We start from the raw sequence: 144,179 nt of genomic DNA, 5'->3' as shown, positions 1-144,179 counted from the left end.
TCCCGGGTTCAGGCGATTCTCCTGCCTCAGCCTCCTGAGTAGCTGGGATTACAGGCATGCTCCACCATGCCCGGCTAATTTTGTATTTTTAGTAGCGACAGTGTTTCTCCATATTGGTCAGGCTGGTCTTGAACTCCTGACCTCAGATGATCCACCCTCCTCAGCCTCCCAAAGTGCTGAGATTACAAGTATGAGACACTGCACTCAGCCATTTCATTCCTTTTAATGGCTGTGTAGTATTCTGTGGTGTATATGTACCACATTTTCTTTATCCACTCCATTGTTGATGGGAACCTAGGTTGATTGTATGACTTTGCTATCACGAATCGCACTGCGATGAACATATGAATGAATGTGTTTTTTGGTAGAACAATTTATTTTATTTTATTTTATTTATTTATTTTGAGATGAAGTTTTCACTCTTGTTGCCCAGATTGGAGTGCAATGGTGTGATCTCGGCTCACTGCAACCTCTGCCTCCCAGATTCAAGAGATTCTCCTGCCTCAGTCTCCTGAGTAGCTGGGATTACAGGCATGCGCCACCATGCCCGGCTAATTTTGTATTTTTAGTAGAGACAGGGTTTCTCCATGTTGGTCAGGCTGGTCTCGAACTCCCAAACTCAGGTGATCTGCCTGCCTCGGCCTCCCAAAGTGCTGGGATTACAAGCATGAGCCACTGTGCCCCACCTATTGTTTTTTTAATATATACCCAATAATGGGATTGCTGAGTTGAACAGTAGTTCTAAGTTCTTTTAGAAATCTACAGACTGTTTTCTATAGTGGTTGAACTAATTTACGTTCCCACCAACAGTGTATAAATGTTGGTGGGAACGTAAATTAGTTCTCTGCAGCCTTGCCAGCATCTGTTATTTTTTGACCTGTAATTGATAGCCATTCAGACTGATGTGAGATGGTATCTCATTGTGGTTTTGATTTGCATTTTTCTGATGATTAATATGATAGGCATTTTTTCATATGTTTTTTGGCCACTTGTATGTTTTCGTTTGAGAAGTGACTGTTCATATCTTTTGTCCACTTTTTTTTTTTTTGACACGGAGTCTTGCTTTGTCGCCCAGGCTGAAGTGCAGTGGCACAATCTCAGCTCACTGCAACCTCTGCCTGTCAGGTTCAAACAATTCTACTGTCTCAGCCTCTTAAGTAGCTGGGATTACAGGCATGCACCACCACGTCCCGCTAATGTTTGTATTTTTAGTAGAGATGGGGTTTCACCATGTTGGCCAGGCTGGTCTCGAACTCCTGACCTTGTGATCCACCAGCCTCGGCCTCCCAACGTGCTGGGATTATAGGTATGATCCACCGTGTCTGGCCTTTTGTCCACTTTTTAATGGGGTTGTTTGTCCAATGCACACTTTGCAAATATTTTCTCCCATTCTGTAGGTTGTCCGCATGCTTTTGATAGTTTTTTTTTTTTTTTTGAGACGGAATTTCTCTCTTGTTGCCCAGGCTGGAGTGCAATGGCGTGATCTCGGCTCACTGCAACCTCTGCCTCCTGGGTTCAAGTGATTCTCCCGCCTCAGCTTCCTGAGTAGTTGGGATTATAGGCATGCACCATCACGTCTGGCTAATTTTGTATTTTTAGTAGAGACGGGATTTCTCCATGTTGGTCAGGTTGGTCTCAAACTCCTGGCATGATCATGGCTCACTGCAGCCTTGACCTCCTGGGCTCAAGTGATCCTCCCACCTCAGCCTCTTGAGTAGTGGGACCACAGGCATGTGCCACTATACCCAGCTAATTTTAAAAATGTTTTTATAGAGATGGAGTATCCCTATGTTGTCCCAGCTTGTACTTCTCAGCTTAAGCAATCCTCCCACCTTGGCATCCCAAAGTGCTGGGATTCTAGGCATGAGCCACTGCACCCAGGCTGCAATTGCTGTTGAGAACTTAATCATAAATATTTCCTAAGGGTGATATACAGAGTAGTGTTTCCTAGCCTTCCTTCCCCTCCCCTCCCCTCCCCTTTCCTTCCCTTCTTTTTTTCAGACAGGGTCTTGCTCTGTCACCCATGCTGGAGTGCAGTGGTGTGATTTGGGCTCACTGCAGCCTTGACCTCCTGGGCTCAAGTGATCCTCCTGTCTCAGCCTCCCAAATAGCTGAGACTATAGGTGCATGCCACCACAACCGGCTAATTAAAAAAATTTTTTTTTTTTTTGTAGAGACAGGTTCTTATGTTGCCCAGGCTGATATCAACCTCCTGGGCTCAAGTTATCCTCCTGCTTTAGTCTCCCAAAGTACTGGGATTACAGGCGTGACCTACTGCACCCAGCCTGGTCTGGGATTCTTAGAGTTTGAGGTCTTACATTTAGATCTTTATTCCATCTTCAGTTAATTTTTTTATGCGGTGAACTATAGGGGTTCAGTTTCATTCTTCTGCATATGGCTAGCCAGCTATTACATCCAGCACCATTTATTGAATAGGGAGTCCTTTCCCCACTGTTTAATTTTGTCAACTTTATCAAAGACCAGATGTAGGTGTGCAGCTTTATTTCTGGGTTCTTCACTCTGTTCCTTTGGTCTATATGTCTGTTTTTGTACCAGTACCATGCTGTTTTGGTTACTGTAGCCCTATAGTATAGTTTAAAGTCAGGTAATGTGATGCCTATAACTTTGTTCTTTTTACTTAGAATTACTTTGGCTATTTGGGCTCTTTTTCGGTTTTATATAAATTTTAGTATAGTTTTTTTTTTCTAATTCTGTGAAAAATGGCATTGGTAGTTTGATAAGAATAGCATTGAATCTGTAAATTGCTTTGGGCAATATGGCCATCTTAATGATATTGATTCTTCCAATCCATGGACATGGGATGTTTTTCCATTTGTTTGTGTCATCTATGATTTCTTTCAGCAGTGTTTTGTAGTTTTCCTTGTAGAAGTCTTTCACCTCCTTGGTTAGATGTATTCCTAAGTATTTTACTTATTTATTTTTTGTGGCTATTGTAAATGAAATTGCATGCTTGATTTGGCTTTCAGCTTGAACATTACTGGTGTAGAAAAATGTTACTGATTTTTGTACATTGATTTTGTGTCCTGAAACATTGCTGAAGTCATTTATCAGTCCCAGGAGTCTTTTGGCAGTCTTTGGGATTTTCTAATTTAATAAACATTTATAGAAGACCCACTACATGCAAAGCTTAAAGAACACGAGGCCAGGCGTGGTGGCTCATGCCTGTAATCCCAGCACTATGAAAGGCCGAGGCAGTGGATCACCTGAGGTCAGGAGTTCGAGACCAGCCTAGCCAACATGGCGAAATCCCGTCTCTGTGAAAATACAAAAACTAGCCAGGCGTGGTGGTGTGTGCCTGTAATCCCAGCTACTTGGGAGGCTGAGGCAGGAGAATTGCTTGAACCTTGGAGACGGACGTTGTAGTGAGCTGAGATTGTGCCACTGCACTCCAGCCTGGGTGACAGAGCAAGACTAAAAAAAAAAAAAAAAAAAAAAAATCACCTCAGCCACTTGGAGTGCAAAGTGAAGAGAAAGTGCCTGAAATTTTAGAGCTTACAGGAGATATGACAGTGTCTAATGCAATCAGTAATAATTTGGAAAGAGTTCAATAAAGTATTTTTATCAAATGCAGAGTTGCCAAAAATCTGCCTTCTGCAAACCCATCCTCCACACCGTTTCTGGAATGGTTGCTAGGTGCTAGTTATATCAAAAACAAAGACTCACTCACTCAAACCTTTTTAAGAGAAAAAGGGTTTGTGGCAAGTTCACATGGACTGGACCTGGATCTAAGGCTGGTCTAGGGCCAGCTCTTCTGTCTGGATCTCATGGTCTTCATGCTCCCACTATAGTAGCCTGGCCTCCTCCCTCTACCCAATGGACAGTGTTGTCTTTCTTTCTTTCTTTATTTGAAACAGTCTCACTCCTGTTGCTTGGAGACTGGAGAGGCTGGAGAGCGTGGTGCAATCACAGCTCACTGCATCCTGGACCTCCTGGGTTCAAGTGATCCTCCCATCTCAGCCTCCCAAGTATCTGGGACCAAAGGAATGTGCCACCATGCCTGGCCCAGTGTTGTCTCATCCTTGTAAACTTCAACATGAAAGGAGCCAGGCTGGCTGGCTTTGTAATGACCATAGTCCCTACTGACCAGAACCATCCTTTCAGGCCGCCTCAAGGTCCTGCCCTGGATCAAATCCTCTGGTCCCTCTACTCTGATTATGGTCAATCATGTCCAACTCAGTCCAGGGCAGCTTCCCAGAGCAGGGGCTGTGGGCAGGTTGGCTTCATGTAGAAGGGGAAGTTGGTGTGGAAAGTCCTGTATCTGCCTGACAGACAGGTTCAAGATATATTTTTTAAGACAGAAATTATGTCATGGGGCCAGGCATGGTGGCTCACGCCTGTAATCCCAGCACTTTGGGAGGCCGAGGCAGGTAGATCACTTGAGGTCAGGAGTTCAAGACCAGCCTGGCCAACATAGCAAATCCTTGCCTCTACTAAAAATGCAAAAATTAGCTGGGCGTGGTGGCTCACGCCTATAGTCCCAGCTACTCGGGAGGCTGAGGCAGGAGAATCACTTAAGCCTGGGAGGCAGAGGTTGCGGTGAGCCGAGATCGTGCCGTTGCACTCCAGCCTGGGCGACAGAGCAAGACTCTGTCTCAAAAAATAAATAAATAAATAAATAAATAAATAAATAAATAAATAAATTATGTCATGGTACCTCTTTCTCATCATCCTTTGTTTTTTCTTTTTCTGGGTTTTTCACCCATCACCTGTGGTTATAGTTTCCAATCAACAATACTTGGGGTGATGCTTTTTGACTCCACCAAATCAGTGGCCTGAAGAATAGAACCAAGAGCTTGCTTTCTTTTATTTTTAAAGCAAAGGTCCCAAAGTCTTAAAATGTATCTTAGTCATTTTCAGTGGCTAGCATGCTGGCTGGCAGAGTTGACAGCCAATAAATGTTTGATGAAAACAGAATAAAACAATAAGGCTTTATTAATTTATCATAACATGATAGACTAAGTAGGTGCAAACCTCCATCTACTTCCTTGTTCTGAAAAATCTTCCTCATTCCCATTCTGTTTTCTTCAGTTCTCCACTTGAGGGCCACTGATAGCTCAGCCCCAGGCTGCCCAGCCCATTTTCCTCATCTTGCCCTCAGCACACGTAGAGATAGAGAAGGGATCAAAGCCCAGATCTTCTCTGTCCTAACACCTGCACATACCTGCTCAACACACTCAAGTCTGTAAAATCATCCTACATCTATTAGCCTACAGCCAGCAAAATCCAGAATTGGGGGAAGTGAGCTCCCTAATGGAAACATAACTTACTGGAGCATGGTTCTACAGGAAGGTAATGTGGAGCACTTTGTATCTTCTTCCGAAGCATCACCTTCATATCTTCCTCAAGAATGGTGGGCATGAAAGAACCCAACAGAAATCAGTTTCTCCAGAGTGATCTGTAAAAATACAGTGTTGATAATGATAACCTTTTATTTAAAAGGTCTTTCAGGGCCAGGCACAGTGGCTCATGCCTCTAATCCCAGCGCTTAGAGAGGCTGATGCAGGAGGATGGCTTGAGCCCAGGACATCGAGGTTACAATGAGCTATGATTATGCCACTGCACTCCAGCCTGGGCAACAGAGGGAAACCATATTTCAAAAAAAGAAAAAAGGAAAAAAAAAGGCTTTGGTGGCCCTGCATTGATTAAATGGCAAACTTCACACCTTTGTACCTTTCCACATGCTAGATTACCACCTTCCTTCTCTAACTGGGAAACTTCTTACCATCCTGTCCCCTCCGAGACTAAGCTGGCTCCTCTGGGCTTCCCTCCTAGGCTCTTCAGGAAGGACTGGCCCTGGTGTTCCTTTTGTTGTTGCTGTTTTTAATTGAGATGGGGTCTCACCATGTTGCCCAGGCTAGTCTCAAACTCCTGGGCTCAAACGATCCACCCACTTCAGCCTCCCAAAGTGCTGGGATTACAGGTGTGAGCCACTGCACCCAGCCCATGGTGTTCCTTTTGTACCCACGGGCACAGCATCAGCCACAGGGCCCTACTGTTAGATCAGCAAGATGGCAGGTCTGGTCCCATGGCTGACTCGCTGTGTTACTGTGCATAAATTATTTAAACACCTCTGTGCCTTGGTTGCCTTATGTGATAGCGATGTAGAACTTGTGATATGTTGGATAATATGAATGAAATACTTAGAATGGTGCCTGGCACACAGTAAGCACGGACTAAATGGTAGCTCTCATTCGAGTATCTCTACCATAGCTTTTAACATGGGATAAGAAAGCATCAGTGAATTTCTTCTGGAATAACTATGTAATCATAGGTTTTCTCTAAGTAAGTTAGTGGTGGAACTCAGAAAACAAAAACAGAAACAAACTCAGGGCAACTGCTTTTTAAATCAGGGTTTCCAACTTTTTCCACCTGTAGGAGTTGTGCTTTTAGCACAAGCAGACCCTACCTTCCATTCAACAAGACGGCAAAGGCCCTAATGCGGTTGCTTATAGGTGTCAGGCTCTTGTTATTCTTTTTTTGAGACAGGTATTTTAGTAAAACTATGAGATGCAGTAGGAATGATTTGCATTTTAATAGGCTTGGTCATAAAAAGTATTCTGGCCGGGCGTGGTGGCTCACGCCTGTAATCCCAGAACTTTGGGAGGCCAAGGTGGGCAGATCACCTGAGGTCAGGAGCTCGAGACTAGCCTCGGCAACATGGTGAAACCCCATCTCTACTAAAAATACAAAAATTAGTTGGGTGTGATGGTATGCACCAGGAATCCTAGCCTACTGGGGAGGCTGAGGCAGGAGAATCGCTTGAACCTGGGAGGCAGAGGTTGCAATGGGCCGAGATCATGTCATTGCACTCCAGCCTGGGCAACAAGAGCGAAACCCCATCTCAAAAGAAAAAAAAAGTATTCTTCTTCCTGTGCCTTCCCTTTCCCTAGAACACAAGCTGAGATTTGAAGTTAGTCAAATCTACACTGTCCTTCTGACCTTAGGAGAAATAAACCATGGAGACAAGTGCAGTTTTCAAGTTGTCTAGTTCCTGTGAAATTATAATGGGTAGGTTTGGCTCTAGAAGAACTGTCAGTTGAGGCATCCTTTTTTTTTTCTTTTCTACAGTATGGCTAATAACGGCAGTTTTTAAAATTGAAGCTAAAACACTTAGAATTAAGATTTTGGCAGAACACACTGAGACATTCCACGGTTTTGGACATTTTAACTATATGCCTTCATTAAATGTTCACTTCTCACTTAACAGATTTTAAAAGCAAGAGGTGGAAATAAATGATAGAAATCAAAATTATATGACCAAATGTACTTCAAATGCTTCTCCTCCAGTGAATTTTAAAAGCAAAATTAGGATTAAAAAAAGGATAAGGCCGGCATGGTGGCTCATGCCTGTAATCCCAGCACTTTGGGAAGTCGAGACAGGTGGATCACCTGAGGTCAGGAGTTTGAGACCAGCCTGGCTAACATGGTGAAACCCCATCTCTACCAAAAATACAAAAATTAGCCAGTCTCAGAACCTGGTCTCAAATAAATAAATAAATAAATATTTAAAAATTAAATACAATTTAAAAAGTGTTACTATGTGCAAATTGATGTTGAAAAATTATACTGCTGCTTAAAGCAGTAGTTGCTTTATTTGGGACAATTTTTGTTTCCATTTAATTCATAATCATTCTAGTCCCAACTCTTACACTCCTCCTTACCACTGGCCCTGCTTCCCTTAGTTCCCTTCCATCCACTGATCTCATGTGGCATGATACGTTTGTCTGTTATCCTTAAAGAAATTTTGGGTTTTATGATAATAGCTATTCATCAGTTACCTTCTATTGTTACTCTAATTGTTCACGAAAATTCAAAGCATAATATTTCTTTAAAGATTGATCCATTCCCAGTGCCTACTTCTTTCCTTTATCTCAAGTGAAACAAAGATTCTAGTTTTAGACTAATAAGAAAAATGTGCCAGGTGCGGTGGCTCACACCTGTAAGCCCAGCACTTTGGGAGGCTGAGGCAGGTGGATCATGAGGTCAAGAGATCGAGACCATCCTGGCCAACATGGTGAAACCCTGTCTCTACTAAAAATACAAAAATTAGGTTCTGGCGCGCTAGCTCACGTCTGTAATCCCAGCACTTTGGGAGGCCGAGGCAGGCGGATCACAAGGTCGGGAGATTGAGACCGTCCTTGCTACATGGTGAAACCCCGTTTCTACTAAAAAAAAAAAATGCACACAAAAAATTAGCTAGGTGTTGTGGTGGGTGCTTGTAGTCCCAGCTACACCAGAGGCTGAGGCAGGAGAATGGCTTGAACCATTGCAAATGGTGGAGTTTGCAGCGAGCCAAGATCACGACACTGCACTCCAGCCTGGGCAACAGAGTGAAACTCCGTCTCAAAAAAAAAAAAAAAAAAAAAATTAGCCAGGCGTGGTGGCACGTGCCTGTAGTCCTAGCGACTCGGGTGCCTGAGGCAGAAGAATAACTTGAACTCGGGAGGAAAAAAAAAAAAGATAGCTTTAGGCCGGGCACGGTGGCTCAAGCTTATAATCCCAGCACTTTGGGAGGCCGAGGCAGGCGGATCACGAGGTCAGGAGTTCGAGACCAGCCTGGCCAACATGGTGAAACCCTGTCTCTACTAAAAACACAAAAATTAGCTGGGCATGATGGCAGGAGCCTGTAATCCCAGCTACTCGGGAGGCTGAGGCAGAAGAATCATTTGAACTTGGGAGGCAGAGGTTGCAATGAGCCGAGATCACACCATTGCACTCCATTCTGGGCAACAGGGCAGGATTCTGTCAAAAAAAGAAAAGACAGAAAGAAAGAAAGGAAGGAAGGGAGGGAAAAAAGAAAAAAAGCAAGCAAGCAAGCAAGCTAGCTTCAACCAGCCCAGGAAGTTTTAAAAAAAATTAGCCCGGCATGGTGCAACACACCTGTAGTCCCAGCTACTTGGGAGGCGGAGGTGGGAGGGTCATTTGAGACCAGGAGGTCAAGGTAGCAGTTAGCCTGATTTTGCCACTGCACACCAGCCTGGACAACATAGGGAGACCTTGTCTCAAAAAAAATAAATAAAAATAAAAATAAATAAATTAATTAATTAAATAAATAAATAAAAGAAAGATGCTTCAGAGAGAGTGAGAATATCTAAGAGAAATTCTCTCTTAGTAAGTATCTTTAGAAAGTTTCCCCAAATTATGCAACTGATAAACTTTCTTTTCCCCCAGCAAAGCTCAATATTAGAACAAAAGATGCAGACAAGTCAGATATCTAATGTTAAAAGATGCCTGTATAATGAACAATAATGAAAATAGTGGCCAGGCACAGTGGCTCACTCCTGTAATCCTAGCACCTTGGGAGGCCGAGGCAGGCAGATCACTTGAGGCCAGGAGTTCGAGACCAGCCTGGCCAACATGGTGAAACCCCATCTCTACTAAAAATATTAAAATAAATAAAAATTTTTACAAATAAAGCAAATGGCTGGGTGCAGTGGCTCATGCCTATAATCCCAGGACTTTGCAAGGCCAAAGTGGATGGATCACCTAAGGCCAAGAGTTCGAGACCAGCCTGACCAATATGGTGAAACCCCGTCTCTACTAAAAATACAAAAATTAAAATTAGCTGGGTGTGATGGCGGGCGCCTACAGTCCCAGCTACTTGGGAGGCTGAGACAGGAGAATTGCTTGATCCCGGGAGGTAGAGGTTGCAGTGAGCTGAGATCACGCCACTGTTCTCCAGCCTGGGCAACAGAGAGAGACCTGTCTCAAAAAAAAAAAAAAAAAAGTAAAGTATTTATGTTACTCTTAAAATATTATAAGGCTGGGTGCGGTGGCTCACGCCTGTAATCCCAGCACTTTGGGAGGCCGAGGAGGGCGGATCACGAGGTCAGGAGATCGAGACCATCCTGGCTAATATGGTGAAACCCCGTCTCTACTAAAAATACAAAAAAATTAGCTGGGCGTGGTGGCAGGCGCCTGTGGTCCCAGCTACTCAGGAGGCTGAGGCAGGAGAATGGCGTGAACCCGGGAGGCGGAGCTCGCAGTGAGCCGAGATCGCGCCACTGCACTCCAGCCTGGGTGACAGAGCAAGACTCTGTCTCAAAAAAAAAAGATATTATAAAAATGAAACTGCAGGGCACAGTGGCTCACGCCTGTAATCCCAGCACTTTGGGAGGCCGAGGCTGGGACTGCCTGAGCTCAGGAGTTCTCGACCAGCCTGGGCAACACGGTGAAACCCCATCTCTACTAAAGTACAAAAAATTAGTCAGGCGTAGCAGCGTGCGCCTGTAATCCCAGCTACTCAGGAGGCTGAGGCAGGAGAATTGCTTGAACCTGGCAGGTGGAGGTTGCAGTGAGACGAGATCACGCCACTGTACTCCAGCCTGGGCCACAGAGCAAGACTCCATCTCAAAAAAAAAAAAAAAAAAAAAAGAAAGAAAAAGAATTTTTGGCTGGGCGAGGTGGCTCACGTCTGTAATCCCACCACTTTGGGGGGCCGAGGCAGGTGGATTATGAGGTCAGAAGTTGAAGACCAGCCTGGCCAACGTGGTGAAACCCCATCTCTACTAAAAATACAAAAATTAGCTGGGCGTGGTGGCACGTGCCTGTGATCCCAGGTACTTGGGAGGCTGAGGCAGGAGAATTGCTTGAACCTGGGAGGTGGAGGTTGCAGTGAGCCAAGGTCACGCCACTGCACTCCAGCCTGGGCTGCAGAGCGAGACTCTGTCTCAAAAAAATAAAAATAAAAATGAAACAATTTTTAAAGGCACATAAAAGACCCTTCTCTCTCTCTCTTTTTTTTTTTTTTTTGGCTTTTCTGAGTTTTATTACCCTTTCTCTAAAAGTTAACTTTTTTGCAAATGGCTATCAATGTCATATACCAGTAGAGGGCGATAAAACATTACTTTTAAGTATTATCTTAAAACTACTTTTACCAGAGTGGAAAAAGAATTTTTGCGTTACTTTTCTTTTGCCCCTTCACAAAAGAAAACGATCGAAGACACTGGCAAGATGGAGAAACATAGTTCAACTGGAAGATCAAAAGTAACAGACAGATTACCATGACCTAAATTTGCAGAAGACAGAATCATCATCTGTGTAAAAACTATCATGACAGCTCTGTTTAGATTGGTTTATGTCTCAGGGAGACAACCTTTTGTGCTAGCTCTCTGACACTGCATAACAACTGTGGGCAATTATGTATGGAAATCCTTCAAGCTGAAACAAATTGCAAAACTTAAGTGCACTTAGTCTGCTATATCTTTTGTGGATCTAGAATACGTAACTTTAAAAATCTAGATTGTAATAGCTTCTAGATAGATGATAGTTTGGGCATGAACCATTTAGCCATCCACTTGTGGTGTGGCAGGAGTATATGGTGAGGAGTGGCCAGCTAACGTTCTCAGGGGTCCGGGTGCCATGTTTACACGGGCAGGCTTGATTCCTGGAGTCCCAGCTCATTTACCAGAAGAGCAGCCAATACCATGAATAAATCTGGTGCTGAAAAAGTAAATGCTCTGTTTCTTGGATTATTTATTTTCATCAGATGGAGGGGGACAAGAAAGCTTATGCCTTTGCCTGTGGCCATGCAGCGCAGCTAGAGAATGTGCACTGTGGCCAGCGCGGTGGCTCACGCCTGTAATGCCAGCACTTTGGGAGGCCGAGGCAGGTGGATCACCTGAGGTCAGGGGTTCGAGACCAGCCTGGCCAACATGGTGAAACCCCATCTCTACTAAAAATACAAAAAAAATTAGCCGGGCGGCCGGGCGCGGTGGCTCACGCTTGTAATCCCAGCACTTTGGGAGGCCGAGGTGGGCGGATCACGAGGTCAGGAGATCGAGACCACGGTGAAACCCCGTCTCTACTAAAAAATACAAAAAATTAGCCGGATGTGGTGGTGGGCGCCTGTAGTCCCAGCTACTCGGAGAAGCTGAGGCAGGAGAATGGCGTGAACCCGGGAGGCAGAGCTTGCAGTGAGCCGAGATTGCGCCACTGCACTCCAGCCTGGGCAACAGAGCAAGACTCCGTCTCAAAAAATAAAAAAATAAATAAATAATAAAAAATAAAAATAAAATTAGCTGGGCATGGTGGGGGCGGGTGCCTGTAATCCCAGCTACTTGGGAGACTGAGGCAGGAGAATTGCTTGAACCCGGGAGGTGGAGGTTGCAGTGAGCCAGGAACATGCCATTACACTCCAGCCTGGACGACAAAAGTGAAACTCTGTCTCAAAAAAATGTAAAAAAAAAAAAGAGAGAGAGAGAGAGAATGTGCACTGTATTTAGCCTAGACTGTGGCATTTTGTTTTGCAAATTTTAGTAGTATGGAAGTAAACTATCAGCGCAAGAAAAAAGAAAATTCCTATGGCTCTGAATATGTTAGGATTTCTATCGAACACAGGGCCCAGCCCAGCCAGTTCCCAGTGGGGTAGGCTTGGCCCTCGGTCCCTGCCAACACATTGACTGCTCTCCCCACAAGGTGATTTCACTGCATCAGACACAAGATGAGATGCTTTAGATGCTGGCACTGGAGCAGCTGCAGTAATGCGAGCTGAAAGGAACGCAGTTGTATGTCGAGAGTGCCAATTTCCAAAGCAGGTTCTTGAAAGGCTGTTTCTTTCCTTATAGTGAGGGACCTGTGCTGTTATCAAGACTAGGAAGGAGATTCATTAAATGTCATCATCAGCCTGAACAGGTGGTTGGCAAAGGAACAGAAAGCACGGAGATGAAGTCTTAGAGATCGGGGTGATTGCCGGCAACTAACATTATCAATCAACTGTGAATCCAAGTGGCCCCAACTGTGGGAGGCCTGGAGGAAGCCACAGAGGTTATCTGGAGGGCCAGAGCTTACAATCTGGATGGACTGGATCCAGCTGAATCCATCTGAGGCCAGCTCCAGGAAAGGCGGGTCTGGTATTAAGACGTCCAGCAGACCATGGTGGGTGGGGAGTTGAAATTGTACCTACGGGCAACTCGGTGTGGGGAGGAGGGTGGTACGGCTCTGCAAGCACAGACCAGATCCTGTGGCTATGCCCACATGAGACAGCCAGAGGATATCCTATGGGAGTTAGCCATAGGATCTGGTCTAAGCTTAACTTGAATTTCAATAGGCTGCCTTTTCCTTGCAATGAGCCCTCCTCCCGGATACTTTCCATCCAAAGACTCTCTCCTTCTAATGTTCTAAGGGCTGCCAGCTGCCTAGGGCCGGCTCTCCAGAAGCCTAGGGAAGAGATACAGGGGTCAGGGAAGCATGAGTTGGGACCTCTTTTTTCTCCCATTCTTACCTGTGTTCACTCTGGTTTACTGAAAGCAAGAGGTAATGAGCCCTTGTGGCTAGGTGTGGCTGAATCATTGTGCATAACTGATACAAGATGATCTGGAAGAAGCCCCTGATGGAACCTAAGGCCCTGGTGGAGTTTCTTTGAATATCATCAGATGGAACTTGAGACCCGAGATACAGGGGGGACTGCAAATAGGCCTGCAGTGCCTGGGGCTGATCCCACAGGCAAGCACCTGTATCATTATCTCAGGCGACCCCCACAGCAGGAAGATATTATTATGCCAAGTACTCAGATAATGACACTGCCTGGAGGAATGAGTAGAGCCTGAATTTGAATTTACCACTTTGTCCTGCTGAGTGGTTGGTGAGGGAGGGTTAATAAGCATTAGAGCTATTAACTAAGGAAGCAGCATGGATTACTGGTTAGAAGCAAAGCCGTGGCTCTAGCCTGCCTGGGTTTGTATCCCAACTGTGCAAGTAACAAAACCTCCCTGTGCCTCAATTTCCAATCATACCTGCCCAGTAGGGTCTTGTGAAGATTAAATGAGTTTATATAGAAAAGTGCTTACAGGCTGGGTGTGGTAGCTCATGCCTATAATCTCAGCACTTTGGGAGGCCAAGGCTGGCAGATCACCTGAGGTCAGGAGTTTGAGACCAGCCTGGCCAACATGGTGAACCCCGTCTCTACTAAAAATACAAAAGTTAGCTGGGTGTGGTGGCATGTGCCAGCTACTTGGGAGGCTGAGGCAGGAGAATTGCTTGAAGCCGGGAGGTGGAGGTTGCAGTGAGTCGAGATCATGCCACTGCACTCCAGACTGGGCGACAGAGCAAGACTCTGTCTCATTAATAAATAAATAAATAAATAAGCTTAGAACAATACCTAGCACATAGTAAGTCAGTTTTCCTGTATGGTGCTGACTGCGCCGCTTTGTTAAGCAACCACGCATTAGGAGAGTGGGTTTGGTTGAGACTGCCTCTAAAATTAGTGCTTTATTTGCTTAACTGCCTCCCTGAATTAGGGTCCTTTCATTCCTCATTTGAATGTTAAAAACCTAACCTATGTTTGGAAAAACATAATTGATCATACAGTCATTGTAATTTGCGAGGGCTGCCCTAACAAAATACTACAGACTGTGTTCCTTAAACAACAGAAATTTATTTTCTGACAGTCTGGAGCCCAAGATCAAAGTGCCAGCAGGCTTGCTTTCTCCTGAGGCCTTGCTCCTTGGTTTGCAGACGACTGCCTTCTCCCTGTTCTCACATGGTCTTTCCCCTGTGCAGCCATCCTCGGCCTCTGTGCATCCAAATCACCGTTTCTTATGAGGACAGAGGTTTGATTGGGTTAAGGCCTAGCCTAACGGTCTCATTTTAACTTAGTCACCTTTCTAAAGGGCCTGTCTCCAGATAGTCGTATTCTGCCGTAGTGGGGGTTAGACGTTTAGCATATGAACTTGGGGAGGAAGAACACAATTCAGACCATAATAATCAGGTTCCTTGAGGAAAAAAAAGAATTTAGTTGTGCTAACATCAGTCAAAGAATGACAAGTACCATTGGAAGGAAGAAGTTGGGTGCCTGGGAGCAGCCTGGTCACTGGTGAGTATCAGAGCTCATGGTCATGTGTATGTGTGAGAACCACAGCGCGCTTTGGGTTTCCAATTGAGTAAGAAATAATTATTTAAAAAACTTCCCTAGCTTTTTTCTCTTGTTCTTTTTCTCAGCCAGCTAAGAGAAGAGGGAATGTGGCACAGGGCTCATGGAGGGAGGTAAGTTAAGTGTCTACTCTGATCCAGCTCAAGAAAGGCCCTTGAATAGCTCCAGGAAACAAAAGAAAGTACTTTATCCATTATGACCATTTTAATAAAATCTCCATCGCGACCCATTTAAAAATAATTTTTCATCCAGGCACAGTGGCTCACGCCTGTGATCTCAGTATTTTGGAAGGCCGAGGTAGGAGGATCACTTGAGGCTAGGAGTTTTAGACCAGCCTGGGCAGTAGAGTGAGACCTCATATCTATAAAAACATAAAAAAATTAGCCCAGCGGCCAGGCGCAGTGGCTCACACCTGTAATCCCAGCACTTTGGGAGTCTGAAGCGGGCAGATCACAAGGTCAGGAGTTCGAGCCCAGCCTGGTCAACATGGTGAAACCCTGTCTCTACTAAAATTACAAAAATTAGCCACGTGTGGTGGCGTGCGCCTGTAGTTCCAGCTACTCGGGAGGCTGAGGCGGGAGAATCACTTGAACCCGGGAGGCGGAGGTTGCACTGAGTGGAGATCACGCCACTGCACTCTAGCCTGGGAGACAGAGCAAAACAAGCAAACAAACAAACAAATAAAAATAAATAAAATAAAATAAAAAATAGGCTGGGCACAGTGGCTCATGCCTGTAATTCCAGGACTTTGGGAGGCAGAGGCATGAGAATCATTTGAGGTAAAGAGCTCAAGACCAGCCTGGCCTAGATGGTGAAACCCAGTCTCTATTAACAATACAAAAATGGCCGGGCGTGGTGGCTCATGCCTGTCATCCCAGCACTTTGGGAGGCCAAGGCGGGCGGATCACCTTAGGTCAGGAGTTCTAGATCAGCCTGGCCAACATGGTGAAACCCCGTCTCTACTAAAAACAAAAAAAATTAGCTAGGTGTGGTGGCACGCGCCTATAGTCCCAGCTACTTGGGAGGCTGAGGCAGGAGAATCGCTTGAACCCAGAGGCGGAGGTTGCAGTGAGCAGAGATTGCGCCACCACACACTCCAGCCTGGGCAACAGAGTGAGACTCCAACTCAAAAAAAAAAAAAAAAATTAGCCAGGTGCAGTGGTAGATGCCTGCAATCCCAGCTACTCTGGAGACTGAGGCAGGACAATCACTTGAACTCTGGAGGCAGAGGTTGCAGTGAGCAAGATCACACCACTGCACTCCAACCTGGGCAACAGAGAGAAATGCATCTCAAAAAAAATTTTTTTAATAAAAAAATTAAAAATAGGCCAGGCTTGGTGGCTTGTGCCTATAATCCCAGCACTTTGGGAGGCCGAGGTGTGTGGATCACTTGAGGTCAGGAGTTTGAGACCAGCATAGCCAACATGGTGAAACCTCATTTCTACTAAAAATACAAAAAAAAATTAGCTGGGTGTGGAGGTGGGCGCCTGTAATCCCAGCTACTTGGGAGGCTGAGGCAGGAGAATCACTTGAACCCAGGAGGCAGAGGTTGCAGTGAGTGGAGATCACGCCATTGCACTCTGGCCTTGGCAACAAGAGTGAAACTCAGTCTCAAAAAAATAAATAAATAAAAATAAAAAATAATGCTTTCATTATGACCTGTTTAAGAATTGATCATCAAAGGTAGAACTAAGAATGTCCTTGCTAATTAAGAGAAAAACAAAACCCTTTCACACCTTTAAATGTTTTTTGGTAACATTTACAATATAAATTTTTACCCCGTGTAATTTTAGCAGCTTCTTTTGTTTTTAAATTTCAGGTTTTCCTGGTTTCTAATTTAAGACGTTTCCATGGTTCTCATCCATTTTTGTTTATTAGTGACTAAATTTGTTGTATATTTGGCCGGGCGCGGTGGCTCACGCTTGTAATCCCAGCACTTTGGGAGGCCGAGGCGGGCGGATCACGAGGTCAGGAGATCGAGACCACGGTGAAACCCCATCTCTACTAAAAATACAAAAAAAAAATTAGCCGGGCGTGGTGGGGGGCGCCTGTAGTCCCAGCTACTCCGAGAGGCTGAGGCAGGAGAATGGCGTGAACCCGGGAGGCGGAGGTTGCAGTGAGCTGAGATCGCGCCACTGCACTCCAGCCTAGGCGACAGAGCGAGACTCCGTCTCAAAAAAAAAAAAAAAAACAAAACAACAACAACAACAACAAAAATTTGTTGTATATTTTAATTGGGCTGTGAAAATAAGGTGGCATTTATGATATCTTTTAATAGAATCATCGTGTGTACACACAGTTGACACGTGGTTTTACAGTACAACTGCCAAGAATAACTAATCTAGGAATAACTGCAGAATCTGCCTTGTTAGAAATAATTCATCTACATGAAAAGACATGAGTACTTTTTAATTTTAAAAGTGAACATTAAAATTAGGCTATTGCCTTCTTCCTAAACAAGAATTTAACTAGTCTTAAAAAAAGAAATCACAGCTAGGCGCAGTGGCTCACGCCTGTATCCCTAGCACTTTGGGAGGCTGAGGCGGGTGGATCACCTGAGGTTAGGAGTTCACGACCAGCCTGGCCATCATGGCAAAACCCTGTCTCTACTAAACATACAAAAAATTCACTGCGCGTGGTGGCAGGTGCCTGTAATCCCAGCTACTCGGGAGGCTAAGGCAGGAGAACTGCTTGAACCCGGGAGGTGGAGGTTGCAGTGACCCGAGATAGCGCCATTGCACTCCAGCCTGGGCAACAAGAGCGAAACTCCATCTCAAAAAAAAGAAAAAGAAATCAAACCCAGAAAAACAGATCCCAGACTTAGAAGCCATTATATTCCAATTCCCTTCAAGTCGTCTACTTTTTGTTGTTATTGCTGTTCTATATGTTTTGCTTTTCTTATTTGAGAGAGTTAATTTTGTAAGATTTTAAAATTTTTATGAGACAGTCATTTGTCTCCAATTTTTGTTTCTTCTTCTTCTCCTTCTTTTTTTTTTAAGAGACCGGGTCTCCCAGGCTGGACTTGAACTCCCAAGCTTCAACAATCCTCCCACCCCAGCCTCCCAAAGTGCTGGGATTACAGGCATGAGCCACCACGCCCGGCCCCAGTTTTTATATTTCTTAAAGCAACATCTAACTCTTACAAAATATGTTGGGGTGTCTGAGTGGGTTCAGTTTTTGAGCATTTTGTCCAAAAGAAGAGCCACAGAAAACCAAAGGATACATTGTATAAATTCTCTTTTTCAATTATTTTGGAGAAATTTGCATAATTGTTAAAGTTGTTGTGCTGCTTTCTGTGATAACATTATCTGTGAAGCTGAAGCTACCAGGACCACTGTCAGCTAAACTCCTGAAATGAGTCAGCTAATTTTATTTTTAACTGCTTTTTAATTGCCTGCTGAGACTATCAAGAGTAATAGGAGGATTTTTAAAGCTTTTCTAGCAACGTTTTGGTATATCAGATCATATAAAAAGATAGATCAAAGATTCAAAATTCTCAACTTAACTTCCATGTAAAACTCATAGCAGCTAGGTGCAATGGCTCACACCTGTAATCCCAGTATTTTGGGAGGTTGAGATGGGAGGATTGCTTAAGGCCAGGAGTTCCAGACCAGCCTGGGCAACATAGGGAGATCCCATCTCTACAGAAAATTTAAAAATTAGTTGGGCGTGGTGGCAAGCATCTGTAGTCTTAACACCTAGGGAGGCTGAGTTGGGAGGATCACTTGAGCCCAGGACTTCGAGGCTGTAGTGAGCTATGATCGCACCACTGCAACTCCAGCCTGGGTTACAGAGCAAGACCTTGTCTCTAAAAAAAAAAACCAAAAAACCAACCATAACAACAACAACAAAAACCCTCAAAGCTGTAGGGCATGAATAGGTAGTAACAATCCCTGAGATTAGAGGCCTTCCTAAACTCTTGCTATGATTTGCCATGATTATACATATTATCTCTAAATTCACAAAGGACCGGTTGGATTTGGCAACCAATGTGCCTAACACGTGAATGTGGAGGAGCTATGGTACAATTTAGAACAAATATCAGTGATTTAGAAATCATGTATTTACCAGAGTTAAAGTAATTTGTATACTAACAAAAACCTACCCACGAGGTTGTACCGATGTCAGAGAACAAACATTTTATCCCTGTTTCAAAGTGCTTTAAGACATTATTTTAATCCTTACAATACCTCTTTGAGGTATGTAGGTGGCAAGTCATACCAAAATAAAAATTCAAAATACAAAATAAATGGAACGCTACTTAGGGAATAAAAGAGGTTCTAGTTGATCATGCGTTGTTGATTTTCTGCTTTTCTTGGAAGATCTGTTTGTGATTTCACTTTATCATATTTTGCATAGAGGACCAGCATCATGGCAAACTTGAGGGGTTGCTATGATCTGTAAAGAGCCTCTGTGTTCCCATTGTCTTCTCCTCACCCCAGTCATGGCTGGAGATGACCGAGGGACTCTGGGTGTGCTGTCATGTCCAGAGGACAGCAGGGAGGGGGAAGCATTCTTTTCCTTCTCCACCCAACTTCCCCAGACCTCTGCCAGGCTCCTAATTTGGCTGTGTGTACAATGAAAAGGGAAAATCAAATCACGAGTCAAATATATAGATACTTAAAAAGAGAGATAATGCATTGAGATGCTTAACTGATTTTGTTTTACTGGGTTATCATACAATGGTTGGCGTTAATCTTCAGCATCTACTGATGCCAACATTAGTGGATGCACAGGCCAATGGCCAATGGGCCATTAAAACTAGCACATCTCCTGGAGATGGAAAAACACCAAGGAGTGATTTTCCTTTTGTGATTTAGTGGCAATTTAAACTGTTCCCACCTGAAAGGAAAGTAGCCGCAGATAAGCTCTTCTAACTAGGGCTAGACTCTTGTCTGTGATTGATGGGGGCTTTCCATGCTTCTCTGTGATGTGATGCTGAAGGAAAGAGAATACAACCTCAACTCTTAGGTGAAGGAAGTTTTATTTATGCTTTTCATGAAAACTGGGGACACTGACACCTGATTCCACCCCATTTCTTTTGAGACAAATTCTCACTCTCTCGCCCAGGCTGGAGTGCAGTGGTGCGATCCCGGCTCACTGCCTCCCAGGTTCAAGCAATTCCGCTGTCTCAGCCTCCCGAGTAGTTGGGATTACAGGCGCGTGCCACCACACCTGTCTAATTTTTGTATTTTTAGTAGAGACTGGGTTTCACCATGTTGGCCAGGCTGGTCTCGAACTCCTGACCTCTAGTGATCCTCCTGCCCCGGCCTCCCAAAGGGCTGGGATTAGAGGCGTGAGCCACCTCATCCAGCCTCCAGCCAAGTTTTTCTTTTTTGAGACAAGGTTTTGGTATGTCGAACTTACAGACTCAAGCGATCCTCCTGCCTCAGCCTCCCGAGTAGCTGGGACTACAGGCGCACACCACCATGTCTGATGCAGTAACTTTTTCTAAAGGTGCTTTAAAAATATTTCTGATATTTTATGCCCACTTGGTGGGAGAGAGGGACATTCTGCAATTCAACTTTGAAGCCAACTTCAAAACAGAGAGGAACACAAGGGCTTTGTTTTGCTTTAGTTTATCGCCTCATGAAAGTAAACCTTATGGCTCTGCTGAATTCCCCAGTAGGTCCAGGCAGTAGGGGTTGGTTACATATTACTGGAATAAGACCCACCATCTGAACTGTAAAACACATGTTCATTTGTTTTAATCTAACTCTAAGCTTCTGAAACTCAGCTGTGGACAGGCTTTTTGATAAATATCCAATGCTAGTCCCTTTTCTTGATGGGGATAGAACTCAATATGGCTGTTGAACTTGGTTTGATGTGCCTTTATTCAGGATAAGGAGGGATTTGGAAAGAGTTCCAGATAAACCAACCATTCTGGAAGAGCTGGCTGCTCTTATTGTATACGGTCTTAGGCTGGCTGTTTAAATAAGCAAGTGCTAATGGCTTGAAATCCCCTGCATGGTTTGTCTTATACACATGCAAACATCAGCATTATTATTGTTATTTATGTTCTGTCCCTGGGTTTCTATCATTAACATAAACTGAATTGGCTTTAGGCAGAGATGATTGCTAACATAGATTACCCCCCAAAAAGTCCAAATATCAATTTTCTGGGAAAAAAAATTGAAACCTTAAATTAACCTCTCATTAATTTCTTGTCCTCTAGAAAAACCCAACATTTTATAGAGGCAGAAAGTGTCATGTTAAACAGGAGATGAGTTCTGAATTTGGGTAACAGTAGGTTCAAGTCTGATTGTAATTACATAAACTTCTAAGATAAGACCTCAGGTAAGATTCTTAGCTCTTTGTACCTTAGTTTCAATTTCTGTAAAATGTGAGTCATACTAACGCTTATATTATTGTGTGGCTTGGAGGACTGATTCAGATAATAGCTGTAAAGTGCTTGGTCCATAGTTATTGTTGGAAAAAAAAGAGCAGTTTTTATTAACACTGGAGCATAAAGAAAACTTTCACGTGTATATTCTCATTCTGGGTAAAAAATGATTTACAGTTTATAACTGAAAACATCTTGAAAGTAGACTTATATGTATATTTATTGACTTAAAGCTCATCTTGTGTCAGATGATCTGTAAATCTGAAAAATGAGGAAGACAGCTTCCGGAGCCTAGTCTTGGATTATAGAAAGAATTTTTCCAGGTTGGAATGCTCTAGAGCTCAGGCATGCAACATAGCCGTCAAATGTTCTGTTTTCAGTTTGTTGTTGAAACACAAAATTATTTAAAGTACACATGGCATCACACGAGACAAATTAATCTTTACTCCAGCACTATATCAGTAATCAGCTAATTAAGAATTCCATTTTTAAATGTTAAACCTTAGAATATAGAATATTTCAGTGTGTTTTAAAGGGTGTATTCGCCACAAAGTAGAAACCTGATATCCCAGGAAACTCACTATTCATCTATGTTGACTCTCTGCCAGAGTAGACTTTGCATATGGGTGGGCCCTGTGAGTCAGCCAAACCTGAAATTCGATAAACTCTTGCCTCCTGTTTTTACACCCTGGCTGACAGTCAGTGACTGTACATATCATATGGAAAACACATGTACTCTAACTACACAGTTATTACCTCTTGTTATTGATTTTTATCAACGAATGACAAGCAACTTGGTTAGTTACTATAAAATGCTAACAGTTTCTTCCTTCATTCCTATCCTGGATTCTCTTAGTCAGTAGTTTGTTTACAATCACACTTGACTCCCTTTCTCTGCTATCATGGTATGCAAATACGGTGATTAGATTGGAAAAACTGATTATTGTAAAACAGCAGTTAATTTCTTACTGCTTTACTTGAACATTCATGCATATTAGTTTTCCAAGTAAATAAGTTAAATGCCTTGTTAAACTTCCTTTCTGCCAGAAACGTTGTACCATCTGTGTTCAACATGGCAGCATTTTCTTATTTAATACATATGTCCCCCCTTTTTTGGAAGTGTGTTAAGAGCTTTAATATGACAAGAAGCAGAAATAAAATAGTGAAAACACATTGTGTTTCAAACATTAATGTAAGATTCAGATTTGTGACATTCAGAGAATTTGGAATTTCATGTACCATCATTAATTTTATGGCAATTCTATGAGTTCTCAATGTTAGAAAGAATTTTAATTCTAATGTGAATCCCCTTTTGGTTTGGGAAAGCTATTTTATTTTATTGTCGTCCAGGCTGGAGTGCAGTGGCATGATCTCAGCTCACTGCAACCTCTGTCTCCTGGGTTCAAGTGATCCTCCCATCTCAGCCTCCCTAGTAACTGAGACTACAGGCTTGCGCCACCACGCCTGGCTAATTTTTGTATTTTGAGTAGAGACAGGATTTCAGGGTTTCACCATGTTGGCCAGGCTGGTCTGGAACTCCTGACTTCAAGTGATCTGCCTGCCTCAGCCTCCCAAAGTGCTGGGATTACCGGTGTGGGCCACTATGCCTGGCCCAAAGATTTTATTTTAAACGGCTGTGTGAAATTCCACCTTATAGATATGCCATTATTTATTTAACCATTCTCTATAGTTGGTCATTTAGGTTATCTACAAATATGTGTTAGTATTCCTGCAGAGACCCACAAGTAGTCTCTCACTAATACCTACAGTGAAGGAATAGTTTATTGAAGTTGACAAACACTGGCCCTTCACAACAGAATTGACAAAAGAAGTGGTTCACTGCTTCCCTTCTGTTACAGGTTAGTAGACAGATAACCAGAGGTAGTCTCCGTCTTTTGTTCGTTTGTAATAAGATCATCCCAACCCTGAGGCTTGGTGGTCAGAACTCATACTCCCAGTGCCAGTGGATGGTGCATTTTTAAATCTTTTCCACTTCATCTCATTATTTTCCTCCAAAATGGTGACTATATTTCAATTTTTCCAGCCTTAGCATTTCTTTTACCCATCAAAAACATTTTTATGTAATTCCTCCAAAGAAATATTGTCACTATGCATTGCTGATTAGAAAAGAACAGCGTTCTTAACTCTGATAGCAAATATTGTATCAGGGAAAATAAACCATTTTGGAGCTCAAGGAATTTACCATCAAAACAATGGACTCTAAGATGCACAGCACCTGGCATATATGTAGGAGGTGCTCTGTAGATATTTGTGGAATTAGTGACAAAACCCAAAGGAAATTATCCCTTAAGAGAAACGAATGGTTACTTCTAATCTTACTACAGCTACCAGTTAATATGCCAGCTTTCAGAACATTGGTTTAAAGACCTGAGGCTATATACATATTTTTCAGATTATTACTTTCTATGGGCTAAGTGAAGAAAGGCTGTTTCAGGTTGACAGCAGTACCTCCTAATAATTCAGACAAAGTTTTGGAAATGGACAGTTGTTGGGGAAAGGGAATATGAAATTCGAAGTGAAGTGCCCTGACTGAAAAAATCAGCATCCAAGTTTTCCACTTACTCATTAAATGGAACTTAAATTATCTATTTCGACAAGTAAAAATTTAAATTTAAACCAGAGATCTATCATGTGTTGGTGAGGGGTAAATGTAGAAATTTCTGCCTGGGAATTGATCAAAGGGAACCATCCCTCTGTCTTCCTGTTAAGGACGAGGCAATAGTTACCCTGAAAACCAGGCACAGAAAAGAACATCACATAGTTTTGTGAGATGGGCTTTGTAAGGATAAATTTCCTTTTTCATTTTAATTGTCCTTACCTGACATAAGACATTTTTCTTCCCTATTCCTTCCCAGTTCAGACACATGCAGCAACTAAGTGATAATCAGTAGAAAATGCCTTCAAAGCAAGCTGCAACCACAAAACACAAGGAAGGAGAAAAGAACTTTTTCTCTTAAGCAGAACCAGGGATGACCTAAATACTTTGTCACCCTTCAGAGATGGCAACATTTACATTTTTGACTAAAAAAAAAAAAACCAAAAAACAGAAAAACTTCTTTTGTGATCTCTTCTTTCATTATCTTATTATCACTATCATTGTTTTATGTCTGTTTTCTTGATCTTTTATTTTTTATCTTTTTTTAAATTTTTTAATTTTTTTGAGATAGAGTCTCACTCTGTCACCTAGGCTGGAGCAGTGGTGTAATCTCGACTCACTGAAACCTCCACCTCCGGGGTACAAGGGATTCTTCTGCCTCAGCGTCCTGAGTAGCTGGGATTACAGGCACCCGCTACCACACCCAGCTAATTTTTGTATTTTTGGTAGAGATGGGGTTTCACCATGTTGGCCAGGCTGGTCTGGAACTCCTGACCTCAGGTGATCCGCCTGCCTCGGCCTCCCAAGGTGTTGGAATTACAGGCATGAGCCACTGCGCCCGGCCTATTTGTTCTTTTAATTCAAACCTTTATTTGGTTCAGTGGAGTTCATCTAACTATGATTACTAAGATCTGCGGGTTGACTGGAAGGAAATACACCACGAAGGCTGGGCGCGGTGGCTCAAGCCTGTAATCCCAGCACTTTGGGAGGCCGAGGCGGGCGGATCACGAGGTCAGGAGATCGAGACCATCCTGGCTAACACGGTGAAACCCCGTCTCTACTAAAAATACAAAAAATTAGCCGGGCGTGTTGGCGGGTGCCTGTAGTCCCAGCTACTCGGGAGGCTGAGGCAGGAGAATGGCGTGAACCCAGGAGGTGGAGGTTGCGGTGAGCCGAGATCACGCCACTGCACTCCAGCCTGGGGGACAGAGAAAGACTCCGTCCCCCCCCAAAAAAAAAAAAATACACCACGAAGTTATAATGGTTATTGCTATAGTGGGATTACAGGATATTTATAATTTTCCATCTGTGTTTTGAGAAGGTTACTGATGGGAAAGCAAAAAATTAGAGCTATAGCCCTGGCATCACCACTGTTATTATGTGAGCTGGGGCAAATCAGCATCTCTGCACCTCTCTTTTTCTAAGTTAAAGGGGGTCACCAAGGTGATCTCCAAGTTTACTTTCAAGTTTAACATTCTGTGGGTCTAATGGAAAAGAAAGTTTAGCTTGATATAACCCTTGTGGAGGGCAATTTGGCTGTGCCTTTCAAAACTACGAATGGGTATACCTGCTGACCCAGTGACTCCCATTTCTGGAAATTCCTCCTGTATATATACTTGTACAGATATGAGATGAAGTTGTGCAAGGTTATTTCTTTTCTTTCTTTTTTTTTTTTTTTTTTGAGACGGAGTCTCGCTCTGTTGTTGCCCAGGCTGGAGTGCAGTGGCACGATCTGGGCTCACTGCAAGCTCCGCCTCCTAGGTTCATGCCATTCTCCTGCCTCAGCCTTCCGAGTAGCTGGGACTGCAGGCGCCCCCCACCACGCCCGGCTAATTTTTTGTATTTTTAGTAGAGACGGGGTTTCACCGTGTTAGCCAGGATGGTCTGGATCTCCTGACCTCGTGATCCGCCCGCCTCGGCCTCCCTGCAAGGTTATTTCTTACAGAATAGCCTGTGATAGCTAAAGACTGGAAACAAGTGAAATATTCACCAACATCCTGGGGTTCAGTAAACTGATATTTAGATACAACAGTATGGTGGTTAGCTGTAAAAACCCTTCAATATACATTTTTAATTTTTTGGACCTATGTGTCAGGGACATTGGTGTTATAGGTTCTCTGTGCCTGCCTCGTCAATTTTTTTAAAGAAAGACCAAATAAAAGTAAACTATGACATTTGAAGAAACAATTGGGCAGGGACACCTCAAAGATTTCAAAGATTTGGGGAAAGTCTGCAGGAAGACTCCTTTAACCAAATAAATATTCTTCTCTGATTGACGCCCTGAAAAACCGGAATAGAAATGAAGGCAAGGCCAAATTTGAAGCTGACTTCCTTTGCCAAGAATGATCCAGAAGGGCACCGCCTATTTTTAGGGTGTGGCTGTCTGGATCGGGGGCTGCTTCTGCAGAGTGTAATTGGAAAGGTAGGGGGAAGCAACAGCTGTACTTTGGGGGCCTGCCTTTGAGCTCATCATCTGAGTTACTGAGGTCCCCTAGCGGCTGGCAGAGGAGGCCCAGACTGTCCAAATTTGATAGTAAACGTGAAGAGACCGCAAGACCAGGGTGGGACCCAGTCTCCGCCCGTCCCCAATCCATCCGGCTCATGCTCCCCACCCCACCCATCCCTAGTATCAGCAAGAAGCTGTTGTGATAAATAGATTTTGAAGAAACAGGAGCCCGGACTAGAGAGACGATAGTGAGAATATAAAAGAAGAAAGATAATCTCTCTCAATCTTTTTAACTTTTGTAAGAGGCCTAATTTTTCCTTTTTTCCCCTCTTTTCTCTTTTATTTTTTCAACAACCTCTTGTCCAACTGACTAATTTTCTCTAGATGCCACTTTTTCCATTGCAGAATTACTTGTAAGAAAGAAAGGGGATTAAAAAAAAAGAGTTAGAAGCTGTCCTTTTGGACAAGATATTTAAAACCCTACCGTCCATCTTCCATCCTAAGTGGTCCTATCTTTCTAAAAGGAAATGCCTTCCATACTCTTCCTAAAAAAGCAAAAGCATAACAAAACAAAACTGGAAAACTGTTTCTTCTGCTTGAGACACAAGGGCCATTATCTTCCTACCTTTGGCCCCACTGATCCTTGACAGGATGTCCTGGACCTGCAGCCCAGATGAGGAAAGGTGGGGTGTGGGTGGGGGGTTGACTGACACACACAGCAAGTAGCCTCAAGGAACTTGGGGGTGGGGCAGGCTGCGCCCCAAGGCTTTGGTCCTATCCCCCGCCCCCCTTGCGTTTTTACTTAACACCGGATCACTTCCGTTGCAAATAAAAAAGAAATAACAAACAGCTAAATTTAATTAGGAATAAGTAGTAAAGTGACCTGGTTCTTGCTAACTGCGCTCCTGAGCTCTTCGCTGCCGGCCCTGGACTCAGTGGACGGAGCGGGAGATTCCCGCCCAGGGGAAGAGGTTCCCACGGAGGGCATGCGGTCGCGGGTGCCTTTGGATTCGTGTGTGCGGGGAGGCGAGAGAATCTCCTCCCCGCGCCGGAGCCCCTGTTCCTCATTTCTAGCATTTTAAAAAAGGTCAAGAATACAGTGAATCTGGCCGGGGGCTGCCGACTGGGTGACGCGCCTCTGGCTAGACCGAATGGCACAGGCTGAGCCTGGGGGTGCGGACAGGTGGGCACCGAGAAGTGTCCCTCGGAGCGGACTCGACTGCAGGAGCCGCGGCGCCGGGGGCGGGGGGCGTGTGCCGCTCGCGAGGGGGCCGGAGGACTTGACAGATCGCAGCGAAAGAAAACATTAAAGCAAAACAAAACCCACCGATTCCCCACGTCGTTCAGCAAAGACATCGTGGGTGGAGCCAGGAGGGAGCGATTGAGTAGAATTCCGCGCGGCCGCCTCCGCCCGCCCACCCCGCGCCCCCGGCCCTCGGCCCCCGGCCCCCTGCCCTGCCCGCCCGCCGGGCTTGGCCGCAGCGGAGGTCAGGGCGCAGCGAGCGCCTCCTCCCACCCGGGCTTCCCGAGTACTCGGCTCTCCTGCTCCATAGTAAACAAAGTGTCGCCGCCGCCTCCACGCTGGTTTGCTTCCTAGCAATCAAAACACTGAGAAGGCGAGAGAATCACAGAAACACTCGAGAATTACCAGAAAATAATAGAGGTCCAAAAAAAAAAAAAAAGGAGGTAAGTGTGTGAAAGAGAAAAACACCCCACTACCCCCCACCAGCCCACTGCCGCCTCCCCGTGGAAAACCGGGCCCCGCCCAGCCCGGCGCCCACTGGCTGCCCGGGCGGCGGTGCCGCATGCCCATTGGCCGCGCGGGCTGTCGGTCAGGGGCGGGCCGGTGCGCGCGCCGCCGCGGGCGGGGGGCGGCGGCAGATCCCGTAAGTTGGGCGGCCTGGTAGTCGCAGCAGCCGCTGCCGCAGCCGCCACATTCAACAGGCAGCAGCGCAGCGGGCGCGCCGCTGGGGAGAGCAAGCGACCCGCGGCGTCCGTCCGTCCTTCCCTCCGCGGCCCTGTCAGCTGGAGCGCGGCGCAGTCTCTGCCCCGGCCTGGCGGCTCTGGCCAGCCGTCCGGTCCGTGCGGTGGACCCCAAGGAGCCTCGACGTGGATGGCCCCGCGAAGTTAAGTTCTGGGCTCGCGCTTCCACTCCGCCGCGCCTTCCTCCCAGTTTCCGTCCGCTCGCCGCACCGGCTTCGTTCCCCCACATCTCGGACCGTCTCTTCGAGCCCCCTCCCCCTCCGCCCCCCGTGCTGCGTTCTCCCCCTCTTGGCTCTCCTGCGGCTGGGGGAGGGGCGGGGGTCACCATGGCCGAGGCGCCTCAGGTGGTAGAGATCGACCCGGACTTCGAGCCGCTGCCCCGGCCGCGCTCGTGCACCTGGCCGCTGCCCAGGCCGGAGTTTAGCCAGTCCAACTCGGCCACCTCCAGCCCGGCGCCGTCGGGCAGCGCGGCTGCCAACCCCGACGCCGCGGCGGGCCTGCCCTCGGCCTCGGCTGCCGCTGTCAGCGCTGACTTCATGAGCAACCTGAGCTTGCTGGAGGAGAGCGAGGACTTCCCGCAGGCGCCCGGCTCCGTAGCGGCGGCGGTGGCGGCGGCGGCCGCCACCGGGGGGCTGTGCGGGGATTTCCAGGGCCCGGAAGCGGGCTGCCTGCACCCAGCGCCACCGCAGCCCCCGCCGCCCGGGCCGCTGTCGCAGCACCCGCCAGTGCCCCCCGCCGCCGCCGGGCCGCTCGCGGGGCAGCCGCGCAAGAGCAGCTCGTCCCGCCGCAACGCGTGGGGCAACCTGTCCTACGCCGACCTCATCACCAAGGCCATCGAGAGCTCGGCGGAGAAGCGGCTCACGCTGTCGCAGATCTACGAGTGGATGGTCAAGAGCGTGCCCTACTTCAAGGATAAGGGTGACAGCAACAGCTCGGCGGGCTGGAAGGTGAGCGGCCTCGGCGCGCGGCCGGACCTTGGGGGCGCGGTGGGTCAGGCGAGGGCGCAGCTGTGCAAATTTGCTCGGCCTGAAGGTGCGGAGCAGGAGGGCAGCGCGTTCCCAGGAGGGCGGGCGAGAAGCGGTGGTCGCGGTGGCCTCGCCCGGGTCCAGTCGGGGACAGCAGTAGGTGTGCGTGCGCGCCAGTCAGGAGTTCGCGTGAGACGCGGAAAGGGGCTCGTTGGGGAACTAAGTAAAGAAAGTGCGCCAAGAAGTGGACGTCAGAGCGGCCGAAAAGTTTGCCAGTGAAAGGAGAAAGGGGTTCGCTGGGAGCGGCAACCCCCGGCCCGAGCCGACTGCTTCGGCTGCCCCTTCCCTCCCGGACCTCCGCGGGGGGAGGGCGGGTCCTCTCCGGCCGCGCCGCGGAGCTGTTTTCGCCGGGCTCGGCGAGGGGCCCCGGAGCCTCCCTGCACCGGGGCCGGGCTGCAGGTGGAGGGGACAGGCAGGGCGCGACCGGCCGGGGACGGTGCAGGGCCGGCCGGGCAGTTTCTGGAGGCGGTGCGCATTTTGCTTTGTTTTGGTTTTCTTCGGAGTGGCCTCGAGTGCCGGGGGCCCGGTGTCCCGAGCCCGAGGTGGTGCCTCCGACACGTGCGAAGGGACGGCCACCGCCTGCGGAGCGCCGGCGCCTGGCTGCGCGGGGCGAGCTAAAGTTCAAGTGTGACCCTCGGCGGGGGCGGGCGGGGGCGGGCGCGGGCGGTGGCGGTGGCGTGGGAGGGGCCCCGGACGCAGGAAGCCCGCGCCTTTAAAGGGCCAGCGCTTCGGGGCCGGGCGCCGTGGGGCCCGCGTTTCTCCGTGCGGGGAAGTGCCCGAACTTGGTCTTGCCCCTGGTAGGAGGCTTCTAGTTAGAAACACAGAGGCTGCCTTGAGGGACCGGGGGCTGGGATGTGTGCGTCTTTTGCTGCCTTGCCATCCTATTCTTGAGCATGGAGGTCCAGATGAGGGACCAGGCGGGGGCTTTGCGATCAGTGTTTTGAGGGAGTCGGAGTGGCGGTGCGCGTCGAGGGAGCGGTGCCTCGAAGGAGGATTTTTGCCATTTTTGCCTTTCAGAGCGTGGCCAGGAGAGACTTAGCGTGGCCAGGAGAGACTTAGCGTGGCCAGGAGAGACTTAGCGTGGCCAGGAGAGACTTAGCGTGGGGGCAGGCACTTCCCGACTCCGAGGAGAAGGCCCGGGGGCACTCGGCTCCGGGGAGGCTTCCCGGGGGCGGGGTCCAGTCGCGGCGCGGCCTCCCCTAGCTGACAGTTTCTCACTGTCACCGGTGGCGGAATTGCTGTAAAGGCTGTCTAGTTGACCTAAACACCTCCCCCCCGCCGCCCCCGTGACGGAGTCTCGCTCTGTCGCCAGGCTGGAGTACCGTGGCGCGATCTCGGCTCACTGCAACCTCCGACTCTCTGGTTCAAGCGATTCTCCTGTCTCAGCCTCCCGAGTAGCTGGCATTACAGGCGCGAGCCACCACGTCCAGCTAATTTTTGTGTTTTTAGTAGAGACGGGGTTTCACCATGTTGGCCAGGATGTTCTGGATCTCCTGACCTCGTGATCCGCCCGCCTCGGCCTCCCAAAGTGCTGGGATTACAGGCGTGAGCCACCGTGCCCGGCCGAGCTAAACACCTTTTTAAACAAACCTTACCTCGCCTCTCATACTGGGCTCTACAGCATAATAAAGATTGGTCTTTGCTGCGCAGTTGTTAACACCAAGGTTATTTTACATACAGTGTCATCCCTGTGGTTAATGCGTGTCAAAAAGGTTAAGTTACTCACACCATATTGAAGTTCCTTTAGAAGGAGTTCAAGATTCATTTTATTTTTTCCAAAGTGTGTTTTAGAGTAAGGGTATCACTTATCGCTTCATTACCAGGCATTACATGCAATTTTACCAAGTGTTTCAAAAAAGTAAAGTGCCTTCTTACCATTAAGCTCAGCATATATTAAGTCACAAAATCGAAATTGTCTGCCAAATCTTGTTTTACTTAACATTTGAATTTAAGTACTTGACTTACTTGCTCATCTATCAATTCCACTTCAGCTGTTACAGAGTATTAGCCATTAAAAAAAAAAAAATCCTCCCCCCTTTTTTTGCATTCAAAGTACAGTGTGTACTTACACCATTCTTTAGTCCTTGGAAATGGATACAACCTACTTCAACTTGCTGGAGTGCCTTTCTTTAAAGATAAAGGCAGTGTTTTGGGATATTTTTAGTTTTGCGTCTCAAATGGCATTGTCAGAGTGTTAAACTAGGAATATGACTTACACTTTTTAAGATTTAGGTTTTTTAAAAAAATAGATTCTGATGTTAAATCATCTTTACAACCATTTTTATCAGGTTCTTGTTCTGATTTTTTAAAAAATGCAAGAATAATTTAGTTTTTTTTTTTTAAATTTATTTGCCAGAGCTAGGAGACCTGTTATCTGTCTGGAATTGGAGGCCCTTGGGCAGCTCCCAGTGGGAACCTAATGGGGCTTTGCTTTGGAGTAGGCTGCCTTTCTCAAATGAGTAAATGTTTCAGGTATAATGTCAGTTGGTTTAAGTCGGATTACAGCAAGTACATTTTCAGTTTGAGTAAAAGGGTATTTTAAGAAGAAAAGAAACAACCTGAGCTGTTCTAACTCATAACTAGTCTTCTGGTTAGTTTCATAAAAATGAGTTACTTGTTAAAACCAAGTTTCACTCTCAGATCTGAAAGACTCCTAAGAGTCATAAAAGAGAAATTTTACTATGAATTTTAACTTAAATCCAGTTTTTAAATGCAAAGCAACCAAAACTTAACTGTTTTAGGACTGAGGAGAGGTTGCTTTGGAACAAAATATTTCCTGTGATTTACTACTGGGAATTAGGCTGAATCTTTAATTAAATAGTTTCTTGTGTGCTACTTCCTGGGGCCTGCCTGAAAGTTTGAGTCATTTGCATAGGACAAACTAGTTGGAAAACTGTTAATGAATTCAAAAACTTTTAATGTCATTCTTTAGATAGTTAAGTGCTGGTTATATTTGAAGGATATGCATTTTGTGTTTGTGGGGATGGTATGTTAAATGTCTTACACTTGTTTTAATATTGGCTAGAATTGCTATAAGGTCACACACATAGTGGAACCTAAGACTTTTGGAAAACCCGGTATCTTCTAAATCTAGTGCAGTATTTATAAATAGTGAAACTTCATTTCCATGACCTGTTTTCTCACATAGAAAGCCTTCTAAAGCTTGGGAAGTGGTATTTTGAACTCCGATTTTTTTTAATAAATGGCAGTTTTGAGTTTACTCTTTTGATATTATTTGGAACACTTTAGGTTAAAAGAATGACTTTGACTATACCACTTAACTCTTGTTAAATAAATTTTTAGATTGTATTATTAGAGGTATCCTCTTTGATTTAAAGATAAATATCTTTTTTTTTTTTTTGAGGCAGAGTCTCACTCTGTCGCCCAGGCTGGAGTGCAGTGGCGCAATCTCGGCTCACTGCAACCTCCGCCTCCCAGGTTCAAGCAACTCTTCTGCCTCAGCCTCCTCCCGAGTAGCTGGGACTACTGGCACACGCCACCACGCCTGGCTAATTTTTGAATTTTTAGTAGAGAGGGGGTTTCACCATATTGGCTTGGCTGGCGTCGAACTCCTGACCTCGTGATCTGCCTGCCTTGGTCTCCTAAAGTGCAGGGATTACAGGGGTAAGCCACCGTGCCTGGCCCCAAAGCTTTTTATTTTTAAGATAAATCTTTAATTGGGAGTGATGTTTCTTATTTGGCCTATGAACTGACAGTGGATTTCCTTATGTTTTGAAATAAATATTTATTCTGTAATTTGGGTATAATCTGTAGGTGAGTAATTGAATCAGCCACAGAGATCCCGTTAGAAAGATGGCTGCTTTTTTGTTGCATGGTCACATTTGACTTAGAGAATCCTGGTGAGACTGAGTGGTTAGAGGATCTGAGACACCTTTCCTACCTCTGGATTGTCACTGAAATTACCTTAAAGAAAGCCTTGATAGGCTGGGCGTGGTGGTGCACGCCTGTAATCCCAGCACTTTGGGAGGCTAAGGTGGGCAGATTGCCTGAGCTCAGGAGTTCGAGACCACCCTGGGCAACATGGTGAAACCTCATCTCTACTAAAATACAAAAAATTAGCCGGGTGTGGTGGCAGGTGCCTGTAGTCCCAGCTACTGGGGAGGCTGAGGCAGGAGAATCACTTGAACCTAGAAGGCAGAGGTTGCAGTGAGCCGAGATCACACCACTGACCTCCAGCCTGGGCAACAGAGGGAGACCCTGTCTCCAAAAAAAAAAAAAAAAAGGAAGAAAGCCTTGATAATCCTGTATATGTACTTGGGGAAGCGATAATGAGGAAATAATTTAAAATGGATGAGGGGGTTACGCAGCTAAATGTAGCATCTTATTAAAGGCTGAAAGTTACCTGAATCTATTTGAGAGCTAAAACATTTTGTTCAGAAATTCCAAAATAGATGCCAAATTGGAATACTTCATTTCACATTCCCAAGAACTTTACTTTTTACGCATGGTTTTGTGGCATGTCCTTGGTTGAGGGGATGGCGAGAAGAGTGGCCTCTTTTTGAATGATTCTCATTTTTGTTGTTGTTGCTGTTGTTGTTCTGAGACAAGGTCTCACTGTGTTGCCCAGGCTGGAGTGCAGTGGCTTGATCTCAGCTCACTGCAACCTCCGCCTGCCCCTGGCTCAAGTGATCCTCCCACCTCAGCCTCCTGAGTAGTTGGGATTACCGGGACGAGCCACTGCTCATGGCCTGGTTGTTTTTTTTTAAGTGACGAACACTTGACTACTGAAAATAAGGCATTTTAATTCTCATGTAAACTTGAAAAAAGTTAAAGGTCTTCAAGATCCCAAAATTGCTGAAAAGATATCACATTAGCAGCAGACACATAGATTTCATGCTCCGCACACACAGGGAATCTTCTCCAAGGCGATATGAAATGGGATGAGGGGGAAGAATATTCAGTGGCAAGTTAGAATCCCTTGCAGACTGTAAACATGTTGCCTGTCCTCGTGCTTCTAGCCCCTTCATCCAAGCATCTAAACTGCAATTTTGTTTTAGACTTTCTAAGATAGCAGCTGTGTTTGGCTGGAATTTCTTTGGGGAAGCCTGAATGATTTGCATTTTTCTGGAACACTCTGCCCTTGGAAACTACCCAGTTCCCTGGCATCATGGGAATTTACCCAGCCATTTTTTTGGCTTATATGTGCTGTAGCTTTGGGGCTTTTTGGGGATCCTCTTGGAAAGGCAGTGTAAATACCGCATAGTGATTGGGGAAGGCAGAATTTTCAATTGTGTGGGAGTTGGTCTGCTTCCCTGCAGTTCAAGATTTGCCTTTGCCTTTGTAGCAACAACTTGCAGAGACTTGCCCAGCCCCCCAGGATCTCCCTGGGGTCATATAACCAACCACCTTTTCTTGGTGCATAAAGAATTCTGATGCTTCTGGTGGTGTTCCTCAGCTGTGAAACAGAAGACCACATGTACTTGAAAAAGTATGTATTTTGGTGCCTAAGGGATATGCTGTGTACAAATACTTAAAGTGTGGAAGACATCTTCCTCTTTGCCAGTTGCTGATGAGGATGAACAAAAATCAAGTCAGTGGCACAGAAATTCTTTTGTAGGTATTACTACTTGTTATTTGTAGTCTTCTAAGGAACATACGAAACGTGAAAAACACATTTTTGTACGTTGGCTATTTTATATGGTTCAGCCTTTTAAAAAACTTGCTTTATTCATTAGCATCCCAGTTTACTCCACTCCGTCTTCACCCTGTGGTTTATCAACTTGCAGGTTAAGCACCGCCAATAGTTGAATCTAGGGTTGACTTATTCTTGCCACTTGGCAGGCATTTGGGCTACTTTTTTTTTCTTTCATCCATTTTTGTATAGTTTTGATAAAAACTAAAAAGGAAAACAAAAAAGCAAGTTAGTTTTGATATTAAGCCGAATACTACTGAAAAGGTAAATCTGCAGCTCCTCATCATACAATTTAGTGAATTTTTACCTTCACTTATTACTTTAATAAGGGCATAAATTCAAAATGTGTCCTTTATTTCAAGCCATATTCATTACAGGAAAAAAAACATCAAGGGAGAGCTGTTTAGGGAATTAGCCTATGTAGCCCCCAATTCTGGTTTTTGTTCTGATGATCCCTGAAGCTGCACTGTTTATGGGAGTTGGGGGTGTGGTCTAAGTCTTCCTTTTCTTTTTTTTTTTTTTTTTTGAGACGGAGTCTCGCTCTGTCGCCCAGGCTGGAGTGCAGTGGCGCAATCTCGGCTCACTGCAAGCTCCGCCTCCCGGGTTCATGCCATTCTCCTGCCTCAGCCTCTCCGAGTAGCTGGGACTACAGGCGCTCGCCACCACGCCCGGCTAATTTTTTGTATTTTTTAGTAGAGACGGGGTTTCACCGCGGTCTCGATCTCCTACCCTCGTGATCCGCCCGCCTCGGCCTCCCAAAGTGCTGGGATTACAAGCGTGAGCGACCGCGCCCGGCCCCAAGTCTTCCTTTTCTTAACTTTGCTTTGAGAAATCGTTTCTTATCTTGGATTCCATTACAATGGTCCTCCTGCCATCTGGCTTCTCCAGTTGGTTCTCTTATTTTTCCTTCTCCTATCCTCATTCATAAGTATACTTCAGGACTAGTTGTGGACTTTTTCTCTGGTATTTTCTTAGGTAACTTACTCTCTGTTGCCTTGTGTATCCAGTTACCTAAAGGCTCTGGATGTCCCACTTTTATCTCAAATCCAGTATGTCTAAAACCAAACATACTGTATTTCCCCCTGCCCTCAGATGGCTCATTTCAAGGTCCCCAGTTGGGTTAATGGTCTAGTTAGTTCTTTCCCTAGTTTTCAAACCTTGGTGTCCTCTTGAGCACCCCACTGGTGTTTAGTGTTCCCAAGTCTGTTAACTCTTCTTTCTCAGGGTCTGTTGAGACTTTCTGTTCCTACCCCCTAACCATTCCCCTAGTTTAGCTTTTAGTATTTCAGGCCTAGATGCTCCTGTCCCCAGAGCTTAGATCATCTTGAGCCCCGAAATTCAGCAGATCTTGCTCAGTCTGCAAGGCTCAAGTCAGTTCACCAACTTCCAATTTTGGCTCCTACCCAGAGGAATTTTTGTCCTCTGAGTGAATATCTGGTAATCTTTTAATTCATGCTGCTGTGTATTATATATAATTTAACTTTAATGTCTGTATGTCTTGGCTTCTCAGTTATATTGTAAATATGTTGTTAGGAAAAAAATTCTTTCTTGAAACATGGGTCTTTTATATTTCAGCTTCCTGTGTGTTGAGAATATCAGTCTGTATCATGTGAGAATAATTTAAGAAGTAGTATAACTAAAGAACAGTGATTATTTTGTTTTCAACAGATTGTCAAAGTACTTTTGTTTTCCATTTATTTGTTGAGTGATTACTGTGTACAAGATGTGCTAGGTGTTTTGAGTGGTAGCAATGACTCAAAACATAGATCCAGTAGGAAGACTAGATGCAACGTGTAAGTAACTATGATATACAGTGGGAAGAGTTAAGTGTCTTAGAGAAAACTGAAGTTCTGTATTGGCCATTGAACCAGGCATTGAAAATGGGAGATTGGGCCTGGCACAGTGGGTCACGCCTGTAATCCCAGCACTTTGGGAGGCCAAGGCGGGCAGGTCATTTGAGGTCAGGAGTTAGAAACCAGCTTGGTCAACATGGCAACACCCTGTCACTGCTAAAAATAGAAAAAATTAAGCGAGTGTGGTGGTGTGCATCTGTAGTCCCAGCTACTTGTGAGGCTGAGGTAGGAGAATTGCTTGAACTTGGGGCAGGGGGTTGGGGGCGGTGGAGGTTGCAGTTAGCCAGGATCATGCCACTGTAGTCCAGCCTGGGCGACACAGTGAGACTCCTATTTCAAAAAAAAAAAAAAAAAAAAAAGGGATGGGAGATTGTTCCCTTACGATTTCGCTATGAAAATTTTCAAGCATTCAGCAAACTTGGAAGAATTTCTACTGCCTTTTCTACTAATAACATTTCATTATGCTTGCTTGATCATATATCTGTGTAAATGCACATCTTTCTGTCCATTAGTTCATCTTATTTTCAAGATACAGTTTTGGGATGGTGGACTGGCATTCATAAAGGCCTGAAAATACGGGAAGCATCAATTTCTCTGAGTGTGAGGTCCGGAGATCGAGACCATCCTGGCTAACACGGTGAAACCCCGTCTCTACTAAAAATACAGAAAAAAATTAGCCAACTGTGGCGGGCGCCTGTAGTCACAGCTACTCGGGAGGCCAAGGCGGGAGAATGGCGTGAATCCAGGAAGCGGAGCTTACAGTGAGCCTAGATCGCGCCACTGCACTCTAGCCTGGGCGACAGAGACAGACTCCGTCTCAAAAAAAAAAAAAAAAAAAAATTTCTCCGAGTGATAGGGGTATGAAATACACAGTTTGGAAAGTATAGGTAGGAAGGACATATTATGAAAATAACGCTGTGTTATAGACCAAATTTATCAAATGATATCTTTGTTTTTGCCAAATAAGAAATTATGAAAATATGATTACATTAAAAAATTTTAAAATTCAACTACTTAGGAACACACTTGTGTAAATATGAAGACCTATGGAATGCAATTTAAAGCCAGTGTACTGCAGTTGATTTTGAAACTGACATACGGAATTTGGCAATACATAGAACAGATTATGTAATTGACTTAATGTGAATATTTGGCATTTACAATGTATTTAGCTTTTTGCTTGATCTGTTCTTTAAAATTAACTTCAGTGAGGCCCGGTGTCCTGGTAGCAGAATGATTCAAAGAAAGAAAGATCACTATTAAATGTAAGTCTTGCTTTTTTGAAAGATGAGAAATTCTGAATTGAAGTCAGCAATTTCAAAATATACTTAAGGCAATTATGAGAGAAGGTTATATGGGCTTGAAAAGATACTTCAAAATGTAAATGTCAGTTCTAATATTGCCTTAGCTAAATATTAGATATCCTTGATAGCTTTCTCATTGTAATAATTATCTTCCCACTAACCCAAATGCAAAAATGAAGATTATAATGAGGTATTTCAATAGATCCAAAGGAGGTTAAATTTGGGTAGGCCAAATGCAAAACTGACACCATACAGTCCAATAGGACTGAATGTATTCAGTGTTAAGTGTACTTGGAGTGAGTCTGACTAGCTCATGTTGAACCAAAAGGTTTATGCAGTAAAAACGGCATTGTGGCACATCAGAAGGCACAGATGCAGATTAGATAACACTCATCAGCCATTTAGAAATGGCAAGTGTTGAGGAGAGCTGTCTGGGCGCGGTGGCTCACAACTGTAATCCCAGCACTTTGGGAGGTTGAGGTGGGTAGATCATTGGAAGCCAGGGGTTGGCCTGGCCAATATGGTAAACTCCCGTCTCTACTAAAAATACAAAAAATTAGCCAGTGGTGGTGGTGCATGCCTGTGGTCCCTGCTACTCGGGAGACTGAGGCACAAGAACCCCTCAAACCTGTGAGGTGGAGGCTGTAGTGAGCTGAGATTATGCCACGACACTCCCAGCCTGGGCCTGGGCGACAGCAAGACTCTGCCAAAAAAAAACAAAAAACAAAAAACAAAAAACAAAAAAAATGTAGAAAACGATTTTACTAATATATTTATCCCTGTAGAAGCAGACATTTTATTTAAAAGGTACACTGCTGCTGAGGGGTGAGGGACAGTTAAATAAAAGTAAATGAAAAAGCCCACTACCATGAGATTTTATTAAATGTCTAAGTTAACCTTCCACGTGGAGAAAATAGCTTTCAAACACACCAGGATCTCACACTTGCATGATTGTTAATGATGCCAGGCCAAACTAGTCAAAACCAACTAGGAAACAATATAGAACTGGCCAGTCTAATTTTTTTTTTTCTTTTTTGAGATGGGGTCTCACTCTGTCATCAGGCTGGAGTGCAGTGGCCCGATCTTGGCTCACTGCAACTTCTGCCTCCCAGGTGCAAGCGATTCTCCTGCCTCACCCTCCCAAGTAGCTGGGATTACAGGCACAGCTGTAATAGTAGAGACCACCACACCTAGCTAATTTTTGTATTTTTAGTAGAGACGGGGTTTCACCATGTTGGCCAGACTGGTCCTGAACTCCTGACCTCAAGTGATCCGCCCACCTTGGCCTCCCAAAGTGCTGGGATTACTGGCATGAGCCCCCGTGCCCTGCCGACTACTATTGATGTTTGTAGATCCAGCGAAGTTCAGAATTACAGCTCATCTTTGGTCTTTTAATTTTTGTAAGTAAAGATACTATGTAAAACATCTTCATCCTCAACTCCTTTCTCATCTTGGTTCTAATTTTGAAGGGAAGAAATGTAGTAGGGCCTTACTTCCCTCAGGGAAGGGAGGTAGATCATTTCTTTCAAGATAGCCTATCTCTGCTGAACTTAAGTCATAGGAGTTCTTTAATTCTTAGAGACCTCTGCCTTTTCAGAGGCCAGTACCACCTCTAAAGTGTCGTGGCCCCTTTGTCTACACTGCAGCACCCCTCATCTGGGAAGTGCTATTATCTCCAGTAAGCCCCACTGTATCCTTTATACATCTCTGGCCAGCCACATATAGAAATTTCCAGGCTGTCAACTTTTTCAGTGTGACTTGGTTCCAGCATCTTGTATACAGATCTTCGAGACCTAAAAAGAAAATCTTTTTTTCTGCCTTGATGTATTTTTCTCCCTAGATGGTGTTTGTCTTTTTCTTTTTTTTTTTTGTGACAGGGTCTCACTCTGTTGCCCAGGCTGGAGTGCAGTGACGCCATCTCGGTTCACTGCAACCTCTGCATCCAGTGTTCAAGCAGTTCTCCGTCTCAGCTTCCTGAGTAGCTGGGATTACAGGCACCCACCACCATGCCTGGCTAATTTTTTTTTTTTTTTTTTTAGTATTTTTAGTAGAGCTGAGGTTTCACCGTCTTGGCTGGGCTGGTCTTGAACTCCTGACCTTGTGATCTGCCCACCTCAGCCTCCCAAAGTGCTGGGATTACAGGCATAAGCCACCGAGCCCGGCCAGATGATGTTTGTCTTAATAACAATGTCATTCATTCTTTGAGCACTTCGAGTTACAGAGCTGGTCCTAATGATATACCCCATGAGCTTAACAGCCCTGGAGCCCCTGCCCATCTTATCTGATTAAAGTGAACCTGTGATGAGAAAGAGGGTGGAAGAGGGGCCTTCCCTTGTATCCTTTTGTTCTTTTTTGTTTCATTAAAGATATTTCGTGGATAAACAGTTTTTCTCAATTGCTGTTCTAACAGTCTGGAAAATATAGGTCATGGTTTTGCGAATCTCTACTCTTACTATGTTACAGATATGATAAAGCATCCAAATTGAGGGAAAATATGTGTTTCTGTTTAAAACCGTGGTTTCCCCATCTTGAAGGTGTTAGAATACTGCCTTTGTAAGTACTGGTGAGTACTTACAAAGTACTTACTGGTGAGGGCCTGGGTTATTGCTCAGTTAAAAATCTGAAAGTAGCTAAGTGAACCTGGCATCAGGAAAGGGAGGGAACCTCTGTGGTTGTATTTTGTAACTGCAGTAAAAAAGCCAATGCGCATGATTAATCCTCTAAGTCTTATTTGGGCCTAATGAGGAAAGGAGGAAGAGGGAAACCAGTTTGGATTATGTGGGAAGATAAAGATTTCTTCCATGGTTTGGTATTCTGAAGAGTTAGCTGAGGCCTGGAGGCACTGGGCTTTGTCTCCTCAGTGTTTCTGCCCTCTCCTTTCATATTGGTTTTCCTTTTTTAATTAAAAAATTAGTGCATTTCCTCTGCGGGTACCAGGCTCAGAAGCCTGCCATGCAAGTGGCTGAAGGAAGGAAAACCCCTCTTTGAGTGAGGAATCCCCAGTACAGAATGAGAGGGTCTTCATCTTTGCAGCAGTGGCACGGGTGAGAGTGAAAAGGCACCCTGCATTCTGTATCTGAAAAGAAATGCATTTAGAGGCTGGGCATGGTGGCTCGTGCCTGTAATCCCAGCAATTTGAGAGGCTGAAGCGGGTGGATCATGAGGTTAGGAGTTGACTAGCCTGGCAACACGGTGAAACCCTGCCTCTACTAAAAACACAAAAATTAGCCAGGCGTGATGGTGCGTGCCTGTAATCCCAGCTACTCGGGAGGCTGAGGCAGGAGAATGGCTTGAACCCAGGAGGTGGAGGTTACAGTGAGCCGAGATTGCGCCACTGCACTCCAGCCTGGGTGACAGAGCAATACTCTGTCTTGAAGAAAAAAAAAAAAAAAAAAAGAAATGCACTTGGATTTCAAATTTAGTTTGGAGAGAGAAATTATAATTCAATCACCTAATTCCCAGGCTTGTAAATATTGTGTCCTTCAAAGCTTGAGAACAAAATAACCACATAAATATTTGGGAGTGGTCCATACAAGTAAACGTCAAATACTTGAGACATTTTGGTTGCTTGGAAGCAAGGTCAAAGGAAATGGTTTGCATATGGTTTAGCTAGAAGCTCTTATTTTGGCAGATTCTTGAGGTAGTAACGGTCACAATGTGGATTTTATTGTTCTATTTTGACGTGAAAAAGTTTTTTTCTCTTCTCTAACCTTCAGGATAGGGTTGCGTAAGTAACATCAAGATAGATATGTTCAGTCACCATAATTTTGTATCAGAGATGATGTGCCTTCATGAGCTGTGAGGTTTAATTTGCAGAATCATCAGTTTGGGCTGGCACGGTGACTCACGCCTGTAATCCCAGTACTTTGGGAGGCCTAGGCGGGTGGATAACCTGAGGTTAGGAGTTCGAGACCAGCCTGGGCCACATGGCGAAACCTCGTCTTTACTAAAAATACAAAAATTAGCCAGGCGTGTTGGCGGGCCCTGGGGAGCCAGAGGTTGCAGTGAGCCGAGATCGCACCACTGCACTCCAGCCTGGGCGACAGAGACTCCATCTCAAAAAACAAAAAAAAACAAAAAGAATCACCAGTTTGTTACACCAGTAGGTTTCAGCCTGCCATAATACTATACCGTGATTTGAATACAGGAGAAAGTGGGCTCTCTTGAATTACAGTTACCTCATCTGTTTGCAGCAGAACTCTCTCTGCAGGGCTACCTCCTAAACGGGGAAGCGGGGAGGGAGGAGAGGGGAACTTGCAAAACTTGTAAATATCAATTGGGGTTGTTTGTGTACTTGGCACCAAGCTGGTTGCATTGGAAACTTTTCTCTTTGGATGGGTAGGTATGTAGGCCATCATGAAATTTACATGTGATGAATGGGAAAGCTTCCTGTGGATCATCCTACCCTGAGTGTTCTTCAATCTGTATGACTGAATTGGTCTCTCCCCTTCAACCTTTTAGGATTTAATTTTCTCTTCAGTGGCCCATTATGACATTTACATACGTTGAATTTGAAAGATTCCCATACTCCCAGTCTCTTCTGTTACCGGTGTGCCTGGAGCAGTTTGTTGAATTTGTGAAATTTTGAGATAGAATGAATTTTGTAGGACCTGAATTTATTTATAATAAGTTATAGTTATATTATAAACATAATGTATATTTATATTATAAACATAATGTATATATTATAAACATAATCTATACTTATATGTATATTTATGTCATGTATTTGTATTAACATGAAGTCTTTCTGATGATGATAAAACACTATTTTTAAACATTTAGCAGTTGATGACTACATTTTAGAGGTCATCAAAATTTTTTTTTATTGTTTTTTTCCTCTCGAAGTATTTGGTATAATTAAAAAAATTCATGTTAAGGAAATTTATCAAAGTTAAAGATTCCTGTAATTAGGCATGTTTTGATGTTATTGATACCCTCTTTTCTGGTTTTGGAGTGGATACTTTCCCTGCTGTGACCTCGGTGGTCTGTAGTGGTTCTCCTGGGGAATTATATTCCAGTAATTCTGGATATTTCTTTAAGGTGCTTTGTATTTCTTGAAGTGCCATTTTGATACTTTCAGTGTTCTGAACTATACCTAGAATGTACTTTTTATAAAAAGAAAGAGTCCATCCAGGCAGAGAGAGTAGTGTGTGCCTGTAGTCTTGTCTGTTCACAAGGCTGAGGCCAGAGGATCCCTTGAGCCCAGGAGTTCAAGTCCAGGCTGGGCAAAACGCTGGGACCATGTTTCTTAAAAAAAAAAAAAAAAGAAAACTAGGCAGGGCGTGGTGGCTCACATCTGTAACCCCAGCACTTTGGGAGGCTGAGGTTGGCGGATCACTTGAAGTCAGCAGATCACTTGAGGTCAGGAATTCGAGATCAGCCTGGCTAACGTAGTGAAACCCAGTCTCTACTAAAAATACACAAATTAGCTGGGCATGGTGGCGCATGCCTGTAGTCCCAGCTACTCGGGAGGCTGAGGCAGGACAATTGCTTGAATCCAGGAGGCGGAGGTTGCAGTGAGCCAAGATTGCGCCACTGAACTCCAGTCTGGGTAACAGATTGAGACTCCATCTCAAAAAACAACAACAACAAAAACCAAAGCTAAACAAAAGCAGAATCCAGATTATTAAAATAACAATTTAAAAAGCATGATTGTCACAGGCTTCAATAATTGCCTGCCTGCTCTTGAGTGTTTAGGTTGGTCTTGGAATCGGCCTGTCCGTGTGCTTAAGGAGGGAATCCTCAGGGTGTCACTGCCCTTCTTTGTGATCTCTTTTTAGCCTACAGTCCTTCCTTTGGTGCCTAACTCAGAAATAAACATTCTTAATCTGTTCAGCTTAATTGAGACTCAAACCTCTTAAAAAGTAGTTTTGTCAAGAGGCATGTGAACCAGAGCAACTCCATTTTGAACAGGAGCTGGGTAAAATGAAGCTGAGACCTACTGGGCTGCATTCCCAGACGGTTAAGGCATTCTCACTCACTGGATGAGACAGTTGGTCAGCACAAGATACAGGTCATAAAGACCTTGCTGATAAAACAGGTTGCAGTAAAGAAGCCGGCTAAAACCTACCAAAACAAAGATGGCCACGAGAGTGGCCTCTGGTTGTTCTCACTGCCACACTCCCACAAGCCCCATGACAGTTCACAAGTGCTGTGGCAAAGTCAGGAAGTTACTCTATATAGTCTAAAAAGGGGAGGCATGAATAATCCACCCCTCATTTAGCATATCATCAGGAAATAGCCATAAAAATGGGCAATCAGCAGCCCTCGGGGCTGCTTTGTCTATGGAATAGCCATTCTTTTATTACTTTACTTTCCTAATAAACTTGCTTTCACTTTACTCTAGGGACTCGTCCAGAATTCTTCCTTTCGGGATATCCAAGAACTGTCACTTGAGGTCTGAATTGGGACCCCTTTCCTGTAATAGTTTGAATGTTAAAGTTTGTGCCATTGCATTCTTTGGTGTGATTGCTTTATTTTGAACTAGAGGTGGAGAATATGGGGAATGTGAAATAAAATGAAGGGAATATATCAGTACAGATGGAGCCCACAATTTATGGTGAATTTATCCTTCCTCACAATTGGAGGGTATATGTTTGAAGTCAGTCAATTTCTGAATTTATTACCTAATTTGATTGTATGCCTTATACATTATATTTTTAAGAAAAAAATTAAAATAATTATTGCGCTCTGTGATCTCATTGAATGATGTAAATGATCGTGGGTCATGTAAAATGCTGAGCATATAGGAGGACCCTACTTAATAATTTCCTTTGCGATGAAAATAGGGACACGTTTTAATCAAAGACAAGCTGTTGATGGTTATGTTTCTTAGACTAACCATGACTTCCGCCTGTGTTTATGGCAAGAAGGGAAAAGGAAAACACTTTCATCCACGGAAGTCATCAATTCTGTCACGATTGACAACTTGGGGGCCTCCAATTAAGCCTCATTTATACTCCCCCTCCATTTTCTTAGAGAATTCATTTTAAAGGGTATTGGGAAGAAGAAGTAATTAAGTCAGAGAGATAAAATGAGAACTTAAAACACTGCAGATTCTAGAGTAATGCATCAGAGGGATTCTTTTCAAGACAGAATTGTCTGTGATTCTTAACTGTGTGAATACACTCCTCGGATTTGAAATGAAGACACCCCCTTTCCACTTAGTCATGTGCCCTATGAAGCTTGTTTCTGTGTGGCTTGCTGAGACTCACTTAAAATGACATTGACTTTTATTAAACCTGAAGGTTTGTGATGGGCTTTTTGCACAGAAGCCTACTTCTCCAGGGGACGTCCCTGCTCCCTCAGGTTGCTATCTTGTTACTCTGGCCTGAAACAAGTTAGCAGCCACTTTCCCGCAGACCTGCACAAGGCACCTCACATCAAGGGCTGTTGATTAGAGCATAATGATTTGTTAGATCATTTTTATTGTGCAAATGAACCTGAATGTTACTAGGACAGCATATCCATATAGGCTTAGAAAACTTAATTTTTAATGCCCCTTCTATCTTTCATCAGGGTAAAGCTTTTGGATTTATGGTTATTCATTCTAGCTATAAATATATTAATAGTATTTTGGGCTGGTCAGATATGGGGCATGACCTTTGACATCCTGCTTGGCTATGCCTGGGAATTTGACATCCTTCAGTTTAGGTGGAATTCCCTTGTTTTGTTTCCCGTGATAGTGTGGGGGAAATACACATTTTGGCTCCTTCAGCAGAGGAAGACAGGAAAAAAGTAAAATTGGAATGCACCAAGGAAGTGTTAATGATTTTATTTCTGCTGTGTATAGTTGAATGCACACGCTTTTTATGGAAGCCTGAGCCTATGAAAATAGTGCACAATAATAAGAAAATGCTAACAATCATATTTAGGTTTTGCATTTTTAAATTTGGATTTATTTTTTGACTAGTTTGACATTTTTGGGTTTCTGAACTGTTTTGCATCTAAGTATACATGGTGGAAAGAACTTTTTGTGATGCCTTTACTAGTATTGTCAGTACAAAGTATCAACAATTGGGAAGAGCTACAAAAGGGAACTGTTAGCTGGTGTGTATTTTGACCTGAGGAAGGGAGTGTTCTGCTGCTACCAACTAAAAGTTTATGAGTGTGCTTCTGTTTCCTGAATGTAATCAGAACCTCCATCAATAATTATCCCTGTAGGGGAATACAAAATGGCTTTCCTCTACTGTATGTTCTTTGACTGAGCCAATAATTAAATCGACATAAGGCAGACTAACAGGATAAAAAAAAATTGTAGTTTCGTATGCACTGGTGACTCGAAGAAGAGTCAGATGATTGAAGCGTATAGAGCATCCTCAGCTATAAGTTAATGGGGATTATACAGATAAAGGGAAAAAGACAAAGAGACTCTTACCACTCTTGCTTTGACCAGACTCTGCAGGCAGAGATGTGGGACCCCAATGTGGTAAAAAGTCTTAGCTGCAGCTTGGCATTTTGTCAGGGTCTCAAGATCCTGCAGCTGAAACAGTCCTGGAGCTAGTAGTGTCCCAGCCAGTGAAGGATGCTCCACATTGGGCACGAGAAGCTATATGGCAGGGAAAAATGGCTTCCCCCCATCCTTCTAGGTTCTTTGGGCTGGGCCATGATTTAAATTGACACTAGATAGCTGGGCGCGGTGGCTCATGCCTGTGATCCTAGCACTTTGGGACGCCGAGGCGGGTGGATCACTTGAGCTCAGGAGTTGGAGTGCAGCCTGACCAACATGGCGAAACTCCATCTCCACTAAAAATACAAAAACTAGCCAGATGTGGTAGTACACGGCTGTAATCCCAGCTATTTGGGAGGCTAAGGCATGAGAATTGCTTGAACCTAGGAGGTGGAGGCTCCAGTGAGCTGAGATCACGCCACTGCACTCCAGCCTAGGTGACAGAGCAAGATTCCATCTCGGGGCAGGGGAGGGGAAGAAATAAATAAATTGACACAAGGTAGACTCTAACAGGAGAAAATGTCATTTTATTTATACTTACGTTTGCACAAGAGTCCCACAAAATATAATACAGGTTGCATGATTGAAGCTTATATTGTATACTGAGCTACAGAAAAGAATTAGGGTTTGAAGTTTTTGGTGGGGTGGTGGCCACACAAGTTAAAGGAGGATGAGGGGAAGAATTATATGGTGAATAAAGATTGTCTTGCTCTTGGGGATAAAGTCTCTCAGGTAATAAAAGTTGTCTGGAGCAGTCCTAATCCTGGTACAGATACTTTACTAATGTAGATTTCCTTTATGGATGCAAATTTCTTTTACAAAAGGACAGCTTTTCTTGTCTACTCTGGTGTCTGCAGTTTCTCAGAATAACCAGCTCAAAATATGCCAAGGAAGTATATTTTGGGGTGGCGTATTCTGATCTCCTACAGTCATATTTTGGGGTAGTGTGTCCTGGGCCCCAGCATCCCTTTTGAATTGTTATGAAGTTCAGGCCGGGCGCGGTGGCTCACGTGTAATCCCAGCATTTTGGGAGGCTGAGACAGGCGGATCACTTGAGGTCAGGAGATTGAGACCACCCTGGCCAACATGGTGAAACCCTGTCTTTACTAAAATACAAAAAATTAGCTGGGTGTGGTGGCACATGTCTGTAATCCCAGCTACTCGGGAGGCTGAAGCAGGGGAATCTCATTAACCCTGGAGGTGGAGGTTGTAGTGAGCTGAGATTACGCCACTGCATTCCAGCCTGGAAACAGAGTGAGACTCCGTCTCAAAACAAAACGAAACAAAACAAAAATGAATTGTTATGAAGTTCAAATATCCAAAATTTGATGAAGCGGAGGGAAATTGGTTAAGCTAGAATTTTATAATATTCACCTTTTAGAAGTCACAGTAGTCGGCTGGGCGCCGTGGCTCACAGCACCAGCGCTTGTAATTCCAGCACTTTGGGAGGCCTTGGTGGGCAGATCACAAAGTCAGGAGTTTCAGACCAGCCTGGCCAATATGGTGAAACCCCATGTCTACTAAAAATACAAAAATTAGCACTCCAGCCTGGATGACAGAGCGAGACTCCGTCTCAAAAAAAAAAAAAAAAGTCATAGAAGTCAACTTTTGCTTTAAAAAAGAAAACCACAATTCCTTCACAGCCCCCAAATAATCAATTAATAGGCTTGCTTTTTGTTCATTAATTTTTTCATTTCCCATCTAAGGCTGATATCCATCACAGACTAATTAAAATTGTAGATTGTGGGTAGTCTATCTGTTCTGTTCTCAATTATTCACTAAATGAAGAGTGCCATGACTTTTATTTTTTTTTGAGATGGAGTTTCGCTCTTGTTGCCCAGGCTAGAGTGCAGTGGCGTGATCTAGGCTCATCACAACCTCTGCCTCTTGGGTTCAAGCAATTCTCCTGCCTCAGCCTCACCCGAGTAGCTAGGATTACAGGCATGCGCCACCATGCCCGGCTAGTTTTGTATTTTTAGTAGAGACGGGATTTCTCCATGTTTGTCAGGCTGGTCTCAAACTCCAGACCTCAGGTGATCTGCCTGCCTTGGCCTCCCAAAGTGCTGGGATTACAGGTGTCAGCCACTGCACCCGGCCAGTGCCATGACTTTTGAGGGTGCACATCTAAATGGCTGATACTAAAAATGAGTACTTTTTGATCACCTCCTACTCCCCTTCCCTAGTTTTTCATCTCTTCTTTGCTTTCCTTCTCATTTTCGGCTCCCTCATTTAAAATATTTCACTTGAATAAATTTCTCTTAACTTTAATTAGATGAAAAGTTTCTTTAAAGGTCATTGCTGGTTGCTGGTGTGAGTTTTAAGTTTGCTACAACAACCCTATTTTACTTATTACTGCCTTTAGAAATAGTCACTGTTATTAATAGAACTGATCCCATTTAGAAATATTTGCAAGTGGTGATGATACACTTCACCCTGGGCATGAACATGATGCAAGTCACCTTAAAGCCCGTAAAGAGGAAATCCACAAGGAGAATGACTTAGGGGAGTGAGCTAAATGGAAGTTACCTCTGTGTACTTTCACCTTTTAAACTGAAAATATGTAAGTATGTGTTTGTCTTACCATAGTTTTACTACCTTCATTGTGTTCTGGTAAATAGGACCTTTAAAATGAGCAGGGAAGAGGAGGGAAACAGTTTTTCTGGCATCTGATAGTCTGGATATATAGATGTAAATTTCCACTGAAACTACACCTACCTAATCCTTTTCCTACTGTGACATGTCATTAACTCATATTTGATTTTTGGGAGGAGAGAACTACAAACTCACGCAGAAATACCAAGGTGTGAGGTAAGAAATCATAGCCATTTCAGTATTCTAGATGTGCATGGCACCAGCTGTTGTCATTGAGCTAAATGCCTTTGTGTTTTCAGTGTTGTCTCGACTCTGTCGCCAGCCGTAGTCTGGTTTAGCAAATTCTGCAACCTTCCTGCCTCATCTGTGTTGAATGCTAAGATTAGTAACTTTGAGATGAGTCGTGTTGGCTGCCTTCACATTCTGAAGTTCTTAATTTTAACTTCTGCCTTAGAGAATATGAGACCATGGACTGGATAGAGAAGTCTCTTAACGTTAGTAAAAGGAGTTAAATTCTCAGGGTGGTTTGGTTTTTGTGCTTGAATGAGGTTGGGAGAGAATACTGCCATTCTCTGTGTTTTGGGTGAATAATCCCAAAGACATTTTATATGTTGAGATTATAGAGGTTTGACCCAGTCAAACCGGGTATTGTATAACTGGGATGTCCAATACCAAGGCCTCTAAGCTCCTGTAAAACACTATAGAAGTTCCTGAGCCGCCTGCCTGCCTGCCTGCCTGCCTGCCCGCCCGCCCTCCCTCCATCCCTCCCTCCCTCCATCCTCTTCCCTCTGTGGCCCAGGCTGGACTAAACTCGGCTCGCTGCAGACTCCCTGCGTCCGGCTCCCGTGATTCTCCTGCCCTGGCCTGCTGGCTGCCTGGGATTGCCGCCGCGCGCCACCACCCCTCCCTGGTTTTTCTCCTTTGGCTGGAGGCGCGCTTTCGCCATGTCGGCCACGCTGGTCTCCAGCTCCTGACCTCCAGTGCTCTGCCCGCCTTGGCCTCCCGAGGTGCTGGGACTGCGGACGGAGGCTCGCTCATTCGGTGCTCGGTGTTGCCCGGGCTGGAGTGCAGTGGCGTGGTCTTGGCTCGCTGCAGCCTCCGCCTCCCAGCCGCCTGCCTTGGCCTCCCAGGGTGCTGGGATTGCAGCCTCTGCCCGGCCACCGCCCCGTCTAGGAAGTGAGGAACGTCTCTGCCTGGCCGCCCATCATCTGGGATGTGAGGAGCGCCTCTGCGTGGCCGCCCTGTCTGGGAAGTGAGGAGCGCCTCTGCCCGGCCGCCCCTTCTGGGATGTGAGGAGCGCCTCTGCGCGGCCGCCCCGTCTGGGAAGTGAGGAGCGCCTCTGCCCGGCCGCCCCGTCTGGGAAGTGAGGAGCGCCTCTGCCCGGCCGCCCCTTCTGGGATGTGAGGAGCGCCTCTGCCTGGCCGCCCCGTCTGGGAAGTGAGGATCACCTCTGCCCGGCCACCCATTGTCTGGGATGTGAGGAGCCCCTCTGCCCAGCTGCCCCGTCCGGGAAGTGAGGAGCCCCTCTGCCCGGCCGCCACCCGGTCTAGGAAGTGAGGAGCATCTCTGCCCGGCCGCCCCGTCTGGGAAGTGAGGAGCACCTCTGCCTGGCCGCCCCGTCTGGGATGTGGGGAGTGCCTCTGCCCGGCCGCCCCGTCTGGGAGGTCTACCACAGAGGCCAGAAGCAATGTGGGGGCTGGATGTGGTGGCTCACGCCTGTAGTCCCAGTACTCTGGGAGGCTGAGGCGGGTTGATCACTTGAGGCTAGGAGCTCGAGACCAGCCTGGCCAACATGGCGAAACATATGAAAAATACAACTGTCAAACCAACCAACGAACCAAGCGACAACAAAACAGGTCTACCCTGGAGTCATACTCTAATTTTTTCTATTTTCCTCCCTTTCTGATCCTTTATCCCACTTTCTTTTTCTTCCTCTTCCTTCTCCTTTTTCTTTGTCAAATAGAGGATTGAGTTATTATCATTGATCCATACAAAGTCCCTCTCTCATTTATTTTCTTTAATTCCCACCCCCCATTTCTATTCCCTGTCTTCCCATGTGCAACCTTCCTAATATGTTCGATATGCATCTTTTTGTTCATATGTACTTTTAGAAATGTTTATTGTTTTGTGTGCAAAAAAAAAATTAAAAAAAGAAGTTCCTGAGCCATCATTGTATGTGTGACCTGGTATATCCCACCGGACTCACATGCAGATCTGACATTGTGATTTTTTTCCCTGGCTCGGGTTAGATTTGGCTTTTACTCTATCTCTGGGTTCTAATCAGTCCTCCTTTCATTCTCCCACCCTACTTTTCTCTCCTAGTAAATTTTTCCTTTCTGTTAGAGGCAGTAAAGTCCTCACTCTCCTTGTCAGTCCACATGGAAGCTTTGTCTACTTGGCTCCCCTTGGGGTGCGGTGAGGTGAGAGGAAGAGTCTCGTCCTGTGCTAATCGCAGATTGTTGGGGATGTGTGTTTCAATTTCCTTTTGTCTCAGTTTCCCCACCTGTAATTTTGGAGCATGATAATGGACCATCCAGTGCTAGTGTCTGCAAAACTTGCTTCGAGATCACTGGACAAAAGGTGCTGGTTAGATGTATTTACTGGCATGCCCTGGGAAGATGTCTTTAGATCACTACAGTATTCCAAAACTCATGTTGGGGTCACATCAGAATGATCAGAATTCCCTCTAGCATTTGCTCTTTATAATGTACTCATGAGCCTAACGTAGATCTGTAATTTTGCAGTAAATATTAGGAGTTTTTGGTTCTGTTTCTACATTGGTAACCAGATAATTCCTATGTAGACAAGTCAGATCACTGCTGTACTAGCACCGTCATCTGTAAAATGGGGATAATGATACTGCTGGGAAGTACTTATAGGACAAGTTGAGGTGCTCAAAAGAAGGAGCTGTGTAATTATGCTGTATTACACAGCAATAGCGTTAGCCAAAATACTTGGACTTAAAGCTTAGCAAACCTGAGATTCTGGGGTTTTCTTTTTTTTTTTTTTTTTAAATTACAGACATTAGGATTATATGGAATATTTTTACATAAAAACATAAGATCAGAACCAAAGAAAGAATCAAAACCTTTAGACCTATCTTTCCTAGCATTCCTAGTAATTGTGTAGCAGGTTTGATAAGGGTGCTCTGGCAGACTTACATTGTTTTTGTGCTTTGGAAGAACTTATGATGGGATGGGGAAATAATCTGGCAGCATGAGAAAGTGGAATATAAAATTGTATATCAACTGATTTCAATTGTGTGAAGTATCTTAGGCTCTACTGTATAGCTGTACTCGGAAGGAAATACACCCAAAGTTTGCGGTGGGTTGTATTTGGAGTGTATAAATATGGGTAAGTTATACATATGTATCTCCTTTTCTTTTTTTTTTTTTTTTCTTTTTGAGATGGAGTCTCACTTTGTCACTCAGGCTGGAGTACAGTGGAGCGATCTTGGGCTCACTGCATCCTCCACCTCCTGGGTTCGAGCAATTCTCCCACCTCAGTGTCCTGAGTAGCTGGGATTACGGGTGCCTGCCACCACACCTGGCTAATTTTTGTATTTTTAGTAGAGACGGGGTTTCACCATGTTGGCCAGGCTGGTCTCAAACTCCTGACCTCAAATGATCCACCTGCTTTGGCCTCCCAAAGTGCTAGGATTATAGTCATGAGCCACCACACCCGGTCCTATATTACATTTTAAGTAACAAACACTTTCAATGGAAACATTAACAATTTTGAAATGAAAATGCTGTTTGTGGTTTTCAGGCTCTCCTCCTTGGGAGAATTTTGGATTCACCAAATCAAACTTGAGATTATTTATATTTTTTATTTTTGGGAGAGGATCTCACTCTGTCTCACCCAGGTTGAAGTGTAGTGGCACAGTCTCGGCTTCACCATCTAGGCTCAAGCAGTCCTCCCACTTCAGCCTCCCAAGTAGCTGGGACACAGGTGCATGCCACCATAGTAGACTACTTTTTTGTATTTTTGGTAGAGACGGTGTTTTGCCATGTTGCCCAGGCTGGTTTTGAACTCCTGAGCTCAGGCAATCCACCTGCCTTGGCCTTCCAGAGTCCTGGGATTACAGGCATGAGTCACCCTGCCCAGCCTATTTATGCTGTTAAAGGGAAGAACAGAGGGTTGGAATTAAACTTTTGAGGGTCTTTTATGGGATAGGCAGTGAGATAGAACTGAGCTGATCATGTTAGGATTCCAAAGGGTAAGTTTGCCAAGCTTATATCTGTCATCTGATAGTCTGGATGTATAGATGTAAATTTCCACGGAAACTGCAATTTACATTTATATGTGGTGACAGGCATGAGAGATACCTTTTTGGGGTATAGTTGCCAGTGCAAAAGTGAAGACAGACTGGTTGAGGGAAGTACACAGTGTGCAATCCATTTTGAGAGGGCATTTGCTGACTGTATGTCTAGATTGGGGTTTGTTGCACTTGCTACATATCCTAGCAATTCTTAAGAATGTGAAAAAAATCTATAGAATTAAACCTGTTTTTCAAAGCAGTGAAGTTACACTAGCTACAAAAAAGAAGCTGATATTTATTGTGTGCTTACTGTAGCAGGCACTGCTATAAATGCCTTTTACGCGATAAATGCCTTTTATTTTAGTCTCATAAACATATAATGTAGATATTCCCACTATCCCCAATTTGTAGATGAGGAAACTGAGACACGAAGTTGAGTAATTTCTTGAATGTTACACAGTAAATGGACTCAAGATGCCAATGGGTATTTATTTATTTAGTTAGTTATTTTTTGAGATGGAGTATTGCTGTGTCTCTCAGGCTGGAGTGCAATGGTGCGATCTTGGTTCACTGCAACCTTTGCCTCCCAGGTTCAAGTGGTCCTCTCACCTCAGCCTCCCAAGTAGCTGGGATTACAAGTATGCGCCACCATGCCCGGCTAATTTTTACATTTTTAGTGGAGATGGGGTTTCACCATGTTGGCCAGGCTGGTCTTGAACTCATGACCTCAAGTGATCTGCCTGCTTGGCCTCCCAAAGTTGCTGGGATTACAGGTGTGAGCCACCGCGCCCGGCTGTCAGTGGGTTTTTAACCTAGGTCTGTGACTCTTAATCAGTGGGTTTTTAACCTAGGTCTGTGACTCTTAATCACTTCAGTTTGCTACATCAAAGAGAATAATTATCTTTGGAATTTTGGAGAAAAAAGCTAGGACTTAAGTTTGAAACTGGAAATACTAAAGTAAAATAAAATTAACAGCTAAATAATCAGTTAATTAACAGAATCTAGACAATTAATGCACATACTGACAATCCTATGGTAGAAGTCTTACTGGCTCATCCAGCTAGTTAACTAGACTCTTAAAGATGAAAAATATATAATGATATATATATGTTATATATATAATGAGATATAATGAGATTTATGTCAAAGCATTAGTGAATTATCTTGTTCTCTGAGGAGAATAATTCAGGTGTGTTTGTGGTGATGATTAATGAGCGGTTGGGAGGAGTTGGCCAAGTAACCCTGTCGTGGCTCACGGTGTGGTGAAGAGGAGTTGCCTGTGGTTTCCTCACCAGATGGATAGGAAGGCTCTATTTAGTTGGCTTCACTGTTGGCTCTGTCACCCCCTGCACATACTGCCTAGAAGACAGAGGAAAAGAACCTCCTTTTACAGGGAATGGAAACTTGTCCTTGTTGATGCTGTGGGGTTGGCACATAGAAATAACAAACACTGGCCGGGCATGATGGCTCATGCCTGTAATCCTAGCACTTTGGGAGGCCGAGGCGGGTGGATCACCTGAGGTCAACAGTTTGAGGCCAGCCTGGCCAACATGGTGAAATCTTGTCTCTACTAAAAATACAAAAATTAGTCGGGTATGGTGGCAGGTGCCTGTAATCCCAGCTACTTGGGAGGCTGAGGCAGGAGAATGGCTTGAACCCAGGAGGCAGAGGTTGCAGTGAGCCGAGATTGTGCCATTGCACTCCAGCCTGGGAAACAGAGCAAAAACTCTGTCTCAAACAACAACAACAAGAACAACAGCAACAGAAGAAATAACCAACACTGACCTGTTTGGACAGAAAATACTTTGTTCTTGGGGTGAGCTTAAGCTTCAGGAAGGCTATTGATACTTTAGTTAAGGGACAAGGACAAAAAGAAATCCTTAAGCTTTCATCCACATTTTACTAAGAACAGGTCAGTCCTTCCCATTAGGTACTGTCTCTATTGCATGCACAGGAAACTGAGGCAAAGAGAAGTGAAGTGACCTGCTCCAGACTGAGGTCCTGAGACTCAGGGCTTGGGGGATGCTAAAGCCGCCCTTCTAACTGGATCATCAGATGAGCAGAATAGCGCCCAGGCGCGCCCTCATTGAGAAAGTCTTTTGGTTTTGCTTTGGACGATACATAGAGAGAGAGAGTGTAGTGTGGTTCAGAGGCGGTGGTAGCCAGGGCTACCTTCAGAGCCAGACACTGCTTGGCTTAGGACTCTGCTTCCAAATAATGTTCATCCTCCCTCCCTTTCCCTTTCCTTATACTTTAAAAGAAATCACAGTGGTCTAAAGCAATTCTTTTAATTCCCTTTACGTATGATGCTTGCATGAAGTGTGGCCCTTTAGCTTTTTCTTGAGTGATTGGTTCCTAATAGATGGACAGGATTTGTGCTATTTTAGTGTAGGATTATCTAGGGTTATTAATGTTTGTTTTATTCAAGGAGTGGAATCTATGGCCCTGTGGGGGCAGAGGTTCTGTAGTGTTTAGAACCTTGAGTATTGTCATCAAATCTGTTCAAGCTTGTTTAACTTAACCTTGGACAAGTTAACATTTAAGTATAGGTTTTCTCACCTGTATAATGAGGATAGTACTTGCTGAGATTGTCGTGAGGGTTGAGGGATTGGGGTTGCCACATAAGGCAAAGGTTGCTCTCTCCCCTGTCCTCAGTCATTTTATTTTCGAAGATTTTTCAGATAGAAGGGAGAAAGGAAAAAACTTCTAATTAGGTTTAAATTCTTCCTCTGCTAAAGACTGGGCTAGTGGTTCTCAGCTGGTCCTTCTGACATTTGGCAATTCAAGAAACATCTTTTGTTGTCACAACTTGGGTGGGGGTGTGTTGCAACTGGCTTCTAGTGATTAGAGATCAGGGATGCTGCTGAACACTGTGCAATGCATAGGACTGACCTCCCATGACAGAAAATTATCTGACCAGTAGTGCTGGCTAGTATGTATGTCAGTAGTGCTGAAGTTGTGAAACCTTCCCTGCTCTAGACAAAATTATTGTTTATTTTTTTCCTGCATGAAAACGCCTTTGTTGCTTACTGAGTGATTTTGAACTATTGGAATAAAAAACTGAGAATTCCTTAGTTACTAGTGTTTTTATTTACTGCACCTAAAACTAGAAGAATGATGTGTAGGGCTCTGGACTACTGACAGGTGACCCTGTGGTAGGGCCAAGCAGGGTTAGACTGTCAGAGGGTCAGACCTCCTATTCCATCAGCCCTGAGGCTTGTGACCTCTGAAGAGATGAGAGTCACTCCGCTGGCTCTTGAACCTTCTCCATATCCCTGCTTCCCTTTTCCTTGTCTTAGTAACTGTTGTTGTTGTTGTTTTTTAACGACAGAGTTTCCTTCGTGTTGCCCAGGCTGGAGTGCAGTGGCACTATCTGATCTCAGCTCACTGCAACCCCCTGCTCCCGGGTTCAAGCGATTCTCCTGCCTCAGCCTCCTAAGTAGCTGGGATTACAGGCACGCGCCACCACACCTGGCTAATTTTTGTATTTTTTAGTAGAGACGGGGTTTTACCATGTTGGTCAGGCTGGTCTCGAACTCCTGACGTCAGGTGATCCACCCGCCTTGGCCTCCCAAAGTGCTTGGATTATAGGCGTGAGCCACCGTGCCTGGCCTTAGTGACTGTTCTGGAGTTACAGAGGTGGTGCGCTGCCCTGCCCCCCTTCCTTCCATTTCAGAACTTCCAATGATGGTCTGAAGTTTCTACTGCCTTCAGTGCCTCATCACAGCATGAATACAGTGCCCATCCTTCTGATGACCGCTTCTCACCACTGTCGTAAGTGGGCATGTATTTTCCTAGGACCATTGCCACCTTCTGAAACCTTAGGCCCCCTCTCCTCCCAGATTGCCTGTTTTGCTGCCTTTTTCATGAAGCTTCTTGTCTTGATTTCCTCCCCAGTTGAATGGGATTTCTCTGTTTCCTTTGATTCCCCCTTAACAGGTGTGCTCTCTCTTGGAACTTTTTGTGAGTTAGTCTCTCGCCCCCAAATCTCGTTGGACTGTAAGCTTTTAAGGGCAGAATTCTGTTTACTTTTCCTTTCTGGTCCCAGGAAACATCTTAATATAGTTTCTCACACACAATGGGAATGAAACAGACATTTAAAAATGACAAATTTTAGCTTTTTTTTTGTTGGAGAAGCAAAAATGTATTCTTTCATATAATGTCTTCCTTACATCACTTCAACATTTGTCTATAAGTTATCTCATTATGGTGATGATGGTGATACCAGAGGTTCTCATCTGGCTTGACATGTTTTTCTAGTGCAACCTTTTAAATTACTAGGTCCTTAAATTAAATGATCTGGTTCACTGCTGTCATTGTACTAAACTGACCCTAAACCAATCCTTGCTGTTCCTAAATTTAGAAATGGAAAGAACCTTCACAACATTCCAGCCTTTCTGCCACTGAAGTCAACTGACAGAAAAACCAAATTTCAAGAATTTTTTAAAATACAAAAACTTTTAAGTGGGTAGACATATCACTGTTAACTCAGTAGTGGACTGTTGGCAGTAAAATGTGTACAGCAACTTGCAAATGACCCTGAGTGTGGTGCCTCCAGTATCTTAGTGTCATCTGTAATACAGATAAACATGAACTTTTTCTGCAGTTCTGTATAGTATTGCTTATCTAAATAACTAGTTATTCCCATAAAGTGAGTAGTTGCTGAGGAAGTCAGTATAGTAGAGTGCGTAAGTGCTTCGGTTTGCCAGTCACACTGCCTGGGCGGAGTTCTGCCTTCAGTGCTTACCAGCTTTATCACTTGGGCAGGTGACCTCACTGTGCTGCTCTTTACTCGTGTGAAGAATGTAAATAGTAACTCTTACAGGTTGTTGTGAGAATTGAACAAAACCTAAAATGTGTTCTAGAGCAGTGTTTGCTGTGTAGGAAGTGTTTTATAAATGGTAGCTATTATCATTACTTTGGTGAAGTACAGATTATATATAGAAAGCAGAAAATAGAAGGCTGACATTTTTTGAGTTGGTTAAAATTTGATAGGAAGATGTAAGGTTGAGGGTGAAATCCCAGCAGGACCTATTGTAACCTTTTTTTTTTTTTTTTTTTTTTTTTTTGAGACGGAGTCTCACTCTGGTGCCCAGACTGGAGTGCAGTGGCATGATCTCGGCTCACTGCAACCTCCGCCTGCCAGGTTCTAGCTATTCTCCTGCCTCAGCCTCCTGAGTAGCTGGGACTACAGGCACATATCACCATGCCCGGCTAATTTTTTGTATTTTTAGTAGAGAGGGGGTTTCACCATGTTAGCCAGGATGGCCTCGATCTCCTGACCTCCTGATCCGCCTGCCTTGGCACTCCCAAAATCTGCTGAGATTGCAGACATGAGCCACCGCGCTTGGCCATAAGCTTTTTACATGGGATCGATTGCCACTGCTACCAGAAAGGCTGTCACAGTGTTGAGTTGGGGTATCTTTCTGTCAAGTTTGAATCCAACCGTCCTCCACTTGTGAATGAAGTTCTTAATCTTCATGCCTCAGTTTCCTCATTTGTAAGTTGGCGCAATAATGATCAAGGATTGTTATGAGAGCTACATAAATTAATAATACGTAGTAAGGTGCCTAAAGAACAGTACCTAGCACGTAGTATTCAGGAAAAGTCATTGTTTATAATTACAGTAGTTTATTCAGCCTAGCACTTGTACTCCACCAGGTACTGTGCTAGGCTTCTTGTTATTTCATTCTTTTAAAAAAATATTATTATTATTTTTTGGCCAGGCGTGGTGGCTCACGCCTGTAATCCCAGCACATCGGGAGGCCAAGGCGGGTGGGTCACCTGAGGTCAGGAGTTCGAGACCAGCCTGGCCAACATGATGAAACCCCATCTCTACTAAAAATACAAAAATTAGCTGTGTGGTGATGCATGCCTGTAATCTCAGCTACTTGGGAGGCTGAGACGGGAGAATCATTTGAACCCAGGAGGTGGAGGTTGCAGTGAGCCGGGATTGTGTCACTGCACTCGAGCCTGGGCAACAAAGAGTGAAACTCTATCTCAAAAAAAAAAAAAAGAAGTTATTTTTTTAAAAAAATAGAAATGGGATCTTGCTATGTCGACCAGGCTGGTGTTGAACTCCTGGCCTCAAGCAATCCTCTCATCTTGGCCTCCCAGAGTGCTGAGATTACAGGCATGAGCCACTGGGCCCAGCCCATTATTTCATTCTTACAGTAGCCTTTCATGGTGTAAGTATCATCAACATTTTACAGGTCAGGAAATGGAGACCCAGAGAGGTAGAGGACCCTACCTTGTTTGAGGTTGTATAGCTTGTGTGGCAAAGGTTTAACAGACCCCGCGGTTTTTTTTGTTTGTTTGTTTGTTTACTTTTGAGATGGAATCTCGCTCTGTGGCCCAGGTTGGAGTAGGGTGGTGAGATCTCAGTTCACTGCAACCTCCGCCTCCCAGGTTCAAGCGATTCTCCTGCCTCCTCCTCCCAAGTAGTTGGGACTACAGGTGTACCGCACCACTCCACGCCTGGCTAATTTTTGTATTTTTAGTACAGACAGGTTTCATCATGTTGGCCAGGCTGGTCTTGAACTCCCGACCTCAGGTGATCCGCCCGCCTCAGCCTCCCAAAGTGCTGGGATTACAGGCATGAGCCACCATGCCAGCTCCCACTGGTTTTTACAGATGTGTGCTACTGTGGGTCTGTCACATGCATGCATCTGGTCCCCAGGGAGGGGCAGCAGGTAGAGTACAGCTCATCCTGATGGCCGGGTCCTCTGTCACGCCCCAGAAGTGGGCAGGGCAGGCCCTCAGTGGAGGGGAGAGGACTCACTCTCCTCAGTGGTGTGCCTGACCGTCCAGAGGCCTTACCTGCACAAGGCATCAGCCTTATTGACTGTAGAGGGCAGTGATTAGAGGTGAGAAATTTAGCTTAAGGGATTGCCCAGACATGACATCTCAATTTTCCTCTCTAAAAATACTCTTCCAGACTCGTGGTAATGAAAATATTTTCATTGTAGTCTTAGCAGGGTATTTGTTTGACAAGCAGAGTATAAAGCTGAGTAAAAGCAAAACTGACCAGGATGATGATATTTTGAAAACTGACTCAGTGATGTAAACAGTGCCTCTACCTGGTCCCCATGAATGCAGTATTAAACTGGAAATTAAGCCCTTAAAAGTCCTTAACCTTCGTGGGTTAAAGCGTTCTTTATCAGGAACAGTTTTTTGTTTTTTTTTTTTCCTAAATGTTAAAAGAAGCTTGTAATGATTCTGTGATGCTGCAGAATTACAGCATTACTTGTATACTTAGTAGCATACAGAAAAAAATTTATCTTAAATTTCCTCCTGTGTTTCTTCATAGGGGGAATAAACAGTGAATGGGAACCAGCATTTTTCAAAAATTTTTTTTGGTTAATGAAGAATTAGGTATTACGATTTCTTTGTCTGATATTTGATATTTTGTTTCAGGCAATAATGAACAATGCCATATGCCTTACCAGGTAGATTTTTATATAAATGATTGCTTATGAATTAGAAATGATACGAGTTGCGTTTAGAGGTTTAGATTTTAATGAATGATGCTAAATTGATGTTGAAATTGTAGAGGGTTGTTTGTTTTGTTTTTAAAAATTGGGGCCGGACACGGTGGCTCATGCCTGTAATCCCAGCATTTTGGGAGGCTGAGGTGGGTGGATCCATGAGATCAGGAGTTCAAGACCAGCCTGGCCAACATGGTGAAACCCTGTCTCTACTAAAAATACAAAAATTAGCTGGGCGGGGTGGTGGGCACCTGTAATCCCAGCTACTCGGGGCTGAGGAAGGAGAATCTCTTGAGCCCAGGAGGTGGAGGTTGCAGTAAGCCGAGATTGCGCCACTGTGCTCCAGCCTGGGCGACAGAGCAAGACTCCATCTAAAAAAAAAAAAAGTACTAAAGCCACCTTTGTTGCTTTCTTTTTTTGTTGTTGTCGAGACAGGGTCTTGCCCTGCTGCCTAGGCTGGAATGCAGTGGCATGATGACGGCTCACTACAGCCTTGGCCTCCCAGGCTGAAGTGATTGCCCTGCCTTAAGCCTCCCAGGCGCTTATTTTTAAATTTTTTTATAGAAATGGGGTCGAACTGTGTTGCCCTAGCTCACTTTTCTTACTAATACACTTGTAGTGACTTAAATTGTGTGTATTCTGCAGCTTCTTAGGTTTGTGTTCAGTTTATTGAATGTGGGAGTGTTCATTTGTTAATGCCTAAGTGAGATTTGATATTGTCTATACAGCAAGGTATAATAATTTTATTTTTTTGTATGTAGTTGTGTGGATATGAACCAGTTAAATTGTTGAGTTCTCTGTTGCAGATTAGTCCAACACAAAGTAAGGCTTTTTGGTATCATTGGGAAAAACTAAAGAGACTTTGTCGTGGGCAGTTTTATTAGCAAAGGAAACTTCTTTACATTTTATTGTAAAATCACATAGTCTTGGTACCCTGTCATACACCTGTCATGTGGGCTAACAGTTTGATGTTGAAGAACTATTGTCCGTTATTAGATTGTAAAGTACCTCATCCAGAGAATAGGCATGAAACTTCCCATAATTCAGTTTCCAACCTTGATAGTGAGTGCTTTACTAGGTACAGTAATTTGTAAGTTTATTTTGATGAACCTGGGTGCTTGGCAAAATAGGAATAGCATGCATTTCTACTGATGTGTGCCTGTGGTGAGGAAAGTTGAGTTTCCATACTTGAGCATAAGGAGACTTGGGAATTCTTTCCTTGGCCATTTATAAAGTTACTGTGACTATGTATTTTTAGTATGAAATGGATAAAGAAATCTACATTCTAAGATATAATTCACATAACAGTTTACCCACATAAAGAGTACAATTCAATAGTTTTTAGTGTATTTGCAAGAGTTTGGGCAACTATCACCACAATTTTCATTTTTATCATCCCTAAAGAAATCTCCTGCCAGTCACTACCCATTCTTCCCATATCTCCCTAACCTGCATTTACTTTCTGTGTTTATAGATTTGCCTGTTCTGGACATTTTGTATAAATGGTATCATGTTACAATATGTGATCTCCTTTGACTGGCTTCTTTCACTTAGCATAACATTTTCGAGGTTTATTCCCGTGGTAGCATGTATCAGTATCATTCCTTTTTATTACCAATTAATATGCCATTGTATGGAAATAGTATATTTTATTCATTTATCAGTTGATTTTAAATAATTTTAAAACCTCCCCACATTTCAAAATTATTGCTGTTATTAATAATGTTGTGATTATTCATGTATAGTTTTTTTATGTGCGTATATGTATGTTTCATTTCTCTTGGTTTGGGTATATACCTAGGAATGAAATGGCTGGGCCATAAGAACTGTATGTTCGACCTTTTGAGGAACTGTCAAACTACTGAAAAGTGGCTGCACCATTTTATATTCCTACTATGAAAGATATGAGTATTCTCATCTCTCCACATCCTTGATGACACTTGTTATTGTCTTGTTTATTTTAGCCGTTCTAGTGGGTGTGAAGTGGTATCACTGTAATTTTGTTTTCCGTTTTTCTGATGCTAAATAATGTTAAGTATCTTTTTATATGCTTATTGGCTATTCGTATATCTTCTTTGGAGAGATATCTACTCAGATCCTTCGCCCTTTTTTTTTCTTTTTTTCTTTTCCTTTTTTTTTTTGAGACGGAGTTTCGCTCTTGTGCAGTGGCACAACTTCAGCTTGGGTTCAAGTGGTTCTCCTGCTTCAGCCTCCCAAGTAGCTGGGATTACAGGCATGCACCACTATGCCCAGCTAATTTTTTTTGTATTTTTAGTAGAGATGGGGGTTTCACCATGTTGGCCAGGCTGGTCTTGAACTCCTGACATCAGGTGATCCGCCCGCCTCAGCCTCCCAAAGTGCTGGGATTACAGGCATGAGCCACTGTGCCGGCTCTTTTTTTTTTCTTTTCTTTTCTTTTTTTGAAATGGAGTCTTGCTCTGTCGCTCAGGCTGCAGTACAGTGGCACAATCTCAGCTCACTGCAACCTCCACCTCCCGGGCTCAAGAAATATTCGTGCCTCAGCCTCCCAAGTAGCTAGGATTACGGGTGCCCACCACCACCCCTGGCTAATTTTTGTGTTTTTAGTAGACATGGGGTTTTGCCATGTTGTCCAGGCTGGTCTTGAACTCCAGGGCTCAAGTGGTCCCTTTGCCCATTGTTAAATTGTGTTATTTGTCCTTTTAGTACTGAGTTTTAAGAATTCTTCATATATTCTAGGTACTAATCCCTTATATATATGACTTACAAATAATTGCTCCCATTCTGTGGGGTTTTTGTGTTTTGTTTTTGAGACGGAGTCTCGCTGTGTCACCCAGGCTGGAGTGCAGTGGCGTGATACTGGCTCACTGCCACCTCTGCCTCCCGGGTTCAAGCTATTCTCCTGCCTCAGCCTCCTGAGTAGCTGGGACTACAGGCATGTGCCATCACGCCTGGCTAATTTTTTGTATTTTTAGTAGAGATGGGGTTTCACCGTGTTAGCCAGGATGTCTCCATCTCCTGACCTCGTGATCCACCTGCCACAGCCTCCCAAAGTGCTGGGATTACAGTCATGAGCCACCGTGCCCGGCTGGGTTTTTTCTTTTTTTTGGAGGTAGTGTCCTTATTTTTAAAAAATTTGTGGTAAAATATACATAAAATACACTATCTTAACCATTTTAAAACGTACTGTTCTGTGACATTAAGTACTTTCATTTTGTTGTGCCAACCCATTGTAATCACCATCCATCTTCAGAATTCTTTTCATCTTGCAAAACTGTAACTTTGTGTCTGTTAAACAATAACTTCACTTTTCCTCCTTCTTCAGGCTTTTGACAGCCACCATTCTACTTTCTGTCTCTATGAATTTGACTACTTTAGGTCCTTTATAGGAGTGGAATCATACAGCATTTGTCCTTTTGTGACTGGTTTATTTCACTTAGCACAGCGTCTTCAAGGTCCATCCATGTTGTAACTTGTGTCCTACTCTATTCTATGTATATATCACATTTTGTTTATCCATTCATCCCTCAATGGGCACCTTTTGGGTGTTGTGAATATTACTGCTGTGAATATGGATGTACAAACAGTGGTGGTGTCCTTTGAAGCAAAAATGTTTTTAATTTTGATGAAGTCCAAAGTATCTATTTTTTTTTCTTTTGTAGCTTGTGCTTTTGGTGTCATGTCTAAGAAACCATTGCCTAATTCAAGATCACAAAGATTTATCCCTATGTTTTCTTCTAAGAGTTTAATGTATTAGTTCTTACATTTAGGTCTTTGATTCTTTTGAGTTGGTTTTGGTATATGCCATGAGGTCACAGTCATAGTTTATGGAATGGCAGCCCTAAACTTAAGCTCTAGTTGTTAGTCTGCTTTGGTTATGCTGAAAAGTTGCAGCATAAATACTTTTCGCAGGGATCCCTCCTCCACAATGCTGCCACTCCACCCTGCAGGACCCTAAGTCCAGCCTCTCTTGGCCCTGAATGATTGAGAACTCTGGAACAAAGACCTTGGCAATAATGTTTTTATATCCATTTCATTTTTCCTCATTGGTCATAATGGCTTTATTCTTTCTCACTTATCCACTCCACAACATAATTTATGTTAGGTGGAAAATTCCCCCTAACTTAAGTAAGTCTCTTTGGGGTGGGAAAAGCCTCACCTGTGTGGAGGCATTGCCCCTTGATTCTTGGTTTCTGAACCACATTCCTGCAGAGTGGTGCCCTGCGGGAATCTTGGTATTATACTTTAAGGCAACTTCCTTCCCATTTAAGAAATTAAAAAGATTTAAACAAAGAAAAATGACAGAGTGGTGTCGAGGGAGTGGTGTTGGCAAAGCTCGTAGTCTTCACAGTATGGGAAGGGAAGAATAGTTTTAGGCTCTTTCCCTATTTGCCAGGCCTGTCATTAAGTGACAGGCTTTTCCTGGTTTTTCCTTTTTTTTTTTTTTTTTTTTTTTGAGAAGTCTTGTTCCCTCGCCCAGGCTGGAGTGCAGTGGCGCGATCTCGGCCCACCCCAACCTTCACCTCCTGAGTTCAAGCAATTATCCTGCCTCAGCCTCCCGAGTAGCTGGGATTACAGGCGCGCACCACTGCACCCGGCTACATTTTTGTATTTTTTAGTGGACACGGGGTTTCACCATGTTGGCCAGACTGGTCTTCAACTCCTGACCTCAGGTAATCCGCCACCTTGGCCACCCAGCGTGCTAGGATTACAGGCGTGAGCTACCGCACCATGCTGGTTTTTCCATGTTGACAAATGATTTTTGCTTTTCAGTGGGAACAAAAAGAAGAACAAAAGCAAACAGCCCCAGACTGTTTAGAAGGGTCCCCTTGGCTTGCCCTGTGTATAAACTACACTGAGATTTTCTGTATAATCAGAGATTCTCAAGAGTTTCAGTTCCCCTTGCTGTTTAAATTAGCAGGACTTGAATTCCTAGAACAAAATGCCTAGCATTGTGGCAGGACTGGAGTTCCTGGTTTAGCTACTTATATTTTAAACCTCTTTCCCTTATTTTTTGGACATAGAAAGGTAGAAGATACAATACTATCAATTTTTTTTGAAGTGGTGGGCATTATTTTGTAAATTAAAAATGTTAGATGTAATGTAGTTAAAGGTTCCTATCACTTGACTGCTGAGCACAAGAAAAGCACAAACCAGGCTACTTGTTGTAGGTCCTCTGGTTTCAGAATGATTTATGCTCACTTTACTAGCACATATTTAGTTGCCTTGAACCTTTTCAACTGTAGCTTCCTCTTACAGAACACAGTGCCCCACAAGGAAACTTTGAATCTGTGGTCTCCTCCCAGGTTTTAGCCGAAGCCCACAACCCACCGAGCATGTGAAGCAAGGGCCATTGGTGGATGGGTCTTATGTCCATATACAGGTTGAATATTCCTAATCTGAAAATCTAAAATCCTAAATGCTCCAAAATCTGAAACTTCTTGAGTGGCAACATGATGCTCAAAGGAAATGCTCAGTGGAGGATTTTGGATTTTTGGATTAGGGATGCTTAACTGGTGAGTTTAATGCAAATGTTCCAAAATCTGAAAAAATCCGAAGTCCGAAATGCTTCTGGTTCCAATCATTTTGGATAAGGGATAGTTATTCTGCACTTGATATATCTCTAGAAGTTGTGAAATCTTAGGCAGTTCAAAAGTCATGTTGTTTGGCCCGGTGCAGTGGCTCACGCCTGTAATCCCAGCACCTTGGGAGGCCGAGGCAGGCAGATCACCTGAGGTTGGGAGTTAAAGACCAGCCTGATCAATATGGAGAAACCCCATCTCTACTAAAAATACAAAATTAGCTGGGCGTGGTGGCGCATGCCTGTAATCCCAGCTACTCGGGAGGCTGAGGCAGGAGAATAGCTTGAACCCTGGAGGCGGAGGTTGCAGTGGGCCGAGATTGCGCCACTGCACTCCAGCCTGGGCAACAAGAGTGAAACTCTGTCTTAAAAAGAAAAGAAAAGAAAAGAAAAGTCATGTTGTTTTAACTATTCTTTGCCATTTGTTGGTTGGGCCTCTTCAACCATTGTGATCTAATCCTAGTTTGATCCATTGTTGAATTCAAGTATTGAGGTCTTAGGATGAATGAGCAAGGCTTTGGGCTGGCACATAAAGATGGGACACCCACAGGTCCTGCTCTTGGGGAGTTTGGGTAAGTGTATTTTATTCCCGAGATACACTTGTAAAAATATACATGGTAGGCCATAGGTGGTCTCACAGTTTGTCTGTAGTAGTACAGTTACTGTTTGGTTCAGGGGAGTGAGAGGTGAGTCTGTTTCAGAGCAGGTGCCTAGGGGACAACTTGGGGAGGAAAGTTGAGCCTGCAGGGCTTTGGATGCGTGAAGTTAATGATTCCCAGTAGTGTTTTGTATTATTTCAAAGTACTTCTATACCATTGTTACCTCCTGCCAGGTCTCATCTGCTTCTGTCAGTAGGTTGGCCATGTCCCCATTTCACAGATGAGGAAACTCGACTTTGAGCCTGTGGCTTGGTGCAACTGAGATTTGGGTCTAGATCGTATGAGTCGATTCCACTATACATTTTCTAGGAAGTGGTAGTAGCATGAACAAAAAAGCTGAAGAGGACAGACTCAGATAGCATGGTGAGTTCTTTGGGATTGGGGAGGGGAAGGGTGAAAAGTGCAGAAAGGGATGAGAGGGTTGTAAAGTGACAAGGTTTGTCCAGACAAGTTGCGAGAGTGCCCGGGAAGACTGAAACCCTTACAGGTGTGTGTGTGTGTGTGTGTGTGTGTGTGTGTGTGAACAGCTCTGTTGAGGAATAGCTGATGTATAATCTGCACATATTTAGAATGTACAGTTTGGTAAGTTTTGACATGTGTATACTTGTGAAACATCACCACGCTCGAGAATGAACATTATTCATCACCCTGGAAAGTTTACTCCTGCCCCCAAGAAGGGCTTTTTGAAAAAAATTTTTATTTTGAAATTTTTTCAAGTGGTAAGTTTGAAGAATAAAAAAAAACTTTTATGTACCCTTTACCCAGATTCACCAGTTTTTGACATTTTGATAATTTGCTTGCATCCTTTATGTATGTATATATGTATACATGTGTATATGTCTATATTTATAGGTACATAGGTTTGTGCACACACACGGTTCCCCTGCCAACCCAGTCAAGGGTAGCTTTTATGAGTGGTGCTGCCGTATTCCTTAATGCTTCAATGTGTATTTCCAGAGAACAAGAATAGTCTCTTATGGATCTGTAGTACCGCATTCACATTCAGGAAAGTTACTGTTGTTTCTTTTTTTTTTTTTGAGCCGGAGTCTCACTCTGTTGCCCAGGCTGGAGTGCAATGGCACGATCTTGGCTCACTGCAACCTCTGCCTCCCGGGTTCAAACGATTCTCCTGTCTCAGCTTCCCGAGTAGCTGGGATTACAGGCACCTGCCACCACGCCTGGCTAATTTTGGTATTTTTAGTAGAGATGGGGTTTCACCATGCTGGCCAGGCTGGCCTCGAACTCCTGACCTCAGATGACCTGCCTACCTTGGCCTCCCAAAGTGCTGGGATTACAGGCATGAGCCACCACGCTCGGCCAGGAAAATTATTGTTAATACAGTATTTTTTATTTCATGTTCTAGTTTTGTCAGTTTCCTAATAATCTTCTTAATAGCAAGGACGTTTTTCTCCTCATACAGAATCCATTACAGGGTTATACAGTGCATTTGAGCATTACCTTTCTTGAGTTACCTTTGCTTTGAACATTTCCTCAGCATTTCTCAGTCTTTCATGCCATTGACACCTTGGAAGAAACCAGACCAACTATTTTTAAAGTGTCCAAGGGTTTTGAGGTTTTAGCAGGTGTGTGAATGTGATTTATCTGGGTTTGGGAAAAATCAACAGTTGTGAGTGAGGTGGATACAGGTGGTGGGGAGGAAGTTAGAGGCAGTGGCCTTTTTGCTCTGATTCCCACAGGCTTAGGTTGGTGGAAGCCATGGTTGGGAGAATTGTTGGTAAAATTGCTTGGATAGGGATGGACCTGGAAAAGAAGCAAAGGTGATTGCAGGGTTCTAATGCTTCTGTTCTGGAAAATTAAATAAAGAGCAAGGAGGTTTAAAGATAAAACTGGGAAAGGGCTGTTTTATGTCCAGGAATTGTTATGCATACATTTCTTCTTTCTGCACAATGTGATAGCCCTGATGGTAACTACTTAGAAAAAAGGTTGTGAAATTTTAGGAGTTTGGGACCCAGTGGCCAGATTGAAATTCAGTGCATGTAGGGCAGTTGCCAATAAAGTCACCCTTGGGTACTTGTTCATAGCTTTAGATGGAGGAATGTTTGTTCTCTAGCTTTAAGGAATTGAGACTGGTATCATCGGGGCAGTGTCTGATGGACCTAGTTTAGGGAAGTTCATGGGCCAGTGTCTTTGCAAGTGAAACTAGGCATCTTTCCAATGAGAGAGCATATGGAGACGTTCACTTTAAGGACGGGTTTTGAAAGGGGAGGTATTGGTGGAACTTAACCAACTTTGTTATGTAGCCTAGTTATCATTTCTGTAGGTGTGTAACAGTTTATCAAGTGCAAGGAGTTACCTCTGAATCTTCTATATAGAAAAGAAAATTTAGGCATGTTTAGTAACATGCAGTAACCTCTGGAATGCAAAAATGCATCTGTACTTTCTTTTATGAAGTCTGAGTCGAGAACATTTCAGTGTGGGGCATGAGCTGTCTCACCAGTAGGACAGCTTTAGAAGTCTTTAGGCTTTCAGTGTTGTGAACTGTTTATCACTTACATTAAAACATCACAACTGAACTGCCTGAGACCAGTGCTCTTACTTGGTTGCTTTGTCAGGAGACTTGTGAATATTGAATCCTTTAAAGTTTTTACGATGTTTCAAGAAGTGGAATTAGTTAAAAATATATCCAGTTTTCAGAATGTCTGCTGGCTAGGATTTGTTATTCTGTTGTTCTATTTAAATAGAATATGTCATATATTAGATGTTTTCTTAAATAGCCTTAGGTTTTAAATAAAAAGTAAGGCTGGGCATGGTGGTTCACACCTGTAATCCCAGCGCTTTGGGAGGCTGAGGTGGGAGGTTGGTTTGATCCCAGGAGTTCATGACCAGCCTGGGCAACATAGCAAGACCTTGACTCAAAAAATAAATAAAATAAGATAAAATGTAGTGAAGACAAAGACGACTTTATCCTGGTCCCTGGTCAGGGACCTGGTTCATAATTTAAAACTCTCTTGTTTGAATTTAAGAATCTATAAAGTAGGATTGATAAACTGTACTGCCTTGGATTGCTTTTGAAAATGTGTGTGCCAAGGCCTGCTTTCACATGGTAAGAGGAAAGTCATTACCTATCATATGCCATGTTTTCCTCTAACTTATACCTAAAATATTTTAGAGTACTTATTGCCTTATGTAAAATTACAAGATCACATAATCACATTCCCACCCTGTAGAAAATTAAACTTTTTTTTTTTTTTTAAAGTGAAAGCAAGTTTATTAAAATAAGGGAATAAAGAATGGCTACTCCAAAGGCAGAGCAGCCTAGACTCTCTTTGTAATTGAGTCTAAGCTAGTGGAGAATGGATTGTTGTTAAAAAAAAAAAACACTGTTTTATAGCAGAATTTTCTACCGGGCCACATACGAATTTTCTGCTCTTGCTGTCTTGAGTGTTAACAGTGGGAAATTGTGGATACTTACACTGAGCAGTACTTAGAATTTGCTGGATTTACTGAAAAGTAATCCATCAGCATTGGAGACCACAAGCAGTATAAAATTGTTGATACCCATATTTATGTTTATTTTCTTTAGGTGGAGAAAGAGACCCTTGAGTTAGAGTTTTTGGATGATGAATTTAGTACTTAATCATTAGTATATTTATGCATGTCATATTCTAGGTCATAATAAATTATCAACATGCCACATTTGTGGTGGTTAGATAATGCTTTTATTTCCTCTTTTTTCCCCACTTTGAATCCAGATCAACATAATATGTTAATTTGTGTTTTTCTCAACTCAGTGTGGTAATTCTATTGCATTAAAGCGTTAGGCACTTTTGTCTTCACTAATAATCCACTTAATCTCTCACAGTAAAAAGTACTTTCATTTCTACTGACTTACATTTATCCAATCAAAACTTTATGTATTACTAGACTTTTTGTTACTTTTACCTAGCATCCAAAACTATGTTTTATGATTGGTTGGCAGAGAGCTGTAGAAAACAGATTTTAATATTGCAATGTATATTGTTAAATTTTCTATCTAATGGATTGCCAGAAATATTGTTATATACATAAAAAACTATATGCATAATTCCCAGTGAGACAGTTATTTTCATTACTCGAAATACTCTCATTGAAAATTGTAATTCCATGTTCCATTACATGCTTACCAAAAATGATTCCAGGTTGGGGGAGTTGTTGATTCCATATACTCTAAAAATTTCTAAAAAAATAATTTGAGTGGACTTGATAAACTTTAAAAAGTATTAAATTCCTATGTAGTGTCATCTGTCACCTCCCCCCGCCAAGTTGCCTGGCTAGCCACCGTTTGATTTATGATGAGATGAATGCTCCGGCCCTGGGGTTCCCACCCCACCCCCTTTAGTCAGAGTGCTGTTCTTATCATATGGTATGAATCAGAACTGATCACTTACAACGCATGTTATAAGTGATTGGGTAAGATAGGCAAGCACAATTTTTAGATTTTGTAAAGCAAAGCATTGCTGCAATTTCTGGGTAAGTTTTCATGAAACTCCTGTAGTAACATATTTCTCTTTACTCTTAGGAATGTCCTGAGTGATCTTTTTTTTTATTTTTTTAAGCAGTATTAGTTTTTAACAGCTTTGATCACATTCCTGGGCTGTTTTCTGTTGGTGGTACTATCAGGCTATGATATGATAATAGTCCCCAGGTGCATGAAATCTTAGAATTGGGATTAGGCCACATATCTCCTTTTGGCTTCTTGTGGAGAGGGTCATCTAGGCTTTGTTTATCTCCAGAGATTAGGAGTCTTTTATTTATTATTTTTATTCATTGAGACAATCTCACGCTGAGGCTGAAGAACAGTGGTTTGATCACAGCTCATTACAGCTCAAACTCCTGGGCTGAAGCCATCCTCCCACCTCAGCTTCCCAGGTAGCTGGGACTACAGGCGTGCGCCACTGTGCCTGGCTAATTAAAAAAAAAAAAAAAAAAAAAAAAAAAAAATTTTTTTTTTCTTTTTTTAAGAGATGGTGTCTCACTTTGTTGCCCAGGCTGGTCTCAAACTCCTCCTGCCTCAGCTTCTCAAAGTGTTGGGATTACAGGTGTGAGCCACCATGCCTGGCCTGGGGAACTTCTTGACCATGGTCCCCAGAACTGGACCCCTTTCTCATTATGGGATGCGCTCTGATTTATCAATGTCCTTCTTAAAGTGTGTTAATAAAGAACTCATCTAGTTCTCTAGATATAGTGTGGCCAGTTTTGAGTGTAGTGAGACTTTAATTTCCTGTGATCTGGAAATTGTACATTTGTTAATGCAGCCTAAGACTACCACACCTTTTTGTCACTTACAGTGGTTCATATGACACAGTCAGCAAACATTTCTGTGCCTGCCTCCAAACACATTTCCCCATTAAAAAGAAAAAAAACTGTTGAACTTCCAATTTTATGTTGATTTTTAAACCCAGCATTCTAACTTGTCAGTGTAATTTAATTCTGTTGTTGATTTTATTGCTTATTTTATTTCTTGTTGTTGGCAAGTTTACCGATCTGTCTTCTGGGTTGTCATGTGATACACACAGACGTAAATGCAGAGGAAAAAAGTTGATTTTCATAATAGTCAGCAACAGTAATAACTAATGCCCCACGTGGTCCCCCGTGTCACTTTTGAAAAAAAAAGCCTTTGTTCATAGAGCAGCCTTACCAAGGGATAAATGTTTTATGTCCTGGAGAGAAATGCATCTCAATATAATGGCTGTGTTATTTTTTAGAAGCCAATTTTGTTTTTCTTTCCCCTTCAACTGTATTCTATTTTTTTTTTAAACATTCCCATTGGATAACTTAGAGAAAGGTGAATAAATGCAAATCAGGTGGTTTTGTTTTGATTTAGTAGTACCTTTGATAAAAGGAATTGATTCTGCTGAGAATTTGGCTGTACAAGTGTGTTGCCATAGCAGACTTGCAGTCATAAAATGATTGGCATGGGCTTAAACCTTTGAATCACACCCTGGAAGCAGATAATACCTTAAGGAATCTCTTGTCTGGAGTTGTTTCTTACTTACAGAGCAGGACACTCTTCTTCTTCCATGCTTACTTATAGTGATCCTTAGGGAATGGGCAAAATAGGAGTAAACTTGGAAAATAATTTTTAGGGGATTGGAGTCTGAGAAATAATGATAAAAAATAGTTTAACTTTGAAAAACCATCTTATGCCAGGCATAGAGCTGTGTGCTTTCTGTGTACTATCTCATCATGACAAGCCTGAAGCAAGTCATTTTTAGCCCCATTTTACACAGGCTCAGGCAATGGTGGAATTATGTCGAGCAGGCAGGAGGCTTGGTGATTTTTGTTTGGATTTTCTTTGGCTTGAGAAAGACAGATTTGCCTTTTGCCAGAAAAGAAACTCCCTCAGTGAGCTAGCACTTCAAAGTTGATGTCTCAGAATGTCATGGAGATGCAGCCAGTTCACCTGAAGGTAGTGGTGGTGGTTAAATAAACATCTCCTCTGTAAGTCTAGCTCGTCCTACAGTTGGGAAATCTGAGATTTTTTTCTTTGTTTGTTTTAATGTTTATTGGTAGAAATAGATCATCAATGCATACTTTGTGTTTATATAAACTGCATTCTGTTAAAGGTTTTTGTTTTCATTGGAGATTTTTGGCCTCCAAGTGAACTTAACATATTATCTATGTAATCGATTCTTTATAGACTTTTTTTTTTTAGATTTTAAAACTAAATTTGAGAAACCATGCATATTGTATACCTTATTTAATAATCCAAATAATTGTTTGCACTTTCAAAAAAGTTACAAAAAGGCTGAACACAAGTTAAATAACCTGTATGTCCTAAATTTTCCATTACTGAATAAATACTTGTTCAGTATTATATATTGCTTGCTTTCTAATAAGTCAGATTGTCAGAGATGTTTCAGTAAATTATCTCTATATTAAAATTATATCTGAATCCCCTTTCTCTCTGAGATGATCTTGCCAGTATTAAACATTGTGCCATATGCAATATTAGCCCAAAAGCTTAAATAAGAACCAAACTTGTAAACTGAATATTTTAACCTTAAAATTATATACCTATATATGCATATATGGTATGCTGTATATTAAATTTAACATTTCAAATAACATGTATAGCAAACATTCAGCCAAATACTCTTTCATGAAAAGGTATTATTCTTAAAAAGTTAATGAAAAGCTTATTTAGATAGAAATGTCTAGACATAAATACTAAGCCTATGAAACTTGAAAGTCTGCTGTGCTATTAAGAAAAAGAAGATTAGTTTTTAACCTATTGAATTGTGCAGATACAAAAGTGCTTTTAGCATGACAAAATTACCAAAATAAAAACATTTTAGAGGTTATTTGGTTCTAGCAATGTTAATTATTTTGTGTTTCTGGATAATTTAACATTTGTATTTTAAATTTTATATAAATTTCCTCTTTATAACAAGTTTTAAAAAGTTCAAACTATATATAATCTGTTGTTTTTCATCCCAGTTAGCTCATCACAAGTAACTCAGCAAAACAATGCTTGAACATTCAGTTCTACTAAAATACATTATTTGAGTAGATCCCATCACTTTACCCATAGTTTGCTATGTTGGACCCTAAAACAGGCTGCTGACAGATCGGACAAGTGAAATTCTCTGAGAGCCATCGGTCAGTACAATGAATATGAAATTCATGCCTGCAAGGTAATTGCCTGAGCTTGTTTCCAGTTATGTAGTCACTGATACAAACACTACAGATTTTACCTAGTTCACTATCAATACTGTTATGCTCTAGCGCCGGGTGGAAAGATTGTCAGTCTGCTCTTTGGTTAAATCATGTATTCAGGTGGGCATGGTGGCTCTAGCCTGTAATCCTAGCACTTTGGGAGGCCGAAGCAGGTGGATCGCCTGAGGTCAGGAGTTCAAGACCAGCCTGGCCAATGTGGTAAAACCCCATGTCTACTAAAATACAAAAATCAGCCAGGCATGATGGCGGGTTTCTGTAATCCCAGCTACTCGGGAGGCTGAGATGGGAGAATAGCTTGAACCTGGGAGAGGGTGACTGCAGTGAGCCAAGATCGCACCACTGCACTCCAGCCTGGGTGGCTGAGTGAGACTCCATCTCAAAAAAAAAAAAAAAAAAAAGAGCAAGGGGAAGAATAGGTAGTGTTCCAGTTTGACTAAATCATTTGAATTTTGCAACTACATGCTTACCCCTATTGTCACTGTTTCAGGTATGAGGCTGGGTGGTCTAATTTACACCATGCATTTCAGTGCTGTCTCCTTGGGCCTGCCTGTCTTGAGAGGAACCTTCCCTGTGCTGGCTCCTGTCAGTAACTGTACCTAAGTTACTCAGTTCTGAGTGCATCTCTGGTAAATGCTGACCATTTCTCTGAAGCTCTGACTTGGAGAACCAGAGCTTCTCTCTAATGGTTGAACCCTCCATTAGAGTACTAGGTTCTCCAGACCCGGTCATAATCTGCCTTAAGATTGACCGAAGAGCCACTGATGATGGCTCAACAAGCTCATTCTCAGAAATCCTAGGAAGAATTATGGTACTAACATAGGTTTGAATACGTGACCGCTCTAAACGAGAAATGATTCGGCAGAAGCCCCCACTATTGCTTTGAATAGTGACTGTATTTTCTGTTAGCCCTATTCTGGATGAGTTCTCTTTGCAATACTGTCCTGATCTCTATTTTCTCCGGGATCCTTCTCACTTGAAGGTCCAGTGTGATTGTTGGATGTCGTCGTACAGCAGTTGAGGATCTGCTGGATTCTTCTTCTTCTTCTGTTATTCTTGACATAAGTCTTGAATTAGAGAATGGGGTATATGCAGTACCTCTGTGTTCTCTATCTTGCTCTAAAAAGACTTGAGTTATACCTCTCCTCCTAACAGATCTAGTGGTTTGCTGTATTGGTCTACTTTCCCTTTTTGAATTATGATAAACAGTGCCACTTTTTCTCTGAATTGGTGAACGGCATCGGCTACTGAAAGTAGATCTTATTGGCCCTAACCTTTGGTTTGTATTTCTCACCGTAACATTACATCTAGCCCCATTTTCCCAAACATGTGCTGCTTTAAACCGTTGTGCCTCCCTTTGCCTGAGTTCGCTGCCACCCGACTGGTTTGTGTGACTACTGAAATTAATGCGTGAAGCACTAGCTCTGGGAATGCCAGCTGATCCCCTAGTTCCATTTCTTAATCTTCCCAATGTTGAGAAAGATCCTTCAGCTGAATTTTTCCCCCTTGAAGCAAGCCTAGTCCTTAGAACGTTGGAACTATCACCATTGAAATTCACTGAGGTTTGGCTTCTTGTGCGCTTAGCCACAGGACTAGTTGACCTTTGTTGCCTATTTGTGGTATGATCTCTGTTACTATCTGAAAGTGGAATGTTTGTATAATCTCCATGAATTTCAGATCCTCTATTTTCATGATTTATGTGGATTTCCAAACTAAACCGAAACTCTCCACTGTTCGAGTTTGTTCGACTCACAGCTCTCCAGTTTTGATTCCCATTTTGTCCACTTTGAGTTGCATTTCCTGTGCCCCGAAAGGTGTTCAACTATGCTAGAAGAGAATATTCATTTGAACTTTCTCTGGGGACTTCTGAGTCTCTGTAATTTGTTCCATTTGTTTATTTTATTTTATTTTTTTGAGATGGAGTTTCACTCTTGTTGCCTAGGCTGGAGTGCAATGGCATGATCTCAGCTCACTGCAAACTCCGCCTCCCAGATTCAAGCAATTCTCCTGCCTCAGCCTCCGGAGTAGCTGGGATTACAGGCATGCGCCACCACGTCCGGCTAATTTTTTATATCTATTTAGTAGAGATGGGGTTTCACCATGTTGGCCAGGTTGGTCTTGAACTCCTGACCTCGTGATCCACCCACTCAGCCTCCCAAAGTGCTGGGATTACAGGCATGAGCCACCGCGCCCGGCCAATTTGTTCCATTTCTCAAGTCAGGCTGAGATGCTAGTTGTTTGTTGACCCCATCTAACCACTGTTGCAGTTCTTCTGATGTTATTTCTCTAGGGGAGCCTAAAAGATTATGGTCTCTCATAAGCCGATAATCTTCATCATTGAGTTCATTAATAAACAGCTAATAGGCCTCTTCTCTGTGGAGATGCTCTTGCTGCCATCTTCTCCCATTTTCACAATGATTATGGTCTTGAGATAAGGTTTCTTCACCACCACCATCTGATCTAGATCTAGACTGATTCATCCTGAGATTGCTGGCTTTCTTATTTTCCTTTCAACATGCTTTTAATATATGCCATGGTATCCATCCTTCAATTGTTTGTGCCTTTTTGGAGAGCTGTCCATCTCATCCCAACTCAAATCCAGGCCTGTTGGTCTTCAGGGTTGTTAGTTTTAACTACTGTACTGTTCTTGGTTTCATAACTCTGCTGTTCAGTAAAATAACAATTATTGTCCTCTCTGCCCTCATCACCCGGCTTAGCCAAATCATCCACCAGAATACAATCCCGTTCTGTGGAACAGCTCTTGGGAGCTTGGAAGAAGAAAGATGAGTGGTTATTTTAGTATGAATTGGTGGTATTCTACATGTACATTTAAAGTTTTCGGGGCTGGGTGTCATGGCTCATGCCTGTAATCCCAGCTCTTGGAGGGGAGTGTAGGGTGAGATGGGTGGATCTCTTGAGTCCAGGAGTTTGAAACCAGCCTGGGCAACATGGTGAAACCCCTTCTCTACAAAAATTAGCAGGGTGTGTGGCGTATGCCTGTTGTCCCAGCTACTCTGGGTGCTGAGGTGGGAGGATCACTTGAGCCTGGGAGGCAGGGTTGCAGTGAGCCGAGATTGCGCCACTGCACTCCAGCCTGGGTGACAGAGCTGGGACCATGTCTCAAAAAAAAAAAAAGTTTTCAGGTCTTACACTAGTCTAGCAGAAATATCTAGAATGGCAGATGATGTGATTTTGGCAAGCGTGTCACATGTTGATTTCTGTTTTGCCAGTGAATGCATCAGGCCTGAGGTATGTGTGGGATCTGGACTTCTCCATTTCTTGTTTCTAATCACCTGAGGCTTGCACTCTGGAGCTTTTCCTTGTCTTCAGAGAATTTCCAGTGTGATACATCTCATTTGTTGTATTACAAACAATGTACAGAACACTTAATGCTTTCATTGGTTTGGAATCTCTGAAATTAAAAAGGAAATACCATGTTAGTTTTTGCCTTCTTATTTATTGTTCAACATTGTTACTTAAATCTTTTTTCCTATTTTCAGGTCATTTTATTCCCCCCACCATGTTTGGTATTCTTTCTATCCACCTGTTCCTTCACCCAAATATAGTTAGGAGAGGAGTGCTGACCTATTAAGGCTTGTATACTGTGGCTCTTGTTCTATTAGATGAGACTGAGTTCCTTTTCTGGCTCCTAGATGCTGGGGACATATTACCTGGTCACAAGAATGTGAGTTCTGATATGATTTCCCACCCTTCTCTCTTTTAGTAGTAAACATTCTTAGTAACCTTTCACCTTTCTTTTTTTTTTTTTTTTTGAGACAGAGTTTTGCTCTCGTTGCCCAGGCTGGAGTGCAGTGGCGCGACCGCAACCTCCGCCTCCCAGGTTCAAGCGATTCTCCTGCCTCAGCCTCCCAAGTAGCTGGTATTACAGGCGTATTACAGGCATGCGCCACCACGTCCGGCTAATTTTGTATTTTTAGTAGAGACGGGGCTTCTCCATGTTGGTCAGGCTGGTCTCGAACTCCTGACCTCAGGTGATCTGTCCGCCTTGGCCTCCCAAAGTGCTAGGATTGCAGGTGTGAGCCACCGTGCCTGGCCTTTCACCTTTGTTATTGGTCAAGGATAGATTGTTCCCTAAACTGTAATTTCTCTTCTGTTATCCCATTAGAAATTCATGCAGAAATTAATACTTTGGTATCGTATTTAAACATATCTGTTCAGTTATTTCTATTTGGAGTGACTGGGATCCAGTAGGGCGGGTGTGGGCAGGTTTTGTATGTATTCACATGTTAGCATAAAGATTCTAAAGCATGAGGGCTTTCCATTGAAAAAGGAGCCCCGGGAAGCTCACTGGAAGTGAGTTGCAGTACAGTGTTGTTTCCTGGTTCCTTGCTCCTTTCTCCATCTGTCCCTTTTGCTCTGGCTCCGGATCTAGACTGCCATGTAGTGCCAGTTTTTGTTTTCATTCCTTGGTCTGCTTCAGGTCTTAATTTTATTCTGCCTTCTTCCCTCCACACCCCTTGCATGCAGCCTCACAAATCAACTCTGTCCTAAGCAGAGAAACACAACTTCGTCTCCCTCTTGTATTTCAGTCTTGCTCTGCCCTATAGTAGCTTCTGATACCTCCAGCAATAAATAAAATTGCTCATAATGGCCTTTTCAGGCCACTCCCGCTGCTGCTACCTGTGAGTTTACCGACGGGCTTCTCATTCTTCTCCACATGCGTTTGGCCCTCCACGCATCCTCTTCTTCTGAAATCCTTTTTCCTGTCTTGTTCATTAGATGAGCATCGTCTCATCCTTCAGACTCATTTCCTTTACAGAACTTTTCAGAGTACCTGTTTTAGTTCTTGTCTTTTAAATTTTTCTCTGTCTTTCATACATCTTTAAACATTAATCCCTTTGCAGCACTCTCTGACTTAATTTTTTGTTGTGTGCCAGGGTATGCAATGTTCTTTTTTTGCGTTTTAATTTTTTGCATTTAAAAAAAAAAACCCTCCTTACTATCATTCCCAGATATTCTTGTCTCAGCTAAAGATACTTGTTTTTCATTTTGAATAAATATTCCAAGTAACTAAAGCTCTTTCAAATTTAGGAAGAAGGCGTTTTTCCTTTCCCTTCCTATCCCACATCCGGTTTATCAGCAGTGCTGTCATCTTGATCTTCAAAATATATCAAGGTTCCTTTACTTCTTATCCCTTCCACTTCTGTGTCTGGTTCAAGCCCCTGTAGTTTCTCTGCAGGTTGGTTGCTCTGTCTCCTAACTGCTTTTCTTGCTTCTGTCCTTTCTTCTGTTGCAGCCTGTACTCAGCAAGGCCAGATGGATCCTCTGCTCCAGACTTCCCCTGGCTGCCTACCTCCCTCAGCATGAAAGCTGAGGTTCCCGCAGCAGCCTGCAAGGCCCTTTATTACAGCCCAGCCCTCCTGACCTCATTTTCCTCTCTTTCATGTCTCTCTGGTCACTTGGCCTCCTTTCACGCCATGCATCCTTCTGCCTCGGGGCTTTGGCACCATCCCTTGCCTCTCTTTGGAACACTCTTCCCCAGCTGTCTGCCTGGCTGCTTCCTTCACCTCACCTCGCTCACTCAGATGTCACCTTTTCAAAGCAATCTTCTTGACCTCATTGTTGATAATCACAGCCTCCCCGCATGCCCGGTATATGCCATGCACCATCCCCTCTGCTGTATGTATGTATGTATGTATGTATGTATGTATGTATGTATGTATGTATTTGAGATGGAGTCTCACTCTTTCGCCCAGGCTAAAGTGCAGTGGTGCGATCTTGGCTCACCGCAACCTCCCCCTCCTGGGTTCAAGCGGTTCTCCTGCCTCAGCTTCCCGAGTAGCTGGGATTACAGGTGTGCACCACCATGCCCGGCTAAATTGTATTTTTAGTAGAGATGGGGGTTCACCATGTTGGCCAGTCTGGTCTCCCAACTCCTGACCTCAGGTGATCCGCCTGCCTTGGCCTCCCAAAGTGCTAGGATTACAGGCGTGAGCCACTGTGTCTGGCCCCCTCTGCTTTATTTGTCGTAGCACTTGTTGCCACCTAATCCCAGTGTGTATTCTTGTCCATCTCCCCCACCATAGAGCACAGGCTCCATAAGGACATGCATCCTCTGTTTTGTTCATTCTTTTGAACCCACATGGTGGTAGGTGCTCAGCGGTTGTTTGCTACATGAATGTGCATTTTATCTACCTCTGCATTCACTGTGTGCTTTTCTGCCTTACTGGAGTGATGGGAGTGATCATTGGGAACTTCTGTTTTTTTGCTTACCACCTATGCCATGTCTTCTGGAGCTTGGCAAAGACCTCCTCTTACTGTGTACATTGATTTGCCTCCTAGCTACTTCAGCATGGTTTTCAAGCTAGGAAGGGATGAGCCTTTCAGGAGAAGCTTTATAACAAAGTGTGTTAAATAACTGGCCTTATTTTATACACAGTTTAAATCCAGCAGGCCCTGGATGAGGATTTGAGAGTTGTTTAAATAGTCTGAGTGTTTCAGAGGCTGAGGGGTTGGAAGGCTGGCCACCAGATAAGGGGAGCATCACTATCCTTGTGCTTTCTTCTCTGCAGGGCCAAGAGATCTTCCACTGTGCAGTGTGAGAAAGTTGCTGGCATTGTTCTCAGTAACAAAATCTTCTACGTGAAGATTTCCTGTCCCCTCAGTTCCTTAGTTTTCCTCTTTACAAAATGAAATGTCATTGACCATGTTTTCAGGCCGCTTACAACTCCAGTGACCTTGAGTCCTGTAGGTCCCTCTTGCTAAGTAGAATGTTCAGATGGATTAAATACGGTGCTGTTGTGTTGCAGAATCACACTTTGAAAAGAGGTCCTATTCCCTGCAGTGTTCTTGACTTTCTGAAGAGGACTGAGCTCATAGTCAGCATGTTTCCTGGTGGTTAAACATATCTAGCTTTAAAATTTCCAGCTGCTAGAGGAGACGAAGACGATGAGAAGCAAGCACACAGCAAACTGTTTGGCTTTTGGATGCATCCTGGCCTGGCTGGGTGGACTTGCACAGAACTGCTGGTGCCAGGTTAGTTCCCTGGGACTTTTCCAACATTTGTCTCTGTATTGAGTTTTGTCCTTATTCCTGAAATAGGGTAGCCACTGAAATCAGGAACCAGAACTGCTGGAAAATACCTTTGGAAACCACTGTGTTGCATGGTAGAGGAAAGGCAACTGCCAGTAGTTAAAATACTGGGTTGGGTGATAGTTTTTCACCCTTTATTTTTTCTCTTTAAAGAGAGGTCTGATTTACTTTCTTCTGTCTGTTAAAGCTCTTCACAGGCTCTTAGAAGAACAAGCCATTTAATGGTACTAGCCATGAGGACCCAACCTCAGTTCCATGAAAGCTGCCTGGTAGTTCTGGTCATAGGGTCCTGATAGGAGACCGTGTAACTGCTGCTAGGCAGTCAGCTGGAGGGCTCTGGTGTGGCTCATGCTCATGTTTGTTCAAGTGACCTGAATGTGCTTCCTCTTTGGGGACCTGTTTCAAATGCACATGCTGACACCGTAATCATCCACTAAACCAAGTGAGAGTCAGGAAATTCAAATTCGTAGTGCCTGTGACTTGGCCACACTCCCTGTACACATAAAACAAGGTCTTAAATCAGAGAGACTACCATCTAAATTAACACTCAAACTGCAGGTGGGGGCCGGAGCTGCTCTTGGTGTGGGAACTGCAGCTTTGAAGTTCCAGACTTTGATGTGATTAACATTTCAGACTTAAAGTCCTTTCTGTGTGGTAACTTTTTTTTTTTTTTTTAACACCAAACTGAAAATAAAAATTGATTTAGATTAGGGGTGTTGGAGAAGCAGATTGTAAAGGGAGCAGCCCTCTTGCAAACCACATGTAACTATGTCACGTCCTTATGTACCTCAGGAAGAGAGAGATGACAGACTATTGACCTTTCACCATATCTCTTTTACTTCTAGCCGTTCTCACAGAGACCCTGCCCTCCAACACACACAGCACCGCCAAAAAGAGGACACTTTTGACTTTGCTATCTCTTATTGACCAAGTGATAATCCTATGGAGAAATAGGGTTTACAGGCATGAGGTGTTCTTTTTTACCCAGATTTCAAGGTTCAAATACTGGAGATCATCTTACAGCCTTCTTCAAATTGTGGCTGATTAAAGCTTAATTGTTCACCTCTGTCTTGCTGGTGAAAGGAATACAAGGGCAGGGAAAGTACAGTTTGTGGGTCATTCCTCTTTTAAAATGTTGCCAGTAGTCCTCCTTTACAGGAGGGAGATAGTTCCAGGACCCACAGTGAGTGCGTGAAACTGGATAGTATCAGACCCTGTGTATACTACGTTTTTCCTTATACCTACATACCTATGATAGTTATACATGAGGCAGAGTAAGAGATTAACAACAACAACTAATAATGAAACAGACCAATAATAACAGTATACTGTAATAAAAGGTAGATGAATGCGGTTTCTCTCTCTCTGAAAATATCTTACTGTATTGTACTGCAGGTAACTCAAAAAGGCGGAAAGCGAAAACTCAGGGAAGGACTACTGTACATGGAATTGACATCAAGCAAACAAGAAATGTTGTGCCTGGGATGGTAAAATTTCTTGGCCACTGAAATTGTTGGGCCAGCCTTCTTTTTGAAAGAAATCTCCTTAGGCATGCTTGCACGCGTGCGTGTGTGTGTACATACATATGTGTAACACACAAGTCTCTTCTGTTTTCTTAGGTTAAAAACCTGAGGTGTCATCCTGATAATTTCACGGAGACCCTGTAACATTTTTTCCGTCATACATGGCACTTTATCTTCATAGCTGTGTCTATGATATACTGTCTGTCTGCTGTGCTCTGTCCATTTGAGCTTTCCAGAACCCTGTAGGAGAGGTGGGGAAGCCTGGATTTTGTTGGGGAGATCCAAGGTCTCTATGGCATGACAGCTGATAAATGGAAGATGGATAACTGTAACCCTTGAGTCAGTGCGTTTTCTGCTGGCCCCTTCAGTCTACTGACCTTGTTTTCAGTAGGCCTGTAAAACGGCAGGGCAAAACCTAGCCCTCTAGTAGAGTTCTTATTTTTATTTTTATTTTTATTTGTTTGTTTATTTATTTATTGAGACAGGGTCTCACTGTGTCTCCCACGCTGGAGTGCAGTGGCGTGATCTTGGCTCAACCCCTGCCTCCTGGGCTCAAACAATCCTCCCACCTCAGCCTCCTCAGTAGCTGAGACTAAAGGCATGCACCACCACACATGGCTCATTTTTTGTATTTTCAGTAGAGACAGGGTTTTGCCATGTTGCCCAGGGTAGTTTTGAACTCCTGGGCTCAAGTTATCCACTCAACTTGGCCTCCCACCGTGCTGGGATTTACAGGCGTGAGCCACTGTGCCCAGCCTAGGTCTTAGGGTTTTTACAGTTTACTGTTGACAATGCTGTAGCTGTGATGGGAGGAGGGAAATAACAGGGCTCGTGAAAGAGTGCTGAGCACCGTCCTCTCTCCCAAACACAGCTTCCGTGTGTTTTAGATGTGTTCTTTCTCTATCATGCCATCCATGTTTAGGGGCACAAGAAGAGTCAGGTGAGGAGGGAATGGGCATTTAAGTCCATGTGAACCCCTCTAGCAGGGTACCCCCCTGCATCACTGTTTCAAGGAGATGGGATAGAATTATGGCTTAACTGTTTTAATGCACGAAATCAGCAGAAGCGATGAATATTTTTATCTTCAAATTTGTATTACGCACTGAGAACCTTATATATGATTCTAAATTTATTGGTCATATCCTGAAATATACACTGTGTGTACCTAGTAACCTTGTATTGGTTACAGTGATGCTGTCTTAAGTTTATTTGTTTGTTTTAAATAATGTCTGAACCCACCATAGGGGTAGCACTCTGGCACAGTTTTGGGTAACAAATAAGATTGCATTCTGACATGGTGTCATAAATCATATCTAAAAGCCGTGAGGTCACATAGAACTTGTTTATGTAACAGGATAGAACAAAACTCATTGTTCTGAGAATATATTGCTCACTCATTTTATCCTCAGTCACGATGAGTTTTACAGCCTGTGTGCAGTATTGATGCCACTGAATAAGCATTTATTTTTGATGAAGATATAACTTTTCTCCTCACATTCAGTTGAGAGGTTGCAACAACTAAGACTTTGCATTCTGGAATTTATGTATATGTATGTGTATAGATACATGTGGTTTTTAAGGCCTGGCAACCTTAATGAATACTGGTAGAAGATTTTGGCTGTCTTTTAACAGCATTACCACATGGTTGACCATTTAAATAAGCAGCACTTTATCTTGATGTAGTGAATGCATTTAATTGGTTATCTTGGCAAAGCAGGGTATTTGTTGGTTACAAGCATAATTTTCTGAGTTTATATTATTTTTCCTTCTAGATGTTTGTGAGCTATTGTTTTTATAGCCTATATTGAAAACATGCTTTTTCTTTTTAAAATGAATTGTAGTATAGAGCTTTGTTAATAAAAAAATTTAAAATAAAAATGGTAAGGCGGAATGACTTAGTTATTTTTATATTTTCCTGTAAAAACAGCCTCAGTTAAGTGAGCCACAATGAGCCATGATGTATTTCCTCCATCAGGATGGAAAATAAGCCATTTATTATTTCAGGTCTGACTCACAGTGAACCTGCTGACACTGGGATGTTTTAAAATCATAATCATAAGGAACAGGTTAGGGCAGAAACTTGGACGCTGGGCCTAGGATTACCTGCTTATTACAATGTTTTACAACTTGGATGCTTTAGGTTTTCTGGCACAATGTCCTAAACCTCACACACTAAACACCCCCTTGTTGTACAATTATTGCTTGCTGGTTTTAGATGGTGCCAAATAGACAGATGCCTCATCATAATTACCATTTTTTAAAATTTCACTGTTATAGACATATATAAATAGGTTGTTATCTCCTCTCCCTTCCCTCAGTACAGTATGCTCATGCTTCCACAAAAAGCACCCCGAATGTCCTTAGTTAATAAAGATGGGCAGCTGAGGAGTGAGGGTATGGCAGGTGGATGCAGCGTGTCCTCAGTGTCGCAGGGTACATAATATTAAATTACGTGTGATTGCAAAGGAAAGCAGTTACATCGAATACAGTTGTCAAAATTGTCATAGGGTAATAGATGTGCTTCTTTATCAATACATTAAATAATATTTAGTGGCAGGTCACCATAATTTTGAGGTGGAGATGAATAAACAATATTTTGAGTTTTTGACAGCAACTGTAATGTGAAGGCATCCGATTTCTATTGGTGTCAAAGTCACAGGTACTGCCAATACTGTGATGTTTTGCCTACATTCGTAATTGGAAGAAATGCTAAATTTTAATGAGCAGCTCATAAAAATGTGTTTTTTCCTATCCGAGGTCATGAATCCCTTGAGTTCTGTCCATGGGCTCCAGGTTAAAAACCCTGGGCCTTGAGGAATTTTTTTTTTCCCACCCTGAAGAATTTCTTTAGGCATGAGTTTGAATATATGCAAATGAAGTTTTCCTTGAAGACAATGCTATTCTACTGGCCTTGGTTCAAAAATAGGAAGACATGTTTAACTCCTGTATTTATAGTCAATTCTAATTATCTATAGTCCAGAATTGAAGAAATTAGCCTTCATTTTCCTGAGAAAATCACATATTCCTTTGACATCAAAAGAAGGATGCACTGAAACCTGTATTTTCTATGGTTTTGAGTGAACAGACTTACATTTACAAATACTCATGCATAATTCTATATACATTCTAGGCATATTAATACAGTGTAAACTTATATATAAATTACATCCTTTCCAAAGTAAGTGTATGCATCTCCTTTGTAAAACAGAAGGAAGAATAAAGAAAGCAAACAAATTAACCTTGTCATGGCAAGCAGAAGAAAAAAGAAGCAGTAGGCTCCCAGTTTGGTATTCTACCCTCCAGATGACTTTATTGCATAATGTGTTGTCATCCAAACGTAATTTTATTTCAGGTCTACTGAGCTTCAAAAATTACAAATGATAATGATAATTAATTAAATTTGAGTAGTTTTAATGACATTGAGCTGTGTGCTGGAATGGGAAAATGGCACAATTGAAGGACATTTACATCGAATGTCATTGTTTAAAGTTACCCTGATTTGGAGGCCCATTAAAAATACCAAAAGTCATTGTATTTTAACATGTATTTCAGCTGAAGGTTTTAAAACAGCTTTTAAAAATCTTTAGTACCTGCAGTGAAGATACACGTACCCCCTTCCCACCCATCTCTAGGATCCATCATATGAGCTGAAAATTATCTTTGATAAATTAACCATGATCATGACAAATCTTACTTTACTGCTTTGAAGGAAAAAGGAGGCATTTTGTGACGTGACACTGAAAGGATAACATTTTCTGCCACCCTCTTATATAATACCTACCTTAAGAATCAGGAAAAGCCTTGGAGATGACACTTCAATTTGTAGACAGTGTTCTTTTCTGAAGAGAATCTGAAAAAAAGATAGCCTAGAGAAATCAACAAAATGTAAAATAGAAAAAGAATAAGGTGATTGCTACTTTAACAACAAGCTAATACTCTGAGGGGGTTACGTTAGTGACAGACAAGGAGAAATATGCATTTTTGACTAGAAGGATAACACATTGTATCAGTCAGCTTTTGCTCCATAACAAATAACCCCAAAAGTCTCAGTGGCATGCAACTGTATGTATTTATTTTTTGCTCACATGTATGAAATTCCCTGCAGCAGCCTACTCCATGTGTCTCACTTTGAGGCCTCAGCTGGAAGGTGAGTGACTAGGGTAAGTTCTTCTCATGGTAGTGTCATGTGCAAGAGGACAAGCCTGACTGTATGAGTATGTTTCAAGTCTCTGCCAGCATCGATTCCCTAGCATCCCATTAGCCATAGCATCTCTTGAATCAAGAAGGAGGAAAGTGTACTTTACCCACAAGAGGCCATAGAAATACAATTACCAGGGAGTGAAGAATTGGGACCAATAATTCTGTCCTACCACAAATGCTAAAAATGTTAGCAGCTGAGGGGAGCTTTTGGTTATGAGATTATATGGTACTGTCTTACTGCCTTTGGCTTTTGTCATTTCCTCTGCCCCAAGAAACACTAGTTCAGTTTTTCATATGGACGTGGACTGAATGTAACACACCATGAGAGACATGTTACTAACAGCTAGGTAAGGGACAAGAAAGAGGGTACGTGAATTGAGCCAAGACTTAAGAGATCTGGATTCAAAATCTGGTTCAGCAGTGTATCCATTGGGGGAACCCCAGGCAATTCATGTAACCTGTTTCTGTCGTGGGCCTCTTGTTCTGTAAAATGAAGATAATGGGCTAGCCTGTCTCCTTAGTTCTTTCTACCACTAGAATTGAGATTTGATTTCTTATCTGTAGATACAGGTTTCATTTATTGGCACTTCCATTCCCACCTTTATGTTGGTGTAGGCTCAAGGCAACAAAATGACTTTAGTAGACAAATGGGGTTAAGTAAAAATATTGAGTGTATAGAGATGTAACCTATGTGTACAATACTAAACAGTGTGGAGTAATGACTGTCGAATGCTGTGTTTGGGGTTATAGAATCTCCCCTATAGGCTTTAAGCTCCCTGATAACTTTATTTCCCTCCCTCCGTCCCTCCCTCCCACCCACCCACCTAGTACAGTGCCTGACTTGTAGTAAAGCACTCTAGGAACAAATGGTTGAAGGAAGAAACCCCAAGTGGGAAATTAGTAGGGGAACAATTCCCTAGCCTGAAAGTGTATCCAAGAAGAATGATGGTTTTCTGGTGCTTATATTTATTGCCTAGGATGGACAGCTTTCTGCTTCAGAGGATTGGGAGTGTTCATCCAAGCAAGATTGACATAGACATTTGACCCCTTGTTGTGTCCCCAGCATTTTGCTAGGCGCTCTGGGTGTAGCACAAGGAAGCATGGTTGCAACGCCCTCCGGTTTTTGTCCGGAAGACAGATGTGTAAACAGAGTTGCACTGTGCCTTCTGTACCAGAGGCCCAACCAAGGCATAGAAGAGCCACGTGGGAGACATAGGGAGATCTCACTTGGAAGAAACCTGGGTCTGGTCTTGATTGAGGAGTGGGGAGTTGTTGGGCAGATGTGTGGGTTTATAGAGAGCTTTCTGGGAAGGGTGAAGTGGCACAATATTTTTTGGGGGCCTAAATACAAAGTCTGAAGGGAAAGGCAGGGTGAGACAAAGCTTCAGAGGCAGACAGGGTTAGATCTGAGAGCCTTGCATGACATGACTTTGGTGTTTACCTGATGGAAAAGGAAGTTACTGAGGAATTTAAAGCAGGGTCAGGGATGGGATGAGATAGGAATGGCAGTGAGGAAGTTGGATGTGGGAGTTGCAGGGACCTGCAGGCTGCAGTATGACTTGGGGAGGATGGAGGGACAGCGGAGGGGCATGAGATGGGCTGACATCTGGCAAGTAGTGTCTAGTATGGACAATCTTACAGCCCTCCTCAGTCCCTTTTGGCACCGTGCCTCTCCCCCAGCCCCACCATAGAAAATAACATGCTGTGCTGTCACTTAAAACCCCCTTTTCATGGCTGGGCACGGTGGCTTACACCTGTAATCCTGGCATTTTGGGAGGCCGAGGCGGGCAGATCACTTGAGGTCAGGAGTTTGAGGCCAGCCTGGCCAACATGGTGAAACCCCATCTCTACTAAAAATACAAAAATTAGCCAGGTGTGGTGGTGGCACGTGCCTGTAATCCCAGCTACTCAGGAGGCTGAGACAGGAGAATCACTTGAATCCAGGAGGCAGAGGTTGCAGTGAGCTAAGATTGCGCCACTGCACTCCAGTCTGGGTGACAGAGTGAGACTCCATCTCTAAATAAATAAAGAAACAAGGAAAGAAACCAACCAACCATGTTGCTGGTCCCTGAAATAGTCCGTTTTAGGCTATATAGCTCTGGGTGATGAGAGAGATATGGTGTAGTCTGTGTTGAAGAGTGATAGAAACTCAGTTTGGAAAACTGTCAACTTGATAGGTTTAAAACCACCTTGGTCACTAAAGTGATGGAGGTTATTTTGATCTTCAATTTTTACATTTGCTTTATCTTGCTAGATAACATTTGGAAAAATTGTTATTCTACAGTATTTTGGTTAAGTAGAACAAGTCTTTCAGTAAATTCCACTACATTATTGTTAGAATTTTTTTTGTTGTCCCAGATTTGTTGATATTTGTATTATTGCTTGGTCGATGTACGTTTTCTAGATTATTAGGCTCATACCTACTACTTTTCAATACTTGTCAGCTGATAATCAAGAGGTATCTCTTAGTGGTTAGTGTCAGCAGCATTACTGGTATAATTTGTGGCCTTCTTTCACACCCTAGTTTTCCACACCTCCAAGCAGGCTCAGGGCTTACGTAGCTACCGATTCATACATACTGCTGTCAGCTGACTAGAGAGGTGGAAAAGGGAGTACCTTGGGGGTTTAGGGGCTAGACAAGGTCACCATTGGGTTGGAACCAGGAAAAAATAGAGCGCACACCTATGATGAGCTGTAGTATAGGTAGAATTTTAACAGGCTGAGGCTGTATTTTTGGGCCAGATTGAGAGGAGATTCAGGGGGAGGAGCAGCCTGGACAAAGGGGAGCAATTGAGAAGTACAGTGTGGTTGGATTTGTGTGATTGGAGTTAAGGCTGGGGAAGTGGGAGCCATGTCCCCATCATTTCTTTTTGACAGTAGGGAGCTATCGAGTAGGAAATGTGCGTGTGTAATGCTGACAGTAATACTGTTAGGTTAAAGTTTTAAGCACCAACTGTGAGCACTGGAGTGCTTAGTATTGTAACAGAGCATCTCCAGGTACTCTGGAATTCTCTGAAAATATCCTGGAATTTTCCTTGATCAGGAAAAGAAATGATATGGTCGAGCAGTGAATTTTAAGAATTTTATTTTTCTATTTATTTACTCCTATAAACATTTGTTAGTAACTGTTTTATTATAGAGTTGCCCACACAGTGTGTGGTTTTGGTGACTAAAAATGAGGACTGGATGACCATTGACTACAAATAGATACTTATATGCATTTTATATATATCAACATATACATATATATGATATATATCAGGTTTTTAAAAATAAATGAAGAACATCACTAAGTTTATTTTATTTTTAGTAAATCAGTAAATCAAATATGTACCAGTTTTTAAATTCTGGAAACGAAGATTCCAGGTTTCTATAGCGTTTAACAAATTATTATTCATAGCAAAATCTGCATTCCTGAGTCTGGGAACTAGAGGAAAGGGTTTGTGTCAAATAGGAACCAATTGAATTTTAGAAAGGATGTTAACATATAGCTGTTTTACTGTCTATAATGTTAAATGAATACACTTTTGGCTTCTGTCTGGAAAAAATAACATCTTAATCTAGTGTGTGATTCTTATACATAAGACTTTTTAGGGATGACAGTAATATTTACAAATAGGTAAAAAAATATAGAGTTGTCTGGTTTAGACTCCTGTTGCCATGGCATGTTTAAAGAAGAAAGCTTCCAGCAGAGAAAGGCTTGTGATGAAGTAACATCACTTTTCAGTTAGTTCTCTGTAGTATAGATTATGTGTATGTGTCTGCCTGGTCATAGAGGCTGGTAGCTAGGTGTCCTTGCCTGATGCCAATATGATTCTGGGCTGAATGCACATGAATCAATTCTAATATAAGTGTAAATAGCACACGGGAAGATAAACCTACCGAGAGAACCACATACAGATCATATGGTTTATTCCAGAGGCAAGAATAATAATAAAAAAAATCTGACATCAGACTAATTATGAGATAGTTGAGTCCACTCAGTCGTATGTACGCTTTAAATAACATGTAGGTACATGCACATACATATACAGTATCACTATCTAGATTTTTCAAAAGATTCACTTGTAAGAACAAGTGACACTCACACATTTAAAGTGTTAATAGTGCCGGGCGCGGTGGCTCATGCTTGTAATCCCAGCACTTTGGGAGGCCGAGGTGGGCGGATCACGAGGTCAGGAGATCGAGACCACGGTGAAACCCCGTCTCCACTAAAAACACAAAAAATTAGCCGGGCGTGGTGGCGGGCGCCTGTAGTCCCAGCTACTCGGAGAGGTTGAGGCAGGAGAATGGCGTGAACCTGGGAGGCGGAGCTTGCAGTGAGCCGAGATTGCGCCACTGCACTCCAGCCTGGGCAACAGAGCGAGACTCTGTCTCAAAAAAAAAAAAAAAAAAGTGTTAATAGTGCTTCTAGGTGACATGTCTTGTCTTTTTTTTTTTTTAGTGGAAGTTGCAAAATTTAGGCTAATTATGTCACATGCAATATAAATCACACAGTTAAAAAGCCACTCTGTAGTTTTCCCAGTCTTTGCCCCATTTTGGCACATAAGTGTTTGGGGTAAATTTCTGTGGTGACACCATCATCTGCTGTAGCTTTCTCACCTGATCTTTGCTTCCCCAGCACACCACATCAACCCCAGCTCTTAATTCCCTTGACAAAACACACTTCATGATTGTATATGGCATTCTGACTGCTAAAGCTAAGCTCTAGTACAGTAGTTGAGTTATAGTTTTCTTGAAACTCAGTTGTGCTTTTTCAGATGTGTTTGTGCAGTAGTACTTGTTTTCCTAATAAAAAGTTAGTTATTAAATATGAATGTGAAAATAATTATCTTTAGGAAAAACTAAGTTGAACCCCTTGAAAGACTTAAGCTACTGATAAATTAGTTGCAGTCAGACCCTGTAAGATTAGGGGAAGCCATGAAGAACTCTGTAGTTGGATTGATATGAAAGGGGTTCAGTTGGATTCCTCTTACACTTGAAAAAAACCCAAATGGTAAATCTGTAGTGAAAATATACTGTGGGTTTAGGGTTTATAAGAAAGAATGGAATCCTAGCCAGAGTATCTTCGTTCAAAGGTTTGCTGTACCTCAAGCACAGTTACCTGTATATTTTTAAGGCAAATGTTTAAGGAATACATATGTATACACACACACACACACACACGTACAGACACATACTCATGTATAAGGTATACATACTTTTAATTTATAATATATGTATATATTTAAAATCCTGTGCTTTAACTCAGCCTTTTTGTTTTTGGATTCATCTGCCAACTAGGGTCTCCATCTGGTTTGGCTTGGATTGAGATTGGATGACACCTTTCCACCTAATAGCAGCATTAAGAGCATTGACTGCAAAAGCCATAGCTAACCTACTTTCTTTAGGATACGTATTGTTTCTCCTCATTACCCTGTAATAAAATAAGATTTATCTTAAGCACGTGCTGAGAGAAGCCTGAAATGGAAATACACGGTACGGGCATAGTAAGCTGGGAGAGACCTTGAGGACCATTGCCAGCTCCCTAAATTGTAACTGAGGAAATGGCTCTGTCAGATTGAGATCTGCATTAGTGGCCTAGCTGTGGAGTGACGTAGGCAGTGAGTGTATGAGCAGAGCATGTGTGGTGTTCATTCCCATCTATCCATCACTCATCCCACATGAAGTTGCCTCTGGATTGGGACCTTGAACTCTACTAATTTTATGGTAGTGTAACTTGTAGAAGACTTACCAGGTAGGTGAGCTTGGTAGTATGTTTTGTTTTGTTTTGCATTTAGGACCATCTTCACATGTGTCAACTAAGAAGGATTTGCTGCTAACCTATACCGAAATCTCTGACACAAATCTTGGAAAAGCCTTAAATGATTGGCAGGTAGTGTTGAAAGGTGCTGTATCAGGGCTTTGTAAATCATGCCATCTAGATAGAATGCATTGTGTTGGAATGAAATTAAAACAACCATTTTAATAAATGTAAATGACCTTGGGTAGAAAAACACGAGCATTAAGAAAGCTGTATTAGCAGGTGAAGATAAATCTCTCCCCCTTCACGTTTGAAATAATCACATTGCTTATGTGAATTTCTTTCTTTTTTTCAGGTACATTGATTGTGCATCTCCCCCCACCCTCCACATTTAATCCCCTGAGGGATCGGTATTAATGACTGTTATGCTTTGAATTTTGGAATTTTCTTGTCCTCAAAAGTGAGACTGGGGAGAAAGAGAAAAGACTGTACAATTTTTCTTTGAAAGCTTTTAGTTATGTCATATACCTATTCCTTTTGAAAATTTCTCTGTGGATAGCAGGCTTAGTTTCTTGCAAATGACTAATTTAAATACCATAGAATATGTTTAGATTCACTGTCCCATGGTTGTTCCCACCACATTTCTTTTGCTCAGATTCACCTTCAGAAATTGAGGGAGGGGGAAAGCATATTAAGCATATTATTCCTGCAATTAAGGCATAGATTGGCTAATTTGTAGTTAGTAAAAAACTACTGTGATAGAACTTAAAATATTAATAAATTAAGAAAACCAGAATGCTTGTCTTTTGCTTTAGTGATGGGACTAAGGTTTACATGAATCTTGCTGTGTTGTGTGGTTTCAGCTAGTGCCTGTTGGCTCTGAAAGCTATGCATATGTAATTTCATTATTATTGATAACGTGGGTACCTCTCTAGAGAGTTCTAGTTACCGTATTTTTCAAATGTGAACATTTGAAAATGTAGATACAATTCTATTTTTTAAAATTAATAGGTCTGAACTGGGATCTGTGGTGATATTTCCATTTCAAAGTATTTGTCAAATCAAGACATTAGTGGTAAAACAGTACTAGTACAAAGATGCTTAGGTATTGCTCTATATTTTTCAAAAGAATAACAAAGCAAGAACAACATCTTTTAGAAACATGTGCCTAAAAAGGTGCCAATGTGACCAAAAAACCCATTTCATCACTGAGAATTTTAACAGAAAATTTTAAAAGTATTATATTGGAGAATCAGTATTTAGTACATTGGACAATTCAGAAGATTTATTCAGGTTTGCTTGGGGACTTGAGAACAAATACGTGTTTAAATTTGTGTAATTTAAAAATATTAAAGAAAATTTGAAAAATAGGGAAGAGTCAGTCATATTGTTTTAACTAAACAAAATTACCGCTACTGTTTTAGCAGTGCTCCCACTTTGTTTTCTATGCATTATCTTTTTGAAGCCACTGGTTAATGTATGTATAAAGCTTGCCAGCTTGTTTTTGATTAACAACGTTCAGTCAGTGAATAATGTAAAATACTATTAATATTATTGACAGCAGAACTGGAAAATGACTTGAGCACATAAAAATCACCTTTAAGTCCAAAGTTAAATTCTTGTTTTTATATTATTTATTGTTTTCATTTAGAGAAGAGATACGTGCCTCATCTTAGGAATTCTCATTCAATATCCTTCAAAGACTGGGCTTTAATGGACAAATTTGTCATGTGGCGGAAGTTACTGTAGTCTGATGAAAGGGAAGATGGCTGCAAAGAAGAGAAAATGGGTGGTGGTGGACATTGAGGTATAATAATCTGTGGCTGTGGGCTGGTTTTCGACAGACCAGACATAGCCCAGACTCATGTTTCCAAACATACATTAACTGCAAACCCTGATCTCAGGTTTTATGTTTTTCCATCACTTTTTAGCTTTAATTTGTAGTAGATTGCTTGAGGAAAGACCCCTGTTGATTGGTTGTAATCATCTGAGATTTATGATGATTAGGAAGTCTAAACAAAAGTCTGTTAGATCCAATTTGGACATAAATTTGAATGCCCAGTTTATTGGATTGCCTTGAAATTCTAATTGGTAATATGCAAATCGAGTTAGAGTCTTGACTATCAAAATCACCTTAGGAGTAAATTAGACAGTTTGGAAGCTCCATTAACTCTTTCAGAGTACTGAGCTACTATTTAGTCTACCGAAACAGTAATTTACTAAGTTTAGCATACCCAGACAGTAATTTGCAAAGTAATACTTTGAAGATGCTGGAAGGAGTTAATGAAGCTTCTGAAATACTGTGTTTTTTGGGAGAATCTGACTCAGCACCTGCAGTAGTTGGAGTTGAGAAAAGGCGTCTTTAAATTTTGGATGCCTAATTGGCAGGAATTGTTGCTAATGCTACAGTCTTTGATTTTTATCATACTCCTACCCTTTCCTGTCATGTTGCACACTCCTTTTACTAATTTATATGAGTGCCCCCCCACAAGGTGTAGAGCCCCTGTGTACTTCCGTGGTGGTGCCTTCTGATTCAGCCTGTCACCTTGACACACACACAGATGGTTTCTGGAGGCCGATTTAATTCCAGCTGTCTTGTTCTTCACCTCTCGTGTCCGTTTCTCTCCATCTTTTCTCCTGAGCTTTGGTCTAATTTGTCAACTCAGCGGGGACCAGATGGCTGGCTGTTGATTTGAACTTGTCTTCCTCTTTGAAATGGGTTTCTCCTTCTGAAGTCATCAGGTTTTGAATAGCACTTATCATCATTTTTTTAGGTGAGGATAGCTTTCAGTGCTGGGTCAGGGGGAAGAACTCCAATTCACCTCTTTTGCCTCCACAGCGGAGCATGGAATTGAAGCTTCTCGGAGTTTTCCTCTTTCCCTTCCCCTAGTTGGCTGGAATCATTTCATCATTTCATACTTGGGTCACTACACTGGTCTTTTCATCAGCTTGCTGCCTCCAGTTTCCTCCTTCACTCTGCTGTGGGCAAGATGACACATCACTTTAATTATAACATTTCACCTCCTGAAGCAGCTTCAGACACTCTGTTACTTTGAGGATAAAATCTAAATCCTTTTGCTGGGCATCAAGACCACTCACCATCTGAAAGGCCCATCTTTCCAGCTTCCTTTCCTACAGATTCCTCTACCCCCCTCCGAGGCCCGAGGAGGGGCACTCCCTCCCTTTGAGGTATTTTACACTTCTGTGCTCCTAGCAGGGCATCCCTTTTCCGTACCCACCCTATCTAGAACCACTCAATGAAAAAAGCCAGGCTCACAAAGACACATGCCACACAATTCCATTTGTATAAATTTCAATAAACAAGCAAAACGAACGTAAGTGCTAGTAAGTGACAATACCTGTGGGTGGTGGTTTCACAGGGTACACGTACAAAACTTCGTCCAGCTGTACACAGCCCATTTGAGCATTTGACTGTGTGTAAGTTAGACCTCAGTAAAACAGTGCCAATCGTGTAAGGCTGTGGTGAGGCTTAAATTATATAGTGTACTATATAAAATGCTGAGGGCAAGGCCTGTAATGTGGGGGAATCCCATCTCTTTTAGACAGAAGCAGTCACTGTCACTCTGAATTGTATAGTAGATAAATTCTTCCCTGACAAGACTAACTCTGCAAACAGACCTTGGAAGCTTTTTTTTTTCCAGTGTGTTTTTCACTTGACTTTTATTGCCATGTTTTGCTCAGTTGGTATCTTTGGTTTAATGTGGATATACTTGTTTTTTTTTCTTGTTTATAGTGTAAATTTTTGATCAATAGAAATAATGGCAGTAGGGTGTGTTGTAGAAAGCTCTTAATGGATTAAGCAATTCCCCCTTCCCCTAAAACATTGTACATATCAAAAAATAACTTTATCTTAAAAGTATTTCATACAACAAACAAGATTTATTTTCCCAAGTCATCTAGTTACCAGAGAAGCATCCATAAATGGTACTTATTAGGAAGACATATGACTAAGGAAGACTTTCTTAATTGAGCTGTGAAAATGAAATAATAAACCATTTTGCAAGATGGCAAACTTCAGTGTATATATTAATCACCTAGGGATCTTGTCAGTTCTGATTTAGTAGGTGTGGGCTGAAGCCCAAGGTCCTGCATTTGTAACCAGCTCCTAGTGATGCCAGTGCTGCTGGCCTCAGAACCACACTGGGAATAGAGCAGAGCTGGGGGTGTATTCAGGTTCAGAGATGGGACATTACGAAGGGCAAAACAAGAACTTAGCTCATAAAAACCACCCCACAAATTTGGGTGGGTAGTGACCTTGTGAACCGCATTTATGTAAATATTCCTGAAAGAATCCATTCAAGAAAGTATCAACTTGTCTTTTAAAGTTTTGATGTTGTGTGATTTTTTTTTTTTATGCTAGTGGAAAAGACTGGTTGATTTCATTAGTTTGTTTTTGTTCATTCGTTTGTTTTTGTTCCCTCTTGCAAATAATATATCAGAAACGGTCATGAATTCAATCAGAATTTTAGGGAAAGAAATTTATTTGTGTGAATGCCCCTTCTTTAAAGAAATAGTAACAGCATCAACAAAAAAGCCCCAAAAACTGAACTAAAAAGTACCATCCTGCCCATTTATTACCGTATTTCATGCATAATACTTGACAAAGTTGCTACCCTGTGCCATATTCCATCTGAAGAGCCAGTTTCACCGGTGTTCCGTCTGCTCACTTAACCATGAGTAGATTTCCATTTCCCTCCTCTGAACTGGGGCCTCTTTCATTCGCTTGTTCCCTTTTGCCTATCACAGTCTTGACTTGGTAGAGGATTTTATGCCCTGTCAGTCTTCAACCTCTGATAGCCTATGATTTGAAACTGAGAAAAGTCCAAGTTGGAAATTGAAAACGAGAGCCCAATTCTCTGAGGCTGGGAAAGCCTCTGAGGACTTGGCCCGAGCACTGCCCGCCACAATAACAGGTTAACAGGAAGAATGTGGCTCTGCCTGCCAGCTCCTGGGCACATTCCTTTCTCTTTGGGGACTGAAGTACTGGACACACACATTATTAAATTACTTAATGAAGATTTTGAAGCACACCTCTAATCCCTTTGAAAAGGCCCTTTGAGCTGGAGAAGGTTGTGTGGGCAGTGAGAGAGAGGCGCCTTCACACTGGTGAACAGGGCCCCTTAGAAGCTCCCAGGGTGCGAGTCAGCAGCACTCCAGGGCTGGCCATTACTTTCTGCCCTGAATTGGCAGAAGAGACTTAGGGGGAAGTTCTTTCTAGGGCAGGACCCTTCACCGAGGGAAGATGTAGGGTTTAGGCTCCAAACTTGACTCAGCATTGCCATTTACCATTTTGACACAGGACCTTGTTGAAGCCATGACTAAGGGCCTCCAGGTGGTGGGCTGTCCTTTACAGGTCCTGATCACAGTTAGGGATGCAGCTCGGACTGATAAAAATGGGCCTTGGGCTCTGTCAGAAATGTGTGTAGTTGAATTACATAGGTGATTCTGATAACAAAGATGTTTTTGTGTTCCCACTACCCTCTTATTGGGAAGATGTCTGCCTTAGAGAATAAGAGAACAGGCTCCAAGGCTGGGTGACCAGGAACTCATCTCTGGCAACAAACTCCAATAGCCTTTGTCTTTATCTGTGGTAATAATAATAATAATAATAGTCCTAATACATTCTGGGGTTATTGTGGTGATTGACTGAGAATGTATAAGGAAAGACTAGATATTAAACCATTAATCACATGTAACTATCTGTAAACAGCGGTTTTGTAGTTTTTTGCTTTTAGTAAATAGGCTCCCCCGTGTGATCAATACTAAACCGACAGCAAAAGAGCAGTCCATTCTTATTAGACCATGCTTGGGGAGATGAGTTGCTGCTGGCTCATGAAGGACACATTCTTCTTGATGTAGGGAGGTGGAATGAGGATTTAGGCACTGTCTTCCTCTCCTTTGGGGTAGGGTACCTTGCTGTCTTTTGACAGAATGAGGATGAGAGGAGGTGGTAGGAAGGTGGGGGAGGATCAATGATGAGATGGCATTGGGGACAGTGGAGAGAATGCTTGTGCATATGATTTACGGTCTTTCTTTTCTGTATACTACAGTGCTTAGATGTGTATGCAGAAATCGAGTTATCAGTGATGTTTGAAAATTAGATGTTGCTGGCATGGAACTTCCGTTCTCATTGAGAACAGAGTGTGCTTAGTGACATGTATATTTAGTAAAGTAAGACAGTTGCAGAAGGATGGCCCTGATGGCAACAGTGATAATCCTAACCCTAGACGCTCACTGGCTGGGCACAAGTACAGTATCTCACTGGAACCTCACTAGGTATCTATTGTCCTCCTTTTATAGTTGAGAAACAGAAAGCTTAAGTAATTTGCCCAAGATCATGTAACTAATAACTTAGGGATTAGAGTCAGGATCTCCAAAGCTACATCTCTTCCTAAAGCTAGTTTTAAAATTTCATTTCTCATATATGGAGTAGCCCACAAAGGCTGTATGCAAGGTAGTCTTCAGAAAGCTTACATCTTCACCAAGGCACATGAGACTGCAGAAAAAAGCAATGTTAGGCATTCCTGATAATAATTATTTGCCTGGATGACAGCAGTCCTGCTTTATGGTCACAGACCCCAGCTTTCTGCCAGAACATGGCTCAGGACTCCTGAAAAGCATCCCATTCGGGAGCAAGTGGGTTTAATTTCCTTTTCATGAAAGGAAAGATTAGCTTTCCTGCAAACACTTGGTCCATTTGGCCATTTAATAAGAAGACTGAAGTCTCATGTTCCATAACTTTATCAGCCTAAAGTCCCTTTGTTGTATCATAAACACATAGGCTGAAACCCCTGTCCTTCCAACTCAGAGCAAATTCTGTTGTATTAAATAACCATGCCATGTACTGAATGTTTTTACACTTACTTATTGGACTTGACTACCTCCTTCCCGCAAAAAAAAAAAAAAAAAATAGCTGACATTTCGACAGGGCCTACCACTAACCAGAGGGAAAGAGACTCACATGTCACTGTTTGTAGCCAGCAGTCCAAATTGTGAAATAAACATACTTTGAAATGTGGTCATAAAATACCTCCTGTATTTTATGGCCCACAGAGAAATGACAAATGTTTGAGGTGATATGCTCAGAAGAGCATAGAAGTGATCAGGATGGGTCATTTTGTTAACTGTTCAAGGATGGAGATTCTGTGTTCAAGGAATCAGAGGAAATTGTGAATTTATTTGAATTTCTGTTACTGTTCACTTGATAATTTTATAGTTGTCTTAGAGGCCCTTCAAACAGAATATGTCCCTTTATGAAATATTACCACCCCTGCCCCATTTTATCCTGATTTGGTCATTATACGCTGTATACATGTATCATAGTGTTACTCAGTACTCCATAATTATGTTTAATTATCGTGTGTCAGTTTAGATAAAATTGTAGCATGGACCATTGACATCAGTATCACCAGGAAATCTCAGGCCTACCCCTAGACATACTGAACAAGGATCTGCATTTTGACAGGATAGATAGATCCCTGATGATCCCTTGTATGTTCAAGTATGAGAAGCACTGATTTTTATGGTACTCAATCCCCCTCCAACTTACTGGTTACACTTATAGAATGGAGGCTTTATTCTTTACAAAGTGTGTCAAGCTCTTTTAAAGCTAGGCTTTAGAGAACAAAAATCTCAAGTGTACCTGTTTAGCATCAGGGGTGTTTTGCCATTTCTAGCAAAGTCTGACTTATTAAACCTCCTAATCACTCCATCTCAGTTTTTTCTGTTTATGTTATATTCCATTTGCAATGTGAAGCTATTAGGATGTTCCTTTTCTGAGGGAAAAGGGGGGGCGGATTCCATCTTAGTTCTCATAAAAGTATAAAAATCAAAACCAAATAAGCATATAAAGTCTACTGTATGCTGGTGCAGTGGCTCATACCTATAATCTCAGCACTTTGGGAGGTCAAAGTAGGAGGGTCGCTTGAGCCCAGAAGTTTGAGACTAGTCTGGGCAACATAGTGAGACCTTGTCTCTAGAAAAAATAAAAGAAATTAGCTGGTGTGGTGGCTTGCACCTGTAGTCCTAGCTACTTGGGAGGCTGAGGCAGGAGGATAGCTTGAGCCTAGGAGTTGGAAGCTGCAAGTGAGCCATGATTGTACCACTGCATTCCAGCCTGGGTGTCAGAGCAAAACCCTGTCTCTAAAACAGAATCTCCTGTAGATGACATGGAGGAGAGAAGCCCGTGTATATTATTCAGAACCCTCCCTCCCTGACGCCTTCTCTCCTGCCTTCATCTTGTGCTCTTTATTGGAGAAAAGTGTGAGGTGAATGCATAGAAAGGTGCTCCCCACTGTGGCAGGTTAAACGTTTGTTTTTGTTAATTAATGTCGATGCATTCTGCTTTTTCAGTAACTAGATTTAGGTAACCTGGGCCTGTTTCCCATCACTTCCTGGCCTTGTGACTTTGGGCAAATAACTTTGTCTCCCTGGGCCTCAGTTTCCTTAACCCTGAAATGAAGGGGTTAGATTCCAGCGCTCTGCACTCTCTGGCCAGCTCTTTAGCACCTGCGACTCCTTCCTGCTCTTCAGTTCTTCCTCCATCCTGGCTGACTTTTGCCTGGCTCCCGCTGCCCCCGTTGGCCCCCTTAAACTCCAGAAGAGTATAGAAGTGATCAGGTGGGTCTTTTTGTTCACTATCCATTAACTTTTCAAGGAGGGAGGTGCTGTGTTCAAGGAGTCAGAGGTGAAATTGTGAGTTTATCTGATTTTCTGTTCACTTGATAATTATATAGTTGACTTGGAAGTGTTTCAAACTGAAGATATTCCTTAATGAAATATGACCTCCCCACTGCCCCATCTTTAGGGAATGGCATTCACCAAATCCTTTCAAATTCAGAGAAATTAGGAAACCTTGAATCATTTTAGTATTAAATTTAGTCTTAAAATTGTGGGTGGTTGTCAAATCAGACCTTGTCTAAGGGGACCTCATTAGGCAGTTCTCTATAATGGTGACAGGGTGGCTTAAAATGTCTTAACTAAATGCAAATTATCTCAGAGCCAAAAGTTGAGCACTTGAAAGCCAATGAAATATCTATTTAAGGAGCACAGAAGGATGTCAGAGAAGGATCCAAAGTCCTGATTTTTTTGTTATATTATATTGGGGTAGATTTACTGTAAGCCAGAGGATTCTTTACCTAATTAACTCCCATTTGAAAAAATAGCAAACAATAAAAGTATTTTTTTCCTTTACCTTTGGTATAAATAGAACTAACCCATAGGTTGGTATGTTTAGTAAGTAACAGGTATTAAATAAGTAATATGTATTACTTACATTTTACCATAGTTCAAGTGTGAACTCGAAATATTTTTAAAGCACAGTCTACAGTGGTAAGAACTTTTCTTTGCTGCAGTTTTAGATTACCTAGGAAGAAAACAGTGACATCTTGGAATGATTGTAAATTGGTGCTTGAAACCCTGGAAGTGAACTGTTTCCAGTGGCAGGGTGACGTGAGGTTCAATACTTCTCCCCTTTGAGTCTTAGATTTTAAATAGTCTAATTCCAAAATATTTCCTTAGGCTGGACATGGTGGCTCATGCCTGTAATTCTAGCACTTTGGGAGGCCATTGTGGGTGGATCACTTGAGCCCAGGAGTTCGAGACCAGCCTGGGCAACATAGGGAGACCCTGTCTCTATAAAAGAAAACAACAAAAATTAGCCAGGTGTGGTGACATGTGCCTGTGGTCCCAGCTATTCGGGAGGCTGAGGTGGGGCCATCACCTGAGCCTGGGAGTTTGAGGCTGCAGTAAGCAATGATCATGCCACTGCACTCCAATGTGGGTGACAGAGTGAAACTCTGTCTCAGAAACAAAACAAAACAAAAAAGCCCCCAAAACAAAATGCTTCCCTTTATTCTTGAGGCATAGTTGATGTTTTAGTGGTATTATAAACATAATTATTATCTTTTTTTTTTTTTGAGACAGAGTCTCGCTCTGTTGCCCAGGCTGGAGTGCAGTGGCGCGATCTCGGCTCACTGTAAGCTCCGCCTCCCGGGTTCATGCCATTCTCCTGCCTCAGCCTCCCGAGTAGCTGGGACTACAGGCGCCCGCCAACACGCCCGGCTAATTTTTTTGTATTTTTAGTAGAGACGGGGTTTCACCGTGTTAGCCAGGATGGTCTCGATCTCCTGACCTTGTGATCCGCCCGCCTCGGCCTCCCAAAGTGCTGGGATTACAGGCTTGAGCCACCGCGCCCGGCCAATTATTATCTTATATAGCTGTGAAGTGATTGCTTATTGGTTTGGTAATATAAACCATATACCTTTAATTATGTTTGATCATGTGAGACCCAGAAATGCCTCCTGTATGTGCCTTTACCATTTCTTGGGAAGACAGTAGGGGCCTGCCATCACTGTGAAGCAATAAAGTGTAAAGGATTGGAAAATAGGGATTGGGATTATTGAAACTGGAAAAAGTGAGGGAGTAATTTAAATTCTTTTTTAGTTATTAAAAGTCTGGTTTCCTGACTGTGCTAAGTATTGCAGAAAGACAAAGTGGGAGACAAAATATTTAGATCTTCAGGAGCTTACATTCAAGACAAGGTTAACCTGACGCTGTAGTTCTGGTTGTGTTCCTCCAAGAGGCAGGAGAGGAGGATTGGAGATATTTAGAAAATGTTCGGGAGGAATGTAGCAATCAGGGCACCCTTCTGGTTTAAGTTGTCTTTTCTGCTTCACTGCTATTCAGAAAGTGAAAAGCTTTGTTCTGGAACTTTGAGATATAGATTGGTCTTTTGCTTTTAATAATTTAAGGTAACTCCTTCAAAGATATTGCAGGCCTAGTTCACAAAACAAATTGTACAGTGAGCTGAGAGCAACTTTCTCTGTCCTGAGTTTTGATGAAGTTGTTTTTTTTAAATCATGATCAGGATACAGGTCCTCAGTTAGTTTGTCTGGAATTTAGTAAGCGGAGTGCTGGAGATTGGAGATGAGAGTAGCATAAAGATTGAATAAGATGGGGATTGCACATTCTGGTTTACCCAGTTGGAAGAGTAATACATAGGTAATATACAGGTTGTGTTGATGGGTGAGGATACAGATGTCACAGTTTGTGAGAATTCAAGTGTAGTGATTTATTTCGTTTAATCTACTGGCAGAGCTCTAATTTACTTACTGAGCTGTAGAAACAAAAAATTTCTAGTAGGGCTGAGTGCGGTGGCTCATGTCTGTAATCTCAGCACTTTGGGAGGTCACGGTGGGTGGATCACTTGAGGCCCGGAGCTCGAGACCAGCCTGACCAACATCATGAGACCCTGTCTCTACTAAAAATGCAAAAATTAGCCTGGCGTGGTGGCACACAGCTGTAAAAATATCTCAGCTACTCAGGAGGCTGAGGTATGAGAATCGCTTGGAGCCACCTCACTCCAGCCTGGGCGATAGAGTGAGACTCTGTCTCAAAAAATATATATATTTTTAGTAGTTTTTGCTATAGTTTTATGAAAGTAACAAGACTAGTAAAATTATAAAGCAATTGGCCTTTATGGTCTAAAGCGTTCTCATTTATAGCCACCCAGAATGTATCATCTGCTAGCCTCCACTCTGCTGTCTGTCCTTCCCATGATCCCTCTTGGGCGCCCTACCTGGCTGGCCTGCCCAGTAAGTATGGCACCAGGATTCCTGTTCTGGGCCTCTGGCTGCTTTGTACTTCTCCATTCCTAGAGGTCTCTGGACCTTCAGCTGCTCAAAATTCAGTTGTACCAACTTTGACTGAAGTGCACTGCTGATGATCCTTCTCTTTGTGAGCCTTGCCTTTTCCCTCTGAGCTACTTTCTGCCTAGACCTCCTCATGGTGCTGTGTCCAGAAGGTGGGAGCCACCCGGCCAGGAAACTCAACACTGCCTCCCTCCTAATAGTAGCAGCAAGCTACAGCTTGCCGTCTTTCAAGGTGTTTGACCCTCTTGGATTTCTCATTGCTCCCCTTCTTGCTTTGTACTTTTTGGCAGGAAGAGTCTCTTTTTATTTCTGAGCTGATTTGCAGATCAGAAACGACGGACCTCTGTTGAACTCTGAAGCAGTCCTCCCTCTCCACTTGGGACTGCTAGCCCTCTTGCCTTTGGTATAAAGGGGTCCTCCATCTGTCCCCAGGCCCCATCCCCCTAGAGGCCTTCCAGAACCTGAGCACTGTGTTTTTCTTTTTCAATACTTTAGTACCTTAGAAACCAGAAAGTGGTAAATGAGGAGAGTAGGTATGAAGCAGAAGAGGATTTTGATGGCCAGCTCGTAAAGTGGAGCGTTAAGTGAAACATTGTGATGTGAACAATTTGGTATTTTTGAAAGTCCTAATGCTGCTGTACCAGGTGAAATGTTTAAATCTCTCTCAAGCCTCTAGCATTTTGATGTTCTTAAAAAAGAAAAAAAAAGCCACACAGAAGGCATTAGTCCAGCATGGTATGTTATTGAAATTGGAACGATATTGCAGCATATCTCCACATCTCCCATTGACGGCAAAGCTGAGCCAGTGAAACGGGTGTGAGCCTTTGAGACTGCTGGGATAACCCATGCTGTGGAGATGGAAAACGAAACTTTATCTTGAGTGAGTTTTCTGGTTTATTGGGATTCATCTTTGGTATATCAGCAGTTGTGATTTCAAGGTTCCATATTTTAGTTCTTGTTCCACTTGATGGAACACTTGACATCTATCCTCTTCTGCAACTCTGCAAGAGGGGCATTTGGTTAATGGTCATTTTGGAAAGAAAGCTATTTTGGGGACAGTAATTGCCTGGAGTCTTTATGTAAGAAGAGACCGAAGAGTCTTAAGCAAGGAGAAGGTTTCTGTTTGCTGCATTTGGCCCATAGTTTAGTATACATTCCTGTTATGTTGTTTTGTTTGCATCATTGGGCTTAGATGTTATTAGATATTACTAGTCTAATCCAATTCCTTGTTCTTGGAGAATAGGTTTCTTGTTTATCTGAATGGCTTTTCTTTGCGTCACTATGCCAGAATAGTCATTCTTGGACAGAAATGAAGGTTTTTAAATCTCTCTTACATTTTAAGACCTGCTCTAGGGGTTGTGAAATAGTACTGCTGTTATTGGGAGGAGTTGGGTAGGGGCCACAGCAGCGGGGAGAGAGAGGCTCTGATCGTACAAACTTGCAGACTTTTATTAAAATGTATTTATTGATTGCAAATTATGTCAACAGAGTAAGGCTTTGGTAACTCTTCAAGTTACTAGTGTTTGCTTCTTTGCATAGTTGTTTCCCATCACCCTTTAAACATCTGCTGCTTCTGGTCTTGTCGGGTCATGCTTGAGTGATCAGCCCCAGAAGTCTGACAGCTCTTCCTGTCTCGACTCAGGCCAGTCCAGGACAGCTGAGCTCCCTGCACTGAAACAATGGGACTCCTGAAAACTGTTCTGCTGTTGACATGAGAAGCACATTTCCTCTTTCTTAACTTCCAGAAAGTTACTGTGGTGGCTTTGAAATTTGTTCTGAAACAATAAGCTCAAAGGATTCTGTTAATCTATTCTGATTAATTTAGGAGGCAGCAGCATTCATTATTTGACTTACGTTAGTGGTTAATTAACCAAAGTAGAACATGCTCACTTTTTATAAATTAAATGCTGAGAGAGTAACAAAGACGAAATATTTTACAACACAGATCCTTGAATTTGATTCTGAAATATTCTGTTATTTTGCAGCAGCTTCCGGTTTTAGTGACACTTACATACTGTTTCTATTATTAGCAAGTTTTGAATTTAAGTAACTTGAAATGGATATGAAAGTTGTTTCTATAAATAATACAGACTGTACTCATGTGAGAGTTTTTTTTCTTTAATTTGATTGTTGGCCTTGATTGGGGAGAAGATTTATATTTTATGCCAGTCTTTTCTTGTTTCAAATTGGCAAGAATTGGATTGAGTTGTTTTAAAAACTGTTTATGTGAATAGATAGGTACTTTTGAGATGTCTTTGAATGTAGAATATTCTTGCAGCCATTTCTTGATGGTCTACCTTGACTGCCTTATGGACAGTTGGCATCAGTGACACTTTTATTTATTTATTTATTTTTAGACAGAGTCTCGCTCTGTCGCCCAGGCTGGAATGCAGTCGTGCGATCTCAGGCTCACTGCAACCTCTGCCTGCTGGATTCAAGTGACTCTCGTGCCTCAGCCTCCCAAGTAGCTGGGATTACAGGCATGCACCACTATGCCTGGCTAATTTTTGCATTTTTAGTAGAGATGGAGTTTTACCATGTTGGCCAGGCTGGTCTTGAACTCCTGACTTCCAGCAATCTGCCCACCTCGGCCTCCCAAAGTGCTGGATTACAGGAGTGAGCCATCACTCCCGGTCAATCAGTGACACTTTCAAATCACTTGTGTCCTTGACTCTTTTTATGTTGACTTTATGAGGGACAGGCCCTTTATTCTACCAAGGAGGCCTCCATAAGTTGCTCATTCTGAATTATTTCAAGAAGATTTGGTTGAGGGTTGTTCATTAGGCTGGGGCCTCTGCCAGTGTGGGTTGAGGAGATTAGATGGATAATGGGGAAATAATCTTAGTCCTTCCCAGCCCCTGTAAGTGAGGAGTCTTCTTAGGATAACTTTTTGGCTTGGAGTAAATGTCCCCCCCCAAAATCTTAAACTCAGTTTAAGGGTGAAAACTTAAACATAATTTGTTCCTGGACTTTGGGATTCTGTGAACATTTGTTTGCTTCTGTTAGTGATGGTTATGGAGGGTTTAACTGCCCACATTTTCACTACATTTTTAGCCCAATAAATGGAAAAAGAAAAGGTAGGCAGGGAATTTTGTTCCACTTAAAACATCAGTTGGCCTGTTCGGATTCAGGTGACTCAAGGTTTGGCAATGAAGCTAGAGAAGTCTTGTGCAGATACACTCAAACTTCCTGACTGTGCGGTTCAGGGAATTGTAACTAGAGGCTGAGCAAGGAACACCTTGATTGTTGGAGGGAAAGGTGGAAGATGAGCACTCCCTAACCCTCCTCTACTCAGTTTCTTTAGGGTTAAATGGGCATTTATTTAAATGTAGGATTCTGCGTGCCTGAACTCGCAAGGTTTTGTTAATTGAATTGAATCCTTTCTATCCTGGGCTTCCTCCCGCACCATAGGAGATGTGAGGATATGGAGCATAATGCAGTAGTGCTCTGTACTCTGTGTTATGCAATTTGAAAAGTGCCATTCTAGCCCGAAAATGTTAGTGCATTGACTCTTTCACATGAAAGGCCTTAAAGTTTACCCCTGGAAGTCAACCTAGGGTGGCACAGAGGCAGAGACCCATTACCACCATCAATCCTCTGGCCCTTTTAAAAGGTGGGGAGAGGCTACTGTGAACACTGAAGACAGCACTTTAATTGGATGGACTTCATAATTAATGCCTCATTAAGTGAAGACTTCCGTTTCATTTGCCTTTCCAGACCATTTGGTAGAAATGCAGAGGAATGGAGGGAGAACAGTGCATCTCATTTGGCAGGCAGGAAGAGCAGATATGGAAGAAGCAACAAAGATTTTCTTCAAGCACTTGAGCCGTGCTCTAGGTATAGAAGGACTGTCTCTGGGGCCATTCTAGTAATCATCATGGTTAATGCCAGCTTCTCTCTCTCTCCTTGAGTCTTTTAGCAAAAATAAGTTTTTATTTGACTCCTCAAGCAAGGGTACCCAGCCTTGGAGAGGAGATGAAATTAAGATAAATCTTTATTTTTTCTTATTTGTCTTTGAAGGGGAAGTTTAAAACTAGTCATGTAAATAGCTGTTTGGCTTATCTGGACTTTCCAGTCATTTTTGTGTTCCTTCCTTTCACGGATAATCGATCTTTCACTATCTGTTCGTATTTGCTTCTCACTGTGGTCTCCCTATGGTCTCCTGCTCCGCCCTGCCCACCCCCACTTTTTTTTTTTTTTTTTTTACTTTGTTCTGAGCCCTTCTCAGGCAGAGGAGGTCAGGCAGGTACACGTGCCTTTGGGAAGAAGGTGGTGGAAAAATATGGAATAATGAGCCTTTCTGACTTTGGATTCAGCAATTTAACATTGGTGCAGTAGGTGGAGTTATTCTTGGAGTCCCAGTTTGAAGATTGCTGTGCAGAAACCCATCTGTGCTGCTGGTTGCCAACATTTCTGGTACAAATATTGTCATTTGCTCTTGAGACAATCTGCTATTTCAGTCCTAGATGCAGTTTTGTAATATGCTGGGTAAAATAGCAGACAAAAAATATCTTAAGTGGTGGTATAATCTTCAGTTTAAAAACACTTTAGCAATGTTTCCAGTAGAGGATTGTTCAACGTGTCTCCTTTCCTTGGCTGTAAACATAATCTAAATTCATTTTTCCTCGTCTGGCTGAGCCACGGTTCCCTTGTGCTGACTTTGCATGTCAGTAACTTCCGTACCCATCAGAGAGGAAAGACAGAGGGGAAGTCTTGTGCAGGTAAAAGGTTTAAGTAGTAACATTTCCTTAAAATTGCACCCTGTAGAGGTTTAGCATTCCATGATCATTCTGTTGGTAAGCAAATGAGAAATGAGTAACTTGCTCAAAAGTTATTTGGTTACAAACATTGTCAAAACTGATACTACACACTATTTCCCATTTGGTACCTTTTATCCCAGACTGCAAGAGTCACATCTTCTGTGCAGGCTGCTGAACAGCTTCACAAGGGGTACCTCTGTTGCCTGTGAGGAGTAGGTGTTCTTGAAGGGATTGGGGTCTCCCTGGAAACCCGGGGATGGGACTGTGCCACCATTTTATTGGGCTTTTGTTATTAAGCCCTTCTTAGAGAGAGAAAGCATATCCTGTAGGAAGTAGTATGTTTCCTTCTGTTTCTGTGGCTTTCTCAGTTTCTTCCCATCCTGATGCATAGTGAGAAATCCATTTTACGGTATGACTCAGTGCACATATGCACACAATGATAGAAGAGTTTTACCAAATAGTACTGTACTTAGCCATTTATGTAAGACTGTTTTATTATTATTTACAGAAATGCTAGCCACAATCCTCTCAATTGATTTCACTATTTTATGGATTGTGATCCAGAGTTTTAGCCTGAGGGCTTTCCCACATTCTTTCAAGACCTTTGTGTCATGGCAGCAGCCTTGAAGTTAGGGGAAACAGGTAGATGAATCCATATATGGAGAATTGACCATTTATGGGAAATGAGGAGGGAGTTCACAGGTCAGTCACTTGAACACACAATGATTTGGGCCGAGCCAGTTTTTAAAGAGCCCCTCTCTGGATTGGTCTCAAACATGGAACTAGTTAAAATTATGTACTAAATCAAACAGACCCAAAAGACACAGTTTGTTTTTTAAGTCCTGCTGGCACAGACTAGCTAGGATGGGGTTTTTCATCCATCTGGACATCTTGGCATTTAGCTTTTGTATTCAACCCTTGAAAATGGGCAGCTGCTGGGTCCACTTCCCTGAATGAGGTTTCTTGCTTCTTTCTTTTGAGATTAACCTGAGTAAGGCTCACCTGAATCAATTATTTCTGCAGAAGCTTTCATCTCGTGAAAGCGCATTCCACTTTTCATGTCTTCAGGGCAAATACGAATTGCACTTCCACCCTGAAGTCAGAACTGTAAAGGAATTTTAGGTGTTATCAATGTTTGATAAGAAGTGATTACCCTTTCTCTGCAGAGCTGGAACAGCTGAAGCTGGTGAGATCTGGCTGGGAGAAGGCTGTGCTCTGGAATAGTGTCCTTCCCACTGAGTCCCTGACTTGCCTGTTGGCATATGGAGCAGTAATCTTTTCAAAACTCCATTGTGAAGTTGGCTGTGTGTGTGTGTGTGTGTGTGTGTGTGTGTGTGCAAAGGAAATACTTACATACTAAAGGGGAAAGCGGGGGAGGAAAATTCCAGGAAATTGGAAGGTGAGGTTGACATTCCTTATTCTCTTAATGCTTGCCTCTGTTTTTCTTTCTGAAAAACAATGATGACTTAAAATTTGATCCCAGAACCAACTGGCTTTTTATCCATAAGATTACAATTGTGTTTTTTAGACATCCTTTCATAAATATCTAATGAATTGCCTTTTATTATTTGGTGTTAATGGCCAAAAGTACCACTAACATAGTGTTTCTCATACTTGCCTGTCATATAAGATACTTGTTAAGAATATTCTGGGACTTCATCTTCCTCTTGTTAAATCAGAATCTACCTGGAATAACATGGTTACCTTATTTTCTTAGAATAGTAGAACTGAAAAGAATCTTACACATGAAAGTAGTTCAGGTGTTCCCAAACCTGGCTCCAGTACCATGACTGTTTTAAAAATTGCCAAGCCCCCCTTCATACCTAGTGAATCATAACATCCAAAGTTTCCTAGAAGAATCTGACCATTAGACTGGAGTGATAACCACTCACTTATTCGGTTGCCTTCAGGAAAGGGGAATTTATGTGCTTGGTTATTGGGCTGATTAATAGCAGGACAAGAAATCTTCTTATTGTCTCTATAGAGTCATCCAAATAATATCCAAATATATATATAATGTTTGTTTGAGACAGGGTCTCACTTTGCCCCCCTGGCTGGAGTGCAGTGGCACAATCACAGCTCACTGCAGCCTCAACCTACCTGGGCTCAGGTGATCCTCCCACCTCAGCCTCGTGAATAGCTAGGACTATAGACACGTGCCACTACATCTGGCTTTTTTTTTTTTTTTTTTTTTTTTGCATTTTTTGTAGAGATAGAATTTCTCCATGTTGCCCAGGCTGGTCTTGAACTCCTGGGCTCAAGCCATCCGCCTACCTTGACCTCCCAAAGTGCTAGGATTACAGGTGTGAGCCACCATGCCCAGCCCCAAATAATATTTACATTTCAGGTACCGACTAGGTAGGCGAGCGGGGGCAGTTTTGAGATGGGTGAGCAAGGTCTCTCTGCCTTGGAGGTACATGTGGATTGTTATTCAGCCTTTCTCAGGGGATGAGTTTTAGAGAGTGGAATTAGACTCACTTGGGGAGCTTTTTATTAAAAAAAATTCTAATACCCATATAAGACTGTGAACTTAACTGATAAATGTTTGTTCTCACTGCTCCACCAACCTGCCATTCCCCATCTTTTTCCCCCTTTTCAGGGTTCCCTATCCCTGAGACAAAACAATATTGAGATTAGGCCATTAAAACCCCCACAATGGCTTCTGCGTGTTCAAATAAAAGGAAGAGTCACACCGTCTGATCTCACTCACTGTAAATCAAAGGCTAGAAATGATTCAGCTTAGTGAGGAAGGCATGTATAAAGCCCAGATTGTCCAAAAGCTTGGCCTCTTATGCCAGTCAGCCAAGTTGTGAATGCAAAGTTCTTGAAGGAAATTAAAAATGTCACTCCAGTGAACACACAAATTATAAGAAAGCAAAACAGCCTTATTTTGCTGATCTGGAGAAAGTTTTAGTGGTTTGTATAGAAGATCAAAACAGTCACAATGTTCCTTTAAGCCAAAGCCATGTTCAGAGCAAGGCCATCACTCTTAAATTCTATGAAGGTTGAGAGAGGTGAGGAAGCTGCAGAAGAAAAGTTTGAAACTAGCAGAGGTTGTTGGTTCATGAGGTGTAAGGAAAGAAGCCATCTCCATAACATAACAGTACAAAGTGAAGGAGCAGCACGTTATCCAGAAAGATGCACATAAGACCATTGATGAAGGTGGCCACCCTAAACAACAGATTTTCAATGTAGATGAAGTGGCAGTCTACTGGAAGAAGATGCCATCTAGGACTTTCATAGCTAGAGAGGAGAAGTTAATGCCAAGCTTCAAAGAACAGGTTGTGATTCTCTTATTAGGGGGGTAATGCAGCTGTTGGCTTGAAGTTGAAGCCAGTGCTCATGGACCATTCAGAAAATCCTAGTGCCCTTAAGAAGTATGCTAAATCAACTCTATCTGTGCTCTGCAAATGGAACAACAAAGCCTGAGTGACAGCACATCTGTTTACAACATGGCTTACTGAATATTTTAAGCCCACAGTTGAGACCTACTGCTCAGGATGAAAGATTCAAAATATTAAACTGCTCAGTGATAATGTACCTCCTCACACAAGAGCTTTGATAGAGATGTACAAGCAGATTAGTGTTGTTTTCTTGCCTGCTAACACAACATCTATTCTGCAGCCCATGGGTCAAGAAATAATTTTGACTTTCAAGTCTTATTATTTAAGAAATATATTTTATTAAGGCCCAAGTTGCCATAGTGATTCCTCTGATGGATCTGGGCAAAGTAAAATTAAAAATCTTCAAGAAAGGATTTAGCATTGTAGATGCCATTAAGGAATTTGTGGTTCATGGGAGGAGGTCATAGTAGCAATATTAACAGAAATTTGGAAGAAGCTGATTCCAATCTTCATGGATGACTTGGGAGGGGTTCAAGATTTCAGAAGAGGAAGTAGATGCAGATATGGTGAAAACATCAAAAGAACTAGAATTAGAAGTGGAGCCTGAGATGTGATTGAATTGCAGCAATCTCATGATAAAACTTGAACTCATGAGGAGTTGCTTCTTATGGATGAGCAGAGAGTGGTTTCTTGAGATGGAATCTACTTCTAGTGAAGATGCTGTGAATGAACATTGTTGAAATGACAATAAAGGCTTTAGAATATTACATAAAGCGGTGGCAGGGTTTGAGAGGATTGACTCTAATTTTGAAAGAAGTTCTGCTGTGGGTAAAATGCTATCAAACAGCATCACATGCTACAGAGAAATTTTTCGTGAAAGAGTCAATCAAGGAGGCAAACTTAATTGTGTTGTTTTAAGAAATTACCGAAGTGATCCCAACTTTTAGCCACCACCACCCTGATCAGACTGCAGTCATTAACATCGAGGCAAGGCCCTCCAGCAACTGATCACAACTCATTGAAGGCTCAGATGATTATTAGCGTATTTTAACAATAAAACAGTTTTTAATTGATGTGTACATTTTTTTCAAATAAGGCTATTGCACACTTAATAGGCTGCAATGTAATGCATACCTTTTATGCACAGGGAAACAAAAATTTGTGTGACTTGCTTTATTGTGATATTTGCTTTATTGTGGTATTCTGGAAGTGAACTTGAGGTATCTCTAAAGTAGGCCTGTATTTCATACATAAAGAAAGGCATAGGGGCCAATATAATTAGTACCCTTATTCTACCTCTCTGTTTTAGCTATAAATATAATTCCTCCCCTCCTTGTCCCAGAGGTAGCCACTAATTCCAGAGTTTGTGTGTTGAAGGGCACCTTTCCTGCCAGAAGCCCGTACCCTGGCTGTGCTGATAGATGTGGTCCACAAATTCTTTGTAGGATCCCCTTTTAAAAAAAAGCTTTACATAAATGTTATCATTTAAGGTAAACACCATTCTGTAACTTGATTTTCTTTAATAAAAGTCAGCATTATATTTTTGAGATGTATTGTTCTTACATGACCAGATATGGCCCCATACTTAATAGTTAAATCAGGAAATTGAAGCTAGACAGCTTGAAAACCTTCTTAATGGAAAAAAATGCAAGAAGTGGGTGGGGTAGAGTTTCTGTTGAAGTTTTGTATAGAACATTGTCATTTGTGGGAAACTAGTTGATTTGAATTCTGTATTATTTTGAATAGCCTAATAACAGCTTAATGAGGATTAATTGCATGTTGTATGGAAAGTTAATTGTTTTACTTTACTATGGGTGTAGTTACTGCAGTTTGGTTCAAACAGGTGAAAGTTAAGATTTGTAGCATAAAACAGGAAGCAGATGGGGGCTAATTAAAGTTCTGTTGATGATAAAAGGATGACTGATCAAGGAGCGAGCAGCTGGTTTCTCAATTTAAACACAATTTGTACTATTGTATGAAGACAGCCCTCTGCAAGTTCTCATGAGTATCTTTCAAAGGTGAAGGCATGTGTTCCAGCAACAAGTGTGAAGGCTGTTGTGGTCCTGTTTGTGCTTGCTCCCCTTTTTGGCCTTTAAGCAGTGTCACTTCAGGTTTGTCCAAAAAAGGGGGTTAAGGGATCACAAAACCTGGCCAGATTTTCAGTGATGCTCTCTGGACACCTGTTGTGTCCCAAAAAAGTCTAAAGCTCTTTCTGTCTCCAAGAAAAGTGCCCAAGCATTTCATTTCCTTTTGTAGTTTTTCTTACTTATCTCAACTCCGTCTCTTGGTGGGCTTTCCAATGTTGTTGCCCTGACCGTAACCCAAGAAGGCCCACATCTAGCTAGCGGAAGCGCCGGGTATTTAAGTGTGTAGGCAAAGGCTAAGCAGTGCTGTAGACACTTTCCTGGAGCCTCCCCTTGTTCTTCAGGGTCTTTGAGCTTCTGGCCATGAGATGTTAGGGACTTGAACTTATTTTGCTTGATTGTGTCCTGAATGACTTTCGCCTTCAAATGACGCATCTTTTGTTGCTACTGCTAATAGTGGTTGTGTAAACATTAAGGGCAAATGTCCTCTATGTGTTTTGCTTAAGGAACATGCCAGCACTGGGTTTTCTTTGAAAGTGTGCAGGGAGGTGACATGAGGTCAGATGAGGTGTGCCTTGCTTGGAGCCAGGCGCTAAACATTTGCTTGAGATTTTGTGCCCATAATACCTAATATTTATAAGTGCTTTGTAGGATTATCTCATTTTAGTCCTTACAAAAATGCTTTGAAATGGAAGTTGTTTATCCCCATTTTGTAGATGAGGAGATTGAAGCCTGGAGAGGTAAAGTGACTCAGCCAAGGTCTCACATTTGCTAAGTGCCAGTACTGGATGTAGATTCCAGGTTTGTGTGACAACAAGCCAATGCTCCTCAGCCACTAGTTTTGTGTAAAACTGTGTTGTTCTCTTTCCCCCTCTCCTGCTTAAGGAAAGATATATTGTTTCCTGGAAAAACAAAAATGTTAGCATATAGTTTGCAAACTACAACTTATTATTTGGTTATGCAGGTGTGTATGTGTTGTATAAACATTATATATATTTCACTTGGATATATTCCACTTGATAGGAACTGCTTTGTTTTTGAATGAATATATGAGAAAGGAAAATGCCTGGATTTTTGTTTGTTACCCCAGTGTAGCAACATTATGAAAAGTAAAATGCTCTTTCTTTAACAACAGCAGCAAAAAAGACAACATGCAAAGGTAATCTACAAAGTAAAAAGCCCCATTACATTCACCACATGGAAGCAACATTATTATATTCATCAAAATTGTCTTGTAAAAGAAGTAATTGACCATACAGAGCTCGTATAATTGGTAATAAAGAGCACCCTGTATTTTAGTTGCAAATAGTGTGCAATAGGTTTCAGGGGTGTCATGATTGATGTTCATTGTCAGGTGTTGTAAATAAACTTTCCAATCCCAGATGGTGTTTTTGCCTAGCTAGGTTCTACACTAATCCCACCACATATTACACTAATGGGGAAACCTTGTGTGCAGGTTCCTCATCTTCCAAGCTCTATTGTGGTGACCCTAGAAACTGCCTATGTGCTCACATCATGGCTCCTAACAGCATGAGGAGGAGTGTCACAGCCAAGGCTAGAGTGTTTTGCTGGCCTGGGAGAAGTCTTAGGATTGTGCCCCCCCTGCCCCCCCCCTTTTTTTCATTCTGCTGCCTTCTCAGCAATCAACTTCTGAATCACTCTTCTCCTGTCTTCTTTTCCCCTTCTTTGCTTGTTTCTTCTTATACCTTGCTTGTATTTTTACAGAAGCATTTAAGGAGTTGGAAAAGATTTGGCCCATTCTTCTGTCATAACTCTGCCTGTGTATTTTTGAAGATGATGTTGACTGTTGGGGAATGGGATGTAGGAGAAAGAGGTCTACTGTGGGTCTTGCTTCGCACGGGGTGATCCGACCTGGCTTGGATTGTCTGGTCTCCTCCTTCATCCATCAAAGAGTAAGGCATGGTTCAATTACTTCTAGCAGCAAGTCCCACAGAACACCTGGGCTTTCTGAGATACCTAGGGCAGGTGTGTTACTTGGTAGGAAGTTTGGGCAGCACTGGGGCTTTCAGTGAGAGCCCCTCCTTCTACCTTGGCATAATCATAAAATCTCACCAATACATAGCACTTTATGCTTTTTGAAGCACTTATACTCATTACAACTCTGTGGGGCATTTAGGACAGGCATTGTTTTCCTACTTTATAGGCAAGAAAGCTGAGACATAAAGGATATAAAATGTGTCCAGTCAGAAGGACAGAGCCAGACTTAGATTTTCTTCCTCATTACCACCGTCTTGCCATTAGCTCAGCATTTTCCAAAATGTGTGCTGCTGAACATCAGTTTCATGGTATAGTCTGTCAAGAAGCATGGGCAAAGAAATGTGTGTGTGTGTGTGGAGGGGTGTGCATGTGCATGCATGTGATCCCACCAACAAAACAAAACAAAGTCTAAGGGAACAGTTTTGCTCTTGTTTGTTTTGTGTTGTTCTGTGTACTCAAGGCTCTAAAAAACTGTGCAGTTAAGAATCCTGTTTAATTCTGTGTGGCCAGAGTGTCCCAAAGGTATTTGTTCAGTGAATTCAAATCACCCTAAAAGGAACCATTATTTTGTAGAGCACATGCTGAAGAATGCTTTAGTAGGCCATAGTGTGCTGCTTTGTCCTGAAATTACTTTGGAGGTGCTACAGGAGACCTCAATGGTTAGAGGAAAATCTGATCTTCAGGGAACTTGCAGGGAAGAGTCCAGAGGATGCTGAGGCACAGTCAGTGGCTGGGGATGCTTTGAGAATAAAGACTGTCCCGAAGGTGGAGTGGGATGGGAGGCTGGCTGCAGGAAATCTTTGTCATAATGTCACTGTAAGCACCATGCCTCCAGGATTTCATACCGAGTAGGAATTTAACCAGAATGCACAAAAGTTCTCAATCTACAGGATCAGCATTCTAGGACCAGTTGTCAGCTTTGTTAGGTAAAGCTCCATGAACTGTAGCCTGAGTGACAGCTGCAGAGTTTATTGGCTTAAGGATGGACTTAAGAAATTTGGACCCAGAACAGCCAGCATGCTGCTGCATCTTGGCCTGAAGTTTGACAAGGCACATTCCCTGAGTGAGGCCATCTGCATCAACCCCCGCTCCACTGCCCTTTCTTTAGTACTTAATGTTCAACTTTGCATGCAATTTTGCTTTTACTAGATGGCAATTGAGGGAAGGGTGGAAGAGAGGCTGGTGGTAAAGGTGCCAGCCAGCGGGCACATTCTGCATCCATGTCCTTAATCAGCTCTTCTATCTTTTAGCAGAAATAGAACTTGACAGAACTCTCTTATTTTGAAGTAAGTTTGTTCCAGCCAAGCAGAAAGGATAAATTATTTTGCATTGATATCTGAAACTAAGGAAGCAAGTCTAACCTCCTAAGAACTAGTCATGGATATCACCCTTGATCTATCTTTTCTCCTCTTCTGTTCATTCTGTTTCATTCCGTTATGTTGTGCTTGGCTCTGTTCTGTTCTAGGCATTGAGTATAGATCAAAAAGTTCATGTACAATATTTTTAAATCCCGACGACAAAAACTTTAGATTAATGGAGGTAATTAGTTTATTTAGTTTGGGCTGGTGAGGAGAATAAAATGATCCTGGTAGGAGGAGTGGCTGGAAGAAGTGCTATGAAATAGGAAAAGTTAATAACCTAAGGTGTGGTGTTCCTGTCTGCAGGTATCTGTTAGCTATCCTCCATAAAGTGGTTTTATGTGCTTCATAAAGTGGACAGAGTATTAGACTCTGTGACCCATTCTACAAAATATTTGAACTGTCTGCTAAGGTTTCTTTGTTTGCTAGTAACTGTGACTTTTAGACCCTGTCTTAAGTTGCATGGCACACACTTGGTTTGTAACAGGAAGGAAAGGAAGCAGTTAGAAGTCAGGGCATCTGGCTGGTGGAAGAAGAAAGGAGGATGGGATCTGTTGAGGGTAAGGTTAACATCACATAAATGTTTATAATCGAATTCTGTTGTGGGGAGTGCTCATCAACCTTTTAAAAGTTTTCAAGAATTGGACCACTTGTCTTCTAGTATGCGTGTGGGCGGGGGGTAATCATGCCTTTCACATTGAGGAGGAGGGGTGGGTGGGTGGGGGGAATCTGATGCCATTGCAGCTTATCCTCATGCCCCTGCAGTACCCCACAGCCTTGGCCCTGAATCTCCTTTGCATCCACCAGGGTACTGACTAATGCATGAGTACTTTGTTGCAGCTTTATCCATGTTTATGTGGAACAATCCATGGTTACATTGTGGGCCATTATTTCCTTTAATTTCCTTTTGGCTGTTCAAAACAACCTGAAAGATGTTATAGTTGAGCCTAGACAATGACCTCAAGGAACAAAAATAAACCTTCAAAATGTAAGAACCAAATTTGTATGCCAAATCTTGTGAATGATGGATAAAATGTAGGAAAGCAGTCAGCTTCATGGAGGGAGACTTTTAAAATCTGTTTTCAAAACAAATGGTCCTGGCCCCAGCATCCTGCCCTCCTTTGGCTATGAAAATATCAGATTATGCCATAAGTTTGAAAACAGTCAAGTATCCTTCAAGTCATGAGACAGAAGCCAAAGCTTGAATCGAAAACCCTGTCATTTTCAGTGAGGGAGACAGGGAGGAGGGCATGAAGATAACTTGTTTCTGGAGGCCCTTCTCTCAACACTAGCTGCAGCAGCTTCCTGTTAGGTGGGAGAAGAACCACAGCCAAGGACAGCAGCTCCTGGAGATGCTTTTGCTTATCAAGAGCAATGTAGATGTATGCAAAAATACAGACACCCACACACAGTTACATTTGTGGATAATCAGAAATATCTTTCTGCTTTCCCAGCAGAGCCCGAACTCTTCTCCTATCATCCAGGTGGGAAATAGGTTTGGCGCTTTGCTCTAGGTTCTGCATTATAACTTTACTCTGTTGTCCTCTGATCTTCCACTTGCTGTCCTGTGCATTGCATGTAGGGTAAAAAACATGCTGCTGTGTTAAGGCCTCACCCACCATACCTTCTCTCTCTCTTCCCCCTTTCTGTGTCTAAACTCATACATGGCCATACTGACCTCTTCTCTTTTCTCCAGACATACCTTACTAGTGTTTTTAAAAAAGTTTCCTCACAAACACTAATAGCTCATATTTATCGGACATTCTGCACAGTGGTCAGTAAGTACTGTTGGTATTTCCTTCTTGCAGACAAGGGAACCAAGCCCAAAGATCGCGAGCCACTTATCCAGGAGCACTCAGGCCGTAACTGGGTTTGAATCGGGCCGGTCTGGTTCTAGCACACATGTTCTGCACCACCATATAGTTTGTCAGCATTGGTTCATGCTCTACCTTACATCAAGAATTCCCACCCCCTTTTATCCAGCAATCCAAGTCGTCCTTTGCTTCACGTCCCAATTCCAGCGTAGGGCCTTTCCTTTCTTGTTTTGCGTGTGCTGCACCTTAATGTTTCTGTGTTGTCAGCCTTCCATACATATGTGTAAGACCATGGGAGGCAGGGAGAGCCTTGAGCTTTAATGTCTACTTGTTATTTCCACAGTCTACAGTAGGGGCTTAGTAAATAATTGTTCAGTGAAAATTACATTGATCGGTATTGATTTGGCCAAATCAAAAGATCCTAATTTATGTTATTGAAATGTGAATGGAAATAAGTTAACTTCTGAAATTGTCAGTTGATTGAAATACTTTACATTAGGTAGGCCCACTTTAACCAGGCGTTGCTCAGGTTCCCGATTAATTTTGCCTAGATTTTCTAGTGACAAAAATGAAGATAAAAATTGATCTTTGGTTTGTATTCCCAATAAAAATGACTGACACAAGGTCCTTTGAGACCCTTCCTCCTTGGTGCCCTTCACTCCACCTACCCCCACCCTTGCAAGTGCTCTAACACTGACTTGGGCAGGATGAACTGGACATGTTCCGTTCCAGTCCTGAATCTCTGAATGGTCCTTTATTTATTTATTTTTGTCACCCAGGCTAGAGTGCATTGTTGTGAACTTGGCTCACTCCAGGCTCAACTTCCTGGGCTCAAGCTATCCTCCTCCCTCTGCCTTCTGTGTTGCTGGGACTACAAATGTGCACCACCACACCTAATTTTTTGATTTTTTTTTTTTTTTTAATGTAGAGACAAGATGGTCTCATTGTGTTGCCCAGGCTGGTCTTAAACTCCTGTGCTCAAGCAATCCTCCCTCCTTTGCCTCCGAAAGTGCTGGGATTACTGGTGTGAGCCACCATGCCTGGCCCAAATGGTCCTTTTAAAGTCTGTCATATATTTCTATCAGAGACTTCATGAAGATAGACCTCAATATATTGGATAACCATTTTAGTCTTCAAAGTAGCTATAAATTAAGCTAGGAATAGCAAGCAATTTTCGAACAAAATATGTCTTTAAAAGAGTTTTCTAGGTTTGGCTATTATGTGTGATAGATTTTTTAAATGATTAAAATGTAAAACTTTTCTTTTTGGGGGTGGTAGGGTACCACTGAAGAATGATTGTTTTACATTTTGTTCAGTCAACAGCAGTTCTAAGTCATCCATTGCAATCTTAACTAGGCTGTCAGAATTTAGCTAAGTTAGTTTTCTCAGTAATAAAAATGAAAATAAATTGAAATACCAGAGACTACATGTTGGTTCAGAGAAAAGTGATCTTTGAGAGTTGAAATGCTGAAGTAATCTGTTAGACTGACCTTACTGCTCATCTCTTTGTTATGTAAGTATCTGTGACAGTAGAGCCAATAATTTCTTCTAAAAACCTTGCATTTTGTTCTAGAATATCATGAGTTTATAGAATAATTCTCTAATATGCTTGAAATTGGTAGCATTCTTCACATGTATAATCTGTTTAATGTTTTCCAAACATGTTCTCATTTAATCTTCACAATGCACCATTGAGTTATATGGTACGGAGACACCAGGGCATCATACAGCTCAGATTCACACGTGCAGTAATGATCTAACTTGGACACAGACATACAAGCCCTGACTTCTAGTACTCTTCCTACTGGACCATATTGGCAACTTTGTAGTTTTAAGAGAAGTAGAGAAAAGGCATCTCCAAATTTGCTAATACGTACATTGTGGTGGAAAACTAGCAGCAGGTCAGAGTAACTTTTTTTAAAATTTTTTATTTTACTTTAAGTCCTGGGATACACGTGCAGAGTATCCTTGAATAGTAGCTTGGAAGAGATAAAAAACATTTGTACTTGTGTGCAAGATTCTAGCCACAATAGTTGATACTCAGTTCCCTTTTGGAGGAAATTGAAAGTGAAAACGCTGAAACAATGAGGACTAAAATTCCAAAGAGGAGTTTAAGGTGTAACATCGCAAATTATTGGCTTGTGTGGTGTGGGAGGTTCTAATTTTCCGTTGGTTTGAATCATCCTAAAAAATGGTTCATTTAATCATTCATTCCTTCTGCCTTTGCTAGTTTGCCCAAAGTTATTAGGATAATTTTGTATATAATTATCTTTTAAGATATTATAATTATCTATTAAGATAACTTTGTATATAATTATCTTTGTGTTTTCATCCTCAAACAACAAATGTGTATTGCGCGTAGCCAGTGTGTTTGAAAAGATCAAGACTTTTCTAAAAATGATGTCGATAACTTCCAAAGGCAACCGTGAGGTTTTTTTGTTTTGTTTGTTTGTTGTTTTCTTTTGTTTTGGTCTTTGGAGGTTTATAAAGATAGTCTTATCTTAATTTATGACAACAATATCATCCATGTTTCCAAAAAAGACATGATTCGAACAGCAGCATTAGAATAAAACATTTAATATTTAATACAAGGAACACTCTCCATATGGTAAGGTTTGCTTAGTCATTCAAGTGGGGACCCTCAGGTGGCTCAGGGATCCCTTTTGTCCTGCCTGACATTCTCCCTTCTCTCTGGAGCCCAAAGAATTCCTAGTGGGATGTCCTCAAGTCATCTAAATGTGGTTCCAGGGCAGACTCAACTTGGAGCCTTCCAGAATTCCTTTAGCCCAGGAGTGATCTTGGGGAAGCACATTCTTCCTGGGCTGGCTTGCTTTGACCTGAGACTGCATTTAAGCTGAAAGTCCTCGTGGGCATCTCTGACACAGATGTGCCCACATCTGGTGGAGTGCCAGTGACTGCGCAGTGGTGAAAACTGCTCTGCAGGCTTCTTTTCTGCTCAGTAGGTGCTAAGTTTTCAAACAGACATGAACTTGTCATTTAGCATTAGGTATATCTCCTAATGCTGTCCCTCCCCCTACCCCACAACAGTCCCCGGAGTGTGATGTTCCCCTTCCTGTGTCCATGAGTTCTCATTGTTCAATTCCCACCTATGAGTGAGAACATGCGGTGTTTGGTTTTTTGTCCTTGTGATAGTTTACTGAGAATGATGTTTTCCAGTTTCATCCATGTCCCTACAAAGGACATGAACTCATCATTTTTTATGGCTGCATAGTATTCCATGGTGTATATGTGCCACATTTTCTTAATCCAGTCTATCGTTGTTGGACATTTGGGTTGGTTCCAAGTCTTTGCTATTGTGAATAGTGCCGCAATAAACATACGTGTGCATGTGTCTTTATAGCAGCATGATTTATAGTCCTTTGGGTATATACCCAGTAATGGGATGGCTGGGTCAAATGGTATTTCTAGTTCTAGATCCCTGAGGAATCGCCACACTGACTTCCACACGAGTTAATGGGTGCAGCAAAACAACATGGCACATGGATACATATGTAACAAACCTGCACATTGTGCACATGTACCCTAAAACCTAAAGTATAATAATAAAAGGAAAAAAAAAATAAATAAATACAATGGTTAAAATGGTAAATTGTATGTAATATATATTTTGCCATAATAAAGAAGTGAATTATTCATAAAAAAAAAACAGACATGAACATGCGGCTCTCAGCACAGGTGCTTCCATTGGGGTGGAAATTTGGCCCTACAAATAAACAAAATGTAGGCTTCATTCATGTTAGGTGTGTGCTGATGGGGATGTGTGGCTTTAGTGTGGGCACATTGAGGAGGGCCAGGAGGAGTCATGGAGGCTTTTAGGTATGTTAATAAAGCAGCATTACTGAAACATTTATGTGAGCTTCTTTTGGAGTCCCCAAACACGCCTGGGCTTCTGGTGGTGCTGAGGGAGCAGCAGTTTGTGAGGGGGACCATGTCTTTTGTATTATTTAGAGAAGGAAGGTGTGGGCAGCAGGGCTGTTGGGCAGCAGACCTACTGTGTCTTAGAGTGTAATTGTGCTCTGCCTCCTCAAGTGGATCCCTGATGTCTGTGGGAAGCTGGGCCACAGCCCTGACTGGGGCTCAGTCTCTGTGGTGGTGGGAGTTTCTCTTTAGCATAAACCTGGGCCCAAATAGTTTTGCTATTATTGGGTCAACCCATTCGGGAAGCTGTTTGATTTGAGACAACCTTTTGAATAATATTTGGGTGGTATATAAACAAACAGTATATACTCGGCAGTCTTGAGTCATTGTTGCATTAGGCTTCCTAGACAGAATAATGGGCAAGCTGGTGTCAAGATTCTATGTAAACCCTACAGGAAAACCCAACATTGCAGGTAGTGTAATTCAGAGTGTTATACTTTATTGCAGTTTGCTTTTGTGTTTTATAATCTGGATTATCATATCTAGGTCCCAAAATAGAAAAAAACACATAAATCTAGACTGTACTCTGTTTACTAAGAATCCTTAGTAAACAGACTATGCGAAAAAACACATAAATCTAGACTTTGTACTCTGTTTACTAAGAATTCTTAGTAAACAGACTATGCATCCAACAGGTAAATTCTTCCCTAGATTTTCCAGATAGCAAACATATTTAGGATAAAAACAGTTCTACATAGTACATGCTATGGGTGGGATATTGTCCTAGGGATTTTAATCTGTCAAAGTTTCAGTGTTCCTGCTTCTGAATTTATATCCATAAAGTTTTTCACTGGCTTCTGTAAACAATTCGGGAACATACCTTGAATATACATTTACCTAGCATGAACAAGATTAATAGGCTCATCAATGTAACGCTGAAAAAATACTTTAAAATTCACTTTAGTCCTTTAAAATTTTAGAAAGTTTTAAAATGGATCAAAGTATTGGTATGGTTATGCTTTATTTTATGCCTAATTTAAATTCTTCATCAGAAGAGAGTAGATCCTAATGTGTTCTTTGTTTTTGGTTTTAACTTTGTTGTGTCTTAGTCTTCTGGTAGGAAAATAGATAAGGTAGTTAATTGCGTTATAATGCTGTGCATTTATAGGACCACTGCAGATTAGAAAGGTTGTATGGCCTATAAAATAAACAAAGATTTTCATTAGGAACAGCAGAATTACTTCAGCGTCAAATGAGTTTCCTCTTAATATTCTCCTATGGTGGGGCCTTTTGCATCTGAGACAGCCATTAGGCGGAAGCAGCAAAAAGCATGGGTATTCCAGTAGTTAATTCAGTCGAAGTTTCAGGAAGGCCCCTTTGGGTCACTGATGGGCCAAATGGGGGAGTTGTGGCTGTCTGCTGTGGATTTGGCAATGCCTGGCCTCTGTGCCTCCCTGGGGAGGAGCTGGTGAGTGAGTTAAAGGGTCCCCAGGGGTAACTCCAGGCTGCATCAAAACTAAATCAATCCTAGGGGAAACAAGCCCACTTTGAAATCCTTGGTAGCCTACAGATCTCTTTTTTTATTTTTTTATTTTTTATTATACTTTAAGTTCTAGGGTACATGTGCACAACGTGCAGGTTTGTTACATAGGTATACATGTGCCATGTTAGTGTGCTGCATCCATTTACTCGTCATTTACATTAGGTATATCTCCTAATGCTATCCCTCCCCCTTCCCCCACCCCATGACAGGCCCTGGTGTGTGATGTTCCCCATCTGCCTACAGATCTCTTAAAACAGGGCATTTAGAAGAATTTTAGCTAGATGAAATTTAGTCTCTGGATATCCACCACAGGGACCTTATTAGCTAAGGTTGATGACATTCATTTGAGAGCTGGCCTTGTTTGGGTTGTGTGGTATCATTAAACCCAAGCGTATGACAGTGTGAGATAGTTTCTGTTTTCCAGGCTTTGCTTAAACAGGGGTCCACATTAGCACCTGATACAGAGGGGTTATAGAAGGAAAGTGATTAAGATGAATGCCTTGTGATCTGGAGCTGGTATCTAAGGGGATTGCTCGTTTCCGCCTCACCTGGATTGTTTTGGGGTTTGTCTTTTTGGGGTAGTTTGTTTCTGATAGTGCATAGAGCCCATAGTATTGAATGGTACAGGAGACTTCCATTTCACTTCCTGAAAATTAAAGGGCTTTGCCCTTCCTTTCACTGTAGCTTCCTTTAATACAGGGTTCTCATGTGGGACACAGTGAAATTTTGTAGTGCTGCTTTTTAATTACTACCTTCTGAAATGCAAAAGCTTTGGTATGGTGTAATATCATTAAGTACATTTTCTGTTCTGTCCCTGAAGGGGTTTTCTTCAATCCTAAATGTATGAGGTTATTGGCTGAAATGTTACTCTGAAATATTTAGACCTTTGGCTAATAAAAATCAGACAAACCACAGATCATCCTCCATTGTAAAGCTTTCTGCCCCCGGTCTTGTGGGCTAGTGGTGGCCCCCTTCTTCCTTCTTTGTTCCTCAATACCGTAGTCCCATTTACTTATAATGCACCTCTTTTGTCTTGTATTATGTTCTTATACTCCTTGACCTCCTCACCTCTTAGGGGCTCTTTTTTATTTTTGAGACGGAGTCTCGCTGTGTTGCTGGGCTGGAGTGCAGTGGCGCGATCTTGGCTGACTGCAACCTCCGCCTCCCGAGTTCAAGCAATTGTCTTGCCTCAGCCTCCCAAGTAGCTGGGATTACAGGCACGTGCCACCACAGCCGGCCAATTTTTGTATTTTTAGTAGAGGCGGGGTTTCACCATGTTGGCAGGATGATCTCCATCTCTTCACCCTTGTGATCCGCCTGCCTCGGCCTCCCAAAGTGCTGTGATTACAGGCATGAGCCACTGCGCCTGGCCTAGGGGCTCTTTTAGAGTTTGTTTTCCATAAAGTAAATAGTCATGGGTGACTAGTGTTTGCGAAGAGATGAGAAAGAACGTCATTCTAATAACCGCCATCCTGGATATAATTTTTCATCAGGCCAGGTGCAGTGGCACAAGCCTGTAATCCCAGCACTTTGGGAGGCTGAGGTGGGAGGATCAGTTGAGGCCAGGAGTTGGAGACCAGCATGGGCAGCATAGCAAAACCCAATCTATTTAAAAAATTGCTTAAAATTAAAAATTAATCTATTATCAGACAACTGCTATATCTCCCTTAACTTGAACAACATCCTGGACACACGTGTTCTGACATAGGTCACCTCAAAAGCCGACAGAATATGCTAGTTAAATGCTCAAATTCTTTCATTTAAAATTTTCTTAACAGGGAGAAAACGCCATTTTTCTGTAAATGAAGGATTGCAGCTCAGTTGTGAGGACATGGAAATAAGCCTGAGGAAGGCTGGCCGCCTTTAAACAGGAAGTTTGTGATGAGTGACTTTTAATCAAGTTACAACCATTCATAATGGCTTAAAAAATTGTTGTTTATGTATTCTTTCACTTCCTAAAGCAAAATAGCCAGTGTTTATTGTCTTTGTGTCAGGTGATGCACCAGGCAACTTCATGTATATCATGTATATCATGACATCCGTACATGTAACTGTTTTACAGATGTGAAAACAGGCTTAGTGATGAGATCCAGGACTTACTCAGAAGGGTCCAGCAGTAACTCTGCCTCCAGAGCCGGCACCTCCGGTTCTGCGTCACAGTGTACTTCCCAAGTCCATGAAGCTTCTCCTGACGCCTATGAGTTCTTCCATTTGTCTTTTTAGTACTATTTGACATGCAAGCATAATCTACATTCCTTTTGCAGTGGATAGTCATATTTTTCCTTCCTTTGGAATGACTAGAGTTAGAGATAAAGCTGTGTAGAACTAAATTTGTGTCTGTAGTGGTTTGAAACTATAGGTAAGGATTGGCTTGGCTAGGGGAGGAATATTGCATGTTCTTGGTACTTGTTTTACATTTCTTCCAGTACTAAAGCTCCATGTGGTTCTATTTTTTGTAAATGAATACCCATAAGTTTCCCATCTGCGTTGTAATCTCTCTGAACTTTGTTTCCCTAACATAAAACAAGAGTGTTAGACCAGATGACCTTCGAAGTACCTTCCGGTTTTACCAGGCCGCGAGTCTCTGTCCACAGCCCTGGGATCAGTGGAGATGCTTTAAGACCTCTGCACAGTGAGGGGTAGTAGTGGGGGGTATAGTGGTCTTTGAGGATATTCAGGCAAGAAGGAGACGATTCTGGGAAATGAACCATCCTTCTGGAAGGATGTAGGGTGTAAGTGTGTAGATTAGCTATTCTCAGCAGATCTTGTGTCAAACACTTTCTAACATTGATTTACATACTGTCTATTGCTAACGTGTGTCTACTGACATCTCTTGTAAAAAGAAGGTTTGGCAAAAGGTCATGTTTTCCTTCTGTTTGCAAACAAAATGGATTATTTTTAAAAGTTGTTGTTTTATTAGTAACTCTTAATGGGAACTCTGTTGAATAGATTTTCCTACTTTAGTTTGTTTTCACTTGTGGAAGTGCAGGAAGAGCTGGTGTAAAAGAGAGGAAGGAGGAGGAGGGAATAAAGGCCATGCCGGGAGCCTGTGTAACAATCGCACACATTGAGAAAGTTCACAGAAATTAGATTAAATGCTTTGGAAAAATCTAGTTTGTCTAGCATTTTGAAAGAATTTCTAGAATTTCTGGGACAATGAGTTCATTTAATCATATGTTCCAGTTTCTGAGTGTGAAGTTCTTTTTGTTGGATTTGGTGGCTGTTGCTCACACCTTCACACAGGGTGGTGGGCAGTTCTAGGTAGCTGGGGGTCTCTGGGGACCTTTCCACTTTCCCTGTGAGTCCCCACAGGTTTTCCCTAGGACGATGCTCACATCTGAAATGCACACTTCAGCTGCTATGGATTCCTGCCATAAAGAAGAACCCACTAGAATAAAAGCAAATCACATTGTGTAATTTTTTTTTTTTTTTTTTAAAGATGGAGTCCCGCTCTGTTGCCCAGGCTGGAGTGCAGTGGTGCGATCTCGGCTCACTGCAACCTCTGCCTCCCAGGTTCAAGTGATTCTCCTGCCTCAGCCTCCCGAGTAGCTGAGACTACAGGCGCCTGCCACCACGCCCAGCTAATTTTTGTATCTTTAGTAGAGACGGGGTTTCACCATATTGCCCAGGCTGGTCTCAAACTCCTGATCTTGTGATCTGCCCTCCCCAGCCTCCCAAAGTGCCAGGATTACAGGTGTGAGCCACCACGCCTGCCCACACTGTGTAAATTTATCACCTGTTAAGGCAGAAAATGAGCTTTGTAAACTAGTGAACAGAATTATTTCTGCTCCCTTAAGGTGCACACATGTAACCTCAGCCTTAAGTATGTTCCTTTGATTCATCTTAACAGTGCTGAAGCCAAGGGGATAGTTTTTTTCAGCCAGCAGTGGGGTTGCAAGTAGAATCACAGAACTTTGCTTTGAGCCCTAACTGGACAGATCATTTTCTGAGTCTTAATTTTTCCTTTTCCATTTCTAAAGTGAAGCCAGTAATACCTGCCTTAGAGGGCTGTTGCAAGGATGGAATGAGATGTATTGACAGCAGTAAACAATAAAATACATAGTTTATATAATAAACTATAAAATAAATATAAAAATATAAAACACAGGGTATGAAGGCCATCTAAGGGTTTCATGAGCAAGGCATATTCAGCCTTAAGTTGAGGTTTTGCATTGTTTTTGGTTAAATATAAAGACCAGGGTAATCATAGAACTGTCAAGCAGAAAGAAGTGTAGAATGTAGCAGTGATGTGGAGACCCCTGGCTGACAGGTGGTGGTCTTCATATAGGCTGAGGGGGGCAGGCTAGATGTATGTGAACTGGCAGCTCAGGTTGGAAGACAGGATTTGGGGATGTAAGAGTCCAGGCCAGGATGAAGAGAAGTGGCTGGGAAGGCAGCCAGGCTCAGCTCTTAGGAGGCAGAGAGCTGCAATCAGAGGGTGGGACCAGGTCTCTTTTTTCAACCCAGTCTTGAGGGATGGGGGCAAAGTCAACCTAGACTTGATTTAGAGCGAGTTCTGCTCACTTGATCATCTTTATTGGGGCCTTCAGGCTCCTAGAAGGCTACTGTGATAGACTGACTAGTGGTCTGTAAACGGTTTTTTTTATTAAAAACACATACCCTTTTTAATAAAACATGTATTTATTTATACACTTTAAATATATTGTGTATATTACATAATACATTCACAAATAAGAATTTTAAAAGAATGAGATAAAAAATTTAAAGTAGGCCAGGCGCGGTGGCTCATGCCTGTTATCCCAGCGCTTTGTGGAGACTGAGGCAGGCAGATCACGAGGTCAGGAGTTCGAGACCAGCCTGGCCAACATGGTGAAACCCCGCCTCTACTAAAAATACAAATAATTAGCCGGGCGTGGTGACAGGTGCCTGTAATCCCAGCTACTTGGGAGGCTGACGCAGGAGAATCGCTTGAACGTGGGAGGCAGAGGTTGCAGTGAGCCAAGATCAAGCCACTGCACTCCAGCCTGGGCAACAGAGTGAGACTCCATCTTTGAAAAAAAAAAAAAAAAATTAAAGTCAATAAAAGTTGTAAAGATTTCATCCTGCACTTCAGTGGCTGATGATTGCCTTAGACAGTGGGTCTGGGAGCATCCTGGGGAGGACATGTGTCCTCAGGGGTCTCTGGGGACCAGCGTCAGCACCTCACTTCTTCCAGCCACAGAGGCAGAACATCGGAACCATCCTTCATGGAGCTTCCCAACTGGCTTGTTGAAGTCCCTGCTCTGCCAACCCCTGCTGCTGCACCACATGTGCTGGCTGTGTCCAGACTCGGAGGCCCCTGGCCCCAGCAATGTGTGATGCCTGCACATGTGACTTGGCTGCAGCACCTTGAGAAGACTTAAATATTCTAGTGACACTGGCAGACCAGGGCATTGACAGACTCACCTTAATATTTGAATCAGTTCTGAGGCAATATCTAGTGTGAAGAGAAAAATGAACTGTTTTTCCCAAACCAGTCAGTCTTTCCAGTAATTAACATATAAAAAAGCCTCATGTTAAGTGAGAGCAGTGCAACGTGTGGTTATAAAGAAATAAGACTAATGTTTATGACATAGATAGGTCTGTAAAACACAGACATATTTTATGGATGCTATTATGCCAGTAGTGATAACAGTAGCATTAGCTAATAGAGATTAAGGTAAGCCTTTCCACGCATAGTATCTCATTTAATCTTTGCACGAACCCTGTAAATGTAGGAAATACTAATCTGTTCAACAGATACTTGAGTGCCCATATGGTGTTGGTGCTGTGAGGATACAGTGTAGAAGAAGACAGACAAAGGTCTCTGTGCTCACTTGAGCAGCTCATAGTGTAGTGGGAAGTCAGGCATGCCCCCCCACCGCCCCAAGGATCAGACATCGTGAAACCATAAAGAGGGGTGAGTAAGCAAGGTCCCATGTTAGAGCTGCAGGATGGAATGAGGTCATTAAGAAATGCTTCTGGAGGGGACAGTTGGGCTGAGACAGAAGCTGGGGCATGGAGGGCAGGGTGGCAGCCTTTGGAGAGAAAAGATCTGTGTTTCTGGACAGTCTGTGGGTTGTGTCGTCCTAATAAGTGGCTCTTTACGTGGACTTATTTTCTCCCCAGGTAGATCAAAAGCTTCTGGAGGGCATGTTCTGTGTCTCATTCCTTCATGTCTTTCACTACTCCTCACACAAAATAGTTTCCAGTAAATGTTAATTGACATGAATTGGTACTCAAATGGATGGTTAAAAGATGTGTAGTGTGTAAGACACCATATCTTCCTTGTAATTTTTTTGGGGGGTCAAGCAACAAACATTTATTGAGACTATGATATTAGAAATTAAAGACAAGCTTTAGCCCCTTTGCTGTTTAAGGAGCTCAGAATCTGAACATAGAACAGCCAGCAGAGCAGGTTGAACAAGCAAGTACACCATGTCGGGGTTCCCCGACTCCCCCATCTGTGGAGCTCATTAGGTCAGGCTTCCCAGGAAGCACATGCTGCACTGCTTGGGGTGGCCAGGCATGCAGATGGCAGACGGGGTGTGTGCAGAGGCTTGTGAGTGGGGCTGCAGAGAAACAAGCTAGTGGAGAGGAGATTGGCTGGCTTGTGTTTCTCTAGTGCCGTCATGTAGAAACGCTGGATTTGGGCAAGTGATTGATAGGGCATGAGCCTCTGTCCTGATACCCTGCCTCTGTCCTCAGGTAATATTTGTTGAGAGTTCAAGGGCATAATATCTCAGAGCCCAGCAGTCCCACGCGGCTCTGCTGCGAAGTCCCTCTGGTGAACTGCTCTTTCATCCAGCCTCTCCTGTGGCCAGTAGGGGAGTGCAGACACAACGTCGTTAATAGCAACACATTTTTTACAAAATTTACCTTTTCAAACCCCACCCCCTAGAAACCGTAGCTTCTTTAATGTCCCGCTGGCTGTGTGAAAAACAGGAATTTATGTAACAAGTCCTGCACAGCAAACCTTTTCCTGTTCGGAAAAAAATTTAATTGTTGGCAAAGTTAGGAGACAGCTCTGTTACTCAAAGAGCGACCTGAAATGTCCTCTTAGAAAAATATGTAATATGATGTTTTGATAAGTAAGAGACTGCTGTGGCTTTTTTTTTTTTTAAAGTCTAAATTAGTATATGTCCCGCCTGAGTTAGTGAACGCTTCTTGAATGTTTTAAAGATTTCCTTATTATGTCTCCTGCAGTCTTTTTTAAAAATGACCCCCAGCTGGGCTTGCCAGTGATCTGACAGGCTTATCATGAATGTTAGAGAGCTTCACCCCCTCTCCCCAAGTCAGTGCAACAACCAGGAAGCTTCTATCTGGGAAGATCTTTCTTCCCCCTTTATCATTAACTAAATGTGACAGGGACAGGAGTCAAGCTTCCTCTCCTCCAGAGATTTCATCGGAGCTTATCTGTGTGTCTATTGTGTTCAAAGAACAAAACTGTCATGATGGAATATTGTGCAAATGCCTGGACTTCCAGCGTATAGAAAACGTCAGGGTCAGAGTGCAGGGCTGCATTCCAGTGCTACCCCAAGTGCACGCCTGCTGATCTTAAGGAGGAATTAAGAACTCGGTTCGGCTGGGGTTTGGTGGGTACAGCAGGCTGTGGCTCCGTGAGCATGCATGTGTGTGTGTAGCGCCTTCCCATAGGAATTTGGGAATCTTAGGGGAATGAAATAGGATGGGAGGGAAATGTACTCCCTGGCCTCTTTTAGGGATTCTTGTACCGACTCTAAGCCCCGGCCCTCCTCACAGCGTGTCTTGAGGTGAGGGTAGATCTTGGATGCGGAGGAAGGCAGGGATTCTTGGGAACAGGAGACAGTTACTGCCATCACCACACACCTGATCTGCTCCCGCTGGGAATCTGGGGCTCCGGTGGTGTCTTCCCCGCTCTCACACTTCACTGTATGCTCTGGCAGGAGGGCTTGTCACGTAGCTGCTGTGTTGAAATCTTTAGGTGGAATGCAGTACAGAGGGTCAGAGGGCGTTTTGAAATGTGGATTTCTCAGCCCTGACTGCCGGGCCTTACCCTGACTTTTGCATCTCCCTTTAGAAAGTGAGACCCCTCCATTTTCTCTCTTCTACCACCTTTTAATGAGAGAAGACTTCTCTCCCAGTTTGTGTTGGAGCCAGGCCTCATCCTGCTGTGCAGAGGCTCTGCTCAGGCGCAGTGGTTGGCACTCGGGCCCCGGGCGTCCCATGTCAATGGCATGAGGATGTGGGCGCTGTGGCTGTACCTCTGGGTGACCACAAATCCAGCCAGAGCCTTTTTGTGGTTGAGAAGAGGGGCCACAGAGATGCAGGGGGCATGGTCAGCTGAGCCTTGGCATCCAGTTGGCAGAGGAGGCCAAGAAAGCTGGGAGACTGTGCACATTCCAGGGTCTTAGGGCACCCAGAATCCCACTCCTTGGGAGCAGACCTCTGAGGAAAGAGGCTGCTGAATGAACAAGGTGTAGTGGCTGTGTGCCCTGTACTGTGCTGGGGGCCAAAAGCTATAAGACAAGGTCCTTCCTCCTGGGGAGCTCACAGCGTTTCCCTCATCTCCTTTTCCACGTGTCCCATGGACTCCCCTGAACGCCATCTTACCATGTCTTGTAGAGGAGGTGAATCAAACCATGGCTTTCTCATCTGCTGCCTGGCTCTGGTGTTTTGCTGAAACTTGGAGAGACCACCTCTGGCCCCTTTCACCATATATTTGCAGTTGTGGGTTTGTAATCTGTGCTACTTCTAAGCTCCTATACATACCACACTGAATAGGAATGGAGAAGCAGGACTTTGGGGGCGCAGGATACCACTATTCTAAGTTGGGGTCTAATACTTCCTTCATGGTGACTGCTTACATGCCAGGCACCACTGAGCATTTTTATGTATCTCATTTAATACATGTAACAACCCTGATAAGGTTCTATAATTTATCCCTGCTTTACAGGTGAGGAAACTTAAGACACATTAGGGGCTAGGCAGCTTCCCAAGGTCACCTAGGTAAGTAAGTACCAGAGCCACCCAAGAAGTACTCAAAAGAAAAATTGTTGGTTTTTCTTCCTTAGTTGGCCTAGGGATGATAAACATGGCATGATTAGTCATGAAGCTGCACTAGCTTGAGTGTTAGAGCTCTTTGCATTCTCTGTCATTTCTTCCCATCCCAGGTTGTCTGTTTGGACAGTGTAGCCCCTGGCTACGTGGAGGTGTGTCATGGAGTTAGTTGGTGCATCCTGCTCATACTACTGGTCATTGGTAGAACTGGAGGGTAGGGGCACTACTTGAATTAAAAAAAATTTCTTTTGGCAGATCAGCTTTCTCAAATACAAAAGCAATGACTCAGTTTTCCTTACATTCACTTGTATTTGCTTAATGGGCTTTAAAGGTATGAATGAATCCAAGTCTTACTAATTTGGGGGCCTTTAATTCTTGATCAGCTCTATATTTCTATATTCTTTTATTTATTTATTTATTTATTTTGTGACAGAGTGTTTAACTCTTGTCGCCCAGGCTGGAGTGATCTCAGCTCACTGCAGTCTCCTTCTGCTGCCTCAGCCTCCCAAGTAGCTGGAATTACTGGTGCCTGCCACCACACTCGACTAATTTTTGTATTTTTAGTAGAGATGGGGTTTCACCATGTTGGCGAGGCTGGTCTTGAACTCCTGACCTCAGGTGATCTGCCTGCCTTGGCCTCCCACAGTGCTGGGATTATAGGTGTGAACCATCATGCCTGGCCTATATTCTATATTCTATATATTCTATATTCTTTTGTCTTTTTTGTTTCTATAAGTATGTGGGCCCAGTAATATAAAACTTCTTTATGTAAATGGCACATGTTCAAACTGAAGAGAATTGGCAGTAGTTTTAAGGATAGTAGAATGGAAGGGGTTTTTGATAGCACTTTGATACAGACTACTATTGTAGCTAAGCAAAATTTAAGTGGTTATTAAAACCAATTCCTGTGATTTTTCCATAAAATATAGCTGTATGAAAGAAGGTATTTACAATACTTTTTATTAAATTTTGTTCCTTCATTAAATTAAGATACTGATTTTTTTTTTTTTTGAGACTGAGTCTCACTCTGTCGCCCAGGCTGGAGTGCAGTGGCACGATCTCGGCTCACTGCCAGCTCCGCCTCCCAGGTTCACGCCATTCTCCTGCCCCAGCCACCCAAGTAGCTGGGACTACAGGTGTGCACCACCACGCCTGGCTAATTTTTTGTATTTTTAATAGAGACGGGGTTTCACTGTGTTAGCCAGGATGGTCTTGATCTCCTGATCTCATGATCCGCCTGCCTGGGCCTCGAAAAGTGCTAGGATTACAGGCATGAGCCACCGCGCCCAGCCACAGGTACTGTTTTTAAGATAAGATACTATTTATTCCTGTGCTATTTGAGATCTTTTGTAATGGCTTCAGAGCCATTAGGACTGTTCAGATGGAAATCTGTAGCACACACTTTTAAGATTTTTTACTTGTTTTCCATGTAATACATGTAGAATAGTAAGTTTTGCAAGCAGAGAAGTATTGTACTTCTAATAAGATGTTTTGCCTTACAGAATTCAATTCGTCATAATCTGTCCCTACACAGCAAGTTCATTCGTGTGCAGAATGAAGGAACTGGAAAAAGTTCTTGGTGGATGCTCAATCCAGAGGGTGGCAAGAGCGGGAAATCTCCCAGGAGAAGAGCTGCATCCATGGACAACAACAGTAAATTTGCTAAGAGCCGAAGCCGAGCTGCCAAGAAGAAAGCATCCCTCCAGTCTGGCCAGGAGGGTGCTGGGGACAGCCCTGGATCACAGTTTTCCAAATGGCCTGCAAGCCCTGGCTCTCACAGCAACGATGACTTTGATAACTGGAGTACATTTCGCCCTCGAACTAGCTCAAATGCTAGTACTATTAGTGGGAGACTCTCACCCATTATGACTGAACAGGATGATCTTGGAGAAGGGGATGTGCATTCTATGGTGTACCCGCCATCTGCTGCAAAGATGGCCTCTACTTTACCCAGTCTGTCTGAGATAAGCAATCCCGAAAACATGGAAAATCTTTTGGATAATCTTAACCTTCTCTCATCACCAACATCATTAACTGTTTCGACCCAGTCCTCACCTGGCACCATGATGCAGCAGACGCCATGCTACTCGTTTGCGCCACCAAACACCAGTTTGAATTCACCCAGCCCAAACTACCAAAAATATACATATGGCCAATCCAGCATGAGCCCTTTGCCCCAGATGCCTATGCAAACACTTCAGGACAATAAGTCGAGTTATGGAGGTATGAGTCAGTATAACTGTGCGCCTGGACTCTTGAAGGAGTTGCTGACTTCTGACTCTCCTCCCCATAATGACATTATGACACCAGTTGATCCTGGGGTAGCCCAGCCCAACAGCCGGGTTCTGGGCCAGAACGTCATGATGGGCCCTAATTCGGTCATGTCAACCTATGGCAGCCAGGCATCTCATAACAAAATGATGAATCCCAGCTCCCATACCCACCCTGGACATGCTCAGCAGACATCTGCAGTTAACGGGCGTCCCCTGCCCCACACAGTAAGCACCATGCCCCACACCTCTGGTATGAACCGCCTGACCCAAGTGAAGACACCTGTACAAGTGCCTCTGCCCCACCCCATGCAGATGAGTGCCCTGGGGGGCTACTCCTCCGTGAGCAGCTGCAATGGCTATGGCAGAATGGGCCTTCTCCACCAGGAGAAGCTCCCAAGTGACTTGGATGGCATGTTCATTGAGCGCTTAGACTGTGACATGGAATCCATCATTCGGAATGACCTCATGGATGGAGATACATTGGATTTTAACTTTGACAATGTGTTGCCCAACCAAAGCTTCCCGCACAGTGTCAAGACAACGACACATAGCTGGGTGTCAGGCTGAGGATTAGTGAGCAGGTAAGTTCACCCCAATATCAAAAGACCTTTTGAAAAATAGAACTTAAAAGCGAGGAACACAGTAACTTGCCATGGTTAGCACATCTTTGATGTCAACTGACTGCCCCTTGCAGAGAGGGATCTTTTATCGTTCATTCTCTGTCCTTTTTGCAGCTTACAGTTTTCCTTCTGAGCTTACACAGAAGGAAGCTTCCTTTAACTGCTTTAAAGATTTCTTTTTGACAGTTCGATGGCTGCATCTTTTTAGTAGCTCTTCAATAAATGAATACATTTGATATAAATCAAATGCTGAAGGGTTTTCTTGTAAAGTAGAATTTTCCCCATTGAATGATTTTAGAGCTGTTTGAGAAAGCTCTAGCTTTTTGCCCCTAAGTATGTCTGTCACTCTTAACATGTTAAGTTGAATTGATTTTAATTTGGCTATATTTTCATTGTGTGTGTATGTGTGTGTGCGTATGTATGTGTTTTTTCCTAGGTTACACTTAAAAGTACTTCAGATTGTCTGACAGCAGGAACTGAGAGAAGCAGTCCAAAGATGTCCTTCACCAACTCCCTTTTAGTTTTCTTGGTTTTAAAAAAAAAACAAAACAAAAAACCCTCCTTTTTTCCTTTCGTCAGACTTGGCAGCAAAGACATTTTTCCTGTACAGGATGTTTGCCCAATGTGTGCAGGTTATGTGCTGCTGTAGATAAGGACTGTGCCATTGGAAATTTCATTACAATGAAGTGCCAAACTCACTACACCATATAATTGCAGAAAAGATTTTCAGATCCTGGTGTGCTTTCAAGTTTTGTATATAAGCAGTAGATACAGATTGTATTTGTGTGTGTTTTTGGTTTTTTTAAATATCCAATTGGTCCAAGGAAAGTTTATACTCTTTTTGTAATACTGTGATGGGTCTCATGTCTTGATAAGTTAAACTTTTGTTTGTACTACCTGTTTTCTGCGGAACTGACGGATCACAAAGAACTGAATCTCCATTCTGCACCTCCATTGAATAGCCTTGGACCTGTTCACGTTGCCACAGAATTCACATGAGAACCAAGTAGCCTGTTATCAATCTGCTAAATTAATGGACTTGTTAAACTTTTGGAAAAAAAAAAAAAGATTAAATGCCAGCTTTGTACAGGTCTTTTCTATTTTTTTTGTTTATTTTGTTATTTGCAAATTTGTACAAACATTTAAATGGTTCTAATTTCCAGATAAATGATTTTTGACGTTATTGTTGGGACTTAAGAACATTTTTGGAATAGATATTGAACTGTAATAATGTTTTCTTAAAACTAGAGTCTACTTTGTTACATAGTCGGCTTGTAAATTTTGTGGAACCACAGGTATTTGGGGCAGCATTCATAATTTTCATTTTGTATTCTAACTGGATTAGTACTAATTTTATACGTGCTTAACTGGTTTGTACACTTTGGGATGCTACTTAGTGATGTTTCTGACTAATCTTAAATCATTGTAATTAGTACTTGCATATTCCACGTTTCAGGCCCTATTTGGGCAGGAAAGTGATGTATAGTTATGGACACTTTGCGTTTCATATTTAGGATAACTTAATATGTTTTTATGTATGTATTTTAAAGAAATTTCATCTGCTTCTACTGAACTATGCGTACTGCATAGCATCAAGTCTTCTCTAGAGACCTCTGTAGTCCTGGGAGGCCTCATAATGTTTGTAGATCAGAAAAGGGAGATCTGCATCTAAAGCAATGGTCCTTTGTCAAACGAGGGATTTTGATCCACTTCACCATTTTGAATTGAGCTTTAGCAAAAGTTTCCCCTCATAATTCTTTGCTCTTCTTTCGGTCCAGGTGGAGGTTGGTTTTGTAGTTCTGCCTTGAGGAATTATGTCAACACTCATACTTCATCCCATTCTCCCTTCTGCCCTGCAGATTAGATTACTTAGCACACTGTGGAAGTTTAAGTGGAAGGAGGGAATTTTAAAATGGGACTTGAGTGGTTTGTAGAATTTGTGTTCATAAGTTCAGATGGGTAGCAAATGGAATAGAACTTACTTAAAAATTGGGGAGATTTATTTGAAAACCAGCTGTAAGTTGTGCATTGAGATTATGTTAAAAGCCTTGGCTTAAGAATTTGAAAATTTCTTTAGCCTGTAGCAACCTAAACTGTAATTCCTATCATTATGTTTTATTACTTTCCAATTGCCTGTAACTGACAGAACAAATTAATTGGCTTTGTGTCCTATTCAGTCCATCAGTATTTTCAAGTCATGTGGAAAGCCCAAAGTCATCACAATGAAGAGAACAGGTGCACAGCACTGTTCCTCTTGTGTTCTTGAGAAGGATCTAATTTTTCTATATATAGCCCACGTCACACTTGCTTTGTCTTGTATGTTAAATTGCGTCTTCATTGGCTTGATATTTCCTAAATGTTTAACAAGAACACAAGTGTTCCTGATAAGATTTCCTACAGTAAGCCAGCTCTGTTGTAAGCTTCCCACTGTGATGATCATTTTTTTGAAGATTCATTGAACAACCACCACTCTATCCATCCTCGTTTTGGGGCACTCCAAGACATAGCTGGTTTTAGAAACCCAAGTTCCTCTAAGCACGGCCTCCTGGGTATGTAACTGAACTTGGTGCCAAAGTACTTGTGTACTCATTTCTATTACTAGGTACTGTCACTTTCCTCCCATGCCGTTACTGCAGCATAATACAAGGAACCTCAGAGCCCCCATTTGTTCATTAAAGAGGCAACTACAGCTAAAATCACTGTTAAAATCTTACTACTTCATAGAGTGGCTCTTAGGAAAATGTTTCTTCCTCTTGAGTCTGGGTAATTATACCTCCCCCAAGCCCCCATTGTGTGTTGAAATCCTGTCATGAATCCTGGGTAGCTCTCTGAGAACAGTGAAGTCCAGGGAAAGGCATCTGGTCTGTCTTGGAAAGCAAACATTATGTGGCCTCTGGTAGTTTTTTTTCCTGTAAGAATACTGACTTTCTGGAGTGATGAGTATATATATCAGTTATTGTACATGATTGCTTTGTGAAATGTGCAAATGATATCACCTATGCAGCCTTGCTTGATTTATTTTCTTTGGTTTGTACTGTTATTAAAAGCATATTGTATTATAGAGCTATTCAGATATTTTAAATATGAAGATGTATTGTTTCCGTAATATAGATGTATGGAATATATTTAGGTAATAGATGTATTACTTGGAAAGTTCTGCTTTGACAAACTGACAAAGTCTAAATGAGCACATGTATCCCAGTGAGCAGTAAATCAATGGAACATCCCAAGAAGAGGATAAGGACACTTAAAATGGAAATCATTCTCCAACGATATACAAATTGGACTTGTTCAACTGCTGGATATATGCTACCAATAATCCCAGCCCCAACTTAAAATTCTTACGTTCAAGCTCCTAAGAGTTCTTAATTTATGACTAATTTTAAAAGAGAAGTTTCTTTTCTGGTTTTAGTTTGGGAATAATCATTCATTTAAAAAAAAATGCATTGTGGTTTATGCGAACAGACCAGCCTGGCATTACAGTTGGCCTCTCCTTGAGGTGGGCACAGCCTGGCAGTGTGGCCAGGGGTGGCCATGTAAGTCCCATCAGGATGTAGTCATGCCTCCTGCATTTCGCTACCCGAGTTTAGTAACAGTGCAGATTCCACGTTCTTGTTCCAATACTCTCTGAGAAGTGCCTGATGATGTTGATGTACTTACAGACACAAGAACAATCTTTGCTATAATTGTATAAAGCCATAAATGTACATAAATTATGTTTAAATGGCTTGGTGTCTTTCTTTTCTAATTATGCAGAATAAGCTCTTTATTAGGAATTTTTTTGTGCAGCTATTAAATACTTGAGTTAAGTCTTGTGAGCCACAATGTTGTGGTTGGTTCAAATCTGGTATTTCCTTTGGAGGAAAAGGGGAACAGCCCCTCTGGGACCAAACCATAGTCCCCTGAGATGGGGAACAAGTACAATCCTTGGTAACAATCCTGGAATACTTAATCTTTGGAATGTCTGAAACTACATCCGGTTCAGTAATTACTAGGCATATTAAGTCTTATGTCAGAACAGACTCTGCTAAAGGTAAAAACACCTTGAGGGCAAGTTAGGAGGGCCTGGCTAGGAGGTCACAGAGCAGATACGGTGGATGGAGTGGCAGAACCCCATGGCTAAGGTCATAAGTGCTCCTCTAGTCACTACTGCACACCTTGCTGAAGAGGGAGGATCAGCCTTCCTTTAAGTGGCTGTAGATGGGAAGTTTATGTTTGCTCTTTTCAGAAGATGTCTGAGGAATGAGCCAGGATTAGATTAAGATGGTTAAGATGCATTTTAAAATCACTGTGAAGCCCACTTTCTCCTAACTTCTGACTTTCTGACCAGACAAGTGAATGAGCTGGAGAAGCAAGGAAAAAGATTATTCTGTTTATCTGTGTAGACACTGAGGGTCCATCCCGCTTTCAGAGTATTTTAAAATTTACCCACTTCTGGAAGTGGAAACTCTTTCTTTAAAAGACGTGATAGCCAGAAGCCCAATGTATAGAAGAGATGAAAGCATCTGCCCCCATCCCCTGGGGCTCATGCACAGTTCAGTGTGAAAACTGTAGATGTAATCCACATGAGGAAAAACCCCTTGCTTATACCCTAGAAGTCTAACCAGCCAGCCTTTCATAACTCTCCACATATATACAAAACTGCACATCCAATGGCATTACTTGAGGCCAGTTTCCAAGTTTTACATTAATTGATAAGCAACATATAGCAGGAAGGTTTCCCTGGGAGACCTCATAGGAGGAGCTCAGTGTTAGACTTTGTAGCCAGACAGGCTTCCTTCCTTGGACAGTTATCTAGGCCCTTGATGTGACCAGAGCTGATAGTAGAATCAGGATGTGTACCTAGGCTTGTTTCTCGACCTGTGAATCGGCCACACTAGAAGACCTTTGCCTTGGCTATTGTTTCTCCACGTTTCAGGTGACCTGTAACAATGACACTACACTGGTTGGTGGGTTAGGTAAGGTAGGTGGAGGGCTGTTCCACTGAATATACCATGTTTAAAAGTGTCAGTCTCTGAAGCAGACATCATCACGTTCACATCAAACCTTGTATCATCTAGTGGTGCTCATTCTGGGCCCAGGTATATGAAGGTATATTCCTGGTAGGTTTCCTTATTACAGTTTGTTTCGGTGTAAAAGTTGCTTTGGTGAGAAATAGTTTAACACTTAAAAATCACACCAGTTACATTTATTGAGAAAATTATTGGGAAAAAATGGATTGGGGTACAAGTCCACTTTTCAAATCATAGACTCTGGGGTGTTTTTCAGTTTAAGTAACTAGAAAAAAGTGGAGTTTCCAGTGGACTGGAGAGGGAGGTAGCTATATGCAGGGATAAAGGAGAACAAGTAGTCCTGGGTGGTGGTGGGTAATACATCAGGAAACCAGACGTGAAGTGGAGCCGAAGGCCTTGGGAGGAAGCTATGGAGTGTCGCGGGGGCATCCACAAGCTAGAGAGCTTTTGAAGCCAACGGGGAGAGGAGGCTTTCTGTTCAAGTGCCTGGCTTTGGTGATGTGGCTGTGAGAGGAGGGAACTCTGTACTGAGAAGGCATTCACCTGTTAGAAGAAGCAGAGTAAAACAGTTGGGGCCAGCTTTTCTTGCTTGACTGGTGGCAGGACACTTTTCCACCCCTAGGCCCTGGCCCCCATATTTCCACGAATTCCAAGGCTGAAGGAAATTGCTTGCCATAGTACCTTACTCACGCCATATCTCCCCAAAGTGACTCTCTTGTTTTCTTGGAAGCCACTGGTGGAAAGTAGAGATTTACGTCCTTCAGGAAGAAGGTCGCTTGTTATTTGTCCTTTACATATTAACTTCTGTGAGCTTAAATCCCCGAACAAGCAACTTTGAGAAAGAATTCCTACAAAAACACATTGCAGATGGCAGCATAGGAGCCCTGCTGTGTTCTTGTAGCTGCTAGAGTTTCTGTAGACATACTTGGCTTGTAAAGTACTAAAATTGCTGCCCAAGTCGGATGACCTTAGATGAGATAGCTGCTTAGAATAAGGCTCACATTTTAAACCAGATTTTTCTCCCCTGTTGAATTGGGATAGAGAGGAGGTCCATTTGCACTTTAGCACTTGGTCCCAGAATAAGCCAGAGATGCCCACTTAGTCTATGCTGGTGTCAGGGACACTTGCAGTGTTTGCAGAGTGGGAAGCTCTGATGCTTGGGCAGCAATTTCCCCACAGGTAAATTGAGGATACCTTCTGTTACCTGCCTCACAGGTTTGATAGGAGATTAGAGCGATGAGGTAATGTCTGCGAATAGTTTCCTGTGTCAGGGAGAAAGCCTGCACAGCTGAGTGGTGTCATCTTAGGTAATAGTAGGCCTTGGGATGTTTCCGTAGTGGGGCTTCTGACAGCATCTCCCTGCAGGATAAGTGAGAGAACTATTTGGTTCATCCCCAATGTTTTTCTGTTTTTTTGTTTGTTTTGTTTTGTTTGGTTTGTTTGAGACAAAGTCTCACTCTGTCACCCAGGCTGGAATGCAGTG

The 144,179-nt window shown here is 42.7% G+C and overlaps 1 protein-coding gene and 1 pseudogene across 1 annotated transcript; one reads left to right on the top strand and one right to left on the bottom strand.

The window, feature by feature from the left end:
• The first annotated feature begins 28,175 nt into the window (after positions 1 to 28,175).
• Positions 28,176 to 141,411, top strand: FOXO1 (forkhead box O1). The gene is made up of 3 exons (XM_055244076.2): positions 28,176 to 29,226; positions 136,294 to 137,645; positions 138,121 to 141,411. Exons 1-2 carry the CDS (start codon positions 28,606 to 28,608, stop codon positions 137,629 to 137,631), a joined length of 1,959 nt encoding a protein of 652 aa, XP_055100051.1. The 5' UTR covers positions 28,176 to 28,605; the 3' UTR covers positions 137,632 to 137,645; positions 138,121 to 141,411.
• Positions 74,605 to 77,395, bottom strand: LOC129463495 (E3 ubiquitin-protein ligase RNF6-like; annotated as a pseudogene).
• Positions 141,412 to 144,179: the final 2,768 nt, after the last annotated feature.

Source organism: Symphalangus syndactylus, chromosome 15 (assembly GCF_028878055.3).
Source record: "Symphalangus syndactylus isolate Jambi chromosome 15, NHGRI_mSymSyn1-v2.1_pri, whole genome shotgun sequence".
In the NCBI taxonomy this organism is placed as follows: Eukaryota; Metazoa; Chordata; class Mammalia; order Primates; family Hylobatidae; genus Symphalangus; species Symphalangus syndactylus.
This window is presented reverse-complemented; position numbering and strand designations above follow the sequence as displayed.

Coding starts and splice junctions, on each gene's coding strand:
- FOXO1 (XM_055244076.2), top strand. CDS start 28,606: ATGGCCGAGGCGCCTCAGGTGGTAGAGATCGACCCGGACTTCGAGCCG. Junction 29,227..136,293: donor ACAGCTCGGCGGGCTGGAAG/GTGAGCGGCCTC, acceptor TTTGCCTTACAG/AATTCAATTCGTCATAATCT.